Source organism: Lontra canadensis, unplaced genomic scaffold, assembly GCF_010015895.1.
Source record: "Lontra canadensis isolate GAN:19392208 unplaced genomic scaffold, GSC_riverotter_1.0 scaffold74, whole genome shotgun sequence".
Lineage (NCBI taxonomy): Eukaryota > Metazoa > Chordata > Mammalia > Carnivora > Mustelidae > Lontra > Lontra canadensis.
This window is the reverse complement of record NW_022631068.1, coordinates 1,851,389-1,979,059: the sequence shown is the minus strand read 5'-3', so window position 1 is coordinate 1,979,059 and position 127,671 is coordinate 1,851,389. Positions and strand designations below refer to the sequence as shown.

General features: G+C 37.7%; 1 protein-coding gene across 4 annotated transcripts; it reads left to right on the top strand.

Annotated features, from left to right (window-relative positions):
• The first annotated feature begins 27,377 nt into the window (after nucleotides 1-27,377).
• PIK3C2A (phosphatidylinositol-4-phosphate 3-kinase catalytic subunit type 2 alpha) lies at nucleotides 27,378-126,966 on the top strand. 4 transcript variants are annotated; one of them, XM_032881130.1, is made up of 33 exons: nucleotides 27,378-27,398; nucleotides 52,450-53,584; nucleotides 65,541-65,644; nucleotides 72,646-72,803; nucleotides 74,805-74,925; nucleotides 75,653-75,764; nucleotides 77,363-77,442; nucleotides 77,574-77,637; nucleotides 82,581-82,724; nucleotides 84,137-84,185; nucleotides 84,266-84,476; nucleotides 86,526-86,648; nucleotides 87,742-87,909; nucleotides 94,216-94,327; nucleotides 94,723-94,868; nucleotides 97,299-97,487; nucleotides 98,669-98,762; nucleotides 99,247-99,341; nucleotides 99,695-99,875; nucleotides 104,158-104,262; nucleotides 105,448-105,540; nucleotides 107,680-107,809; nucleotides 112,984-113,120; nucleotides 115,678-115,847; nucleotides 117,499-117,655; nucleotides 118,279-118,388; nucleotides 120,925-121,132; nucleotides 122,481-122,605; nucleotides 123,956-124,073; nucleotides 124,156-124,228; nucleotides 124,565-124,674; nucleotides 124,759-124,884; nucleotides 126,522-126,966. In XM_032881130.1, exons 2-33 carry the CDS (start codon nucleotides 52,514-52,516, stop codon nucleotides 126,705-126,707), a joined length of 5,070 nt encoding a protein of 1,689 aa, XP_032737021.1. In that variant the 5' UTR covers nucleotides 27,378-27,398; nucleotides 52,450-52,513; the 3' UTR covers nucleotides 126,708-126,966. The 4 variants fall into 4 exon arrangements, with proteins under 4 accessions (XP_032737021.1, XP_032737020.1, XP_032737019.1 ...); XM_032881129.1 differs by lacking the exon at nucleotides 27,378-27,398 and adding an exon at nucleotides 27,509-27,606; XM_032881128.1 differs by lacking the exon at nucleotides 27,378-27,398 and adding an exon at nucleotides 27,518-27,616.
• Nucleotides 126,967-127,671: the final 705 nt, after the last annotated feature.

Genomic DNA, 127,671 nt, shown 5'->3' with positions numbered 1-127,671 from the left:
TATATATATATATATATATATATATATATATATATATATATATATATTTAAGAAAATATTCCTTTAAAAAAAAACATCATATTAGTTTTAAGTGTACAACATGAACAGTATTCTATTTAATAACATTTTAGCATATCTTCCAGGTCCTATAGCTATTAGAATTTCCATGATGTGCTGCCATAATAATGTGTTGTACAAGGAAGAATGGAAATAAGAAAAGGGAAGGGAAGGAAAAGAGAAGGAGGGAGGAAAGAGAGAGGAGGGAGAGAAGTGATAAAGACAAGCACAGAGATACACTGTTCTCTTTATGATATGCCAGAGGACAGAGCACTTCTGACCTATGAGGACTGAGAAACTGTAGCATTTCTGAACCATTTTGTCTGGGCATCTTCTAAGGCTTTTTTTATCTTTCTCTTTTGGTCCAAAACTGTATATAATTAAATCTAGATGGCTAAAAATCTAATTCGCTAGTCCTAGCTGCATTCAATGTAGCCAGTAAAGACAATGAAATGGATCATGATTATTTAGGTGTAAGAGTTTCACTCTCTGAATATACATCCTCAAAGAAAAATAATCAAGAAAAAAAATATTTTAGCTTTAAAAATGTTTATATCCTTTGACTTAGTAAAAATCTATCTAAAGGAGAGAATCCCAAATATGCAAAGACTTACTGACAAAATATATACCAAAACATTATTTATAATGGTTGAAAATTGGTAACAACCTAAAGATGTGACAATAGAAGATCTATTAATTATGGCACTTCAACTGGATGGGCTATTATGTAGCCATTTTTAAAAATGATATTTCTGAATAATTTATAAGCCCCTAGAAAAGCACTTACATACACTGCTATTAAAAATGCAGGACATAAAACTGGATATACACTATGGTCACAACAACAACAACAAAAAAATCCAGGCTGAAGAAAAAGATGAGAAGGAAATAGACCCAGATGTTAACAGGGTTATCTTTTATTGTGAGAATGCGAGAGGGTTGGGATTACTGTCCCACCTTGTTTCCACATTTTTGTTATTTTTTTCCAACTTTTTGATAATGAGCACACTGTGTATTTTCCTCTAGCTGCTTCTTCATCCGTTCTTATTACCCTTATGTAACTGTGAGAGCTCTTTGCAGTAGCACCTTCAAGAAGCTGTGTTGTGAAGGAGTTAGCATCACACTAAAGAAATGGAGGCCAGAACTCACCATCCACAGAAATCAAGTGCATCCTACTTCATGTTTTTACGTGAAATTTTGGTTTGCTTAAGTTTTTTTTAAATTTTTAATTTTTTTAATTTTTTTAAGTTAATGGAATTCCAACTCCCAGAGGGCATTGGAAGGGAAGTCCTTAGACAACAACTATATAGCAGGCTTAGAAAACAATGTGTCTAGACTGGAGGTATGTGAGGACAGCTCTCCAGGTGAAGCATCTCTAGGAAGACATGGAGATCATGAATCGTGTGATATGCTAAACACTATAAAAACCTGTAAAAAGAAGATGTTGGGTATATGGGGAGAATTAGCAATAGATATATAGAACCCTGGGATCATGACCTGAGCCGAAGGCAGAGGCTCAACCCACTGAGCCACCCAGGTGCCCCCTTCTTTTTTTTTTTTTTAAGATTTTATTTATTTATTTGACAGAGAGAGAGATCACAAGTAGGCAGAGAGGCAGGCAGAGAGAGAGAGAGGGGGAAGCAGGCTCCCCTCAGAGCAGAGAGCCCAATGCGGGGCTCAGTCCCAGAACTCTGAGATCATGACCTGAGCCCAAGGCAGTGGCTTAACCTGACTGAGCCACCCAGGCACCCCTCATGCAGCCATTTTAAAAAAGGTTTTACTTTGATTTTTTTTTTTTAATTAACCACACCACACAAAAAAAGAATAAACACCTAACTTTACAGAAAAAAAAAAAAAAAACAACCACAAAATCACAATGCAGTATGATGGCTACTATAAAATAAACAAAAACAAGACCAGAAAATAACAAGTTTTGATGAGGAGAAATTGGAAATTTTGTGCACTGTTGGTAGGAATGTAAAATGGCCCCACCTCTAAGGAAAACAGTATTGTGGTACCTCAAAAAAATTTAAAGTAGAATTACCTTATGATCCAGTGATTCCACTTCTGGATATACAGCCCAAAGAACCGAAGAACACAGTATCAAAGGAATTTGTATACTCATGTTCATAGTAGCATTATTCACAATAGCCAATGGCAGAAGCAACCCAAGTGTCCATCAATAGGAGACTCTGCTTAAAAAGGAAAGAAAGTCTAAAAAAAAAAAGGAAAGAAATTCTAACATATAGTACAACATGGATGAATCTTAAGAACATTATACTAAGTAAAATAAGCCAGTCACAAAAAGATAAACACCGTATAACTCTACTTCTAAGAGAGTACCTAGAGTGATCAAATTCCTGGAGACAGAAAGTAGAAGGGTGGTTGCCAGGGGATGGGGGACGGGAGAAAGATTGGGAGCTGTTGATGAATGGGCATAGAATTTCAGTTTTGCCAGGTAAAAAGACTTCTAGAGATTGTTTGCACAACAATGTTAGCTCACTTAATGTAAGTAATGTTGAATGTACTTAATGCTACTGGGCTATACACTTAAAATGATTAAGATGATATATTTCACGTTAAGTGTATTTTACCACAATTAGAGATTTTTCTTAAGTTAACCAAAGTAGTTGGAATTCAAACTGCATGTGATTTTATTTTTTTTAATTTAAATTCAATTAGCCAACTTATAGTACACCATTAGTTTCAGATGTAGTGTTCAATAATGTATCAGTTGCATGTTAACTCCCAGTGCTCATCCCATCACATGCTCTCCTTAATGCGCACCACCCAGTTACCCCATCCCCCCACCTTCCTCCCCTCCAGCAACCCTCAGTTTGTTTCCTGTAGTTAAGAGTCTCTCATATAATTTTAATCCATGCTCTACTGTTACTCTCATGTGGAGTTTAATACAGGTATCCCTGCTTTTCAAAAATTCACATTAGGACACTTTACTTTTAATAAAGATCTACATTAGCACCTGTTTCACTAACTGAAAGAAATCCAAAGAGGATTTTCACTTTTATGAAAAAAAGGTGAAAAGCAAAAATAGTGTTCAGCATTTGTTTTGCAGTGAGCCCCTACAGAAGCAGCACACCCCCACAATAATGAGAGTGGCATCACCAGGCTCCTTCTCTGGGAAATACACTTAGCATCTCCATATCAAGTTGCCATAGCTCTGAACTGTGTCTGTGAGCGTCTGTGCTCTATCTCAATTTATTTTGTGTATCTATTAGCAAGATGTGCCCTAATATATCAGAAAAGCCTAAGAGAGGTTAAGGGGTCTGGGAATGCTCAAAAATGACTCCATATAAATTAACTGTAATTGCTTCTTCCTTTGTGCTGTTTTAACCTATGAAAGATTTCATGGAAATGCTCTCTTTTAAGATAGCAAAGGTAACCTGTTAGCTTTGGCTGAGCTCTGCAATGTAACTGTGCATATTACGATATCAGGAAATGATAAAATCACATAGCCCAAGGGAATTTAATATATTTTTCCCTTGAAGATTAAGTGATGAATGGGGTACCTGGGTGACTCAGTCAGTTAAGCATCTACCTTTGGCTCAGGTCATAATCCCAGGATCCTGGGATCCAGACCCAAAGCAGGCACCCTGCTCAAAGAAGAGTCTGCTTCTCCCTCTCCTTTCCGCTCATGGTCTCTCTCACTATCTCTGTCACTATCTCTGTCTCTCTCTCTCAAATAAATAAATAAGATCTTTAAAAAAAAAAATCATTAAGTGATGAATACAGTTTATAACATCTGACCAAATTCAGAGTATAAAAGGAGGAAGTTCTGGTCGTCCTTAAGTGCAAATTGGAGCCGTGACAATAAACCCTAGAAACTGGCTTGGCATCAAGCTAAAATCAATGCCAAAATAATTGAAGTGTATATTCAATATTCATTCAACAAATGATAACTGGGCATTGATTATGTGCCAGGCACTGTGCTGGAGCAATGAAACTACTTTTTAACTCAAGAGCAGAAAGGAATTAAGTCAGGAAGAGCAGGGTCTGAGTGCCCGTGTATGTTGTACATACATTATCTCCACTAAGCTGCCCACCATGATGGGTTTTCATTAGATGTTAAACTGTAAGCCAGTTACTTTATGAAGTAACCATCCTGAATTCCTATGTCAATATAGAATGGATTTGTCTAACATTAAAGAATATATAGCTAAGTATGCCCCATCTTCCTTCCTTTCTTCTTTTTTTTTTTTTTTTGAGATTTTATTTATTTATTTGCCAGAGAGAGAGAGAGAGAGAGAGCACAAGCTAGGGGAGCAGCAGGCAGAAGGAGAAGCAGGTTTCCCACTGAGCAGGGAGCCCCATGCGTGACTCCATCCCAGGACCCTGGGATCATGACCTGAGTCGAAGGCAGACACTTAACCAACTGAGCCACCCAGGTGTCCCTATGCCCATCTTTCAAACCACACTTACTCTTACCTTTCTAGTTGATACATTCTGCTTTGATAACTTTTCTTTGCAATCCCCCCTCCCAGCTCCTCTGGAGCTCCCATGCCCCATTTTTCTCATGGGTTTTTTTATTCCTGCTTTAAAGTTTTCTGAGTGTCCTTTCCACATTCCCAGTGGATTGCAGAGGTCAGAGGTTGGTGTGTTCACTCTAATCACATAGAGTGACTAACTGTTTCAGTTTACCCAGCACTGAAGGTGTTCTCTTGTTGTAATTCAGTTTTAAAACCAAGAAAGTCAGGGCACCTGGGTGACTCAGTTGGGTTAAACATCTGCCTTCCGCTCTGGTCACGATTCCAAGGTCCTGGGATTGAGCCCCACGTTGGCTCCCTACTCAGCAGAGAGCCTGATTCTCCCTCTCCCTCTGCCTGCTGCTCCCCTGCTTGTCCTTTCTCTCAAATAAATAAATAAAATAAGTAGTAAAACCAAGAAAATGGAGTGCCTGGGTGGCTCAGTGGGTTAAAGCCTCTGCCTTCGGCTCAGGTCATGATCCCAGGGTCCTAGAATTGAGCCCCACATTGGGCTCTCTGCTCAGCAGGGAGCCTGCTTCCCTTCCTCTCTCTGCCTGATGCTCTGCCTACTTGTGATCTCTATCTGCCAAATAAATAAATAAAATAAAATAAAATAAGATAAACAAAAAAACAAGAAAGTACTCCAGAAGCTCAGTAAACCAGTTTAAGTCCCATGTCCTGGAAATACCCTTAATGCTGAGATTGGTCATCCTAACTCAGCTTTGTCTTCTCATTGTCTATTTGATCTTGTGTGTATGAGTGGATATATTTTTATATACTCAAGGGCTCAGATGATTGAGAAAGCTACTTGATTAAAAAGGCAAGGAAAAATGACTAACACTCAAGTCTTTACTGACTTACTGGGACAGTATAAGCAAGAGGCTGAAAGCAGAGAAAGTTGTGAATCCCTCCTGTTGCATTTTCTCCCATGGAACAGGTGGATCAGCACAATGTGGATGGGGTTTAAAGAAGGGCTAGGAGTGGAAAAGTACTGAGTCAAGAGTGGAAAATTATTGAGTACTGATTCAGAGAGGAGATTCAGAGAGGACAAAAGTGTCTTCAAGGTTTCTCGCTCCCTTCTCTCCCACCAATAAGGAGGCCTCAACAGAGACCCCTGAGGAAAGTCCTAAATAAAGAGACTTCCAAATGAAGGCTCCTGATCTAGACAGGTGGATACCTTTATGAGCATAGCTGGCCAGGGAGGCCTGAGTGAAAACTCCTTCAGAGACCGCCAGGCACCGCCTATGCATCTAGTCTAGCAGGGGCAGCCGTCCCCTGTGAGGACTGCCCAGTTAAAGCCTTTGCCATTGCCTACAGTTGGGCCTGGAAAATCACACATAGGTTTTTGGCCAGGAGCTGGCATATGAGTATATATAAAGCCTAACAACCCAACAGAAAAATAGACAAAGGTTGTAATCAAACAGTCCACAAAGAAAGAAATGTTATATGATTCTTGACTTATAACGAGGGAAGTGAAATTAAACCTGCACGGACATAACAATTTTTCACTTAACACCCTCTGTTGGTGAAGAAATGGGAAACACAGACACTCATAGTGCAAGAGGGTGTTTGTATCTGTACTTCCTCTACAGAAAGCAATTTGAAAACTTGTATCAAATTTATAAATTGAGGTATTTTTGACCATCAAAAACAGTCTTGGAATCTTTCCTGCAGATAAGCTCACACCTGTGGGAAATGACATATTCATGAAAGCCTTTATTTATTGCCATTCATTGTTTATAATGGCAAAAGACTGTTCACCACCTAATAGTAATGGACTGGTTAAACAAAATATAGTACATCCATACACAGAAATACTGTGCAGTCTTTCCAAAGACATACCATTAGGTTTTAAAGATTTATTTATTTATTTATTTATTTATTTATTTATGAGAGAGAGAGAGAGAGAGAGCGCAGGGGGAGGGGCCGAGGGTGAGGGTGAGTGAGAGAAGCAGACTCCCCACTGATCACAGAGCCCCTCGCAGGGCTCAACAGGGGTTCAATCCTGACTCTGAGATCATGACCTGAGCTGAAATCAAGAGTCAGATGCTTAACCAACTGAGCCAGCCAGGTGCCCCATCATTAGGTTTTAAAAGCAAATGCAGAACAGTGTGTATGGTATACAAAGTTTGTGTGATGGACAGGGAAAATAACATATTTTTTGGTCTGTGTATAAAAGGGCATAATGATATCAAATAGCAAATGGGCATAATGATAGCACAGTGACTCTAGAGAGCGGCTGTTCAGAATTAAAGGAGAAAATGCGGATCCATTATTTAGATCAGGGGCAGACGCTGGAGCCAGGCTGCCAGGGCTCAAACACTGGCTTTCCCCCTCTCAAGTTGTGTGAACTCGGGCAAGTTATTCAACCTCATTTTTCCTCAGGTTGTTCATTTGGAAATGATGACAATAATCAGACTGTGTGAGGATTAAATTAGTTAATACTTGGAAAGTGCTTACAGCTGTATTTGGAACAGTATGTGCTACATAAGTATTTGTGGAATATTAGACATCTGTTTAACATGAATATTAGTTATTATTGTTAGCTATTATCCAACATCGTTGAAATCAACCCCACTTAGATTGCTTTTCCAGAATTATCTTACCTTTACTGTCAATAATTCTACAAATACCCTGCATCTGTTATTTGCTGGTATTATTCCCAGAGTCTAGAGTGCCCATGGATTCCAACCACAGTTGGCTGAGGAATGCTAACAGTCCTTTAAGATCCAGTTCAAAGATCTCTTACTCCCTGAAGGTAGCTGCTCTCTCATTTGCTGTCCCATCACCAATCACTAGTCTGACTCTTTCCTGTTCTGGCTGTCTCCCCTCCTCCCCCAGAGCAGCAGCCAGGGGAAGCAACACTAGATAAACAGGTGATGGAATACTGACATTTTGTGCCTTCAAAAGAACTCAAGAAAATCAAAGTTTTCTCCTGTGACGTGTTTCAACTTTATTTTTATGCCCTAAGGTCTCAGAGAGAAAAGGAAGAACTGTTCAGGGACACTGAAGGAAGGTGGAAATAGAATACTTTGGAAATTGGAAGGCATTTTTAAGGGGATTTTTTGTTGCTGTTGGCGGGGGGTGTTGGGGGGTGTTTGTTTTTAATCGACATGGATCTGGCTCCCCCTGCTGGATCTAAAGTAAAATGCTGCTTAAAAATCATTTCCTTTATGTAATCAAAACAGTACGATACAGGCACAAAAATGGATACATCCATCAGTGGAACAGAATAGAGAGTCCAGAAATAAACCCACACTTATATAGTCAATTATCTAAGACAAAAGAGACAAGAATATTTACAATGGGGAAAAGACAGTATCTTCAACATACAGTGCTGGGAAAACTAGAGCACTATATGCAAGTGAATGAAACTGGGCCACTTTCACCAGACACAAAACAAACTCAAAATGGATTAAAGACCTAAATATGAGACCTGAAACCATAAGACTCCTAGAAGAAAACATAGGCAGTAATTTCTTTGACAGCAGCCACAGAAAAATCTTCTAGATATGTCTCCTCAGGCGAGGGAACAAAAGCAAAATTAAACTACTGGGACTACACCAAAATAAAAAGCTTTTGTACAGCAAAGGAAACCATCAACAAAACAAAAAGGTAACCTATTGAATGGGAGATAATACTTGCAAATGTTATATCTGATAAGGGGTTAATATCCAAAATATATAAAGAACTAAGAGAACTCACCACACACACACACACCCACACCCACACACACAAAAAACCAAGTGATTTGATTTAAAAATGGGTAGAGGGACATGTCTGGGTGGCTCAGTCCATTAAGCATCTGCTCTTGGCTCAGGTCATGAACTCAGGGTTCTAGGATCACCCCTGCTCAGCAGGAAGTCTGTTTCTCCATCTCCCTCTCCCCCATCCACCTGCTTATGCGCTCTCTCTCTCTCTCTCTCTCTCTTAAATAAATATATAAATAAATAAAATCTAAAAATAGAAAATATATGTTAATAAAAATGGGCAGAGGACCTGAATAGACATTTTTCTAAAGAAGATTGATGGTCAACAGATGCATGAAAAGATACTCAACGTCACTCATCATCAAGGACATGCAGATTTAAACCAGTGAGCTATTGCTTTACACAATGGCTAAAATCAAAACTTAAGAAATAGTGACTGTTGGTGAGGATGTGGAGAAAAAGGAACCCTGACCCTGACACACTACTAGTGGGAACGCAAGTTGGTGCAGCCATCGTGGAAAACAATATGGAGGTTCCCTCAAAAAATTAAAAATAGAAACACCATATGATCCAGTAATTCCCCTACCAGGTATTTATCCAAAGTAAATGAAAACACGCATTCAGAAAGATATATGTAATCCTATGTTTACTGCAGTATTATTTATAATAGTCAAGATATGGAAGCAACCCAAGTATCCATTGATAGATAAATGGGTAAAGAAGATGGGGTATATAGGCAGAGATGTGGTATATATCTCATAAAATATTACTCAGCTATTAAAAAAGAACGAAATCTCACCATTTGCAATAACATGGATAGACCTAGATGGTATAATGCTAAGTGAAATAAGTCAGAGAAAGACAAATATCATATGATTTCACTCATGTGAAATTTATGAAACGAAACAAATGAACAAAGAAAAAAGAGAAACAAACAAAAAAACAGGCTTTTAAATGTAGAAACAAACTGGTAGTTGCCAGAGGGGAGGTGGGTTGGGGGTGGTGGTGAGTGAAACAGATAAAGGGGATTAAGAGTACACTTATCTTGATGACACTGAGTGAGATATAGAATTGTTGAATCATTATATTGTACACCTGAAGCTAATATAACACTGTATGTTAATTATACTTTAATAAAAAATAATAGAAAAAAAAGAAACAAGATGAAACCAGAGAGGGAGACAAACTTTAAGAGACTCAATCTCAGGAAACAAAGTGAGGGTTGCTGGAATGTGGGAGGGATGGGGTTGTTGGGTTAGGGACACTGGGGAGGGTATGTGCTATAGTGAGTGCTGTGAAGTGTGTAAGTCTGATGATTCACAGACCTGTACCCCTCGGTAATGAGCATAAGAATGCTATTAGCATCTCATTATCATTGAAGCACTTGAATGATATCATAATCAATGTCTCCTATGTGCACAGAAACACTCAGTGCCCCAGGAAACCCGAGAGCACTACAGTGTTCCTCCCCTCAAGGATCTACAGGACTTAAGGAAACGTGGAGGCTGTTTATGGTGCTACGAATGGTGTCTGACAAGCAGTAAGGCCTCAACAAATGTTCAATTATTTCCTTTCCCACCCCCTGAAGCTGGCTTCTGCTTAGGGCTAGAATCCCTGACTCCAGGCCTAATAGAACATTTTCTGAAACAGATTTCTCCCAGCCTCCACTAGACTGTCAATATTGTAAGAAGAGTGACCAGGTCTTATTCATGCTCCATCTCTAGTGCCCAAGACTTTGCCTAGCATGTGCTCAATACACTCTGCTGAGTGAATGGGCCTTCTAAGGAAACTCATTCTATTCTTGACTTACCTGTATTATTAAAGAAGTGGGCTGAAATCTGTCTTCCTATCACTTGCATTCACTGATTCTTGTCTGACCTAATCCAGGCAGTTCTCAATAAATGTAAGTTCCTGTTCTACCTTCCCTTCTTGCCTTTCTGCCACCATTATCCTCAGGAATATCACAAGAGACTATTTAAATCTCTTACTGAAATCCATTTACTATTGGCTATACCTTCAGTGTTCCTGTAATTCATTAGTCAAATTATTAGAAACTCACAATGTGATTGAGGAAATCCATCCTGAAACAGGAAACAAAGATGAATCAAAGTCTTTAAATGTGGTGAGTGATTGTGGTCAGACAGGAGTAAATTCAGGAGTTCATAAAGGGGAACTATTTTTAGGATATAGAAGAGGCAGAAGAGATTTTCTGCAGTTCTTGGGTTGGACCATTTATATTCATTCATTCATCTTAAGGCCTAGATGAAGCAAACACACACAGTACTTTCCCTCATCAGTTCACCCACTAGTGAAAGAGACAGACAGGTAGAAAGTGAATTAATAAAATGAAGACAAGGGGATGCTATGAAGAAAAACACAGGGCACTATGAAGGAGAATGAGATGAGGCAGATAGGGAACAAACATCAGCTTTAGAGAGAATGGGGATTAATAAGCCTCTCCGAGGAGACATGAAGGAGCCCATCACGAAGAACATTCCGTGTTGAGAGGGCAGCAAGTTCTGTGGCCTTGGAGGAAGATTTGGCAATGAAGTGGGGAAGAGCTTAAGAAAAAGCAAGGGTGGGAGGGGTTTGTGGCATAGTTTGGAGGACAAATGTTAGAAACAGCGGAGTGTAGGGAAAGAAACAAATACCAATGCAAAACTTATTTTTATGAAAAAAATTCAATAATAGTATTTAGGCAAAAATCTAGCTCAACATCTTTTGTGTGCTATTCCAAATACTTGAGCATTATTTTGTATACAGACATACACACGCAAATATATTCTCAAACATGTAAATAGTTTACATGTTCCCAAAAGGATTAAAAGAAACTTATAGAAATATAATAGGAAATAAATGAGTTAAATGACTGGGGTGGAGGTAAGAAGCTAAAGGCAAACAGGAGAAGGAAAATATCCTAAAGTCATCTGTTAGGATTGATATAGAAAAAATGCATGTTATACAGTTCTAAACAGCATCTAGATCCAGGCTGAATCTCTGATTCTGAGATTCCAGGGACAAAGCAATAGGAAAATGTGAACTATTATGAAATTCAATGTCCCTGTAATAAAAAATGAAGTAGTTCTTTAAAGAAAATATGTAGCTTTCTTGTATTAAGCTCTGAGAAAAATGTTCCTTCATTATGAGTCACCTTATGACATAATGGTCAAAGTCCTCAACAATGTCCCTACAATAAACACAACAGCAAGATTCCTGGGGTCATTGTCTATAACTAACTTCAGTGTATAAAACCGAAGTGCAACTCAGTAAAAGCAACTCTACAAGGAACCAGAGGCAGTCCAGCTACACAGCTTATTCTAGCAGCTATAAATCAAGGATAACATTTAGAATGTCTAGAGAAGTGGATGGATTATTTATTATTTATCCTTTAAGTAATCCTCAGTGAGGGGCACCTGGGTGGCTCAGTGGGTTAAAGCCTCTGCCTTCGGCTCAGGTCATGATCCCAGGGTCCTGGGATTGGGCCGCACATCAGGCTCTCCGCCAGGCCGGGAGCCTGCTTCCCCCTCTCTCTCTGCCTGCCTCTCTGCCTACTTGTGATCTATCTGTCAAATAAATAAATGAAATCTTTTTTTAAAAAAAAGTAATCCTCAATGAATATTACTCCTTTCACTTAAGCTTTTGATGAGTAATGGGTAGTGGAATATGAAGTTAGTTCTCTGACAAGAAACTAGAATGGAAATTATCTTTGCTGCTAATTAATATTGTTTCAACAATCAATAGAGCTGAAGGTAGGACTGACATTCCAGAGGAGAAGCCTAACAGTGTGATAGCGTGAAAAGAAAGCCATCCTACTGCCATTTGAAAGTGGGTCTAAGACTCAAAAAATAGATCTGGACCCACTTAAACATAGACAGATAATGACTCAGGTCCTAAAGTTCTTTCACACATGTGTGGTCAAGATCATTCTAGCATCTATTAGTTAAAAGAATACCTTACTTACTAAGATAAGAAATTAACTTTCCAGGGGCGCCTGGGTAGCTCAGTGGGTTAAAGCCTCTGCCTTTGGCTCAGGTCATGATCTCGGGGTCCTGGGATCGAGCCCCGCGTCGGGCTCTCTGGTCAGTGGGGAGCCTGCTTTCCACCCCTGCCGCCGCCTGCCTCTCTGCCTACTTGTGATCTCTCTCTCTCTCTGTGTCAAATAAATAAATAAAATCTTAAAAAAAAAAAAAAGAAATTAACTTTCCAGATGACTGCACAGTTTATGTGCTGTACAAATTTTTTTGGCAATAAATCAGGTAAGTGTTGCAGAGCAGCTACCAAACACAGTATTTGGAGGTAAGAGGAGTTGATCTCAAGCCTAATGATATAGAAAGATTCAGAGCCTGCTGAGTGGTAGTAACACCACACCCTCAGTATAGAGGCAGATAATTACCTTTCCCTTAAGAAAAAGCCATGCACTAAGCTCATCTAAAAGTGGTTTTCGTTCAGGGGCGCTTGGGTGGCTTAGTCGGTTAAGCATCTGCCTTCGGCTCAGGTCATGATCCCAGGGTCCTGGCGTAGAGCCCTGCATCGGGCTCCCTGCTCAGTGGGAAGCCTACTTCACCCTCTCCCACTCCCCCTGCTTGTGTTTCCTCTCTTGCTGTGTCTCTCTCTGCTAAATAAATTAAAATTTTAAATAAATAAATAAATAAGAGAGAGAGAGGGAGAGAGCAAGCCCAGGCAGGGGAGAAGTAGGCTCCCAGCTGAGCAAGGAGCCCAATGCAGGGCTAGATCCCAGGACTCCAGGATCATGAACTGAGCCTAAGGCATCCACTTAACCAACTGAGCCACCCAGGTGCCCAAGGAGCGTATTTTGAAAGTATACAGGAAGCTTTCTGCTTGAACCAAGAGACTCACCTGATTGGTGGCATGACAGAGACTGTCTAGCTGGTTACTAAACCAGTTTCCTTTCCCTCTGGGCCCACAGTTCAGCTACGTTTCCCAGCCTCCCATGCAGTCAGGTGTGGGCAAGTGAGTTCTGGCCAGTGGGATTGGATGTATTTTACCTTTAGTGTAGTGCAAGAAACCTCAGAGTGACCTCGGATGTGATGTACTGAAGATGGTAGATCTTTTCATCACTCTAGGTCCCTCAACACCCCACTCTTAGTGGGCTTGTGTGGGAGAGAAAAAACTGTTTATTGTGTAAAGCCACCAAGATTTCAAAGTTTAGAGCAGTTGGGATATAGTCAATATAGCATTTAAGTAGACTCAAGAATATACTTCTACGTCTCCATATCTCTATGTCCTCAAATGTAAAATGAAGTTGATAGCACTTAGCTCCTAAGTTTGCTCTAAGAATTAAACATGTTAGTGCATATGAAGTGCTTCAAACTGTGCTTGACACATAGTAAATATTCATGTTAGAAACTGTTATTATTACAAAGCTTCCTAGTAATAGGAAGATATAGTTTCAACATAATTCAAATTTCTTCTGACTATTCAAATTCTGGTAGTAAATGACATCATATTTATGTTACTATCCGCATTGTGCTGATCTGTGCCCTCATCACCACTGGACTTCAATATATTTCTGGTCACCTTGGGTTGTCGCACACATACTCTGAATTGTTGTTCTCTGATATCCACATTGATGTTTGCTAATCACTTCTGAAGTTCCTGGGGAATAGGGAGTGGCAGAATGAGGAAGGCTTGCCAACCCAGTGTGCTGATCAACCCAAGGCACTCATTTGTACCAAAGCTATAGATCCTCAAGATGGCAAAAATAGACTCCTATCCATTTGTATTTTTTTCCCAAATTTGCTTTAATTTTTTTTTAATATTTTATTTATTTATTTGACAGACAGAGATCACAAGTAGGCAGAGAGGCAGGCAGAGAGGGAGGAGGAAGCAGGCTCCCTGCTGAGCAGAGAGCCCGATGCGGGGCTCGATCCCAGGACTCTGGGATCATGACCCGAGCCGAAGGCAGAGGCTTTAACCCACTGAGCCACCCAGGCGCCCCCCAAATTTGCTTTAATTTTTAAAATTCAGATATTAACTACATTTCAGGAAATGTTAGAAACACGTTTAAGAAATTATTCTCAGAGGTGCTTGGGTGGCTCCAGTTAAGTGTCTGCAGTTAAGTGTCTGCCTTCTACTAGGGTCGTGATCCCAGGCTCTCTGCTCAGTAGGGAGCCTGTTCTCCCTCTCCCTCTATCTGCCCCTGCCCTTCCTGTCTCTCTCTCTCTCTCTTTCAGATAAAAAAATCTTTAGGGGCACCTGGATGGCTCAGTGGGTTAAGCCTCTGCCTTACGTTCAGGTCATGATCTTGGGGTCCTGGGATCAAGTCCCGCATTGGGTTCTCTGCTCAGCAGGGAGCCTGCTTCCCCCTCACTCTTTCTGCCTTCCTCTCTGCCTACTTGTGATCTCTGCCTGTCAAATAAATAAATAAAATCTTAAAAAAAATTTTTTAATCTTAAAAAAATTATTCTCAGATATCACAGACCAAGTTTTAATTCATTTAATTTTGCATTATTAATCAACAGGCTATGGGAGTTAGTGATCAGGCCACACTGCTGAATCCAGAAATTCCTGGTCATTCGCCTAGCCTCTTTTTTACCCACTTCTTGTCCATACGCTGGGTTACCACACTATACCGAGAAACTGCTCCTAACTTTGTCTGATAGTGATTCTTAACCTGAGGCCCATAGACCTCTCCCGCTAAATAACCCCCAAGAAATCCATGGACAGAACTCAGAAAGCCTATGATGGCCTTGGATGGAGAAAAAAAAAAATTACATATTGGGGTTGGTGGGGTTACATCACAGCCCGCGGCGGCTAGCAAAGACCCTCCTGTGCCTGGCCCATCAGGGCTCACACGTGGCATGGTGTGGTTGTGGCCTTGGTGGTACCTTTGCACCCACAGGAGCACAACCCTCATGCAGGCTAACATTCTGGTCTCTGCCCTGCACTGTTGGCAGCAGTGTCCGCCCTCTCTCTACCCGCCCTCTGTCTCCACCTTTGACCCTGAAGAACACTGAGTGTTCATATACTGGACAGATCCCAGGGAACCTGCCTATAGGTTGGGAAAGGTTGGCTCGTGTGCACTCTGTTTATCACCACACCTCCTGCCTTGTCTTCCTACCACCTCCAATCTCCACCTGAGGCACCAGTGAGCCCTGAAGACTCCAAACCTTGGAACCAATCCAAGGAAACCTGCCTGTGGTTTCAGACTTACCAGAAAGACTCGCCCTGCACATGGATATTACTTTAATACACCAGCAGAAGGCAAACGGCCAAGCAGAACAGCCGCCAATGAGAGATGGTCACAACCCAGACAATGAAAAGCCACTATATTTAGAACTTCCACTTTACACCAGCAGGCCTATTGTTTATGACAGCCCTCCCAACTCTCCCTATTTCCTCTATAAAAGAGCAGTCCTCTCCTTTGCTCTCCAGACATATGCTTGCGGTTTTGCTGTAGCTCGCTTACCTAGATTTCAAATTCCTGCTGTTCCTGAAAAGAAAGTTTTTTAATTATAGAAGAATGCAGTTTTATTTTTAAGGTTGCCATTACTTGGTGATCAAAAGCAATTCAGAGAAGAACCCCAACAGCCCTGAAGCTGGTGAGCAAACAGGTGCCAGTACCCACAGAGCCAATTAGGCTCACTGGTTTCTCACCAACCTTGGAGTTTGAGGATGACTCTTCAGGCTTTCAAGAGCCACTCTTTTTGTGTTTGAGCTCTCCAGGTTTTATTTGGAATCTGTCTTAAGGCTTTTATTTATTTTTATTTTTTTCCCTAAGGTTATTCATCTGGCATTTGTTCTGACTCCTTTACCCAATCTGACTGTTGCCGTTGGAACTGCACTGGCCTTCTTCACTTCTTATTGGGAACCAGACCCTTCCTTTTTAAACTATACTACCCTTTTGGTCTGATTCCTTCATAACCAGGCTATTCCTACTGAAACTGTGCTGGCCTTTGGTCTGGTTCCTTCTGGATCCAGGCTGTTTTTGTTGAAACTGTGCTGTTTTGGAATTTTTCTCTTTGCTCTAGAGAAAAACCTCTAGGAATTAACAGTCTCAGTTATAAGAATGCTTTGAGGGTGGCATCTTCTTCCCAATTGGGACTCTGGCCAGTTTTATGTTTAAAAATTATGATTCCTGGGACACTTGGGTGACTCAGTCACCTGAGTGTCAGACTCTTGATTTCAGCTCAGGTCATGATCTCAGCGGTATTGAGCCCCTCATTGGGCTCTCTGCTCAAAGTAGAATATGCTAGAGAGTTTTCCTCTCCTTCTCCCTCTGCCCCTCCCCCAACTCATGCACACACACTCTTTCTCTCTCTCTAAAATAAAATCTTTTTTAAAAAATTAAAAAATGAAGTAAAAACTATAATCCCTTAGCATAATGCTGTCTAGCTCCATCCATGTCATTGCAAATGGCAAGATATCATTCTTTTTTATGGTTTAGTAATATTCAGCCATATGTGTGTGTGTGTGTGTGTGTATACACACATATATATACACATACATATATATATACATGCCACATCTTTATCCATTCACTAATTGATGAATGCTTGGGCTGTTTCCATAATTATGCTATTGTAGACGATGCTGCTATAAACTTTGGAGCTAGAGAGTATTATGCTAAGCAAAATAAGTCAACCAGAGAAAGACATACACCATTTAATATCACTAATATGTCGAATTCAAGAAACAAAACAAGTAAGCAAAGGGAAAAACAAGAGAGAGATAAACCAAGAAACAGACTCTTAACTATAGAGAACAAACTGATGGTTCCAGGGATGGGGGGGTGCAGGGGGAGGTGGGCGGAATGGATTAAATAGGTGATGGGGATTAAAGTGTGCACTTGTGATGAGCCCCCTGGTGTTGTATGGAAGTGTGGAATCACTATATTGTATACCTGAAACTAATGTTACACTGTATGTTAACTAACTAGAATTTATATAAAAACTTAAGAAAAAAATAACATGTTTATTTTTATTAACCTCTAATAGACATTTATCAATTCCTTCCATTACTAATATAGGCTGCAAGTCACAGCAATATTAGCAGTATCTGTGACTTTGTCACCAATAAATACCCCAAGAAATATTTCTATGTCACATTATAGCAGTTTAAAATATCTTGAAATATCATTTATGCTCATACTCCTATGAAATTACGGTAGTCACTAAACCTGGTATTAGATCTTACTTAGTACCTTAATAAGGAAGCATGTATATTATTACAGCAAATGCTGACTTAATATTTTGAGAACTATGTTTCAGTGTAACTGGTTTCTAGTTGTACTTTAGCTTTGCATGTAAAAACATTAATTCAAAAAAGTCTATAGACTGGGCGCCTGGGTGGCTCAGTTGGTTAAGCAACTGCCTTGGGCTCAGGTCATGATCCTGGAGTCCCAGGATCGAGTCCTGCTTTGGGCTCCCAGCTCCAAGGGGAGTCTGCTTCTTCCTCTGACCTTCTTCCCTCGGATGCTCTCTCTCTCTCTTAAATACCAAAAGAAAAAAAAGTCTATAGACTTCACCTGACTGACAAGGGGGTCCATGATTCAAAAAGGAAAAACCTGTGGGTTAATTTGGTTTGACACTTCCCTCCACACCCTCATGTATTTTTCCTTACCCTCCTCCATAGTCTCAAAGAGGACTACAGTAGTGACAAAAATTCATGCACATTGAAATGCCATCCCCTAGGAGAGCATGGTAGATGATTAAGAGCTTGGGCACTGCGGTCAGCTTGCCCTGCTCTGCCACTCATTGTATGACCCAGGCAAGTTCTTTCACCTCTCTGTGACTCCTATCTATAAAATGGGAATTATAATTATTCCTTCCTCATAGGGTTGTTGTGAAGAACAAATGAGTTAATCCACTAATCCATTAGACTTTTAGAGTCTACCACACAGTGAGCTCTCAGAAAATGTTAGCTGCTCTTTCAAGTGCCTGTCATAGCTGTTTCTTTATGATATTTATAGGGAAGGGAGAGGAGGAGAGAAGAGTAGGCTGGCTATTCCTCATGTGAGTCATTGCCTATACATGTAACTTTTATGATGCACAAAATTGATATCCTTTTTGAAGCACAGGAAGGAAACAGTTGATAGTTCTTCCTTGAAAAGTATAGACTTAATTTTGTTTTATAATAGTAACTCTCAACTGAATCTTCTTTAATGCTTCAGTGGCCATATAAATCCTCTCCACCCATGGTTTACAAAACAGGACTTTCATTTAAATAATATTTTCTTTCATAATTCACATTCACTTCCAAATCCTTTAAGACATGTATCTTAACTGTCATTTTAACTGGAACGGGGAGATAGTCAATATAAATAGAAGTAAATTCACTCATTCATTCAATCAATAATTATTAAATTCCTGCTCTGTGCCAGGCACTGCTCTAAATGTATAGGAATTTGTGGTGAACAAGACAAAGTCTCCACTGTCATTGAGTGTATCTTCTAGTGTAGAAGACAAACATGAACTAAAATAAATTTTTTAAAGTATCAGGACGTGATTGATGCTTCACAGGACATTAAAATAAAGTGATGTTATGTACATGAGGACCAGATGGCTATTTTAGATTGGGCAGTCAAGGAAGTTCTAAGTGGGTGACTTTTTTTTTTTTTAAGATTTTATTTATTTATTTTATTTTAGAGGGAGAGTGAAAGAGAAAGAGCGTGTGCTCATGAGCAGTGTGAGAGGAAAAAGGAGAGGATGAGAATCTCAAGCAGACTCCCTGCTGGGCACAGAGCCCCATAAGGGCTTGATCTCACAATCCTGAGATCATGACCCGGACTGAGATCATGACAAACGCTTAACCAGCTGAGCCATCCAGGTGCCCTTAAGCAGGTGACAGACATTTAAGCAGAGATCTGAATGACAAAAAGAAGCCAGCCAAACCTAAAGGACACCGTTCCAGGCAAAGGGAATAGCTAAATAGCTAGTGTAAAGTCATTAGAGAAGGAAGGAGTTTACCTGTTCTTATCTATTTAGGAATGGAAAGACTGTTGCTGAAACATTAGCAAGGTAACAGAGCTGCTCAGGAGCGTTAAATAGGGATCAGATCGTGCAAGACTTTGTAAGTAAAGGCAAGGTTTATTATCAGTGCAATGGAAAGCTACAACAGTTTTAGTTAGGAGGAAGGAGATCTGATTTACCATTTAAAATCATTCCAAACAAATTTAATGGAGCAAGATTGGATAAAGGAAGGCCTGTTAAGATGGCAGGTTGCACCAGATTACAGAGGTGAGATGGCAAGAAGGGTCAGCTTAGACAGTAGGGTGTATTTTGGAGGTAGAACAAGTAGAATTTACTGACTGAAATCTGAGGAAATGAGAGGAATCAAAGTTAACTCCTATCTTTTGGCCTATATAACTGGGCTGATGGTACCAATTACGGAGATGGATAGGGGCAATGAGGGGATGGGGAAGTAGGGAACAGATGTGAGGTAATAATTGAGAGGGGGTTTTTTGTTTTGTTTTTGTTTGTTTTAAGATTTTATTTATTTATTTCCAGAGAGAGAGTGAAAGAGAGCGAGAGTATAAATATGGGAAACAGAGGCAGGCAGAGGGACAAGTAGGCTCCCTGCTGAGCAAGGAGCCAGATGTGGGACTCAATCCCAGAACACTGGGATCATGACCTGAGTCCAAGGCAGATACTTAATCAACTGAGCTACCCAGGCGTCCTTATGCCTCATCTTTCAAACCACACTTACTCTTACTTTTCTAGTTGACACATTCTGAGCTACCCAGGTGTCCCATAATTAAGAATTTTAAATTTGTGTTTCTTAATTTTGAGTTGTCCATCCAACATCCAAATGGAGATATCAAGTACATGATTATACAAGTCTAGACTTCAGGGAGGAAGTCAGGGACTAGAGATATAAATTTGAGAATCATTGGCCTAGGAATGGTATTTAAAACCATGGGACTTGATGAGATCACATAGTTAGTATTACAAAGAAAAAAGAGTTGAAGACTAAGTCTTGGTACCCTCCTACCTTTGGAAGTCTGATAAAGAGGAAGGAGCTGATAAGAGACTGAGATGCAGCAGGAAGGCTGAAGGAAAACAAAGTAGACCTAGCATCATGAAAACCTAAAGAGCAAAGTGATTCCAGGAGGGAGTGATCACTAATGTCCAAAAAACTGCTGAGTGGTCCAGAAGGATGAGGACAGAGAGTTGACCTGACTTTGGCAAGATGCAGGTCAACAGTGACTTGATGGCAAACATTTCAGTATATGGGGGGGCTGAGCGCCCAGTGGAGTGAGAAAGCCTGCAAATATAGACAGTTCTTCTGAGCTTTGTTATAGTGGGGAAAAAAGAAATCAGGCAGAAGCTGGAGGGATACAAGGTCAAGGGACGTTATACATGCAGGGAGTTAAGTGGGAGAGAGACTGGGTAGGGAAACTGTGAGAAGGGAAAACATTTAAACTTTGCTTTCTACCCTCAGGGAGTTTATGATCTTGTCTGGGAGAAGTTGAGGATGGTAGTGATAAAAAATTCAGGCTTTGGACTAAATAAAACAGTATCTGTAATGCTGAACACAATGCTTAACAGTAAGAACTCAATAGATGGAAGGAAGCTATAATTATAAAACAATCTGAAAACATTCTAAGATAGGAGATAATTGAGGGCTAAACTGAATAAGTAATTAGATGTTAGGATTTCAGAAGATGAGGAGATTACTGTCAGCCCAGTGACCATAATTAAAAATCAGGACCCATCATATGGGAAAATGGGCTAAAATATATCCATGTGAAAAAATTTACAGGGGTGCCAAAAAAATTTACAGGGGTGCCAAAAAAATTTACAAGGTGCCAGTGGGTTAAAGCCTCTGCCTTCCGCTTAGGTCATGATCCCAGGGTCCTGGGATGGAGCCCCGCATCGGGCTCTCTGCTCAGCAGGGAGCCTGCGTCCTCCTCACACTCTGCCTGCTTCTCTGCCTACTTGTGATCTCTGTCTGTCAAATAAATAAATAAAATCTTAAAAAAAAAAATTTTTACAAAGCTCAACAGATTTTAAAAATCTTTCAGCCACTGACTTAAATAGTTGCCTTTATTGGAAATATTTAAATTCCATGTAGTCCCAAATATCCTGAGCCATCTGAGTCCTCTGTACCAGTCCTCACGGTTTTCCCTCTGTCTGAAGCATCATTTCCTACCCTTATCTAATGGCTACTCATTCTTCAGAGCTACTGCCTCTTCTCCAATGGGGCTGGATGCTCCTCTGTTTGCACCAGTGTGCAATTTTACCATAATGTTTACCACAGTGTGTTGACATTTTCTATTTGTGTAACTTTTGTGTTTTTTCTTTTCTGGTTTTGGGTTTACTACCATAGGCTTTTCAAGGGCAGGATCATATTGTATTCATCTTTGTTTCTCTTGTACCCAGCCAGGCTTCTGGCTGATTGCATTTAACCTTTATTGAACTCAACTGAATCTAATATTAGGATTATGCTAGAAAATCCTGGACTAGAAAATCCTGGAAGGACTGATAACTTAAAATACCCCACTACAACCTTAGAACAGGTTTATAACCTAAGAACTAATCACAACCCCCGTCCTTCATCATACCCACTGAATCTGCACAACTCCACATATTTACTTCCAAACCAACTTGTTTATCTTTTTTTTTGGTAATTCAGTGTCTAATCAAAATTATTAGCATCGATTTTCATGCCAATATTATTAAGCTCTTATATTTTTCTCTTTTTTAATGTGAAAGTAATACATGCTCATGGTAACAAAATCAATCTATACAAAAGGAGTCTACAGTAAAAAGGAAGGTTCCTTCCTATATGTGACTTCCAGCCTCTCAGGAGTTCTTCATAGACACCGATACCACTATCAATTTCTTGGGCATCCTTCCCAAGGTATCCTATTTTGTTACAACACACTGTTGTTTTTCCACATAAATACTAGCATTTCACGGATTATTTGATAACTTGGCTTTTTCCTTTAACAGAATATTGAAGATTATTCCACATTGGAATTTTCTTCTTATCAGTCCATCTTTTTAACACCTATATAGTATTCCATCCCCCATTTTATGACATACCACAACCTATTTTACCCATTCCCTATTGTTGGAAATTCAGGTTGCTTTTACTGTTTTTCTACTATATAATTATTATAGGTTGGATTGTGTTATCCCTAAAATTCAAGTATTGAAGTCCTAACCCTTAATATCTCAGAATGTGACCTTATTTGGAGATAGGTTCCTTATAATCAAGTTAAAACAAGGTCATTGAGGGTGGGCCCTAATACAATATGACTGGTATCCTTATAAGAAGAGGAAAGTTGGACAGAGACATTCAAGAGGGAAGGTGATAAGAAGACACGGGGAGAAAGCAGCCATCTACAAGCCAAGTAAATAGGCCCAGAACAGATACTTCTCTGATACCTCTCTTGTGCCTGTTAGAAGGAACTAATCCTGCCAACACACTGATTTCAGACTTCTAGCCTCCAGGACAGTGAGACAATACATTTACTGTTTAAGCTGCTCAGTTTATGGTACTTTGTGTTAGGGCAGCCCTAGCAAACTAATACGATCATGCTTCGATGAATATCCTTGTACATTTCTTTTTTTCACAAAGATGCAAGTATACCGGTAGAAATCACAGAAATAAATTTATAGGAAGATATCTCTGTATCTTTCACATACCCTTTTCTCTACCTAGAATGCCTTCCTCCTGAGATGCTCCTGAAAAACTCCAATATAACCACTTCAAGTGCTACCTCTTCTGTGAAACCTGCGTGGTAGCCAGCTTCTAGGATGGCTCCCAGTGATTCCCCCACCTCCTAGAATTCAAGTCTTTGTGTATTCCCCCCTCTTGAACATGGACTGGACTTACCGACTCTTTTAATGAACAGAGAATGGCAGAAGTAATGGGACCTCACTTCTGAGATTAGGTTACAGAGACTGCAGCTTCTGTTCAGGGATGCTTTCTCTCACACACTTTTGTTCCCTCTTACTCTTTCTTGGTCATTCATGTTGGGGGAAGCCAGCTGCCATGTTGTGAGGCAGCCCTGTGGAGAGAGCCGTGTTTCAAGAGATCACAACCATGTGAGTGAAAACGAAAGTGGATCCTCTTCATTCAAGCCTTTAGGGGAGACTGGCAGCAGATAGTTTGACTGTAACCTCATGAGAAACTTTTGAGGCAGAATTACTCATCTAAGCCACACCTGGATTCCTGACCAAAGAAACTGTGAGACAGTTAATTTTTGTTGCTTTAAGCTACTGAGTTTTGGGGTAATTTGATATGCAGCAATAGATAATTACCTTCCATCCTCCCCTTGTCTTTCCCAAGCTTCCAAGCTTCCTATGTTACTTAAACATATCTCTAGTAATGCTCACTACATCATACATGTTTTTAAATGTCTGTCCTCTGCTTGACTGTATTCAAGGACAAAAACCCTGGCTCAGCTCTATATCTACTGTGTTCTATGCAAAGTTCAAGCCATTATCATCACTTCCCTAGATTGTTGCAATAACCCCCAAACTGGGTTGCCTAAAGCCTCTGTAGCCTCGCTCTGACACATGCTCTATGCTCTATCCAGCTGTAAGAAATCTTTTTAAAATGCAACACAGATCATTTGAGAGCTAAAACTCCTTCTCCTTGTTCTTAGGATAAAGACCTAAATTCTTAATATAACCTCCCAGGCCCGGCATGATCTGCTTGCCTCACCACCAGATCTAAAGCCACTTCCCTCTTGTTCCCAGTACAACAGCAACACTGGCCTCTCGGTTCCTCAGTTGAACTATGCTTCTTCCTCCCTCAGTGTCTTTGCAAACACTGTCCCTCTGCTTGGGATGCTTTCTGCTTCACCCTCACTCAATTTTTCCTCATCCTTTAGATCTCAGTTCAAGAGCACTTCCTCAGGCAGAAGCCTTTCTGACTTTCATTCTGAAGCAAAGAACCCTGTAATTTTCCTTCATGCCACTTACCACAATTTAGATAAATGATTAATTAATTAGGTGTTTAATGTCTGTCTCCCCTGTTGGACTTGGACTCTAAGCTCTACGAGAGCAGGGACACCTCATCTTGTTCACTACCGTAGTCCCAGCACAGATGATAGTGCCTGATATAGTGAAAACAGGAGCTCAATCCTTTTTTTTTTCCCGCTGAATGAATTACAAGACAAACATTTTGTATTCCTTTTACAAACTTCACATCCTTTCATTATTTGCACATTTAATGTGGTTTTTTAAAAATTTAAATTGTAGTTAGTTGGCAATACAGTTCAATATTTGTTTTAGGTATAGAGTTCAGTGATTCATTATTTACGTAGAGCACCCAGTGCTCATCATAACAAGTGCCCTCCTTAATACCCATCACCCATCTAGCCCATCCCCCACCCACCTCCCTCCATCATCAACCCTCAGTTTGTTCTCTATCATTAAGAGTCTCTCATGATTTATTTCCTTCCCATTTTTCCCATCCTGTATGTTTATCCATTTTGTTTTTTAAATTCCACCTATGAGTGAAATCATACGGTATTTGTCTTTCTCTGACTGATTTCACTTAGCATTATACGCTCTAGCTCTATCCACATCATTACAAATAGCAAGATTTCAGTCTTTCTGTTAGCTGAGCAGTATTCCATTGTGTGTGTGTATATATATACACACACACATATACATATATATGTGTGTGCATATATATATATATATATATATATATCACATATTCTTTATCCATTCATCAGTTGATGGACATTTGGGCACTTTCTGTAGTTTGGCTATTACACATTTAATGTTCTTAATGTCATTTCTCTATGACAGTGTTGTTATCTGCCTTAGGTAGTGATCTCTAAGATCAGAAATAACAAGTTTTAAGTTGTGTGGTATATGACCCAGCAGGGTTGGGGTTCAGCATTGGGAAAGGAAAGTGAAGAATAGGTTTACTAATAAATGGCCTTTGGTAGCTATTTTATTGCTGTTAAAATCTCCATGGCCTTTCAGGGGCCAGTGTGAAGGCAAAACAGCATGAGCCTTACTTACAGTTAGACCTGTGTTTGGATCCCAGTTGTACCATTTAGTATCTGTGGGACTACAGGCATATTCCTTATCCTCTCGGTTCTTCAAATTTCTCAGCTACAAAATGAGGATATAATAATGGCATCACTATTTAAGGTTGTTCAAAGGAACTCGATGACTTGTAAAGCACTAAGAAGAGGGCCTGATCCTGGCAAATGCTCAGTAAATATCAGCCACTTTTTTTTTTTTTTTTAATATATCTACCTGTAGTAAAACAAGGTTGCCCATTTATCATATGGTTCTAGAAGAAGTTTGGGAATATTTGTGGTGCTGTTAAGTTCTCTGTGGGAGGTTAGGATTGGAACACTTAAAAATATAATGCTTCCTCCTCAATTCTTTTCTCTACTTTGAAAAATCTTAATATTGAAGCTAGTAGGAGAGAGAAAAATGGCTGCCAGCTATGTTCTTTTTGGTTCCAAATGACAGCAGCAGCAGTCTGTTCTAGAAATTTGTGTTTCTCCTGCTGACACATCCATCTTCATACACCTGGTGCCAGAGATGAATTGCTAAGGGATGCTTACTAGTTTAGATTCTTGACACCTGGCAATTGGTGAATGATGTTTTTTTTTGGAATCTGGAGAACCATCAGACTCCCTTTCTCTTCTTATTGGGACCCTTCTGGTTGATCACAGGGTAGTAAGTACTGGCCATTTAGAGGCACAATAAAATAATGAAGTTGGAATTACAAGAAATTCACTACTAAGGGCCCTGTACTGATAGGACCCAGAGAAAATATTTCTCACAAGAAAAAATATAAGTAATATTAAAAAAAAAAAGGCAAGCAGTTAATCTTCCCTCAAGACACGGTGTTCTCTCAAGGCCTCTTCCTTCTTTTCTGAAGGCACATTCAGTTCTGGGGCAGAAGCTAGGAAACCAGCTGAGATAAATCGTTTTCCCCTCCCCTTTTAATCTTGTGAAAGAGCTGCCAATTCTAGAAATTCCTCCTTTGATGAGAAGATAAAGCAGAACAATGCTGTGGAACTAAACAAATTCCTAAGGGACATTCTTCTAGGGTGTGTAAGGTCTGCCTGGAAGTGGGGGGAAGGGGAGGAAGAGATGGAAAGCTAGGAGTAGGAAGGGTGAGTGGACAAGAGTTGGTAGCCACAGCCTCAAGGAGTATAGTTGCTTCTAGGCTTCTCCAGGGTAGCAACTCCCTCCAGTCTCATTTCCTGGGATGTGTAGGCATGTTTATTAGTGATTAGAGGGCTCTAACCATTTCACATCCACCCTACCAAAAAGAAAAAAGAGATTTCTTTCCCATTATTTGTTGGAGGGAAGTTTCTTACAGCCTTCTCACAATTAAAAAAAAAAAAAGTGTGGTTCGTTGTGGTTGTTTTTTACTGAGAATTGCAGCCCAAATCAGTCTACCACATTAGATTGTAAGCCTGTGGAAGGAGCGTGCCCCCTTCTGTTTAAGGGACAACCCGTGGTAAAATGGTACAGATTGGAGTCAGAGCTGAGTCTGAATCCCGCTCCCAACTTCACTCTGTAAATGGGGATAATTTTCCTATCTGCTTGACATGGTTATGTAATTTTAAACCGGACACTGAAGGCCTAAACTTTACAAGCATAATCTCATTCATGAGGCCCCCTCACGAGGCAGGTATTACTTTGGAGATTGTATGTAAAGATACTTCGTTACGCAGAGAAGAGCCGTCCAGCTGTGAGTTATCACGGAGCGATCTTCCTCACCTGGCTTCTAAGGATTAAAGGAGACACGGATGTGAAAGAGCTTTACGCAATCCACGTGATGGGCTACTAATTACACGCCCCACAGCACCTGATCCACCGTGAGCAATCGGTAAATGCTGCTCGGAGTGCACGATCGCGATCTTGCCTGTTCCTTTCAGTTTTCCAGGTACCGACTAACCTCGCCGCGGCCTAAGGCCAAAACCACGAATTTGGGAACCACAGCCGGGAGGGAGGCGACTCCCCGGAGAGGGCACGGGAACAATAGAGTACTTCGGTGGTTGGCGGACGCCCGGCCAGAGAAGGGGCCGGCTGGAGGTCCCCGAAGGTACACCTCCACCCCCTGGTCTGGTGCGACAGGGAGAGCGTCCCGAGCCGACTCGACATTTCCCGGGGGAAGCGACAACCAGGCCCCCACTACCCGAGCTCTAGCCTCGCGGGACGCGCCCAAGCCCCGCCCACTACCTCAGGTAGGCCGTCCGTACCAGCCAATCCACCAGAAGCCTGGGCGCGGAAGGCGGTGCTTTCCTGGTCGGAAGTGACGTGCTCTGCTTGGCTGGCCGCGGAGTCCGCCGAGACTCTTGGCGGCGGCTGAGAAGGCTGGGAGGGAAATGGCTCGGACGGTGGCTGCTGCGGCGGCTCGGGTAGTGGTGGAGGCAGAGGTTCGGACAGCGTGAGGTGAGGAGTGGTAAGTGCGGCGGGGACTGGTACCTGGGACCCTGCTGTCCAAGAGCAGCGAGGGACCCGGGGAGCCCCGGATGAGAGGGTCCCTTGCGGCCCCCGGTTCCCGGGTGTCCGCCTTTGACCCCCCATCTGGTACTCTTGGCGTTGCCCCAGCCCGACTTACCTCCCCCGGGCCTTGCTTCCACCCAGACCGTTCCTGACAGCCCCGCCTAAGGTGCGAGGGGCTCGCGTCCCCATTAGGCCCCTCTCGGCGGGGGTTGGGAGGTGGTGCATCTGGGAGTTAGTTTTGTCCCAAGGGGGAGGGGAGACCACCCCCTTGTGCTTGGGTACGGGGCCGGAGACTCTGTGGCCGGTCCTATTCTCTTGTTGAATTGTTAGATTCTGACGAAGTGTGTTGCACTTCTCTCAGTTGTGTCACACACACACACACACACCCCTTCACCTTTTTGTCCCATCTCCAGCTTTTGGGATAATGATCTTTTTCTTTTCACTTCTCCCGGTTAGCCTTTTTGCCTTGAATCTACTTGCTTCGGGGAAACTATTAAGTGTGTGTTTAGCGCATCATCTTTCCGGGAGTGCGGTCAGATTAAAAATATTTGCTTAACCCTTCCTGAGTGATGGAGGAACAATACGTATTGAAGAAGTCACATACTTATTTTCCTCACTAAATGGTTTGGCTTTAAAAAGGAGATTCTCTAGCTGTGGAAATTTTTTTTGGGGGGGGGGAGGAGCAGGGATTGAGGAGGGAAATGAAAATAACTAAGTGAGGAGGAAAGTCTGGGGGATAAAACGTGGAAGAGCGAGCCTGTGGTATTTCCTTCCCTTCTCTTAATTAGCCAGATAGAAATTGAAGTTGTAATTATATTTTTATTTTGAACAGTGGGTGTAGAATTGAGAGGAAGGAAGGAGGTCTTCGTCTTTGAACAAGATTACCTCCTAAAGAGTAATCTTTCCAGATGGGTGTCAGGAAAGCTCTGCTGGGAAGATTATTTAATATATTGGAGTATCAAAGCTACAACTTAGAAGAGATGTAGAGAAAAGCTATTAGAAGAGCTGTGGAGACATCGTATAGAGAGGAAGCCTCTTTGGAGGTCCGGGAACACTTGATTCCAGAAGAGACTTTGTACCTTTGCCTTCTTGGCTTGTGATAAAGTCTCCACAGGAGACTCCTTTTAGGATTGTGCCATACTTGGTGTTAGTGCTCTTATTCACCATGGGGACTTAAACCTAGTTGAGAGCTATCCAGTTGAAGATAATTGCTAGTTTAATAGTAAGACCGTTTTTGAGTATTGAAAAGTATTATGACTGAGAATAGATAGATTTTATTATTTAACTCAAACTTAATTCAAAAGTGACTTTATATAGCTACAAGCACATATGTATTGAGCTACTTTGACAAGTAATTTTGCCTGAATGAATAGATTCTGAAGTATTTTTTTTTTTCCTTATGAAAATCTGTTTTGTATGCATGTTGCTTGCAGTTTTTCTTGGCAAGCAGTGTACTTTAATGTTTTCATTTATAGGTTTCACAACCTTTTCTGCTTCATGGAACATAAAAGTTGATGTGCTTGCATTTATAAGTTAGGAAGTATAACTTAGATAAATATAATATTATGAAATTACAAGGAATTAGTTGTATATTAAGCATCTGATTCTTTGTTTTCTCTTCTGCCATGAATGATTCTTAAATTTTCACTTGAACATTGTTGCATCAGTTCCATGTCCAGGAAGCTCTCTCTCTCTCTCTCTCTCTTTTTTTTTTTTTAAATTCTATTTGTTTATTTGACAGAGAAAGATCACAAGTAGGCAGAAAGGCAGGTACGGAGAGAGAGGGAAGCAGCGATGCTGAGCAAAGAGCCCAGTGCAGGGCTCAATCCCAGGACCCTGAGATCATGACCCGAGCCGAAGGCAGAGGCTTAACCCACTGAGCCACCCAGGTGCCCCCATGCCCAGGAATCTTTCTTTAATCTAGCACAATGTTTTTGCATTTGTAAGCACATTCAGTAAGTGAACTTATACCTGTGAGGGTGTTGAATTTCCCAAGAGTTCAGAGATCTTATCAGAGCATCAGACCAGACTTTGCAGAGCAGCAGTGCAAAGCATTTTTTTTAATGTTTTGTAACTTCTTACTTTGATAACATAAATTATCCATTTTATTATATTTCTCATGTTTCTTTTTTTTTTCTTTTTTAAGACTTTTTGTATTTATTTGACAGAGTACAAGTAGGCAGAACGGCAGGCAGAGGCACAGGGAGAGGGAGAAGCAGGCTTTCCACTGAGCAGGAAGCCCATTGCAGGACTTGATCCCAGGAACCTGGGATCATGACTTGAGCTGAAGGCAGTTGCTTAACCAACTGAGCCACCCAGGCACCCCTAATTCTCATGTTTCAAGAATAAATCAAGGCAGGTAAATAATAAAGCAAATGTTTTAGTACTATGCATTTACATAGTACATGATCTGATTTGTTGTATCTGAGTAGGGCAAAAAGTTAACCCTCTGAAAGATTTTGCTATCAGGGCCTGCAAGGATGCCTGGTACTGTAGTGGTTTGAGGGATAGAAAAAATGAGACACACAGATTATGATAGTATGGTTATAAGGGCATCAGTAGATCCAAAGTACTGAAAAGGTTGGGATCACGTGAGCTGGAGAAGGGGAACGAGTTCATATGAGAAAGATGATGCTCAAATTGAGTCTTAAAGGACAAATTTCTTCTATTAATGAGATAAGGGTGATCAGGTTCTGGGGTGCTGTAGAAAGAAGGTGATGAGATTTCCGGGACAGAGTTGTTTCAATGCACAGGGAACAACTTGGGGGAAAACTTAGATAAGAGGAAGTAAAAATACAGGTTTAAGGAAGGATCTGCGAGTTCTGTTTGAAAAAATAAAGACAGGACAGAGGTGAAGTAAGAGATGAGAATAAGTAGACCTCTGCAATAAAAAACTCAAGAGGCCAGTGGTCGGAACTTTTATATTTGCGTGATTCAGGAAATCTTAGCACAGGCTGTGAATTTGTGGCTTGATTAGCACAGAGGACATGGTTAAGAGAACTGAAGAAGTTGGAGACTCTAAACAGCAGAGTAGTGTTAGTTCCTGTTGTGGAATGATTAGGGGTTTGATAAGGAATTTGACTATGAGAAGAGAAGGGAATAGGCGGTGTTAGGAATATTGGCTAAAAAAATTTGCACTATGGGAAATTTTAATTGAAATAGGCTTTTTTTTTTAAAGTATTCCTATAAAAACAGAACTTGGTGGTTTATATTCAGAAAATATCGGTGGAGGCAGGGAGACATTAAATATTAAAGTTCTATTATGGGCACTGGCTGGCTAAGTCGGCAGAGCTGTGACTCTTGATCTTGGTGTGAGTTTCAGCCCCATTTTGGGTGTGGAGCCTGCTTAAAAAAAACTAATGAAGTTCTGTGGAATGAGAAGGAAAAGCAAAGACAAAGGGAAAATGAGAGGAGACAATAAAAGGGAAATCAGGGGCGCCTGGGTGGCTCAGTGGGTTAAGCCTCTGCCTTCTGCTCAGGTCATGATCTCAGGGTCCTGGGATCCAGCCCCACATTTGGCTCTCTGCTCCCTGCCTCCCCCTTGCATCTCTGCCTACTTGTGATCTCTCTGTCAAATAAATAAATAAAATCTTTTTTTTTTTCTTTTTTCTAAAGGGAAATCAGTGCAGGTACTTTGCCTTCTGGTGGGAAAAGAATGTGGATGTTGGAGTGATAGACACAGAAAAAACACCTGTCTAATTAGGAAACAGGAAAACATCTTTTCAGATGTTTTATTTGCAGTTTAGAGAATTATGTGAAGCATGTATTTCCCCCCAAGTTAAGCTCTGAAGGAGACCCAGTTATACCTATAAACAAAACCATATTGCTGTTGAGTATCCATAACCAAGTTATTTATTAAGTCCCTTTATATGTGTTTATAATGTCATTTATAACTGTTCTGACCTATATTTCTAGTTCAGTGTGTACGTATCTCTTAGACTACAGTGCTGAGTTGGGAAAAGGTGGTCTTTGGCTCCAGGGAATGTAGCCTGGATTGCATAATGACATTTATCAGACTGGAATTCTGCCTGTATTGAAATGTATGACATGACCCTGTAAGTATGTAGAGTTGTTGTTGTTGTTGTTTTTTTTAATCAGATTTATTGAGATATAATTTACTTATAGTAAAATTCATTTGTTTTAGGTATTAGCTCTAGAAGTTGAAGAGATAGTGATAGCCTTTAATTGCCACCACCACATTTAAGATACAGAATATTTCTGTCACTCCAGAAGTATCCTTATTCTCCTTTGTAATCAGTCTCTTTCACTTACCTCCAGGCAGCTGATTTTTATTCCTATAGTTTTACCCTCCCAGAATGTCATATAAGTTGGTATCATAGGATGTATTCAGACTTTTTTTTTTTTTTTAAAACAAATGGTCATCTCAACTCAGAGGAAGTCATCCTTCTCCATTTTTAATTTTTTAAGGTGTTTTTGTTTCAGTAATATACACTAAACAAGGGGTTTGAACTCACAACCCCAAGATCAAGAGTCACGTGCTATTCTGACTGAGCCAGCCAGGTGCCCTAGCCTTTGAGTCTGATTTCTTTCCCTTGGCGGAATGCTTTTGAGATTCAATAAGACACCACATATTGTATATCTATTTTTTTAATGGGCAGTTGGGCTGCTGCTACCTTTTAGCTATTTTTAAGTACTGCTGTGAGCATTAGTTTACAGTTAACTCTGTTTTAATGCTTTTGGGTGTATATATCTAGGAGTGGAATTGCTGGGTCATATGGAAATTCTATGTTTAATTTATTGAGGAAACACCAAAGTGTTTTCCAAAGTGGCTGCACCTTATCAACACTTACTTTCCATTTTAAAAATTTTAGCCATTCTAGTAGGTATGAAGTGGTATCTCATTGTGGTTTTGGTTTGCATTTCCTTAATGATTAATGATATTGAACATCTTTCCATGAGATTATTGGTGGTAAGCTGCTTTTTTAAAAGATATATTTATTTTATTTATTTGGTTCTTTTTTGAAAGATTCTGTTTATTTGAGAGAGTGTGAAAAAGCATGAGCAATGAGGAAGGGGAGAGGGAGAGGGAGAAGCAGACTCCCCCCTGAGCAGGGAGCACGATATGGAGCTGGATTCCAGGACCCTGGGATCATGACCTGAGCCAAAGGTAGATGCTTAACTGACTGAGCTACCCAGGCACCCCAAGATTGATTTATTTTAGAGAGTGAGCATAAGAGGGAGAGAATCTCAAGCAGGCTCCACGGTGAGGCAGGAGCCCAGAGCAAGGGAAGTGGGTCTCCATCTCAACGACGTTGAGATCACAACTTGAGCTGAAACCAGTCACTCAACCAACTGCACCACTCAGGTACCCCAGTAAGCTACCTTTTGTTAGTGGTATGAATACACTGATGATTGTTCCAATAATTGGAAAGATGTAATACATATATGTATTGTTAGATATCTGTTATAAACGAGTCATTATATATGTTATTTTATTTAAGCCTGACAACACAGATCTAATCTTTTACAGATGAGAAAACAAGACAAAGGGAGATTAAGTAACTTGCTTAAGGTTATACAGTTACTAAGAGATCTGCTATTTGAGCCTCAAGTCTTGCTACTGCATCATTTTCTCTTCTTTGTTATCACTGTTCTGTAAAACTACCAGTTTAATGTAGTTGTGTTACTTGAAAACAAGATTTTGTTAGCCATAGAAATTATGGAGTTTGGGGGAAAATTCCAAAAATAATTAATGTCCGTTTTTCGTTATTCCCTTTTTGGGGTTTCTCAGTTGTAACTCAGTTTTATGTTTTCCTGTCTTAAGCTATGTTGGAAATGGAGGCATATACCATAACATTTAGCACAAAAGCTTACTGTTATTTGTCATGCTGGAATTGGGGTAATGTCAGAGTATATTTAATGATTCATGTTAAATGAATGGACAGTAAAGTAGTTCAAGGTTCAGTAATTATCTTCACAAAGCAGTACTACTGTTGGGTTTTTGAGTTAGATTGAAAACTGCTTTGTCAGTAAAATGTCTTTTCAAGAGGAATCTCTCTTGTTGTAACTGTATTCTCCCTGCCCCCCCCATCCCATCATGTTCCCTCCCAGACAGTGACACATATATGCAGTTACAGAATGCATTCTTGATGAATGCCCCATTGTGAATCTTTTATGTGTAGAATGTTGCTCCTAAGAGCTGAAGGTAGTGAATCAAGCCCCTTATTAATTGCATGTAGTACTTGGACAAAGTGTACTTACAAAGTGTGGTATGGAGGTTAAAGATTGTGGGAGCTGGCTAGGCTTATCCATCTTTAAACTTGTGAAGCTTAGGAAGGCTCTTGGCTTTTCCCATGACTCACCCCTTATGTCCAAGTTATCACTCTAATTTCATCTTTTCCCTGACCATACCATTAAAAATAGTATCCCCCCTCCCCACAAGTAAACCATTCTTTATCACATCACTGTTTTCCCCCCTCATTTCATTTACTGTCTAAATTTAATGTTTTTGTTTGCTTATTTAAAGAAACCCATTCTTTCCTTTGCTGCCAATCTAGTTCAAGTTGTTACTAGTTCTTTTCTAGATTATTTCAGTTATTTATTGATTGGTCTCACGGTTTCCATTTTGGTTTTTCTTATTTTTTTTTCCATAAAGCAAATAAAAATCATTGAACGTTGTAAAGCTCACATTACTGGAGATATACACATCTTTTCTTTCCTGTCACACCTAATAATTGAATATACTAGTGGTTTTCCCCTTGGAAATACATATTCAATTATAGAAAGTTTATACTGATGTAGATTTTAGAATTTTTGAGAGAATATTTTTGATTTGTGCTAGTTGAGTTTGGTGATTTAGCTTATTAAATTTTTAAAGTTTTTTTTTACTGATTTATTTGAGAGGGAAGGAGAGTGAGCAAGAGAGAGGGGGCGGGTGAGAGGGAGTGAAGGAAAAGCAGACTCCTTCCTGAGCAGGGAGCCCGATGTGGGGCTTGATCCCAGGATCCCAAGATCATGACCTGAACTGAAGGCAGACACTTAACTCTCTGAGCCATCCAGGTGCCCTGCTTGTTATTTTTATCAGAAAACATTCACCCCCCAAAAAAGTTTCACTAAAAATCCAGAGTAAAACTAGGTTTAATTTTTAATTAATTTTTTAAATTATGTTCAGTTAGCCAACGTATAATTCATCATTAGTTTTTGATGTAGTGTTCAACAAAGCATTAGTTGCATATGACACCCAGTGCTCACCACAACATGTGCCCTCCTTAATACCCTAAAATCAGGTCTAAATAAGAGTTTGATTGTGTCATACCTTAAACTAGAAATATAGCTGTATATCAAACATATCTAAATTTGGAGAAAAGGTTTAAATTCTTTAAGTCATTGTAGAAACCTGCCAGGTTTCTTTAGAACTAGGCTCTGTATATGAGATTCATTTGACCTTAACTTCACACCGAAACCACTTCTTTCCAAGTAGTTGTTTACATTACTCTGTGATCCCATGAAGTTCATTCTCTAATATATTTTTATCCTGCTTGGGCTTCTAAACTACTTCTTTTTTTTTTTTTTTTTTTTTTTTTTTTTTTTAAGATTTTATTTATTTATTTGACAGATCACAAGTAGGAGCCCCCATGTGGGGCTCGTGGGGCCTGATTCCAGGACCCTGAGATCATGACCTGAGCCGAAGGCAGAGGCTTAACCCACTGAGCCACCCAGGCGCCCATGGGCTTCTAAACGTCTTAATTTGTTGTGTTGGTGTCTTTCTTCACTTGCAGAAAGTTCTTGGCCATTTTCTTTTCAAATATTTCTTCTGTTTTATTCTTTTCTATCCTCTCTTGGGACTCCAGTTATAACTGTTGGGCCATTTGAAATTGTCCAACAGGCATGCCCATTTATCTTTCTCCTTTTTAGTTTGGATATTTCCTATTGATTTGTCTTCACGTTTACCAGTCTTTTCTAATGCTGTTTAGTCCATCTAATTAATTCTTCATTTCTGATTTATTTTTCTAGTATTTGTTTGATTCTTTTTTGTAATTTGTATCATTCTGCTGAAACTGCAACCCCTCTTCCTTCATGCATCTCCTTAATTTTTTCTGCTAGATCATTTAGTATTTTCATCCTAATTAGTAATTTTACCCTAAGTTCCTGTTTGATAATTCCAGCATTTGGGCCTTTGCTGTATCTGTTTATTTTGACTGTTTGTTTGACCATGGGTTACATTTTCTTTCTTTCTTTCTTTCTTTCTTTCTTTCTGTCTGTCTGTCTTTCTTTCTTTCTTTCTTTTTAAATGATTTTATATATTTGACAGAGAGCGATCACAAGTGGGCAGAGAGGCAAGCAGAGAGAGAGAGAGAGGAGGAAGCAGGCTCCCTGCAGAGCAGAGAGCCCGATGTGGGACTCAATCCCAGGACCCTGAGATCATGACCCGAGCTGAAGGCAGAGGCCTAACCTACTGAGCCACCCAGGTGCCCCCTCTTTCTTTTTAAAAAATATTTTATTTATTTATTGGACAGAGCACAAGCAGGGGGAGTGGCAGGCAGAGGGAAGAGGGAGGAACAGGCTCCCCACTGAGCAGGAAGCCTGAAATGGGGCTCCATTCCAGGACCGTGGGATCATGACCGGAGCTGAAGGCAGACCCTTAACTGACTGAGGCACTCAGGCACCTCAGGTCACATTTTCTTTATCTCCTAATCTTTGATTATATATTAGTACAACTTAAAAGTACCTTATTCTGTCAAGCCACTAAACTGAGAAAGTCTGATTTATAAGTAAGATGGGTCTGTGCTTTGTTGCAACTTTAATTTGATTCAGTTCTGGGTTGAAGTACTTTGGGTGGCAGTAATGAGTTTCTCTTCTGAAGGATTTGGGATCTGAGCACTGACTTGATTCTAGGGATCTGTTTTGCAGCCTAGGTGCTAGCTTTTTTTTTTTTAAGTTGCTGGGAAGTCCCTTTGTTCTCTGCTTTCTTTGTTCTTGGCTTTCTGTGTCTCAGGAGATCTTTGCCTTGCTGCCCTTAGCCCAGCTGCTGGAGGGCACCTATCTTTTATAAAGGCCTAGGATGCTTTTGAGGGCTTTTTTGTCAGCTCTCTTGCCCCCATCCCCAGGCATTGGTAGCTAAAAGCCTGGAATGCCTCAGGTGGATTTCGGATTTCTCCCTGCTTACCTGCCCAGCCCTTGGAGGGTGGTTACCTTATATTTCAGGGAGGCCCACATACTTAAGGGGGATCTCTTTCAGCTCTTCTGCCTTATCCCCAGCTTTCAGTGTGCTTCCTGTGCATTTGGTGAAGACTTGAGGGAAATATTTGGTGGATGGGTGCAGACTTGTTCCATGCCTGGGGCTCCTTATAATTCTTAATCCAGGGCTTTAGACCACTCACACTCAGATTTACCTCCACCATGCCTCAGAATTCTAATCTGTCAGGGTAACCTACCCATGCCTATTAAAAGTGTTTATCAGAAGTCTTAACGGTTTTTTCCTTAACCCTGTCTGCAGTGCATTCTTACAGCTTTTCTGTACCGGAGATGAGAATAACAATGGATCTGCCTCTCCTATAAGAAGTTTATCACTTTTGGGAATTTAATTCATTAGGGGTTTTTTGTTTTTTAAGATTTTATTTATCTTTTTGAGAGAGAGGGCACAAGTAGAGGAGAAAGGGAGAGGGAGAAGCAGGCTTCCCACTGAGCAGGGAGCGTGACACAGGGCTTAAACCCAGAACCCTGGGATACAACCTGAGCCAAAGGCAGATGCTTAACTGACGAGGCACCCCTAGTCAGTTAGGCACCCCTTCATTAGGGTTTTTAATGTGTGTCCTCTGCTCTCTGATGTCTCTTAAAAGTATTTTTTTAAAGCTTATTTAGCTTGCTTTTCATTGTTGAAGTGAGACAGTTTCTTGCCACTTTGTATATTCTAATAACAGGAAAATCCCTCTGTCACATTTTTTTTTTAAGATTTTATTTATTTATTTGACAGAGAAAGAGATCACAAGTAGGCGGAGAGGCAGGCAGAGAGAGGAGGAAGCAGGCTCCCCACTGAGCAGAGAGCCCGATGTGGGGCTCGATCCCAGGACTCTGGGATCATGACCTGAGCCAAAGGCAGAGGCTTTAACCCACTGAGCCACCCAGGAGCCCCCCTTTGTCACATTTTTATTACCTTTTAAAATAGTAAAGCTTACAAATGATGAAGTATTTAAAACTCTACCAAACTTTAGATAGTGAAAATCTGCTTTCCACCATTGGCTCCCCTCAGTCCTCCATTTTTAGTTACTGACCTAGTAGTTCCTTACCTTTATCACCTCTGTTTTGTAAGATGTCTTCTCCTTTTCAAGAAAAGACCCTTCATCCATGCTTCTGATTCATATCCAACTGTACCCAATATTTAAGCTAGTGTGAATCTCCAGTTTTATATATCTATTACTTTGTTCCCTGAATTCTTGTCTTCAATCTACTCTATTGAAGGCCTTTTAAACCATTTTAAACAGCCATTCCTGATACCTCCTGTCTGAGTTTCTTTTACTGTCAATGAATTGAAAGAATAGAAAGAATAATATGTCTTTGCTACTTGTAATTCCTTACTTTTTTAGTTTTCTGCGCTTCTCCAAATTGTTCTCTTAAGAAAAAATCACTGCTGATGGTCTGTGGGATAGAGAAATGAGGAGGGACTGCTAATGGGTAAAGTGTTTCTTTTGGGATGATGAACATGTTCTGCAGTTTGGTAGTGGTGATGGTTGCACCGTTCTGAATATATGGAAACTGAATTGTATGCTTTAAAAGGGTGAATTTTATAAGTTAATTGTATCTAATGAAACTATTATTAAAATAATCACAAACAAGCTCTTAGATTTTGAGGGTTTTCTTTTTCTTTTTTCTTTTTCAACCCTTATCCTGTGTCGCCTCTCTGTAGTTTCTGACACTACTAATCACATTCTTCTTAGGACACTGCATTCCCTTATTTCTCTGATACCATTTTTCATACCTATTATGTTCCTCTGACCTTTTGTTTCCTGCGTAAGTATTAGTGGCCCTTATGATTTCCTCCTTGTTTCTTTTATTCTCTTCACTTAACACATTCTCCCAGGGCAATTACAACTACTTCCATGACTTCAGGTCTTTAATTTTATATAGGTAACACCTCAAGATTCAATCTCTAGCGAAATTGCTCTGTTGCATCCAAGGCCTCTATTTCTAATCAACAGGCAGATGTGAACTATATTTTCCACAAGTACTTCAAAATAGTAGTATGTTTTGGTCTGACTGGGAAGGACCATGTGGCTCTGAAGAACAGTCCTGAGAGTAATGCACATAATTTTATTCCCCCTGAGAAAGAAATTAGTGGTTTATAATTTGGCACTTTTAAGATGACTTCAAAATATGAAGTCATGAAAACGAATGAAATGAAAACGAATGCAACAAGAGTGGGTTAAAAATCTATGTTATCTCTTAGTTTAAAATACTCACTTTGAGTAAGATATTTCTGTGTAATTTTAAGTATCTTACAGAGCACCAGAGGCACTCTACAATGAAGAATTGCTTCCTAATCGGGAGCATATTAGATTAAATTTCATTTATTTGTTAACAAACATCTGAATGTGAGCTTGCTTGTTCTAGGATTGTTCTAGGCGCTGGGCATGTAAGAGTAAGCCTAACAGATAAATCCTAGCTCCATGAAATTTATAGTCTAGAGGGGGAAAAGCTAGACAACAAAATACGTAAGTAAGATCTATAGTATGCTGGGGGCGCCTGGATGGCTCAGTGGGCTAAGCCTCTGCCTTCGGCTCAGGTCATGATCTCAGGGCCCTGGGATAGAGCCTCACATCGGGCTCTCAGCTCAGCAGGAAGCCTGCTTCCCCTTCTCTCTCTGCCTGCCACTCTGCCTACTTGTGATCTCTCTCTCTCTCTGTCGAATAAATAAAATCTTTTTAAAAAAAAATCTATAGTATGCTGGATGCTAAGGAAAAAGCAAAGTGTATGAACAGTGGAGTTAGAGAAAGTTGCAGTTTTATCTTGGTTATCAGGGAGGACTTAGCTCAGATATCACCTTCTCAGGGAGCACTTGAAGGTGAGAGGGTATGCCATTCAGCTATCCTGGGGCAGAATAGTCTAGAGGGAACAGAAGAGCAAAGGCTCTGAGCAAGAAGTATAATGTATTTGAGGAATAACAAGGCAGTTAGTTGGATAGTAGCACAGAGGAGAATTACAGAAGTAATAGGGGGACCAGATATTAGAGTGCCTGGTAGGCTGTTGTAAGGATTTTACCTTTTTTTTTTTCTGAGTGAGATAGGAACTGTTGAAAGGTCTGAGTGGAAAGATCTAGTTTTTCAATATCATTCTGGCTGCAGTGTTGAGAGTGATCTGAAGGTGGAGGGTGGAGGGTTGGCAGAAACAGATTGGGTATTTATTCCAATAATCCAGGCAACAGATGATGGTTGGCCTAGGATGGTAGTAGGAATATATAGAAAAAATGCTCAGATTCAAGAAATAGTTGAAAGTGGAGGCTATAAGATTGTATGTACATATCAGTAACTTTCTGATCGAGTTACCATCAAACATTGCTGCGTTCCTGACAAGCTATAATTAAATTAGGATTTTCTAATTCAATTCAAGTAAAATAAATTTGCTGGATATAACATACAATGGTGAGAGTGTGCAGTCATCTCTCTTGCTGATAGTATCTATTTGTATTTTAAAATGCAGTGAAGTTTTTTTTAACATAAATCATGTTATGTGCAGTGCCTGTTAAGTGATTCACAGATGGTGAAAATTTGGGAAACGGTAATTTGTTTTGTTTTCTTTTGCAGTCTTAATTACCCTTTCTTTGTATCCCTTAATAACTGAGAGTAGTGTCCTTAATTTAGCCTAAGGATTGGCAAATAAAAAGGGGTAATATTGCTCTTATTTATATTTTTTATGATGTTAAAAAGTTGAGCTTCTTGTGTTCATATAATTTGCCACATGTGAATGTTAAGCCCGCCCACATACTATTAATTGTAGGCAGTTTAATTTTCACATACCATGTATAATATATGAAAATATTTAAGCTACTTAAATTTAAAATATATGGGGAGTAGGTTATTTTATTATGAAATAATGCACAGAAAAGTGCATAAAGCATATATGATTATTTAACAAGTAATTGTAAAATAAACACCTGTATAACCAGTCAGTAGGTAATGAACTAGAACATTGCTTGTATTCCAGAAGTCCCTAATATACTTACCCTTGGTCATGAATCTCTGCCTCCCTCCATGAGTAACCACTATCCTAACTTTTGAGAGTCCTTTCCTTTTCTTCAGTTTTACCATTATGTAAGCATTATTTTGTTTGTTTGTTTGTTTGTTTTTTATGTAAGCATTCTTAAACAATACAGTTTTTCATGTTTTTGAAATTTATGTGACTGGAATCATTGTATGTATTTTTTTGTTTTAAGATTTTATTTATTTATTTGACAGACAGAGATCACAAGTAGGCAGAGAAGGAGGCAGAGAGAGAGGAGGAAGCAGGCTCCCTGCTGAGCAGAGAGCCTGATGCTGGGCTCCATCCCAGGACCCTGGGATCATGACCTGAGCTGAAGGCAGAGGCTTTAATCCACTGAGCCACCCAGGCGCCCCTCATTTGTATGTATTTTTGTGTGTCCATGTGCTTGTCATGTTTCTACATTTTACTCATTTTTTCTTGTAGCTGTAGTTCATTGGCATTACTATATACAATTTCACTGAATGAACTATGATATAATAAAAAATAAATATTTGGTTTTTGTTCTGGTTCCTCTCTAGAAATTCCAACAGCTTTAGGAATTCCATGAGTTTCTTTTGTATGCTAATGAGGTTAATAGTGTCAGAGATCCCTAGATAGTTTCAGGATGGGGCTGGTCACCAGAGGCTGAGGCATGTTTAGAGGATTGGAACTTTCAGTTTCATCCCCTGACTTCTGGAGATGAGAGAGGAACTGGAGACTGAGCTAATTAATGACTACTTCCAGGTTCGGTTCTACTTTGGACTATTGTGGGCAATGTTACTCGAAGGTTCTTAGGATTTTCTTTTTAATTTGTACAAGTTAGTAATCTAGGATTTGAGTCCTTTGGTTATGTGTTAAAGATCTCTTCCTTTCTTGTGGCTTGTTTTTGTCATCCTCTTTGGTGTGTTTTGATAAATAAAAGTTGTGGATTATAGTCCAGTTTTTTTTTTTTTCCTCTTATGGTTAGTGCTTTCTGTCTTAAGAAATTTTTCCCTTCTTTGATTCTAGTTTTTCCTTTCACATTTAGACGTTTGGTTTGCCTTGAGTTGATTTTTGCTTAAGGAGGGAAGTAGGAGTCTGTTTCATATCCCTTCATTTGTTCTAGCTTTGTTTATTGAAAAGACCGTTCTTTCCCTGGGCTCTGATATGCTGCTTGTCTTCAGTCAGGTGTCTGTGCAGGTGTGTTTCTGTTTTTGACCTCTTAGCCTATTCTTTATTAGATTTTTCTCTTCCTGCATAAATACCATATTATCTTTAATAAAATTACTTTTATAATCTTTATTCGGTAGAGCAAATCTTCTCACCTTGTTCTTTTTCAAGAGGGTTTTGGCTCTTTTGGTCATTTTGGTTACTGAATAAATTTTAGAATCACCTTGTCAAATTTTATTTTAAAAGCTATTGAATTTTGAATGGGATTTCATCAAGCCTATATATCTATTTCAGGAGAAGTGGAATCTTCACCAAATTAAGTTTTCAAGCTTCTGAACATGGAAAACTATCCCTTACATTCAGATAATCCTAGTATTTGTCAGTAAAGTTTTATAATTTCCCCCCACAACTTGTTACATGTACTGCTAGTAAGTGGGTTCTGTGTGTGTTACTGTAAATATAATCGGTTTGAAAATTGCCTTGTCTAACTATGATGGATATATAGAAATACAATTGATTTTTTATATATTAGTATCATTTCCAATAATCTTGCTAAACTCTAGCATTGCTGTTACCTACATATTCTTCGGAATTTTTACTCTATCTCGGAATAATACTTTGTTTCTTCCTATTTGATCCTACATTTTCCTTTTCTGTGCTGTCTAGTAGTCTGTAAAGTGTTGCATTGAAGTGGTGGTGGGCATCCTGGTTTTTGTTCATGGTCAAAGGGAACGCTTTCAAGGTTTCATCATTAGATAAGATTTTTTTTTTTTTTAAGATTTTATTTATTTATTTGACAGACAGAGATCACAAGTAGACAGAGAGGCAGGCAGAGAGAGAGAGGGAAGCAGGCTCCCTGCCGAGCAGAGAGCCCGATGCGGGACTCGATCCCAGGACCCTGAGATCATGACCTGAGCCGAAGGCAGAGGCTTAACCCACTGAGCCACCCAGGCGCCCTAGATAAGATTTTTGTTGCTACTCATGGTCAAATAAGGAACTTCCCTTCTGTTCATAGTTGGCTAAGAATATCTGTTGAGATGAACATATTGCTTTTTCTGTTTTAATTATTTATTGATGTGGTAAATTGCATTTTGTATTTACAGCTAAGTTTGGTTTGCTATTTTGTTTAGGACTTTTTGTATTTTGTATTTCATGAGTAAGATTGGTTTGTAATTGGGGCACCTGGGTGGCTCAGTGGGTTGAAGCCTCTGCCTTCGGCTCAGGTCATGATCCCGGGGTCCTAGGATCGAGCCCAGGCTCCCTACTCAGTGAGGATCCTGCCTGCTTCTCCCTCTCCCTCTGCCTGCCACTCGCCCTTCTTGTGTTCTCACTCTTTCCCTCTCACTGTCAAATAAAGAAGGAAATCTTTTTTAAAAAAATGGTGTAAGGGGCTCCTGGGTGGCTCAGTAGGTTAAAGCTCTGCCTTTAGCTCAGGTCATGATCCCAGGGTCCTGGGATCGAGTCCCGCATCGGGCTCTCTGCTCAGCAGGGAGCCTGCTTCCCCCTCTCTCCCTCTGCCTGCCTCTCTGCCTACTTATGATCTCTCTCTGTCAAATAAATAAATAAAATCTTAACAAAATATGCTGTTAATTTTCCTATATCTCCTTACTGTATCTTACAAGGTTTAGTATGATGAATATTTTTTCTTTCTCTGTGCATGTGTTAATCAGTTTGGTATATTAGGTTTAGTATAACTTTTGTTTAAAGATTTTATTTATTCCAGAGAGAGAGAGCATGAGTGGGGATTGTCAGAGGCATCCTGAGAAGCAAACACCCCACTGTGGTGGGAGCCCTGTGTGGGCTCTGTCCCAGAAACCCGCGATAATGACCTGAGGGAGCTGAAGGCAGACACTTAACCTGCTGAGCCATCCAGGCCGCCCCATGTTTATTGTTTTTTCATTGATATTTTTAATAGTTAATTTTTTTTAAGTTTATTTATTTTAGTAATCTCTACACCCAGTCTGTCACTCCTGCCCAAGGACCATGAGATCAAGAGCTATGTGCTCTTTTGACTTAGCCAGCCAGGCACCCCAATGGTTGTTTTTTTTTTTTTAATTTTGCTTTCAGCATCTAGTATACACCCAATAATGAATATTTATTGAAGAAGTGAATTATGTAGTGCTTGTTTACCAAAAATAAGTTTAAAAAAAAAACATTTGAATATTCTCTTTCTGGCTTTAAATCATATTGGGATGGCCTTCTTTATACTGAGGTTAACTAGGAATTCCCTGGGTTAGTTTGGCTTTATGATTCTTTTTTTTTTTTTCCCCCTACATTTAAATAAGTTAACCTTTTTATAATTTTGTAATCCTGTTTGGTTGATTTATCTATGAAATGAAATTTATCTATGAAATGTTAACAGTTTGTTAATTGTAGAACAATTAGAAATTGTATACTTTAAAAATACAAAACTTATTTATAATGGTTAAGACAGACCTTAGTTAAAAGGCTGTATGTTATCTAGGGAACTTAAAATCTTTCTTCCCCTGAAAATTAACTAATAGACATTGGAGATATTTTATTGAGTTGAGGGAAGGGATGACTTCCCTTGGGAAAATAAATTTTTCCTTCCTCTCCGGAAATTAATGATGCTCGTTCACCATGCTTTTTGTTCCTTTCCTTTTAAATTCTGTCCATAAATTGTCTACTCGCCACCTTTAGCTTTTGAGCACTTGAAATATGGCGAGTCTAAGTTGAAATGTGTAAGTGTAAAATATATACCACGTTTTGAAGACTTAATATAAAAAGAAGGTAAAATGTCCCATTCATATTTTTATTTTGGTTACCTATTGAAATGACAGTATTTTGAATATATTGGATTACATAAAATATTAATAATTTTGTCTGCTTCTTTCTGTTAATGTAGTTGTAAAAATGTTTAAATTCTGTATGTGGCATGCATTCCATTCCCATTGAATAGTGCTAACCTAATCTCACCCAACAAACACCAGGACATTCATCCATTTAATCTTTTTGACAAAGTTGTATAATGCCTAATACCAAAGTACTTGATTACTTTTGTCAGATGAATTTTTTTCCTCCATGAATCATAGAGATAGTTCGAGAATGTTATCTTGTCTACTGGAGTTCTTCCTTTTAGAACAGATGACACTTCTCTCCTATTTTTATTTTATTTAAGAGTTCTACTTTTTTAAGTAATCTCTATACCCAGCACGGGGCTCAAACTCACAATCCTGACTGAGATCAGGAGTCACCCACTGCACTGACTAAGCCAGCCAGGCACCCCCTCCTCTCCTATTTTTAGTTTTCTGTTGCCGTCTCCCCTCCTAGTTTCCAAGATAATTTTTTTCTGCCACCACTTGTTTATTCTAAACTCAACCACATGATTTTTCACTTTTAGTTTTTTTGTTTTTTTTCAAGATTTTATTTATTTGTCTGAGAACATGAGCAGGGGGAGCGTTAGGCAGAGGGCGAAGCAGGCTCCCAGCTGAATCTAGGACCCTGGGATCAAAACCTGGGCCAAAGGTAGACACTTAACTGAGCTACTCAGGTGTCCCAAATTTAGTTGCCTCATTAATAAGGTTTAGTCTGTTTTTTTAATTTCTTTGCTTGTTGCAGAATTTGAGCTTCTCTTTGATAAAAAGAACGGTGTCTTAAGTTCCTAGTCATGGAGGCATTCATTCAACAACTACAGGAGAGTAGAAGAGGATGAATAAAATCCGAATTCATGCTCTCAAAGAAATGATAAATTTGCTAGTCATGTGATAATAAATTAACTAATAAATTGGCACATGTTATAACTAAATAGCATTAATTGCTTCATGATAGAATTAAACAATAAAATTTATTAATGCAGAATGAGGTAACTAGCCTTGAGGAAGAAAGTTGGTATTTATGAAGGCTAAGGTATGTTTAGACACTTATTCTAGGTAACTGTTAACATAAAAATATAGTAAATTAGCAGTGCCTGGATTTGAGTTCTCTCACCACTTGCTAACTACTATGAACTTGGGCAGATTATATAATTTGTATGAAGTTTTTTTGTTTGTATACTGGAGATAATAGTAGCTACTTAATTTATGAGGATTAAATTAGTTAATACATTGCTTTAAGCAGTGTTTTTGGCACTTAGTGTCTACATATCTCTATGCAAACAACGTATATTGGTGTATGTCTATAGATTTATGTATAGTTAGAGATATGTAGATATTTTGCTACAGTTTTAAATATTTTCCATGGTTACTGTAGTGTTAATTATTTTATTTATTTATTTATTTATTTATTAAAGATTTTATTCATTTATTTGACAGAGATCACAAGCAGGCAGAGGCAGGCGGGGGGGGAGGGGGGGAAGCAGGCTCCCTGCCGAGCAAAGAGCCAGATGCGGGGGCTCAATCCCAGGACCCTGAGATCATGACCTGAGCCGAAGGCAGAGGCTTTAACCCACTGAACCAACCAGGCACCCCAATAATTTTATTTTTAATGGTGGCATAGTATTCAGTTCCATAGGGGTGCCATTATTTAATTTTTTTTGAGATTCATTTTCATTTTTTTTTTTAAGTTATTATTATTTAAGATTTTATTTATTTGACTCAGAGCAAGAGAGCATGCGCGCATGAGCACAAGCAGGGGTGAGAAGCAGGCAGAGGAAGAGGGAGAAGCACCCTGCTGAGCAGAGAGCTCAATGCAGGACTGGATCCCAGGACCCTGGGATCATGACCTGAGCAGAAGGCAGGTACTTAATTGACTGAGCCACCCACGCACCCCTCATTTTCAGTTTAGATGAGAAATATTTTCATTGTTGAACTCAAATGATTTTTTCTCTATTTTTTTTACTTATCTTTAATTTCAAGATCACAAAGTATTTAGATGGGTAGCAGTACTGGCTTGTTTTATTTCTTTTTTCTGAGATTTAAATTTAAATTTTAAATGAATGTCTACCAAAGAAGTGAAGAGCTTTTAAATTAATTCTTTTGGGTCTGCAAATGGTATCCCAAAGTTTAACTGAATAGCTTAATTGCCCTCTTTTGAAGAATTTAAAGTAGCTACAGCCTTGTGATTATCACTGGGTTACTCAGTGTTGGGAAATTTTGGCAGATGGTATACAGTCATCATTCAGAAACTAGTTATATTGTCTTTTCCAGCTTGAATTAGGAGAACATTAGCATTGAAGTTTGCATTTTGAATTAGCATGTGCAAAATTGTTTCCTGCTAAATGTTTGTCATCAAATGATGTTTTGTTTTAAAAAATTAATGGAGCATGTCACTGTGGCAGCCTCAGAAAAAATAGCTGAAGCACTGGGTTACTTTTGGACAATCTTTTAAGTCCTTTATTACCGTTTGAGTATACATGCATGATAATGTTTTGGAAAGCTAAAATATGGTAAATCAGCCGTTAATAGCTTACTTTTACTACTTAGAGTTGAATTTACTTTAGCAAATACTGCTTGGGGTTGATACTGGGGATAGGGCAAGCAAATAAATTGATGTGAAAAAATGCCATATTCACTGTTAAAATATTTTTTAAACTATTTTATACCTTTGTCAGTAAATAAAAGGTAACATTAGTATGAAATAATTTGGAATAAGTGTGCTCTCTTTTGAGTAAACTATCTCAAGCTCACTTAAAAAAAATCCTGATTCTCTCTTTCAGAACAATGTCATATCATTACCAAATATGGTGGCCAGGAAAATGGTTAAATAAATTACCAGTATGCCTGTGGAAGGTGAATTGCAGTTCAGTATCTGCTTCCCTTTGCAAAATGTTGTTTTGTTCTAATTCATCTGATTTTGTGAAAAATATACCATGTTGTGGTATTCAGTAACAGGCAGTTGAACTTAATTTCTCCCATATATTCCAGTCATGTGCCATCTGAAATCTCTTCTTCAAAGCTGTCTGATAGCTCTTACTCCCTTCTTTAAAACACATGTTCATTAGGGGCACCTCGGTGGCTCAGCGGGTTGGGCCTCTGTCTTCAGCTCGGGTCATGATCTCGGTGCTGGGATCGAGCCCCGCATAGGGCTCTCTGCTCGGCAGGGAGCCTGCTTCCCCCTCTTCCTCTGCCTGCCTCCCTGCCTACCTGTTGTCAAATAAATAAATAAAAAATCTTAAAAAAAAAAAACAAAACCCACATGTTCATTAAATTAATAAATCATATTTATTAAGCTGGGTGCTTTTAAATGTAGGGAAGAAAGCTACAAAGTAGGTCTCTGCACTTAAGCTTATTCAATACTATTGGGTAGACATACAGGTTACAGATTCTGTGTAAATAGGTTTTTAGTTATTATGGGAGAGAGTAATTTTAAACCAGCTTAAGCAGAGGAATTTATTGGCTTACATAAATGAAAAGACTGGTCTTGGACATGGGTTGGATCCCGACACTTAATGTAATATCCAGAATCTTTTTTTTTTTTTAAGATTTTTAAAAATTTATTTGTCAGAGAGAGAGAGAGAGAGAGCAAGCACAGGCAGACAGAGTGACAGGCAGAGTCAGAGGGAGGAGCAGGCTCCCTGCCGAGCAAGGAGCCCGATGTGGGACTCGATCCCAGGACACTGGGATCATGACCTGAGCCAAAGGCAGCTGCTTAACCAACTGAGCCACCCAGGCGTCCCTGTAATATCCAGAATCTATTCCATTTTATTTATCCTAGCTTTGCTCTCTTCTGGTTTGAATCTGTTCTCGGGCAGCATCTCCTTCAGCAAAGATGGCCACAGCGATGCCAGACTTAAATCCCATAAATTTAGCAGCTTCAATGATAGGCTTCCTTTCCAAATAGTTTCAGAAGTCTTCGGATTAACTCTAATTGGCCAGACAGGTCCTCTGATGTGGTTGTGGGTGGGAGGACTAAGGATGTTCGAGCCCTGTTTGAACTAGATGGAACAAAACAGAGATGAGGATTGCAAAAAGGAAGTTATAATTTCTACTATCAGAAGAAAGGATATTGATGAGGCAAAAACAGCATAAAGTCTATGAAAATTAAGATAGAAGTTTTATATGAGCTGAAAAGATAGTTTCTAAGAGGAGCTGCTTAAGAAAAGTTTCAGGTGTCTGTATTTGCACTGGGCCCTGAAGGACAATTATAATTTTTCCAAGGCAGAATGAGTAAAGAAAGGACTTTCTAGGTCACTCACTTGAGAATTTTGGCAGTGAAAAAAGAATATTAAAATGAAAGCTACTGGAGTCTAAAGAGGAATGTTAAGATTTTTTTCCACCTCAGTGTGTACAAAACTTGAGCATTTTTATGGCAGAGGAGCAGAAGCAAATAAGAGAAAATAATGCAGAGGAGGCAATCACTGATAAGTAGGGGAATTCAGTGGTATTAAGGATATAAAAGGAAAGGGCTTAGGAAGGGAAAGGGAACTGTTCATTCTCTGAGGATACTTGAAGGAAGGTGGTAGTGGTGGCTGTGAAAAGTTAAGACGGAAATTTGCTGTTAAATTGGTAATTGGCTTCTGCTTTCTGAAAATGAGGAGGAAAGGTTGACCAGTTATCTGTTGCTATAAACTAAGCTATTCATTCCAAAATGATTTTTTGGGTTAGCAGTTTGGCTTGAACTCAGGGTAGTTGGTTTTTTTCTGCTGTCTTGTCTTGGGTCAGTAATGTGGATGTGGCCATTCGGACTGTGGATGAATGGTCTAAGGTGGTGGCTTTGCTCATATTTGCTGGTTGGTGATGACTGTTGGCTGGACCTTTTTCTCCTAGTGCGCTCTCATCGTCTGTGAGCGTTCCCATGGCAGTGGCTATACTGAAAAAAGGAAGAGCTGAAGCTGTCAGGCTCTCATGAACTTGGAACTCCCACAGTGTCACTTCTTTTATATTGTATTGGACAAAGCAAGTCACACAGAGAACTAGACTCCCACCCTTTATGGGAGGGGAAGCGATGTAACTTTATAAAGGGGAAGTGTGTGCTGGAGTGGGAGGAATTTGTACCTCTTCTTCCCCATCCAACATTTTGTGAAAATTTTCAGTCATGCTGCCAAGTTGAAAGGATTTCAAAGTGAATACCCATATGCTTACCAACTAGATTGTTCTATTAATATTTTCCTGTACTTGCTTTAGCACATGTTTATCCATCTATCCCTCTCTCAGCTAATTAACTTATATTATTTTTTTGTTGAATTTCAGAGTAAATAGTAGACGTCAGTTTTTTCCTCTACGTAGTCTGTATATATTTAGTAAAAGTATCTGTTTACAGTTTTTCTTGAGATGAGATGTTTGCGTACAATGAAGTATACAAATTTAAGTGTACATTGTGCCTGGTTTTGCAGTCTACCACAGAAGGGAAAAATATGGAAAAGCTTTTCAATGAAATGCCTCAGAAGTTCAACTATAGTTGTATAAAAAGACTTGCAAAGGATGTCTTCCTTGAATATCTCTTTATGTCCTAATCACTAGTAATTTTTTCATTTAGTGTTACCTCAGCATTTAGGATTTTCATTTGTTTTACATTAATCTGAAATCCCTTTGAGTGTTTCCTTACCTCCTATCATTAAACTTTTATTTTGTATATACTATAGACAAGCACTGTGCTAGAAAAAGGATGTAAGTAGGAGCTCTCTTGATTTCTTTTTTTTTTTTAATGTTTTATTTATTTGACAGGCAGAGATCACAAGTAGACAGAGAGGCAGGCAGAGAGAGGGGGATGGGAAGCAGGCTCCCCGCCGAGCAGAGAGCCCGATGTGGGGCTCCATCCCAAGACCCTGGGATCTTGACCTTAGCTGAAAGCAGAGGCTTTAACCCACTGAGCCACCAGGCGCCCCGCTTCCTTGATTTCTAGGTGTTCAAACTAGGTGAATCTCAAATCAGTTTAGATTAATAATAGATGTGATTTATTTAATGCTTATGCTCAAGGCCAATGATAAGCACTTTTCAGTTGCATTGTTTCATTTAATCCTTCTAATTTAGGAGATAGATACTTTCTCATTTTAAAAGTTAGGAAACTGGGGCATTAAAGCCTCTGCCTTCCGCTCAGATCATGATCCCAGGACCCTGGGATCAAGCCCCAAATCGGGCTCTCTGCTCAGCGGGGAGCCTGCTTCCTCCCCTCTCTCTCTCTGCCTGCCTCTCTGCCTACTTGTGATCTTTGTCTGTGAAATAAATAAATAAAATATTGTTTTAAAAAAGTTAGGAAACTCAGGCATGTGGGAAAGTTTTCACTTCCCCAAGTTCTTACAGCTTCATAAATCAAGCTGATGGGACTCCAGACCCATAATTAATCCCTGATTCATATTGATAAGAAAAGAAATGTGTCTGTTACACAGCAGCTAACTAACCCTTTAACTGGTCATTTTGCTTCATACAGTAATTTTGATCTGAACTATGTTTATCTTAAGTAGAAGACTATGAATTTTTATGAACTAACTGATGAAGTCATTTAATAAACTATTTCTTGTAGCTTATGAGTAAATATTTTAGCGATTTAAAAAGGAAGAATTTTAATATTATAACTCTTTTCTTAAACTCTGTGCCCAGTATGGGGCTTAGACTCATAACCCTGAGGTCAAGAGTTGCATGCATACTCCACTAGTTGAGCCAGCCAGATAGCCCAGTATTACAACTAATGATTTAACTTCAGATAACCCAATAGAAGTGTGGTCAAAACTGTGACAAATTCAGCCGTAATTTAACCTTTGAGAGGAGTATTGCAACTTCTTGTAGCTTTAATACTCTTATTTTTCTGATCTGTGTTACATTATACATTAATAGTTGTAGAATATTATAACCCCTTAATCAATTTTTCATATGTGTTTTGATAATAGTTCCTTGATTTTGTTGATTAGATATTGAGTACTTTTATTGCTAATTGGCTTATGAGTAATTTAACAAATAGCAAAAGATTGAAACCATTTTAACTTGCTATTTGCATAACAGTAAGCCCTGTTCAAACTCTTGGCAATATGTGACTAGCCCTTAAGTTGTTTTGTGCCAAGAGTCCTGCGGAAAGTGCCATTGGTTAACAGCAGCCACTGAGACACCTAAAATGAAAGGTTCTTAAGTTCATTTACAGTGCTAGCTTTCCTGTTAGGTCAGGGAATGAGGTAAAGTCATGTATGACTAAACATATCCCTTAACCCAGCAATGTGTAGATATTTTATTTTTATTTATTTATTTATTTTTAAAGATTTTATTTATTCATTTGACAGAGAGAGAGATCACAAGCAGTCAGGGAGGCAGGCAGAGAGAGAGGAGGAAGCAGGCCCCCCGCGGAGCAGAGAGCCCGATGCGGGGCTCCATCCCAGGACCCTGGGATCATGACCTGAGCCGAAGGCAGAGGCTTTAACCCACTGAGCCACCCAGGCGCCCCAATGTGTAGATATTTTAAAAATGTTCCTTCACCCAGATGTCCCACAACTGTTCATTTTATTTGGTTGTTTATGTGTAAGTGGCTTTAAATCCTAAATCATATGAGGTAGGTTACAAACAAAATAAATCTACTTGTGTTTTAAAAAATCTAATTGAGGTTTATGTTTATTTTTATGTATAGGTCTTGCCATCTTGGAAGCTACAAGAAAAAATAAATTAGGGAAGGTTTGGTCTTTTAAGTGGACATGGCTCAGATATCCAGCAATAATGGATTTAAACAGTGTTCATCACATTTGGAACCAACAAGAACAAAAGAAGTGGACAAAGAAGAAGCATTACAGATGGAAGCAGAAGCTTTAGCAAAACTGCAAAAGGATAGACAAGTGACTGATAATCAGAGAGGCTTTGAGTTGTCCAGCAACACCAGACAAAAAGCACAAGTTTATAACAAACAGGATTATGATCTCATGGTGTTTCCTGAATCTGATACCCAAAAAAGAGCAGTAGATATTGATGTTGAAAAGCTCACCCAAGCTGAACTTGAGAAACTATTGCTGGATGACAGTTTTGAAACTAGGAAAACACCTGTCTTGCCAGTTACTCCTGTTCTGAGCCCTTCATTTTCAACACAGGTCTATCTTAGACCTACTATTCAGAGAGGACAGTGGCCACCTGGATTATCTGGGCCTTCCACTTACACTTTACCTTCTATTTATCAGTCAACTTATAGCAGTAAACAGACTGTATTCCAAAATGGCTTCAATCCAAGAATGCCTTCTTTTCCATCCACAGAACCTATATATTTAACTTTCCCAGGACAGTCTCCATATTTTTCATACCCTTTGACACCTGCCACGCCCTTTCATCCACAAGGAAGCTTACCTGTCTATCGTCCAGTAGTCAGTCCTGACATGGCAAAGCTGTTTGACAAAATAGCCAGTACATCAGAATTTTTAAAAAATGGAAAAGCAAGGACTGATTTGGAGATCACAGATTCAAAAGCAACAGTCAACAATCTACAGGTATCTCCAAAGTCTGAAGATATAAGTAAATTTGACTGGTTAGACTTGGATCCCCTAAGTAAACCTAAGGTGGACAATGTAGAGGTATTAGACCATGAAGAAGAGAAAAATATTCCAGGTTTACTACCAGAGGATCCTTGGGATGCTGTTCTTCTTGAAGAGCGATCACCAACAAGTGGTCACCTTGAAAGTAAGGTGAATGGAAAATCTCCTTCTGGGGCAACGGTAACAAGAAGCCAGTCTTTAAATATTCGAACAACTCAGTTTACAAAAGTCCAGGGCCAAGTATCTCAGGTATAGTCTTTTCTTACTAACTTCTCAAACTTAGTAGTATAACACAGAATTCATGGTAAGTATATAATTTATTAGGTAAAAGAACTGTTTTTCATTTTGAATCTGGTTTCTTTATTCTTAAATGTGCTGTGAATCTTAGATTGTGTGGGAAAGAATTAAATATGTTTAGGTCAATTGAATAATTAGTGCTATTAATATTTTTAATAGGATTATAAATTTAAAAAACCTAATCAAGGATCTGGCTGTCACTGATAAGCTTTTATTTAAGATAATTTTTATGTCTCTCCCTGTCCTCTCATTATACATGGTCCTACTTTCTCTCCTTATCTCTTTAATTTTTCAGGGTAAACAATGAATTTTGGGTTTTAACCCATTATGGAAATTTTCCCATATATTATTTTGTTGATTTTAACCATGAATGAATGAATGGAAGAGCAAGAGGAAGGGAAGTAAAAGCCAATGAAGGTCTCTCTTTAAACACCTATATTGATAAAAGTTAAGAATGGAACTATAGCCTATGTGGTGTAGTTGCCGAGTTCATATCATCTTACTATCTGTAAAAATTAGTTAAGGGTGGCTGGGAAAGGATGTCTTTCTCCCTCAGAAGAGAGGCAACAGGGTTTAGACTTCTCCTTTCAAAATACAGTATATCATTACAGATTTCTGTTTTGCTCTTATATCTATGGATCTTGGGAATGCTTAAGCCTCATTCTCCCCTTAATGTGAATTATAGCATTCGGCTAATTAGATCAACCCTTAACTACTCTTTAGGTGCTGGTAACCAGCTAGCCTATAGGGAAGGAGAAGTGAATTTTTTTTTTTTTTTTAAGATTTTATTTATTTGCCACAGAGAGAAAGAGCGAGCGAGCGAGCAGCAGGCAGAGGGAGAAGCAGACTCCTGGCTGAGCAGGAATCCTGATGAGGGACTCGATCCCAGGACCCAGGGATCATGACCCAAGTCAAAGGCAGACATTTAACTGACTGAGCCATCCAGGCATCCTGCAATTTTTTTTTTTTTTTTTTTTTTAATTTAAATTCAGTTAGGGTTGCCTGAGTGGCTCAGTCAGTTGAGCGTCTGCCTTCAACTCAGGTCATGATCCTGGGGTCGTGGGATGGAGCCCCTAGTCATGCTCCTTGCTCGGTGGGGAGCCTGCTCCTTCTTCCTCTGCCTGCCATTTCCCCTGCTTGTGCTTACTCTCTCTCTCTGTTGAATAAATGGATAAAATCTTTAAAAAAAAACCTTTAAATTCAATTAGCCCACACATAGTACACCATTAGTTTCAGATGTAGTGTTCAATAATTTATCAGGTGCTCCTCACATCACGTGCCTTCTTAATGTCCATTATCCAGTTACCCCATGCCCTCACCCACAAATAATCAAATTTTGCATGATTTTGGATGGGTGTATCTTGAATTGTGACTTTGAAAAGCCATTTTTGAGAAAGAAGCAAGTAATAAGGAAGCTTAGGAAAAAAGATGAGGACATTATCAGAAGAAAGAGGAAAATCTTAATTGATACAGTGTTTTATAAATGTATTTTGACTACAGCTCACACTAAGAATATATTAAGCTCTTTTAAGCTTTTCAATATTTATAAATTCAGTCACATAATCTCTTTTTTTTTTTTTTTTTTTTTTTAAAGATTTTATTTATTTATTTGACAGAGGGAGAGATCACAAGTAGGCAGGAAGGCAGGCAGAGAGAGAGAGGAAGGGAAGCAGGCTCCCCACGGAGCAGAGAGCCCGATGCGGGGCTCGATCCCAGGACCCTGGGATTATGACCTGAGCCGAAGGCAGAGGCTTTAACCTCTGAGCCACCCAGGCGCCCCACATAATCTCTTAATACTTTAAAAAATCACAAGTTAATTACACATTTTAAATTGAAATCCTAAATACAGTGTCAAATTATTTTCTCTTAATATCTCTGTCATTTTGTTGTGGTTTTTGTTTTTACAAAATGGCAGTCATTTTCTAAAGTATTTAAAAGGAGAAGGGGAAACTTTAAGCCATGAGTCATCCAATAAAAAAAAAAAAAATAGCAGGGGTGGAGGGGGAGTATACCTAGAAGAGGAATTGCTGGTAATTCTGTTTAGCTTTTTGAGGCATTACCAAACTTCTTTCCATAGTGGTTGCACCATTTTACATCCCACCAGCAATGTTTGAGAGTTGCGGTTTCTTCACATCCTTGCCAGTACTTGTTATTTTCCATTTTTTAGATTATAGCCATCCTGATGGATAGGAAGCATATCATTGTGGTTTTGATTTACATTTCCTGATGATTAATGATGAGCATCTTTTCATGTGCTTAATTGGCCATTTGTATATCGTTTTTGGAGAAATGTCTGTTTAAGTCATTTGCTCATTCTACAAATTGGATTGGTTTTAGCAACTTTATTCATAATAGTCCCAAAGTGGAAATAACCCCAATTAACTGATAAATGGGTAAACCAAAGTGTTATGTTCATACAGTGGAATATTGCCTACAAAAAAAGAGTGAAGTCCTAATGTATATAATAGATGAACCTTAAAAACATAAATGAAAGAAGCCAGATACAAGAGACCACCATGTATTGTATGATTCATTTTATATCATATGTCCAGAGAAGGCAAATCCAGAGAGAAAGGAAGACCAGTATTTTCCAGGGGTGTGGGAAGGTAGGAATGAAGGTGATTGCTTAGTAGGTACAGGGGTTTTTGGGGTGATGAAAATGTTCTAGAATTAGACCATTTCAGGGCGCCTGGGTGGCTCAGTGGGTTAAGCCTCTGCCTTCGGCTCAGGTCATGATCCCAGAGCCCCGCATCGCATCAGGCTTCCTGCTCAGCAGGGAGCCTGCTTCCTCCTCTCTCTCTGCCTTCCTCTCTGATTACTTGTGATCTCTCTCTGTCAAATAAATAAAATCTTAAAAAAAAAAATTAGACCATTTCAGTGTTCTTATCATAGGGGTGGTGACCACATAACATTGTGAATGTACTGAAAGCCAGTGAATTTTACGTTTTTAAATGGTTAAAACAGCCTATTCTGCTCAGGTCAGGTCACTGCCGGATTCACATTTCAGTCAGTGTTCCAGTGGAGAGATCCCTCCCCAAGTGTGGGTTTTCTTTTTATGGGTGAAGCATGAGGGATTAGGGATTTCAGCTGTTTTCAGGAATTGTTTGGGAAGGGCAGCTGCCTAGAACTTAGAGATCTCAGGAACTATGGAAAGTTGAAGTGTCTGCTATCAGAAAAGGAAGCTGCTAGTCTTGTAGAGAGCTGAGTGTAGGCTTAGTCCTCCCATTGGTAGAAGACAGAAAGCCCTTGATTGTCCATGCAATTCCGAATGAGCATCCAGGTCACTTTCAAATAATCCTGCTCCTTGCATCACATCTTTGTTGTATGTATTCACATCTCTACAATATATGCATTGTGACCACAATACATAGATTATCTTGAATTTAATAAAATATTTATAAATGACTGGTTTATTTCATTATCTGTCTCAAATTCTAACTTTCTCAGGATTGGAAAGTCATTTATCCTAAGGGAAACATTATTCCAGCTCGGCAAGAAGCCTGCTTCTCCCTGTCCTCCCTGCTTGTGCTTTCTGTTGCTTTCTCTGTTCCTGTCTCTCAGATAAATAAATGAAATCTTCAAAAAAAAAAAAAAAAAAAAGAAGAATTAACTAGGCTTCTAAGCATCAGTTTTAACAGAAACCTGTTAGATTTTGTTTTAAGTATGGGGCGGGCACCTGGGTGGCTCAGTTGAGTGTCTTACCCTTGATCTCCGAGTCATGAGTTTGAGGCCCAAATTGGGATCCATGCTGGGTGTGGAGCCTATGTTTAAAAAAAAAAAAAAAAAAAAAAAAAAAAGTTTAAGTATGGGGTGGGGGTTAAGGATCACAGAGTAAGCAAACTGTTTATGAGAAACATGAGTGTGCTAATAAGCGAAGTAAGCAAAAATAACATGACTTGAGCAGCTGAGCACTCAGATGGGAGCTTGATTTCTAGAATGTATATATCAACAGCTTTACTAAATGGCACTATTTCTGAATTGAGGTGGCTTAGGCCACCTGCCCAGTCTTAAAGGAGTCTAACTGCAGCCTGGCTGAGGAATGCAGTTGTTAATCATTCCATTATTAAAATCCCATTTAATAATTTTGTCTGAGCACCACATTCAAAGAGGGGCCACTGGCAAACTAGAGTATGTCTTGAAAAGAGACAACTGCAGTTTTCAGGAGCTAGAAGCTAAGTCCTTTAAGGAACCATTGAAAAGATTGGAAATGTTTTGTCTGAAGAAGATAATTTTTTTTTATTTTTTGAAGAGAATATTAATTGGAGATAAGTCACTTCGTGGATCTGAGTTTCTTCATCTGTGAAAAAGATGGTTATGTTGTGGGATCGTTGAGTGTGACAAGAATTCTTGAGACGTTTTGTGGTGCAGCTTGGTTTATTTAATTAGAATGGGGACAGGACCCATGGGCAAAAAGAGCTTGAATTGTATGAAACTGGTGGTTATATGCTTAGTGCTCAAGGGGGAGGGGATGTGCAGAGAGTATTAAATTATTAGATGTCTTTGAATTTCTACTCGTAAAACTACTTTCATAATATTTCTGTGGTGCTTATCATTCAGTTTGATATTAATTATTGGTGAGATTTACATGAGACTCTTGAAGAATATAGCAACCTTTTTGAAACTATGCAGGCTATCGGTCAGCCTTCTGGGCTAAAGGTGAACATTTTTCTGCTTCTGTCCCTTATCAGTTAAACTGGAGGAGTTCTGGGATATATTTCCGGAGTAATACTTAAAGTTTGGAAAGTTCCCATGTAAGAGGAACTGGACTTTTTTCTTTCTTTGAAAGTTTTGTATTTTGAGGGCACCTGGGTCGCTCAGTGGGTTAAGCATCTGCCTTCAGATCAGGTTGTGATCCCAGAGTCCTGGGATCAAGTCCCAAATTGGGCTCCCTGCTCATCAGGGAGTCTGCTGCTCCCTCTACCCTTCCCTCCTGCTTATGATCTCTCTCACTCTCTCAAATAAGTAAAATCTTAAAAAATAATAATAATAATGAAGTTTTGTAGTGTGGACATAGTTTCTCAAACCAATTCAGGAAGTAGGATAAATGAAAATCACGGTATTGTAAAAAAGATGAAATAGTGATATACTAAATTTCACAGTATATTAAGTATATTACCTTTGTGCTATAGTAAGTAGCATTTTTGTGCTAGATTTTAACAGAAAAGTGGCAGCAGGTTCTGAAAGTTTTATAAAAAGGTTAAAATTAAGCAAATCCCATTTATATTTTTTGATGTGAATTGAGAAATTCAAGTTAGTAACTTAATTTTAAAGTCCATTGTTCCAGAAAATAGAACAAGGACTGATGAGGAAGAAAATTCAAGGAGGCAGATAATATAGTTAAATATTGACTTTAGATCTTATAAGTAGTCATTTAATAATGACGGTTTCTGTCAGGTTATTTTAAAACTTTTCCCTGATACTCATATTTTGGGGAGGATAGCAGTGCATATTCTTTAAAATTACTTTACATGTTAAAGTATTCATTTCCTCTAAGAATTTATGCTTTGTGGTAAAAGAGTGTTTTTTCTTCTTACTCAGCAAGCTTACTTCCTGTTTCCTTTTAGTGTCTTTTGTTAATAATCTAAAGGCTTTGGTTCAAATTTTTGTGACCAATACCAGGAAAAGCAGCATAGAATTTAAAATTGTCTTATGGCAACTTAAGTTTAAATCAGACTTTTAGTTAATAGCTATAAGTTTAGCTACTTTGAGAAGATTGCAAAGATTTTAGTAATCAAATTATTTTCATAGAACTGGCTTTGCAAAGTTCTATGGGTTTTAGTTCTTTCTAAAAGTTAACTGTATTAACATTATAAGCGTTTATATACCCCATTGGCAGAATCTCTATCATTAATTTTAAACAAGGGGAAATCTTTTTTTTTTTTTAAATTTTTTAAAAGATTTTAGTTATTTCATAGGGTGGTGGGGGGCAGAGGGAGAGGAGAATCCCAAGCACACTCCGCACTGAAGTTTGAAGCATGTCTTGGGGCTTAATCTATAACCCTGAGATCATGACCTGAGCCAAAATCAAAAGTCACATGCTCAACTGACTGAACCACCCAGGTGCCCCTAAGTAAGAGGGAATACTGAACAACATGATTTTCATTGTCTAGCTGAACGTAGTAAACTATTTCAATAGCTTAGTGAAGTATCTTTTTAAAACTATTTAAAAATTCATATAAAGAAGTGATTACCTTTGTTCCAAATAGTAACTGTTATAGACATACAGTATTTACACATGTGCGTGCACGCGCACACACACACACACACACAACACTTAAAGTACATTTATTGAAAATTTAGGGGCTCCTGAGTGGCTCAGTCATGAACCGTCTGCCTTCAGCTCTGGTCATCGCAGGGTCCTGAGATTGAGCCCGGCATCGGGCTCCCTGCACGGCAGAAAGCCTGCTTCTCCCTCTCCTCCCCCTGCTTGTGTTCCCTCTCTTAACTGTGTCTCTCTGTCAAATAAATAAAATCTTCTAAAAAAGAAAATTTGGTGTTGTGTTCAGTCTGATTTCTGGGACAGTCTGGCATGAACCTTGCATCTGTGTAGGTGTAAAGCTTTCCCATTCTTAAAACTGTTTTATAAAGTATATACTGGTGGAGTTTTTTGCGTTATTTCAAACCTTCATCACTTTCTTTAATCCACCCTTTCTACCTCCTCTGGTGGATGACCTTAACTACTTTTTTTTTTTTTTTTAAACTACTGAGGTTAGGACCTTTTTTTTTTTAAATTTTTTTTTTTTTAAGATTTTATTTATTTATTTGACAGACAGAGAACACAAGTAGGCAGAGAAGCAGGCAGAGAGAGAGAGAGAGAGAAGCAGGCTCTGCACTGAGCAGAGAGCCCGACGCGGGGCTTGATCCCAGGATCCTGGGATCATGACCTGAGCCGAAGGCAGAGGCTTTAACCACTGAGCCACCCAGGCGCCCCAGGACCATTTTTTGTATGCATTTACCCACCTCAGATTTGCCTCTTCTTTCTGGTTTGGATGGAGGAGCTATTCTTTCACTTTTTCAAAACTTAATTCTTTCACCTCTTTTCTTATTTTTATCTCCCCAAAATATTTTCTACCATTACTCTTTAAAGAAGAATTTGTAGTTACTGCCTTTACAGTCTCTCCTGTTTTCATTGTATTGCAGAAACTTGTTTCTGGTAATATGAATACTAATTGCCAATCTAGTGAGCATAATCATTGTCCAACTCTTTTGCTTCATTTGCAACAGCTGACTGCATCCTTTCCTTGAAACTTCTTTTCTCTGCCCTAGTTAAATCTACTTCCTAGTTTCCCTCCTGTAATCCTCCTTTTCCTTTGTCTAGCTTCTAAACATAGGCATTTCTCCAAGGTTTTGCTCTTGTTGTCTTTAATATCTCTTACCTCTACTCTCTTGGTTGGTGCTTAATTTTGAGGCTCCAAGTTAGGTTGAAAGCTACTGCTCTACATTCCTGCAGTGATAAGACTCCTTGGTTCTCTGTGGTTGAGATGCTCTGGTAGTTAATTTTATGTGTCCCTTTGATTGTGCTCAGACATTTGGTCAAACATTAATCTGGGGTTGTCTGAAGGGTGTTTCTGGATGAGATTAATATTTGAATCAATAGACTGAGTAAAGGCAGATTGCCCTCCCTTTTGTGGGTGGACCTCATCCAAACAGTTCGATGCCTGAATGAAACAAAGCACCCTGACCCTACTTCTAATGAGGGGAAATTCCTCCCGCCTGACTGCCTTTGAGCTGGAATGTGGGTTTTTTTCCTGCCTTTGGACTCGCAACTGAAATATCAGCTCTTCCTGGGTCTTGAGCCTGCTGGACTAAGATGAAAACTATACCATTATCTCCGGGGTCTCCAGCTTGCCAACTGACAGACCTGTCAGTTTCTATAATTACAGGAGCCAATGCTTTATAGTAAATCTCTTCACATATGTGTATATGTGGAATATTGCTCTCTCCTTGATCTTGATGGATGCCTACAGCCATTAGCAGAGAGAAATTTCCCAGTAGAAAATAGCAGAAATTAAATGATCCTCAAATCTGTGCCTTTAGCTCTAGAATAGGATAGTTCTAGATGGTAACCAACTACATGGATTTACAAACCTAAACTATCTTACTAGAGAGCTCACGGTCTCCCCTCCCCCCCCACAGACCTCTTCTTTCTTTCTTCTGTATATTAGATAATAGCATTAGCAATTTTTTATCTCTTTCGTTTGTTGAAAAGTATTTGAGGATACAGTGTGTGGGTTACAGATGAATCATTTACAGACCTAATCCTTAAAGAACTTGGTTTAGAAGGAGAGACACTGTATGTGCATATAACTGTAGTACAAAATAGCCTTGAATGCTACATAAAGGTTTGTGCAAGATTGGGGTGCCTGGGTGGCTCAGTGGGTTGGGCCTCTGCCTTCAGCTCAGGTCATGATCCCAGGATCCTGGGATCGAGCCCCACATCAGGCTCTCTGCTCAGCAGGGAGCCTGCTTCCTTCTCTCTCTGCCTGCCTCTCTGCCTACTTGTGATCTCTGTCTGTCAAATAAATAAATAAAATCTTAAAAAAAAAATAAATAAAAAATAAATAAAAATTAAAAAAAAGAGGTTTGTGCAAGATCAAGGGAGAAAAGAGGTTGTTTGATGCCTAGGTTGTTTGGAATTAAAGGGAGGGATTGGGGGCAAAAGTTGAGGGAATAGGTGTAAAGTGTAAAATGTTAAAAAAAAATAAATTGTTCCAGAAAGAATGGAGAAAAACAAAAACCCTAATGTTACTATATGAAATGACACATTGGCAGTTCAGCTGTTTTTTACTTGTAAAAACAAAATAAAAACATTTTGAGTTAACTTTTCAGGTGGTGTTTTTATCTTGATGTATGACTAGAGAATTAGTTGTAGTCTATTTCTGTCACTGTCAATTGAAATTTATATAGAATATTGCAGAAATGATCTGTGTGATCTATGATCTATAATCTTCTTGAAAGACCTAATTCATGAAAGGTACTCTGAATAGTACAATTTTTTGGGTTAAAAAAAATCTATAAACGCCACTAAGGAGATTCAAAATCTGTTAATAAGTAAAACATGAAAAGAATTAAGGAAAGATGATTATTGGGTCATGCAAAAGTAGACGTTTTCTACATAGCATTGCTCCTGCAAAGGTCATAATGTTGTTTTTCTCATGTTTTTAAGGTTTTTTTAGGGAGACTTTTTTGAGAGGTGAGAATGGCAGAGTGATTAAGCATGTGATTCTGAGGCTAGGCTGCCTGGTTTGAAATCTTAACTCTGATTATATTAGCTGTGTGACCTTGTGTTAATTAACTTCACTGTGCCTCATTGTAAAATGGGGATTATACTACCCACCTACTAGAGCTTTGTAAGAAATAAATAAAACATATTTAAAAATTTCATATAGCAGGGCTTGACATGTAATAAATGCTCAGTAATTGCTAGATTGGGGGGGAGGGGTGGTAAAATACACATAAGCAGACTTACTGTGTTAACCATTTTTAATTGTATAGTTCACTAGTATTAAATACATTTCATATTGTTGTACAACCATCACTACCATCCATCGCCATAAATTTTCATCATACAAGAATGAAATTATACTTACTAATAACTCTCTATTCTCCCTTTCCCAAATTGAACCAATGATTGGGTGTTTTCTGAGCCGGAGATTAAATTCTACAATAATATAACATTGAGTAAAATTAGATTATCTTCAGAGGGCTTTCACATTATGATAAATATAAAACAGAATGTGATGATACGGAGTTTGATTCAGACTAAGTACTTAAAGGTGGCAGGAGGGGAGAATTGTTTCATGCTGGGTAATCATAAAGGGCACTATAGATGAAGTAGCATTTTGTTGGGCCTTAAAAATAACAGATTTTGACTTGGGTTGTGAGAGCGGGTTAGGAGGAAGCCATTGAAGACTAAAAGATTCAGAGGCAGGATAGTTCAGTTTGTGTTTTATAGGAACAGGATATGATTCAAACTAATTGGAACATAGAAATCATTTGGGAAGTTCTGGGAAATGTGATTGAATTAGATTATGGCAAACTTGATATGTCAGGCCAGAGAATTTTTAGGAATATCAAATTCCATTTTCAGGGTTGTATGGTTTATTTGCTATAGTGCTTGTTTCTGTAACAGAAATTAACTCATAGAATTGGTAAATATTGGCTTGATGTCAGTAAAATGGAGAAGTGGCATTTGTTCAAACACAATCTTTCCAGCATGTAACATTTTAAAACAAAAAGAACAAACTTTCTTATAATTAAAAAGAAATCCTTAGTAATATGAGAAAATATTAAGGAAAACATTGGAAATTCTGCAGAAGTGTTGTCTTCTAGTGAAGATGGTGCTTGAATGAGTGACGTCAAGAGTGGTTCCATGTTCCACAGTGTTAAGCTCTCTGGTAAAGACCAGTAAGTGCAAAGTTGTGAAGACCTTTCTCTTTGCTTTAAGAACTTTCATGAAGATGTACATCCTAGATTATATATTTTTTTCTAGATTGTATTTTAACTTCATTGAAATTGGTCTTGAGTAGAAGCAGGAGTCCCAGGGTTTAAGGCTTCAGAGGATCTAAGACCATAATGCTAGGTGCAAATTCAAGTGGAGATTTAACCATGCACATATTTTTATAAGGACTTGTTATTTTAGTTGAGGCCTTGATTACAAAGTTACATGGATTTTGAATAGTTTGCCTTAACTCTGTTTTTCCCATGAGTTGTGTTGTTTTTAGTTGTGATTTTTCTAGAACTCAAGGTTTGTTTTGTGTTTTTCCCCCCTTAAATGTGCATATCCCATTCTAGGAGAAAGGGCTCTGATACATTTTAAAAGAAGGAAATTCATAAAGGAGTTGTTGCTGTAATTTTTCTGACAAGTTTTTTTTGTGTGCCGTGGTCATTGAACTCCATTAGAATTCTTGAAATGTATGTACTGTATTCTCATTCACTTAGTTTTGAATTGAGAATATTCCACTTTTAATTTATTGAATTTCAAAGGAAATTTACATTTGAAATTTGTGTCAGACTAAGTATTTTTATGTAATAAATCAAAACACCTCTAAATGGGGGTGCCTGACCTGGTCCGTTAAACATCTCTTGGTTTCAGCTCAGGTTATGATCTCAAGGTCGTGGATTGTGGATCTAACCCTGAGTTGGGCTCTGCATTCAGCATGGAGTTGAATTCCATGAGTTCAACATTCTCTCCCTCCTCCTCTGCTCCCGCCCCCCACCTCACCACTCAGGCACTTGCACAAATAGGCACGCTTCCCTCTCAAATAAATAAAATCCTTTTTTAAAAAGACAGTTCCAAATGGACTCTGCTCTTTGGCTCTGCTTGGGTAGTGAATTTATCTCATTCAAGTATTGCACACAGAGTTTGATCAGACATAAACTTAACTTTTAAAGGACTGTCAGGATGTGTGCATAAGTTTATTAAGATGGAAAATGCCTGCTAACTCCTAAAACTCATTCTCTTACATAAAGAACCAGCTGCCTTCTTGGAATTGGGCCAAAATTGAAAAAATAGAATTCCTGGTTACTAGAGGAGTCCCAAATGGGCTTGATCTTTTCACTTTCTTAAAACAGCGTAGTCCTTTAATTTTATTCAGCCGTTAACTTTCTGAAGCATTTATTTTGGGAAGGTTTTGAATGGAAATATCTTCAGCATTCCATTCTTGTTGACCAATACAAAGTACAACCTACTTCTACTTTTGAGCAAGTAAAAGCAATGAACTTCAAGGCTTAGCTGGTATTACTTTTACAAAGATAGGAATCTATAATATAAAACTTTGCTATTGATATGATTTGTTTTTCCTCCATATCTTTGTACATACTTTTGTAAAAACGTGTTTGTGCTCTACTGCTGTTTAACATTTAGAGATGTTTTACTTTTAAAATAAAAACATTTTTTTGGTTACAGAAAGACCCAAATGGGACCAGTGGTTTGTCAACCGGAAGTTCTCTTCTACAAGAAATTGAAGTACAGAATGAGGAAGTGGCAGCTTTTTGTCAGTCCATTACAAAGTAAGGAATTTTTCTTTATAACTTTTAAAAAGTTAACTTGAAAACAAGGTTAGTACTAATAATTCTAAGATTTTTAAAATTTCAGTTATCTTCTCCCTGTGGCTAAAATTTCAAGACCATTAATTAACACATTAACAACAATTGTAGTTGAACCTGTATCCTTCCTAACCTGTTTAGTTTGTGAATACTTAGAAGAAAAAATTGAGGTCAGACAGTAATTTCACTGTTAACCATTGAAAACATGGCTTAAACATATATAAGTTTTGGTACACTTAAAAAATCGTTTTTTTTTTAGGGAGACTTAATTTACTGTAAACTTTCTGACATTCAAAATACTGTCCTTTAAGAGATGCTTGTACAACAGGAGATTATAGGAGCAAATGTTAGAAAAATGCATTTCTGAAATATTCTTTTTATCTTAAATATGTCTAATACTTCTTATAGATGAGGAAACAGACTCAGAGAAGTTACCTACTAAAATTTACTCAGCTAGCCAGCAGCAGGGTCAGGTCTCCTTTGCTTTTGATTCAGTTTGTTTTCTTTCCATTGTATCACTATATTAGTCAACTTCTGTTGTGAGTGCTAGAAACCCATCTTAAACTAGATTAAAGAACAGTTATGTATTGATTCATAAACCCCTATAGCAGAAAGAGGAAGGATGGAACAGAGCTCAGTTACAGCAAGATCTTGGAATTCACATGCTTGAGTTGATCTCTCCTCCCTTTGGATTCCCCTTTCCCATTTTTATCCTTTCCTTTTTCCTGCCCTTCCTCCCTGAATGTTGGCTTCATTTTCTTTCTTTTTTTTTTTTTTTAAGATTTTATTTATTTATTTGACAGACAGAGATCACAAGTAGGCAGAGAGGCAGTCAGAGAGAGAAGGAAGCAGGCTCCCTGCTGAGCAGAGAGCCTGATGTGGGGCTCGATCCAAGGATCCTGGGATCATGACCTGAGCTGAAGGCAGAGGCTTTAACCCACTGAGCCACCCAGGCGCTCCTGTTGGCTTCATTTTCTACTACTGCAGGTGGGGTTTTAAAGGCCGGGAATATAGCCACTTGTACCTTACTTAGACTTTATATTCTAATGGTCTTGCAGGAAGGGAGGAAAGGGAGTTCCCTCAGCCAACACCAGATAGAAAAATCCCACGGAAGGAAAGAGTGGAACAACAAACATTTTGGCCAAGGGGTTGAAATCTGTTATCGGAAGAAAGTATATCACCACTGAGGGATTTATTCATTGAATTCAGTATTTTCCTCAGTGTGGTCTGCTGTAAGTGAAGCAGAGTGTGGGGTTCCCAAATCATTTTTGAGTATATACATCATTTTAATGTTTAAGGAACTTATTAACTAGATTTTCTAGACAATTGGTAATATTTCATTAAAATTCTGTCTTTGTTACCTCTTAACCAACATTTCTTTTCTTCAGAATACCTTAGGGGAGAAAAAGAAGAAAAATATCAGTAGAGGCACTTTTTCTTCTCTGTGGAAAGGTTTTTAAGATAGAAGAGACATTTAGGTGACTTAGTATTCAAATTACATGTATTATAAATTACCTGTGCCTTCATGTCATTATACCATATGTGTGTGTGTGTGGTTAATAATTTGGAAATACTCTTTTGCCTTAATTTTGGAAGTAATCTGTTATGTGTTTATCTGGTTCCTTCAGTTTTCTCCCTAAATAAGCCCTATATGCTTTCTGTTAGACTGTTTTGAGTGACTATTGCATTTAAGCTTTGCAGGTTGGAAAATTATCCTGTCTTGAGATCTACCTTTCTCCCCATTTGAATCGTACAGTTATTTACACAGACTCTGCCACTAAGCTAAAATTATTATTTTTATTTATACACGTGCACTGTGGTTTATGTAATCTGAAACCCCAGATGAAGTAAGGAGAGAATGACTTCTTTTTGTAATTTTATTTCCATTAGTAGAGAGTGATTCCAAAAAATATTTCAGAGAAGTAAGAAGCACAGGTGTTTTTGAAGCCATCTTCTAGGCTCTTCACTTCTTCCCCTGTGACTTTGGAGATTGGGGTCAGGAGATATCCCTTGAAGAAATTAATAGCTCTATTTTTTTTTTCCCAGTATGGTCATTTTTGCACTGAAATTTTTAAACAAGTATTTATATTCTTAATCCTTAAACAAGTATTTATACTTCTACTCCTTAAACTCCTTACTTTTTGAAATCTCTTAAAATGATTAATCATTTTAACTCAGCTATGAAAGATTTGTCAAGATACTTGTTTACAATTAAGATTACTTGTATAACAGACTCTGATACATTGGTGGTTCTAAGACTTTTTTTTTTCCTTGTGTGAAATTAGGGAGCTGGATTAGTGATCTCAAGAGTCTTTTTTAGTTTAAAGGACTGTACTGCTGTGATTCAGGACATTTCATTATTACTGCATCTTTCTGGTTTTTATTTCTTGTTTTCTTTCCTCTCTCATTTATCGTAATTGACAAAGCTTGCTGGATCTGCTACTTATTTAGTTCCAGAGAAAGTTCTTAGAGGAATATTAGGTACCAAAGTTTTTAATGGTTTCTTAGGAGGATGGGATTAGAAACTACACCTTATACTTGTCATTTTAAATAGCCTTCTAGTTTCTTTTTTTCCTATATAGTTCAAATCTAATATTTACATCCTGCAATAGTGTCTTGATCCCAGTGATTCCTTGTATGTTTTCAAGGACTTAACTTCTGTATTTAGGTAATTTTATTCTAAACAATACAGACTTTACTTCTGTAATTTTTATTTTTGCCTTTTAAAAAGCCCTCATTTTTATCTTTTTTTCCTGTTCTGATTTTGCATGATTTGGCTCTGTCTGTACCTAACTTCAGCTTGATTGAGCACACAGTAGGAAAATAAACCATAAAGGATTTAAATTTCCTGAACTGTAGAGCCACATTAAATAAGCAAACAAAGGAGCACTTGGGTGGCTCAGTTGGTTGAGCATCTGACTCTTGGTTTTGGCTGCCGTCATTATCTCATGGGTTTGGGGTTAGGGCTCTGTGCTCAGCAGGGAGTCTGCTTGGGATTCTCTCCTCTGCTCCTCCCCTACTCATGCACTCTCTCTCAGTATCTCTAAAATAAATAAATGTTTAAAAAATAATAAAATAAGCCAAGAAAGCGGTTTCTTTGGTGATGTCAGAGAAGTGGAAATTTTAGAGAGAATGAAAATTAGAGTGTAAAAAGTAATCTGTATTGTTATAACTTAAGAATATCAAGCTCCAATGTATGAGAGTGTCCATAAAAACACCTCTGATGGTTTATTTAAATAATTCAACAATTTAATTTGCTTTTGTGTGTTTAAAAGTTTAGTTATAAACAAAACAAAAAAAACCCAACTTTAAAGAATCTGTTATCATCTTAGTTTTTCCCCAATTTTGATAAAGCAAACAAAACCATAAAAATGAAGAAATGTCAGTTTTGCAGAAACAAAATGACTGTTTTTTTTCTGGATTATCTTCCAAGATGTCAAGCAGAGATAGAACTCATTTAAAAAATAAAAAAAAAAAGTCCAACATGGGGTTCCATTTCACTACCCTGAGCTGATGACCTGAGCCAAAGCCAAGGGTCAGGCACTCACCTGACAGCGCCACCCAGGCACCCCTCATTTATAAAATTTTTTATTGTGATAAAACATATATAGTGGGAAATTTGCTATTTTAACCAGTTTTACATGTGCAGGTATGTGATATTAAGTACATTCACGTTGCTGTGTAAAAAGGACTCATTTTTTTGACATTTTTATTGAAATTCCAGTTAACATATAAGTGCAATATTTCCATGTATCACCTGTGCTCATCATAGTGTGCTCCGTAATTCCCATCACCTATTTAACCCATCCCTTCACCCACCTCCTCTCTGGTGACCATCACTTTGTTCTTTGTAGTTAAGAGTCTATTCCTTGGGAGCACCTGAGTGACTCAGTCAGTTAAGGAAGGGTCTGACTTGATCTAAGCTCAGGTGAGTTCAAGCTCCACGCTGGACTTCATACTCGGCATGGAACCTACATTTAAAAAAAGAGAGAGAGAGAGTCTGTTTCTTGGTTTTTACCTTTCTCTCTTCCCCTGCCCCAATGGCTCATTTGCTTGTTTCTTAAATTCCACATATGAGTGAAATCATACGGTATTTGTCTTTTCCTAACTGACTTCTCTTAGCATAATACTCTCCTCCAGCTCCATCCAAGTCATTGCAAATGGCAAGCTTTCATTCTTTGTTATGGCTGAGTAATACTCCATTATTCCAATATTCCTACCTCTTCATTATCCATTCATCATTCAGTGGACACTTGAGCTGTTTCCATAATTTGGCTATTATAAATAATGCTGCTATAAAATTCATTGGGGTGCATGTATTCAAAAAAGGACTCACTTTAAGGAAAGGAGTTGAAGGAACCTACCCTAGCAAATCAAGTTCATTGAATGTAACTTTGATCACTGGAAATTTAGTCTAATAAATTTCTGAGCTATTATCAGGAATGTCTGCTTGTCCTTTCATCATCTTTAAGGATTTCTGAAACTTGAAATCTTGCTTGGGTATAGACAGAATTCTCTGATACGTGATTTGCCGTAAGTATTTTATAGTGTAGAAAACAAGAGAATACCTAGTAAATTAATTAGAAAAAAGAATCTTGGGCAAGGTCCAATGAAGGTCTTGGCATTATGTGGTAGAGGGGTAAGTTTCAAACAGTTCAATATCTGAAGATGCTGTATCCGTGTATAAAGGTGCATTTCCAATGTCAATATAAGTTTATTACTTATAGTAGTTTTTTTTCTTAAGTTTTTATTTATTTGAGAGAGAAAGTGAAAGAGAGAGAGAGAACACAAGCAATAGGGAGGGCCAGAGGGAGAGGGGGGGAAGCAGGCTCCCCACTGAGCAGGGAGCCCAATACCAGGCTTGATCCCAGAACCCTGAGGTCATGACATGAACTGAAGGCAGACGCTCAACCAATTTAGCCACCCAAGCACCCCAACTTTTATTAGTTTTTTTTTTCTTTTTTAAGATTTTATTTATTTATTTGACAGAGATCACAAGGAGGCAGAGAGGCAGGCAGAGGGGTGGGGGGAAGTGGGCTCCCCGCGGAGCAGAAAGCCCAATGCTGGGCTCCATCCCAGGACCCTGGGGTCATGACCTGAGCTGAAGGCAGAGGCTTTAACTCACTGAGCCACCAAGACACCCCTACTTTTCTTCTCTTTAATATTGGATCTTTTGTGGTACTTAAGACCACAGTGCAGAACTCAGATTTTTTCGTTTATTCATTTATTTGACAAGATGCCTGTAGCGCCTCTGTTACTAGGCACTGCTCTGAGTGTGTTACAAACTTAGTTCACGTAGGGGCACCTGGGTGGCTCAGTTGTTAAGTGTCTGCCTTCGGCTCAGGTCATGATCCCAAGGTCCTGGGATCGAGCCCCCCATTGGACTCCCTCCTTAGCAGGGAGTCTGCATTCCCTCTCCTACTCCCCCTGCTCATGTTCCTGCTCTCACTGTTTCTCTCTGTCAAATAAATAAATAAAATCTTAAAAAATTCTTAGTTCACATAATTCTCACAATAACCTTATGAAGTTTGTGGTAGTATCCTCAGTTTGTAGAAGAAGCTGGAAGCAGATTCAGTAACTTGCCTATGGTTACAGGGCTGGTAAGTAGTAAAATCAGGATTTAAACTCAGGTTGTCTGGCTCTAGAGACCGTGAACAGTTATACTCACTGCCTCTCAAACTTCTTTTTTTTTTTTAAGATTTTATTTTATTATTATTTTTAAAGACTTTATTTATTTGTAGATTTATTTATTTATTTGTCAGAGAGAGAGCATACAAGCCGGGGGAGTAGCAGGCAGAGGGAGAAGCAGCCTCCCCGCTGTGGGGAGTGCAGATGCCAGACTCCATTCCATGGATGACCAGATGACCAGAGCTGAAGGCAGATGTTTAACTGACTGAGCCACCCAGGTGTCCCAAGATTTTGTTTAGAGAGAGTGCTCAAGCACACTTCAGTACGGAGCGGATAGAGGGGCTCAGTCTCAGTACCCTGAGATCATGGCCTGAGCGGAAATCAAAGTCAGACACTTAACCAACTGAGCCCCCCAGGTGCCGCTCTCCTGATCCTTTTCTTTTTGTCTTCCCAAACTATTTTATTCTATTCCTATGACTTGATTATTTTAATCTCTACAGAGGGAAATATATAATACTTCAAGCATTCATTCCATTTATATTCCTGTGAAAAGCACTCAGGAGAATTGGATCTTGTCTTCTAACCTCCAGAAAAAAGTCAGTTAAAGGAAGGCTACAAATTTTAAAAAGGCATCAAATTTTCCTTTGTTTTCTGGTAACAGAAAGTGATGTTGGAGAAGAGCCATATATATTGTATTCATGCATTTCACTTTAAACTATGTTGTTCCTGTGAATACCTTCACGGGCGATTCTTGCCATTCCCTGAGTTTTAGAAATCACTTTGAGAGAATAAAGGCCTACAGCATGGTAAAAACTGATAATGATTTTTTATTGTTGTCTAACAACCAACCCTCTGCCCCCAAAATGTAGGAGAAAAAGCCCTAAGAAAAAGATTTTTAAAAGACAACAAACTTTTTATCCCTCTAGCAATTGCAGTTGAGGGTTACTTTGCTGTATTCTCAGTAGAGAGATTCATTAAAAGTGTACAGAGTAGATTCATTAAAAGTGTACATTTTGTATAATTATACTGTATAGCTAAAAAATCTGAAGCAGAAAACCTCATTTAATGCCTTGTATCCAGTGTATGCCTGGTTAATGTTGCTAGTGTTACCACAGATCTCCTGGCACTACTTAATCTCTTTTCTTGGATTCCTCTTATCTAAAAGGCAAATGCTGGTATTTGGAGTTTAACTGGGGTCAATTCATTACAGTTCTCATGAGCTACTTTAGAATTGAACAAAGACACAGAACTGAATGGTCGTAAGCAGGCAAAGTTTTGTTTAGGGCTCTCAAATGCAGCTTTAAAAATATTTTTAACTTCTTCTTTCTTGTGAATAGATTGAAGACCAACTTTCCATATACCAATCACTGCACAAATCCAGGCTATTTGTTAAGTCCAGTTACAGTGCAAAGAAATATATCTGGAGAAAATGCCAGCGTGAAGGTCTCCATTGAAATTGAAGGATTTCAACTGCCAGTTACTTTTACATGTGATGGTAGGTTTGTGGTTTCCCACCCATATTGTTTTGGTCTGCTTTGGGAGAAATGTTTAAAATGTTATTTTAATCATTCTTGACCCTGTTATCATTAGGTATCCTTTAAAAAAATTTTGTGTTGTGTGTGTGTGGTAAAATACTTAACATTCATTAGTTACCCTTTTCAAAAAAAATGGCATTCATTTGGATAATTTTCTGGTTAGGACTAGTGGGGAAATAGTTTACCTTCATGACTGCATATTTCTGTGAAAAATGCTGAGTAATTTTGATTAATTGCTGACATTTGGCCAAGGTCCCAAAACATGGTATTGAAAGGCTATTTATAGTCCCAATTTTTTTTTTTTTTCATTTTATGGCAAGAAGAGTGTTTGTTTATAAATAGTTGTCAGTGAAATTGAAATTCGTATCTTGCTAAGCTCTTCTACGAAGTAGATAATCCTCCTTCCTTTAGTTCTAACTCTCTTCCAAATTTGGTGTGGATATCCTTTCTAGAAATGTATCCTTAAGTCTGTAGGAAATTTTTTGTCATAGTTTGAGTCTCATTGTTTTATGTTTTTTATGTTTTTGTTTTTATGTTTGTTTTTTATGTTCTTATGTTTTTTATGTATATTGTTTTAATGGGATTCCAGCAGTAGAATAAGAGCTATATTTCTACAATACTTTGACCTAAAAATGATGCCATTTTTTTTTCTGTCATGGTTATGACTAGGAAGATGTCCAATATTTGGATACTTTCTTTGTAGCTTTGCACTTTTCAAGGCTCTTTGAAAAAAATATGAATCTGAAACAAAAATGTTAGCCAACTATAATAATTATTCTTTTAGTTTCTAAAGGAAAAACTATTCTTATAAAACATACTTTGAATTTTGATCTGAGGATTATTTAAAACCCTTATGTTGTAAGAATTACTACTAAAATTGAAAAAAGATCAATAGGCCCCTTGATAGAAATAGTAAACATTGATGACAAGTATTTCAATTTGTATGGTTTTGACTTAATTTGTCAAGATATCATTACTTTTTGAGGAAAAAAGTAATGACTTAAAAACTTAATATATCAAGACAATATAAAAAAACAATATATCAAGATATCATTACTTTTTGAGAAAATATCTCAAATGCCTATCATTTGGTTCTTCATAAATGTGCACATTTACAATGTACATCTCTCTTAAGAAATTTAACCACATTATGATAGAAGTGTGTCCAAATGATAAGTATTACCATACAATTGGCTATTCAGAAATGTACCCATTGCATTAGATATTTTATGGCCTTTTCTGCCAATCTGTTGATTTTCATGAAGTCTGAACTGAATAATTGTTTTCTAAATTGAACATAGGAACTCTTAGAAGTAAATTACTTTAAAGGGTTACTTTAATTTTTAGTGTCTTGTAATCTTAGTATCCAGCTACTGTCATGAACAATAATTGAACAATACTTCCTACTTGCTATATTTTTATTCTTTGGAAAATTTATTAGGAACATGTCAAACATTTAAAATGGTGATTATTTTTTCCTTATGATTTGGTTTAAATCATTGTTTGCTGTATCCTGCTAAATGTTAACCTTTTTGGAGGAGTCTGTGGTAGGGAGGTGGCTTTCTTAGCTAGGATCTGCCCTATCTAATACCGTAATCATTAGCCCCATGTGACTATTGAGTACTCAAAATGTGGCTAATATAGAGTGAGATGTGCTATATATGTAAAATACACAGTGGATTTCAAAGACCCAATTTGAAAAGAAATAAGCTGTGTCATTGGTAATTTTAAAATGCTGGTTATATGATGCAATGACATTTTGGATTTATTCAGTTAAATATGTTGAAATTAGCTTCACCTGTTTCTTTTTAACTTTTCTCAATCTGGCTAGTAGAATATCTTAAATTCTGTATGTGGCCTACATTATATTTCTGTTGTATAGGCTCTCTTAAATGATAAAAATTACATTCTCAAGTGTATAGAGTGAAATGAGCAAAATGAAACTGATGCCTCTTTTACAGTGAGTTCTACTGTAGAAATCATTATAATGCAAGCCCTTTGCTGGGTACATGATGACTTGAATCAAGTAGATGTTGGCAGCTATGTTCTGAAAGTTTGTGGTCAAGAGGAAGTGCTACAAAAGTAAGTATTCATTTAACTACTGAGCAACGTCTTTTGAAACTTAATTTTAAGGAGTTAAATTAGAAAAATTTCAAGTTAAATTTGTACTCCAAGAATACGTTGGGTCCTACTAAGTTAATTCATTGGATCAATAAACTTATATTGAGATACACTTTAAGATGTGTTTAAGACAGTGGAGGACTATCAGACATAATTAAAACGTGGTATTACCCTTAAGCTTATAGTCTTAAATGGGAAGAATGGTGGGTAATTGGTTGATAAGTGAATTTAATGGCTCTTTTCTTTGTGCTAAGAGTCGATAGTCACATCGTTATAGACTCCATTTTCCTTTTGTAGCATGTACCATTACTTTTCACGCAGTGATCAGCTGCGACTTCCTTTTAGTTGCCTAAAATAATCATTATAATTTTTTTCTGAACCAGGTAATTTATTGTACCTAGCTTTTAGTGCAGTTATTTTACAGATTTTAGTATTTTAGGTTACTCGAAATGCCCTGCCCTTGTTTTTCTTGTTTCTTTTTTTCATCTTCATCTTCTTTCTTTTGTGCTGTGACTCTTCTCATGTAGAATTACTCTTTTATTTAAGTGCCCACACTTGGTTAAAAAACTGTCTCTACATTTTACCATTCTCTTCAATTTCTGATGCAGATACAAGTTATATTTTACTCTTAACCTCTGTAATTTCTACTTTGAGAATAACATTGATGAAAATTAATATATTTTAATAGTAATCATTGCCTTGGAAGTCATGAATATATTCAAAACTGCCGAAAATGGGACACAGAGATTAAACTACAACTTTTGACCTTCAGCGCAATGTGTCAAAATCTGGCCCGAACAGTAAGTATGTACCTCATAACTGAATTGCATTTGGTTGAATCTGAGTAATTCTCCTAATTAGCCGATTTGCAATTTGTACATTCTCCAAGATTTCTGGGTTAGACTGGTGAATGGATTGGAATGAGGAACTAATTCTACCCGCAACAAGGGTTTTCAGCAGATGGGGGGATCTTTTCAATCATGGAGTCTTAGATAGCATACTACACTGAGCTGGAGGCATATTTGAAAATCAGAGTGGTGGAAATAAAAGCTTGATTTGTAATGGTTTTACAAGAATGAAAACATTGGGGTCAAAGAGAAATGAGGAAAGAAAGATTTTGAATAGTAAATAGGGTTTGGGGGAAGAAGAGATCCACATTGACTTTTGCATCAAACTGAAAAATATACATTATTCTGCACCAAAGAAAACTATTTCTCTTCTTAAAATACAATACTTCCTTTTGAAGTTAAAGCACATTAGAGTACAGGAGATTAGGCTGTTATAGTACTGTATGAACACTTGATAAACTTTAATCTTTAAAGAGAATTATTCTTCACTTGGTAGAACTTTGATGGAAAAATAGCAGTTGTTTTTACTTTATTTTCTTAGGTTTTACTCCTGTGTTTCATAAAATTTATTTCACTTGGGTGGAAACTATTTCATGAAATTCAGTATATTTTAGCAGTCTTCAGTGGCTTTTCTTCAGTTTCTTAAGGAATGATTTTTTTGAATATATTTACATACTAAAGATTTAGTATGGCAGAAGAGACTGGTACCTTGTTGAGGGTAAGGTTGGTAGCAATTTGATTATCATTAGAAAACTAATGCAGACATTCAGATGATTTCTTCCACATCTGATCCAACCCCACCATCATTTTCATTTGGTTGTCAGCCATCTTTAAAAGTGTTTGTTTTGTGACACCTAGGTGGCTTAGTTGATTAAGCAGCTGCCTTCATCTCAGGTCATGATCCCAGGGTCCTAGGATTGAGCCTCACATCAGGCTCACTGCTCAGCAGGGAGTCTGCTTCTCCCTCTGCCTCTTCTCCAGCTTGTGCTCTCTCTCAGATAAATAAATAAAATCTCAAAAAAATAAATAAATAAAAATTGTTTGTGGGGTGTTTTTGCTTTTTTTTGGACAGAGAGATCACAAGTAGGTAGAGAGGCAGGCAGAGAGAGAGGGGGAAGCAGGCTCCCTGCCAAGCAGAGAGCCCGATGTAGGGCTCGATCCCAGGACCCTGAGATCATGACCCGAGCCGAAGGCAGAGGCTTAACCCACTGAGCCACCCAGGTGCCCCAAAATTGTTTTGTTTTTTAAAGCTCTCTATTCTTTCCTTATAGAACAGAAATAGTTATTACTTTGGGAGCTACTTATATATCAGAAACTAGACTTAAGACATTTATGTTTTTAATTTATAAAATGAATTTTTTAGAGTACTTTTTCCTCACTCAGTTATAAATAGCATTTAATTCTGATAATATTTTAGCCTCTGTTCTGAAAAATCACTTTAGTTTCAAGAATTTATCATACACTTAACCATATTTAATTTGACAATAGAAAGACCAAAGAATGGATTTTATTTTTCTGCTAAAAATGTATATATACACATTTTTTTTTAGGCAGAAGATGATAAAACACCTGTGGATTTAAACAAACACCTGCATCAAATGGAGAAACCTTACAAAGAATTCATGACAAGGTGTGGCATCTAAAACATTAATTTCAGGTTTTCAAACTTTGCTTTTGGATGTGAATACCTTTATTTTGGTGAATAAGACCAAGTATTTGTATATAGTATCCTTCAGTCACAATAATTGTTCTTTATTTCAGATACCCTGTTGAAGAACTTTTAGATTCTTACCACAACCAAGTGGAACTGGCTCTTCAAATTGAAGTATGTCTTAATTCACATTTTGGCATGATGACTTAAGGATTCTTGTCTTTGTTCTATCTTAAATATTAGTGTGGTGGTGGAGGAAATATTATAGAAGGATGATTAAAAACTATATTCTTGATGTTGACATTTGATGACTTATTTTCTGAGCCATCTTGTTAACCAAAGTTCTCAATATTGCATGAGTCAGCACTTCACCTCACTTCAGCTTTATTATTAAGAGGAGCCTTCAGTTCAATTCAGATAGCATTAACTGAATGTTTACTATGTGCTAGATGCTGGAGTTATGAAAATGAAAGATCTAGTCCCCATTTACCAAGAACTTAAAACTAGTGATGGATTTAAACACAGTTTCATATAGTATAGTAAATGTAGTATAGAGGTATACATTGCATTCTTTGGGAGATCAAAGAAGGGCACTCTTCCAACTTGAGAGTTTATAGAAAGCCTCTAAGAAGGGAGTTTGCCTGAGCCAAGTCAACAGTATGGGTTAGCTAGAAGATAGTTGGGAAGGGCGTGTGAATAGCACACAGATTTGATACAGATGTGAAATATATGTGTTTCTTTAATAGAGTATAGAGTGTGACAGGAAGATTGGAAGAGGACACTGGAGATACCAGATATAAGTTACCACTTTATAATCCATGTTAACTTCTAATCTGTCCTCTAGGTTAGAGGGCCATATCCAGTCCATTTTCTATTTTTGTAAATAAACAATTTTTGGAACACAGCCACACTCATTAGTTTACATATTTTCTGTGACTGCATTTGTGCTCTAATACTAGAGTTGAGTAGTTGGGACAGATACTGTGTATTCTGCAAAGTCTAAACAATTTACTATTTGCTATTTTATGGAGAAGGTTTGCTGACCCCTGCTTTAGCCATTAAAGGTATTTTTAGCTGATGATAGGGGGTGGTTGGGGTGAGTGACTTGTTTAGTCCTAAGCTTTGAAATCCCTCTGGACATACTGTGTAAGTTACATTGAGTTCTGGTAGGATTGGTTTCGGGGAGACTACTTAGGAAGATGTTTTTATAGTATTCCAAGTGAAAGATAATGAGTGTGGCCAAGGCAAGAAGGAGGGATCTGATAAACAATATTTAGGAGATAAAATTGGCAGGATTTTGGTAAGTGATGAGATGTAAGAGAAGAAATAGTGAAGGATGACTCTTAAATTTCTAGTGACTAATACATTCTTGTCAGCATTTAAACACATTCATTTATTCGGTAAATGTTGAATATCTCTTCATTGTGAGGCATGCTATAGGTGCTGAGGATATGGCAGCAAAAAAAATGAAACTGTAATCCCAGCTCTTAGTTTACACTCTAGTTGGATGAGACAGACAATAAAAGTAGCAAAACATGTGCTATATCAGGTGGTAAGCACTACAGAGAAAAATAAAGGAGGATAATGTTTCAGTTTCAACATTTGTATTCAGAGAAGGCCTTATTAAGAAGATGAAATTGAGCAAAGAAGTAGAGAGAAAGAAACTATCTGGTTTTCTAGGGGAAGAGGAGGGTGCCTAGTATATATAAGGTCTGTCTTTCTAGCTAGAATAGAGTGAGGAAGAGGGGAGAGAATGGAAGATGTTTTGTTAGCTGCAGAGGGTGGATGGGGGAAGAGGGGGTGGCAGAGGGAGAAACCAGGAGAGGGGCAGATTTGGATGGAAGATATGGAACTTAATTTTGGACTTTATGTTTGTGATGACTTTTGTTCACCTTAATAGCAGTGTTAAGTAGGCAAAGCTGGATGCAGGGGTTGATCTCACAACCCTGAGATCATGACCTGAGCCGAAGTCAAGAGTCAGACACTTAACTGACTGAGCCACCCAGGTACCCCTTTGTTCCCTTTAATTTTAATGCTTTTCCTCGAGATATTTGCATGGCTTACCCATCAGTTTAAGGTCTCCACTCACTTATCACAGATGTCTTCATGACCATCTTATCTAAAATAGTGACTAAAAAATATTACTACCCACATTTTTATAGCTTTATTGTGGTATAATTTATATTCCATAAAATGTACCCATTAGATGTATATAATTCAATGATTTCTTTTAGTAAATGCATAGAATTGCATAATTATCCCCACAGTCTAGTTCTTTACAACATTTTCATGACCCCCAAATTTTCCATTTGCTACTTTATAGTCATTCCCCATTCCCAGACCCACCCACAGATAATGCCCAATCTGGTTCCTGCTTGATAGATTTGCTTTTATTGGAGATTTCATGTAAATGGAATCATATCCTATGGAATCTTTTATATCTGATTTTTTTTTTCACATATCCTACTGTTTTTAAGCTCTGCCCATGTTGTATATAAGTTGTAGTGTGTATCCACAGTTGGCTAAATTTTTTTTTATTGCTAAATACTTTCATTGTATGGATACACCATATTTTGTTTTTATCTGGCCACCAAATAATGGACATTTTGTTCAGTTTACAGTTTTTAGTTATGAGTTATGCTGCTATAAAGATTCACATATAAATCTTTGTACATTTTAATTTAGCTTTTAGGGGAGATCAGGAAGTTTTAGAAGTTTTGATTCCTACTGGCCTTAATTTTCTAGAGATAAAGTATTAATTTATTTTAGTAAAGAGAAGTTAGGGTAGTGGCAAATGTTTTGAGCCAAGGAATAATGGTTTGGCTTCATATTCTAAGAAGAATGGGAAAGAGAACTGACCAAGAACAAGTAAAAGGAATGTTAAGTAGCATGCAAGTTCCTGCTGAAATTAGGGAATGTTGAGTCTGTACAGTTCTGAGATTTTCTCTGAAAGTATTCAGCTACCTGGTAGAAGAAGCAGAGAATAGTATCTGAGCTCAAAGACTTCGTTTAGTCAGAGTGAATGTGTGAGAACAAAGGAGATTGTGATCAGAGTATGTATGATACTGCAGTTTAGATTCTGATAGGGTATAATTTGGGGGTTGAAGATGCTATGAATTTTCCATGTGGACATTTATATAACTGAGGCTTACAGGATATAGGGTAGAAAGTCAGGGAAATATCCAGAGCAAAAATAGGGTGTACAGTGGGGGAAATGACTACATGCCAATTGTCAGGCAGATCAGGCCATTAGAGGACAAGGTAGAAGACAGGAAATACAGTAGTAGAACAGGGAAAATTAGAGAGTCATTAATTAATAAATATAGTTAATTACTATAAAGAGTAAAAGAGGATTCTAAAGAAGGATTTGGCATATTATGGCTTGTATGCTAAATCTGGCCTATTGCCTGTTTTTGTAAATAAAGTTTTATTGGAACACAGCTTATTAGTTCATGTATTGTCAGTATCTGTTTTCACACCATAATAGCAGAGTTGAGTTGTGACAGAGACGATGTGGCCCTCCAAGCCTAAAACGTTTACTCTCTGGCTGTTCAAAAGTTTGCCAATCATGCTTTGAGGGGTCCAGCAGTAATAATAGGTGCGATAAAGCAGCTGTTAGCTCTAGGTTGAGGAACAATGGATAGTGAAGGAATTCTAAGGACTTAGGATAGACCCTCCCCTCCAACCTCGGGCTAAAATTCAGCCCTTTTTTGGAAATTCAGCCTCTTCCAAGACGGTTTGGCTATCTCAGGGACACATGGGTTGCCTATAGCAAAGAACCTTGATAGAGTTGTCAGATGGGGAGGCCATGACCTGGGGTGGGGGTCAGCAGGTAGCAGCTGGAGCTGGTCTTTGAGGATCACTGGGATCTGATGCTGAAGTAAAAAATAGAGGACTAGAACCCTGATGAGAAGTGTCTTCATGCTGTTGTGTTAGTGTCCCTTCGGTGCCCTCTATTGACAAAACCTAACATTGTGCCAGCTGGCAAAGGAAAAATGTTTATAGGTCTAGCTTCAGTATCACAAAGTAGAGCAAAGAAGGATGGATTTGAAATTGATAGACAATAAATTGATGACTGGCACATAAAAAATGATGGGGAGTAGTATAGGAGAATGACATGAGCCTCAAAACTGGAAAGGTTTTTGCATGAAGGTGTAGGAGTAGAAGCAGAAATAAAAGTTATCTAAGCCAAAATGGGGAGCTAGAAAACAGACTGTCGGGTCTGAGGACTGGATGGTAATTGGGTGTTTGAGAATGAGAGAATGAAGTGGTTTTATTTAAGCATGAAGGTACAGGGGGCATTTAGTTTATGGTTGCCAAGCCTCAAGGGTGGAAAAGTTTAAATTTTTAAGGGATGGTACAGTACTAAATTTCAGCCCATTCTAATAGTACTTGGCCTATAAGGTTGGTTTAAATGTTTCATGAGTTCATTTATTATGTAAAAATGTTTCTTAATGAGATATATACTTTAAAATGAGGATGGAGGAATGGGGAGGGAGTTTTAAATATTCTCATTGGATAAATGATTTTATAATATATTTTTACATGTATACTTTTGAATCATGGTGAAATCAACTGTGGTTGAATACGCTGGAGGTATAGTCCTCAAGGAAGTTTTTTCATGAGACAAAACATAAAAAAGTGATGGTTGTACGGATGTAAACGATGCTTAAAAGTTGATTTAACGTTTCATAACTGTGGCCCAATGTTATTAATATGTGGCCAGCCTCTGAAGAACTTGGTTTCTGATACCAAATTTTTGGCAGGCAGGATTGGTGTTTTTAATATGGAACTTAATCCCAAATGAGAATAAAAAATAACTCCAGTTTTTTTTTTAATGACTTAACAATTTGTTAATAATTTATTATTCCGATGAAATTAATGGCATTTGCGTATGAATAATTGTCTCCTGCAAAGTGAAAAATCAGACCCAGTTTTTCCTATTCAAAATAAAATAGATAATTGAAAAGATTATCTTGTATCTTTTTCATCACAAAGAAGAAAGGATATCTGTTCTTAAGCACATCTAAAATGTCTAGTTTCTGACTTTATCTTTTCTGAAACAGATCCTTTAAATTCTACATACTTACGTTTATTTTACTTTTTTATTTTTAAAGAACCAGCACCGAGCTGTAGATCAAGTAATTAAAGCTGTAAGAAAAATCTGTAGCGCTTTAGATGGTGTAGAGACTCGTGCCGTCACAGAAGCAGTAAAGAAGCTAAAGAGAGCAGTTAATCTTCCGAGGAGTAAAAGTGCTGATGTGAGTATTCTTTTAGTAATTAGCATTTTGTTAAATGCAAGTATGTATTTCAGTGAGTATCTGTCACTTAAACTGGAAGATTTTTGCTTCTTCTGGACAATGTGTTACCACTTTAACCTTGGCTTTCACTTTTGAGTTGATTTGGTCACTTAACTTGGTAAAGTTGGGAATTCCTGAGAGGAGATGGGCTGCTTTGGAAGGGCTTTGTGAGGGTTGATATTGAATACATGGATGTCAAACTATAAACCTTTAATGTGTGAAGGAGGAATTGTGGCATAAACAAGTTGGTTGGAGAGTTCAAGGTAGATACTGAGCTTCAGAACCTGGGTTTGTCCTTCTGGATGGAAACGTCCATGACTGTCCATGGGAGAAGTTCTACTTCAGCGATAACTTCTTCCTCTTGAAAATATCCAGAAACCTCACTAATAGTGACTTACTGCCTCAGAAACAACCAGGTTGGGAGTCCTTTCTTGATATCATACTGTTGATTTTAGTAAAAGCTCTCCCTACGGTATTTCCATGGGGATTTAATTACCCCTGTTCATCGGGTTGTTCATAGCTCTGATGAAAGGATGAGAGAAGGTGGATTCCAAGATGCAATAAATTTAACGAAAGGAAAAGTTGTATTAATGGTATGTCTTTCAGCATATCTAAGAGAAAGCTTTATCGATTCATTCTCACAGAGAGCCTATCTATAGGGTATATAGAAATTTGGGTCTTTTCTCTTCTCTTCTCTCTTTTTTTTTTTTTTTTTTTTTAAGAGAGGGAGAAAGAGTCTTAAGCAGACTCTGCAGTGAGTGCACAGCCCGACGCAGTGTGACCTGAAGATCATGACCTGAGCCAAAACCGAGTCAGACAATCAACCAGCTGTGCCACCCAGGCGCCCCATTTTAAGATTTTTTTTTTTTTTTTTAATTTGACAGCACAAGCAGGGGGAGCGGCAGGCAGAGGGAGAGGGAGAAACAGTATCCCTGCTGAGAAGAGAGCCCCATGTGGGGCTCAGTCCCAGGACACTGGGATCATGACCAGAACCAAAGGCAGATGCTTAACTGACTGAGCCACCCAGGCGCCCCAAAGATATTCTTACTATACTAATAGTAAAGCAACTAATGGAATATAAAGCATCATATTAGTGTATTTATCACTTTTGGGTTTCAGATCTTAATTACTAGACTGATTGAATGAGGCAGATTTTGTTGAGTTTCTGTATCATGCACTAATTTTCAGTTACTCTGATTTTCTTGATAACTAAAAATAATTTGTTTATTTGGGGGTTTCACCCTTTTTTGCATTTTTGCTTTGTTTTATTCTGCAGGAACTTTTGGGAGGTTTCCTGATAGAGCATTTAATTTTTACCTTTAATTTCAGTAAATATGGGTAATTTTCTGACTAATTTATATGTGTGCATGCAGGTGACTTCACTGTCTGGAGAAGGAGATATTAGTGAGAGTTCATCTAGGGGTATGTCTTTAAGTTCTTTAAATTTTAGCAACAATTGTTGGTTTTTCGGGGAATTATATTAACAATTTCTTTAAATCTAGGATCACTGAATTCTGAAAATCCTGTTCAAGTAAGCATGGACCAGTTAACTGCAGCAATTTATGATCTTCTCAGACTCCATGCAAATTGTGGTAGGAGTCCTACAAACGGTGCCCAAAGTAACAGGAATGTCAAGGAGGCTTGGACAACAACAGAGCAGCTTCAGTTTACAATTTTTGCTGCACATGGAATTTCGAGTAATTGGGTATCAAAGTAAGTATCTGTTTAAAATGGAATATGTACAGCTTTACCCAGAAGTTGTTCTAATTCTATAAATGTCAGCCTTGCACTGTTCTCTTAATATTTAAGTGGATGATACAGGAATTACCAGTTACCTTTGTGGTTTTCATAAAAATTACAGAGATGTTTGAAACTGTTGCAACAAAAAATACCACGCACTACATGCAAAAAAAAGGCAGGAAAGACAAATACTAATAAATTAGTCAATTTATGACTCTTATTTTTCAGCCTTTCCTTTAGAAAAGGCAATTTACTGATTGCTAGGCTTTGAAGTCTATAAGAGCATATGTTTTCTACTGATCTTTTTTTTTAAGATTTTATTTATTTGACAGATCACAAGTAGGCAGAGGCAGGCATAGAGAGAGAGGAGGAAGCAGGCTCCCTGCTGAGCAGAGAGCTGATGCGGGGCTCAATCCCAGGACCCTGGGATCATGATCTGAGCCGAAGGCAGAGACTTTAACCCACTGAGCCACCCAAGCACCCCTCTTCTACTGAATTTTTAATATGGGCTTTTCCTTTTTTATTTTATTTTTTTAAAGATTTTATGTATTTATTTGACAGAGATCACAAGTAGGCCAAGAGGCAGGCAGAGAGAGAGGAAGGGAAGCAGGATCCCTGCTGAGCAGAGCCGGATGCAGGGCTCCATCCCAGGAGCCTGGGATCATAACCTGAGCCAAAGGCAGAAGGTTTAACCCACTGAGCCACCCCACACCCTGCCTTTTTTATTTTTTTGTCAGTGCTACAAAGTTTGCCAGCTTCAGCTTATGAAATGACTAATATAAACTGAAAAGTCTGAATTGAATATTTTTCAATGAAATATTTCCATAATAACTTATTGCTATAAAGTAAAATAAAGACTAGTGAATAGATACTGAACATACATTCTGTTTAAATTGAGCTTTAGATTAATATACTAGAATACGTAATTACTTGAAAGTGATATATTAACATTCAGTAAATATTTACTGAATACCATCTTTGGGCAGTGTTCTTCATACTAGGGATTCAACAGTAAACAAGGCAACAGAAGAATCTCTGCCCTCTTGGGACTTGCCTTTATATGGGTACGACTGCCATGTGAAGGTATTTGATTCTTTTAAATGTTACAGGGGTAATACCTTCCACATCCTCCATACAGATTCTTATATACACACAAATTTGGGGATACTAATGAGGAAAATAGATACTTGGTAGAAGACAGTACAGAAAACTGCAATGATAATTAAGATGGAAGGAAAGTAAAATGCTGAAGAAAAGAGGGACAAATAAAGTGAGGTTGAGAAAAGTAGTCAAGTAGTTAGCTAGAGGTGTTTTGTGAACCAGTGAGATCAGATTTAAAATATATTCCAAATGATTAATAGATTGTATATATGAACGAAATGGTTAATGTGTAAGCCTAGCAGTAAGTTAGAAATCTAGGAGAATACAGTTTTATTGAACCTAAGGCTCCTAGACTGCAAGATTGCCTGATGGTATCCAGCCAGCTCTGTACTTGTGGCAATTAGGGGCTAAATCATTGCTGTCTAATGAGAATACGATAGCATGTATTCCATGGATGGAAGACTCCTAATAGATTAGAAAGACTGGCTCAGTGCAAGTCAGGCCCATGCATTAGTATGCTCAATTGACTCTAGTTACTTAGCGAAGAAAATAGCACCTACGGAAGATAATGTTTCTACTTTCTCTTCTAAGAATTTACCTAGAAATAAATAATTATTCAGTGTCATTCAGCTAAAATCTAAAGCTAATAACTGATGACAAAGTCGTGAGGAGGTTTCTAGCGCAGCCGCCTTAGACTTGCACTTGGGCATACACGTTTCTTCTGTATTCCAAATCCTCTGCTATACTTTATTTTTGTAGCATTTGCAATAGTTGAATTTTAGATGTTTTCCAAAAATTCAGTTGAATGGTGGCCACATAATTTCAGATAATAATCACTTTTAGAGAAAAATGGCTAATGATATGCATTTGTATCAGTTAACAAATTTGTATTATCAAATTAAAAAATCTTTCTTTTCTCAGTTATGAAAAATACTACTTGATATGTTCCCTGTCTCACAATGGAAAGGATCTTTTTAAACCTATTCAGTCAAAGAAGGTTGGCACTTATAAGAATTTCTTCTATCTTATTAAATGGGATGAACTGTAAGTGAACGTTTTGGCTTTTTATTTTGTCAGTATGCTCTCTTTTTTCCATGTATGCATCCTACTTTTCATTTTTATCACAGTTTCCATTAAAGTCCGCTAAATTCTTGTATCTTAAGATCTCTCCTAGATATACTATAGAAGAGACACATTCTCATTTAAAAATCTGAAATACTGTTCTGAAAAATGTGCATATTGTTAAATTACAGAACATGCCATTAATTGTTCTTAGACTTTTGTCAAGCGAAAACTATAAATTTACATATATTGTACACACATACCATAGAAATACAGTTTTCATAACATTGCTTAGTTTAGTATTTATTCTGTAATATTGTATATATGAAGCCTAGTTCTTGTTAACATTAGAAAATTAAATCCATGTACAAGATACTTTGCATTGTTAATATTTTTACAATACTGTTTTTAAACTAAGGGGATGCTTTCACTATTTAGGGAGGTATATAATTGCAGAACTTTTTATTCTGCATTTATTAAGTGTTTTCCTATTTTTACTTTTTTAAATTACAAAAATAATGCATCTTTGAAAATAGTAATACAAAAATATGTATGGGTAAAAACGGTATCATTTTATTTCCAACACTTAACCATCTTATGACTCCTCAGAGTGACCACTTTTGACCCAATGTATCCTTTCAGACTTAAAAAATTTAAAAAGGTAAACATACACGTCTGCTCGTGTGTGTGTGTGTGTGTGTGTGTGTGTATCTATATTTATGTATAAAATATATTTTATATATATGTATATCCGAATCAGAAATAATCATCTAGTTTTTCCTAAAGGCAATAAAAGTGACTATTATTTTCCCTAGAAGTTGACGGTATCAAGTCTTGAGAAAATGCACTAAGAAATTTTTTAAGACCTACTACATATTTGAAATTTTAATGAAATTTATTTAAGACTTTTTATAGTAGATATTGGCCAAACTTGCTGCTTAAGTAAAAGTTACTCAGGATTAAGGATTTTTTGATAAGTCAAATGAAATGCCTAAAATTGTCAGTCTCATTAAATGGTTAAATTTCATATTTGATCTAATTTGTCTTTTCTATTAATACATTTTTCCCCCCTTAGAATCATTTTTCCCATCCAGATATCACAATTGCCATTAGAATCACTTCTTCACCTTACTCTTTTTGGAATTTTAAATCAGAGCAGTGGAAGTTCCCCTGATTCTAATAAGCAGAGAAAGGGGCCAGAAGCTTTGGGCAAAGTTTCTTTACCTCTTTTTGATTTTAAACGGTAAGTTTTACTGAGTTATGATGGTGAGTTACTGTGGACACATCTGCAACATCAGAATTGGCTAGAGAATAGCGTGGGGAACAATGACATATATGAGATAATGAGCTACCTCAGTTTTTGCAGTATGAATAAAAGGAGGTTATTTCAGAGACACGTATCAGAAGAAATCACAAAGTAACTCTGCTATAATTTTAACATATCTACCTGGGTACTTAGAAGATTGTTTGCCACTCACTATTCCAGGAGAAAAGCAGCAGCCAGTTTATGCTCTGTCATTTATGCAAAGTACTATGTTTTTGACATAATAATCATGGTCTTATAAGTTTCCTTGATACCAATAAAACAGCTCCCATTTTTCCTCTTCTCATACTTTTCCCATTCTTCTCCAGAGTTTCAGAGTCTACAGCTTCACATTATTTCCTTCTCTTTACCTAACTGATCTACCCTTGCTGCTGTGGGCCCCAGCCTTTAACCTCCAAAAGTCTCGCATATGTTCAAAACCTTATTGATCCTTAGGGGTAAAGGAATTCCTTTTGAGCCTTGTATCTAATAGCCCTGTGGTAGTATAATTTATATGGTCTTTCAACTATTTTAATTATGTTTTAAGTAGTATGTTCCATGAGACTATCAAGTATCTATCTAAATGAGGAAAAAAGAATTGAATAAGCTCCAGATATTTTTCATACAGTACAGAATAATATTTTGCCGAGTGATAGCACATTAGCATATTAAAGTATCTCTGTAAAGTTGTGCAGTCAAGAAACCTATTATGTTTAATAACAGTAGTACTGTAATGACAAACACACAGCATTTGTTATGCTAGGTGTTAGTCTGAGTGCTATGTATATTATTACACCAACCCTAGGTGTAGGGTTACTGCCTAGGAAGGCAGGTGTTACTATCCCTTTTTACAGAGGGGGAAATCAAAGTAGAGTAAGCTTAAGTGACTTGCCCTAGGGCACTTAGCTAATAAGGAGTAGAATTGGGATTTGAATCTAGGCAGTCTGGCCTCAGGGTCTGTGTTTTATTACCCTAAATTGCTATTCTCAAATTTATTTGATACCATGGTACTTTTTTTATGTTCTGGTATATATGTTCTAAAACATTGTATTCTGTGGGACAGTTTGAGAAGTGATTTAATAACTTATCTGTTCTATAATAAAAATGAAGAATGAAAAAATTTTGCTAATCTAGTTCTTTTTCCTCTTAAATGGCAAATATACTTTGGTTTTCTAGTAATCATTTATTAAAATCATATGTTTGAAACATTGACTTCACAAATTTTGTTTTTTTCTTTCTTTCTTTCTTTCTTTCTTTTTTTTTAAGTTTTAAAGATTTTTATTTATTTATTGAGAGAGAGGCAGTGAGGGAGAGCATGAGCGAGGAGAAGGTCAGAAGGAGAAGCAGACTCCCCGTGGAGCTGGGAGCCCAATGCAGGACTCAATCCCGGGACTCCAGGATCATGACCTGAGCCGAAGGCAGTCGTCCAACCAACTGAGCCACCCTGGCGTCCCCACAAATTTTGTTCTTAAAATGTTCTTTTCCTACGTACTTAAACATAGCATTTATTCCTTTATTTTTCTCTCTTTAGTTACTTTCCTCCCATGTGAGGAGGCAGTATGAGATTTTTTTATCCGCTACCTTTAGGTAGGCTTAAATTTTATTTGCTATCTGAAGTAATTCTGAACCACCAAAGGCTAGAGAAAAACAGTTGAAGTTATTATCATTAAGGATGAGTATTTAGAACCTTTTGCTAAATATAATCCATAATTACTCTAAAACAGAATATTGGCCATGTGAAGGAGGGAAATTGTGTTCTCAGTTGTGGTGAATTAGTGTCAGGGAACAGTTATGTGAGAAAATTAAATAATTGCATCATTATCATTAATTTTTATGAATAAGTTAGTTCTGGGGCACCTGGTGGTTCAGTCAGTTAAGCATCTACCTTCAGCTCAGGTCATGATCCCAAGAGTCTGGGGATCAGGCCCTACCTACCTCTGGCTCCGTGCTCATCAGGGGAGTCCGCTGCGCGCTCTCCCTCTGTGCCTCCCCTGCTTGCATGCTCGCCTGCTCATGCGCGTGCTTTCGCTCTCTCGCGCGCGCGCGCATGCTCACGCTCACTTTCTCAAATAAATCTTTTTTCTTTTTAAGATTTTATTTATTTATTTATTTGACAGACAGAGATCACAAGTAGGCAGAGAGAGAGGAAGAAGCAGGCTCTCTGCCAAGCAGAGAGCCAGATGCAGGGCTTGATCCCAGGACCCTGGGATCTTGACCTGAGCCAAAGGCAGAAGCTTTAACCCACTGAGCCACCCAGGTGCCCCTAAAATCTTTTATAATAAATAAATACATATATGTCAGCTCTAAAAACCTTGCTGTTAAAAGAACCATGGATCGGGTGCCTGGGTGGCTCTTTGGTTGAGCGACTGCCTTCCGCTCAGGTCATGATCCCAGAGTCCCAGAATCGGGTCCCGCATCGGGCCCCCAGCTCCCAGCTCCACGAGGAGTCTGCTTCTCCCTCTGACCTTCTCTCCTGTCATTCTCTCTCTCACTTTCTATCAAATAAATAAATAAAATCTTAAAAAAAAAAAAAGAGCTATGGATCTTAATTAGAGAAGTAACATCACTTGTCCCTTTTTATTGTATAGTAATAAATGTTTTCTTAATGTGTGGGGGTTATTTGCTTGTTTTTATGAATGATGTAACACTCTACAAATTCAAGAGAGTAAGGTGAAGGGCAGTTGACTTTTGTTAGACAAATAGTCTGCATCCAGCACTCTGCTATTAAAACAATAAGCAGATGGCATTAAGCTTGAGATTTTGCCAAATAGTGCAATTGGTCTAGGTAGGTAATGTTGTTAGGTCTTAGCATTCAAGAAACACTCAAAGGGAAGATGGTTAAACGTTAATTCAAAGTGTTAATGATTTAATTCAGTTAACTTATTGTAGTACAGTGATCAGAAATCCTGGTCCTGAAATTCTTTGTAAAAATAACTTATGTTGGGGTGCATGGGAGGCTCAGTCGGTTAGGTGTCTGTCTGCGGCTCAGGTCATGATCCCAGGGTACAGGATGGAGCCTTGCCTGGAATTGGGCTCTCTGCTCAGCAGGGGAGCCTGCTTCTCCCTCTCCCTCTGCTTGTGTGCTCTCTCTCTCTCTTGCTCATTCTGTCTCTCAAGTAAATAAATAAATAAAATCTTAAAATAAAAATTTATGTTTAAGGTGCAGCCTGCATACAACCTGATAAAGTCACTCTCAGAGGGAAGCCAAAAAACTTAGAGGCATTTCAGTCAGCTTCAATAACAGATGAGTTCTTAACTTATTTTTAAATAGACAGAACCAAGCGTTTAACCTGCCTTTCCTTAGCAGTTGTAATTCAGGGTTACCAAATAATTGATGTGAGAAAGTTAATAGAAAAATTCCAGCTAATAGATGATCAAGAAATGATAGAATATCACAATTTTGTAACCCCTACTGAAATAATAGATTTAGGCCAGGGTTTCTCAGTCTTGGCACTATTGATATTTTGGGCCAGATCATTCTTTGCTGTGGGAGACTGTCCTGTGCATTGTAGGATGTTTGGCAGTATCCGTGTCTTCTGCCCACTGTTTGCCGTACTGTCCCCTAGTTACCAACCAATAGTGTCTCCAGAACTTGCCAGATACCCACTGGGGGCAAAATCACTCTTGGTTGAAAACCATTGATTTAAGTATTATCAGTGCTTGCTTAAAGTCATTAAGTGATTAACTTTTCTGGAACTTCATAATGGGTAGTTTAGACTGGGCCCAAACAAACTGATTATCTTAAATATTAGAAATAATTAGAGAGAGAAACCAAACAGTGTCTCTCTTTATTTGATGTAATAGGAAGTAGTATGCAATTTTACCTTTATTTAAGTGTTCTTGCTAGATAACTAAACCTGAATCAGATAAAGCTTCTAGATCTAACTACTACTTTACGGAAGTGTAGGAGATAAAGGGACATCCTAAATGACACTAGAGGAATGCAATCAGTTAAATCCAGGATATAGAAAATTCTTAGAACAAAAGACCTGTTTTTTTTCAACAAATAGCAAGGATAAAAAAGAGAGGAAGAATGTATAGATAAAAATAAAAATAAAACAAACTTTTTCTGTAAAGAGGACCAGGTGGAAGTAGTTAAGGCTTTGTAGGTCATAATACAGTTGACACTTGAATAACGGGCCGGGGTGGGGGGTGGTTAGCAGTGCCTTTTTGCCCTGCGCCCCCCATGTGGTCAAAACCTGCAAATAACTTTGACTCCCCAAAAACTCAACTAGTAGCCTGCTGTTGACCAGAAGCCTTATTGATAACACATAGCGATTAACATGTTTTTTGTATATTAATATGTATTACATAGTGTATATATATATATATATATTTTTTTTAAGATTTTATTTATTTATTTGACAGAGACACAGCGAGAGAGGGAATATAAGCAAGGCAAATGGGAGAGGGAGAAGCAGGCAGAGGCTTAAAGACTGATCCACCCAGGTGCCCCTTACATAGTATATTCTTAAAGTGAGATAGAGAAAAGAAGATGTTATTAAGGTCATAAGAGAAAATATATTTATAGTACTATATTGAAAAAAATGAGTGGACCTGCGCAGTTCAAGGGTGTTACTCAAGGGTTAACTATAATCTCTGTCACAGATGCAAAATCAAAGGCAAAAAGCAACAATAGTCAATAAATGAGTGGGGCTTCCTTCTGATAAAAGTTTATTTACAAAACCAGGTGATAGGCCTGGAGTTAGGCTCTTTAATTAAAATATACTTAAAAAGACATCATCCAAATGCATTGTTGGAAGTTGCTTGGATTTTTATTCAAACAACCAATTTTAAATAAACTTTTGAGACAATGAAACTTGAATACTGATACTGACAGATAGCTGATGATTTTAATTGTTAATTATTTTAGGAGTGATAATGGTGTTGTACTTATTTTAAAATAAAACTGTTTATTGTTTAGAGAGATCTAAAAGTATTTACAGATGAAATAATACCAGAATTTGCCTTAAAATCTAGTTGGGGGTGAGGGTGGATCTGAAAAAGAATATAATGTGTCGGAGATTTAAAGGCTGTTAACCTTCAAGAGAAAACACTAAGACTCGAGTCTAGCTCATGTTATTTTTCAGAAATTTATTCTGTGTAAAGATATATCAATGTCTTACTGATAATTGTTTTTAATTTAAATTGGTAGTTCAGGGTAAGGGTCAGCACACTCCCGTGTACTGCCTGTTTTTTGTAAATAACAGTTTTGTTAGATCGCAGTATACATTATTTATGTATTGTTCATGGCTACTTTTGCAGTATAACAGCAAAGTTGAGTCTGCAACAGATTGTCTGACCCAAAAAGCCCCAAATATTTGCCATCTGACCCTTTACCGAAAAGGCTTGCTGACCCCTGGTTTAGAGCACAGATAAAACTTCTGAGATGATTAGTGTTTTGTTGCAAAGTATACTGTATTGGTTTCCTTGGCATGTGGTTTGTTCTTAAGGTGAAAGTGAGCCGTTATGTAATCCAAACTATTACCTTGAGATGTATTCCATTGTAGATGATCTTTTTTTTTTTTTTTGAAATTGAACATTGTAGATGATCTTTAAAGACTGTTCTTCACCTTTCTATTTATAAAAGTTGCTTTAGGTGGGGCGCCTGCTAGCTCAGTCAGAAGACAGTTCAACTCTTGATCTCTCTCTCTCTCTCTCTCTCTCTCTTTTTTTTTTTTTAAGATTTTATTTATTTGACAGACCGAGATTACAAGTAGGCAGAGAGGCAGGCAGAGAGAGAGGAGGAAGCAGGCTCCCCGCTGAGCAGAGAGCCTGACGCGGGGCTCGATCCCAGGACTCTGAGATCATGACCCGAGCCGAAGGCAGAGGCTTTAACCCACTGAGCCACCCAGGCGCCCCAACTTGATCTCTTTTTTAAAGTTGCTTTAGGAACAAGTGACTCTGAGTTTTTACCTTCTTGTGTTCTATCCTTAACCCCATTCTTCCCAAGATCCATTATTTCATTCTTCCCTCCCTTTGTCCCAGCCCCCACTCATCAATACATTTACCTGAAATATTAATACTCTATGGAGAGTGACTCTGGTATGTTCTTAAAGATGATACTTTTATCTAATGGATGCTTAATAAATGTTTGGATAAATGTTTCAAATTCATTACCATGTACTGTGAGTTTTTTGGTGTGTGTGTGTGTGTGTGTGTGTGACGTGAATTTTGAAGCAGTTTTTAAAATGAAAACTACAAAAATAAAATGAAAGCTACAGTATTCTGTCTACATTCATGAAGGTTTTTAACATGTGGAACTAAGCTTCTGTATCTTTGGACTTCGTCACATACAAATCCTGCTCCTGGAACAGTACCCAGAAAAGGCTATGTGATGGAAAGAATAGTGTTACAGGTAATGGTACTTATTCATACATGGGGAGGTTGAGATTTCTTATTAAGATGTATATGTATTCCATGATTTGGATTGTTAACTAAAGAAGCCTAATTGGTCTTGTTTGATCTTAGGACCTGTCTTCAATTTAAATGTTAATAAACCATTTCCTGTTTCTGAGAAACAGCAAAAAAAAAAAAGGGGGGGGGCTTGTATTTATCCCATGTAATATATGTGCCTTTGAAAATTACCAGTGATGGTAATCACTTTCAGCAAAAGGACAAGAAGTATTAATTCAATATTCAATCTAATAGTCACCCTGATGGCTCAGAATCCATTTTCTCAAAGACAAATTAATGTGGCAGATATGTGGACTATTTAGCTACAGTCTGATAAAACTCTGTTAAATTTTTAAGGTTGATTTTCCTTCTCCTATGTTTGATATCATCTATACTACTCCTCAAGTTGACAGAAGCATCACACAGCAACACAACTTAGAAACACTGGAGAATGATGCAAAAGGGAAACTTCTTGATATTATTCATAGAGACTCATCACTTGGGTATGCTCCTTTGATTTTTGTTTTGCCTGGGTATTTTCTTATGTTGTAAATCTCAAGTTAATAGTTTAAGATTTTTATTTATTTGTTTATCTGACAGAGAGAGAGGGAGAGATCACAAGTAGGCAGAGCAGCAGGCAGAGCGAGAGAGGGGAAGCAGGCTCCCTGCTGAACAGAGAGCCCCAGGACCCTGAGATCATGACCTGAGCTGAAGGCAGAGGCTTTAACCCACTGAACCACCCGGGTGCCCCTCAAGTTAATAGTTTATTAAATGCCCTGATTTAGTTCATGATTTAGTAATCTTGGTATGGAAGGTTTTCTTGTTGTTTTTAATTCTATAAAAACCCATATAACTACATAAAACTTTTTTTTTTAAGATTTTATTTATTTGTTAGAGTTCGAGCACAGGCAGACAGAGTGGTAGGCAGAGAGGCAGAGGGAGAAGCAGGCTCCCCGCTGAGCAAGGAGCCCAGTGCAGGACTCGATCCCAGCACGCTGGGATCATGACCTGAGCCAAAGGCAGCCACTCAACCAACCAAGCCACTCAGGCATCCCTAACTATGTAAAACTTTAAAAATTTGTACAAGTCAAACTTTTACATGATCAAAAGGCAAACAACATTGAGAACTTAATTAACAGTAAATATCAATAGATTTTAAAAATATATATATAAAGAACTTCAGTTTTTTAGACAATAGACAAACCAACAACTTAGTAATAGAAAGAATATGACTAGATAATTTTTTGGATAAGAAATACAGTGCCTTTTAAATATCCGAGAAGATGTTTGACCCCTCAGTAATCAAGAAAAGGAAAATTACTGCAATATAATATTTTATACACATGTCTTAGATGAAAATTAAAATGTCTCATCATATAAAGTATTGATGAAGATACAGAAAAATGGCACTTAAAACTGTTGGCTACGGAGCTTTGGGAGATCAAAACCAGTAAAGGTCACAGTGTATATAGTCTGTAACCTAGTGGTTATAGTTCCATTTAATTATATGTCTTCGAGAAAACCTTTTATATTTGCTTATGGGGTAAAGAATATTCATTGCGGTATTTGGATTATTTGGGTTATTGTAAGTGACAGGGAGTGTCCATCAGTAAATGTTCAATTATTGTACCTTTATCCAGTGCAGTATTATGTAACTATTAAGAATGAACTTACAGGGACTCCTGAGTGGCTCAGTTGGTTAGACGACTGCCTTCTGCTCAGGTCATGATCCTGGAGTCCCGGAATCAAGTCCCGCATCGGGCTCCCAGCTCCACAGGGAGTCTGCTTCTCCCTCTGACCTTCTCCTCACTCATGCTCTCTCTCACTGTCTCTCTCTCAAATAAATAAATAAAATCTTCAAAAAAAAAAAAAAAACAACTTACATCTAGCTGTACTAATACGTAAGACGTTAAATGAAGAAAGCAAGAAGCAGAATAGTTTATGTGGTATGTTACTATTTACGTAAAGAAAAAAGAATCTACACATGCCTATGTATATGCTTTTATATCAATAGACTATCTCTGGAAGGATATGCAATCTTCTTTTTTTTTTTTTTTAAGATTTTATTTATTTATTTGACAGAGAGAGATCACAAGTAGACAGAGAGGCACGCAGAGAGGGAGAAGCAGGCTCCCTGCTGAGCAGAGAGGCTGGATCCCAGGACCCTGAGATCATGACCTGAGGCAAAGGCAGAGGCTTAACCCACTGAGCCACCCAGGCACCCCAAGGATATGCAGTCTAATAAGATAAATAAGGCAGCTGTCACTGGGAGGGGAACTGGTGGGAGAGACTTTAACTGTGCACTTTTTGGGAATATTTGAATTTTTTCAGTTCTCCACATGACATGAATGCATCAGTGCATGTATTTATACACAAAAGTAGATGGATGGGTAGTAAAATAGTGAATATTTCACTCACATAAACATTTGTCATTAAGACTGAATTAGAGTCTTCCAAACAAATACTTCTCATTTTGAATGTTCCTCATTTGAGCTGAATAATCATCTTCTAAAATCATCTTCTAATATGTAATAGCTTTTTTTTTTTTTTTTTGCATGACATTTGATTTTAGTTGTATAAAATGGATGATATCCTTGCTATCTCGTAGGGTGGGTTCTGCTTATTCAACTCTGATTTTTAGTGCTTGGCATTGGGTTAGAGCTCAATAAATTTTTATCATACTGAATTATCCTTCATTTTCATAACTAAGACTTTTATCAAGGCAGAATGATTTCTTTCTATCCCCCAAATTAGAGTAAATTAATAGTGTTTGCTGTATATTGCATTTTTCTATTCAAAATTAGTATTAATGGTTCTACCAAGAAGTGGCTGTCCTAAAATGAATAAATTTTTTCTTTGTATTTTTAATCATTGAGATTATAACTGTCATTATGATATCATTGAGAAGTAATTTAATTTTGTCATATATGCAGACTTTCTAAAGAAGATAAAGCCTTTTTGTGGGACAAACGCTATTATTGCCTCAAACACCCAAATTGTCTTCCTAAAGTACTAGCAAGTGCCCCAAACTGGAAATGGGTTAATCTTGCCAAAACTTACTCACTGCTTCAGCAATGGCCTCCGTTACACCCACTGACTGCTTTGGAACTACTTGACTTAAAGTAAGTTAACCGTGAGTGAATGTACTTGCTCTATTTTATTGTTATCATTTTTTCCAATAGGGTATATTATGTTGCAGGAGTATTTCCCTTTGTTTCATCATGAAAGCAATTCAGTGCAATATAAATGTGTAAATGTGTATTTTTATAAACATACTTTTTGTGCTGGGGTTTTTTGTTGTTGTTGTTGTTGTTTTAAGATTTTATTTATTTATTTGACAGGCAGAGAGTTGGGCAGAGAGAGAGAGGAAGGAAGCAGGCTCCCTGCTGAGCAGAGAGCCCGATGCGGGCTCCATCCCAATCATGACCTGAGCTGAAGGCAGAGGCTTTAACCCACTGAGCCACCCAGGCGCCCTGTGCTAGGGTTATTAAAAGAGATGTCATGGGGAGCCTGGCTGCCTCCGTTGGTGGAACGTGGGACTTTTGATCTCAGGGTTGGGGGGGCAGTTATGAGTTCAAGCACCACATTGGGTGTAGAGTTCACTTTTAAAAATTAGAAAAAGAATAAAGTTGTCCTATCATTTTAAACTAACCCAGATCCAGCCTCACATCAGGCTCCCTGCTTAGTGGGGAGTCTGCTTCTCCCTCTGGTCTGCCCTTCACCCTGTTCATGCTCTCTCACCCTGCTTGTCCTCTCACTCTCTCAGTCAATAAATAAAATCTTTAAAAAAAATAATAAAACTAGCCTAAAGAGGGATTTAAGTTCTAAATTTTGAATAATTTGTTATTTTTTTTATGATATGGGTCAAAATTTTCATAATTAAACAGTTTCTGAACAGTCCTGAAGTTGAATTTGTATAGTACAGAAAGATTTTTCTTCCTAAAAAAAAAAAAAAAAGATAATTGCTTTTGAATGAAGAGCTATTTGAATATTCTTTGTCACATATAGATTAAGATTGTGTTTTTAGGAAATACAGTTTTAGGGGCGCCTGAGTGGCTCAGTTGGTTAAGCATTTGCTTTTGGTTCAGGTCATGATTCCAGGGTTCTGGGATTGAGCCCTGCATCAGGCCCCTTGCTCAGCAAGGGGCCTGCTTCTCCCTCTCCCTCTGCCCCTGCTCCTGTGTGCTCTCTATCTTACTCACTCTCCTCAAATAAAAAATAAAATCTAAAAAAAAAAAAAGGAAATGCAGCTTCACTAGAAAGAAATCACCATTAAATCTTGATTTTTGTGGTGCTTCTTTAGATTTGCAGATCAGGAAGTGAGGTCTATGGCTGTGACCTGGATTGAGGCTATAAGTGATGATGAACTAACTGATCTTCTTCCACAGTTTGTACAGGTATGTTTTTTACTGGTTTACCTGTTCACCTTACTCTCCACCCATTTTTTATGAGTAGAGAACTTGCTAGAGGATCTCCACTCTGTTTTGATTAAAAGTACTTTTGTGGGAATGTTGAGGTACCTTAAGTTTGGATGTAGTATAAATTTTTTTCCACTATTGTTAACTGCTCCTCTTGAGTATTTTATATACAAACACACATACCTAGATTTTTAATACTTAAATTTTTAGATTCTCAGAACAAACCAGACTTGAACTTTTCTTTGATTTTTCTTTATTAGCCATTTAAACGTAACTAATGAATATTAAACCTACACTTTTCTGCTTGATTTTATAACCTATATAGCCTAAGTTAATTCATCTATTTCATTTTTATCAGTGTTATCTTAAATCTTGCTTTATATAGTTTCTCTTTTGATAATTTTATCCTAATAATATGGTATGGGTTTGACCACTAGTAATTCTTACTTTCCTTTATGTGTAGGCTTTGAAATATGAAATTTACTTGAACAGTTCATTAGTGCGCTTCCTTCTGTCCAGGGCATTGGGAAATATACACATAGCACACAATTTATATTGGTAAGAGTTAAACTTTTTTAAAGTAATTTATTTCTGTTCCTAGTATTTATAGAGATAGTATACTCTGAAAGTCTAAACAGTATCCTCAGACTGCTTATGTCAATACCAGATGTTTTATTAAGATCATTATTATGAAGAAGGCAGATTTTTATGTCCTTAGAAATAAAACCAAAAATGCCAAATCTCTTTGCAATAAAGAGCTAACAAAATGTTAAGAGCTCCATAATAATGAGTTTTTGCTTATATAGCTTAAAATAAATTCCTAGATACCAAAAAAATGAACCTACATTGATACTCAAGAGACATTCATCCAGTTTTCAGAAGTGGCTGACATAACTGTTTTGCTGTATTAGGCTCCTCAAGGATGCCCTGCATGATGCACAGTTTGGTGCCCGATACGAACATGTTTTGGGAGCTCTCCTCTCAGTAGGAGGAAAAGGACTCCGAGAAGAACTTTTGAAGCAGACTAAACTTGTGCAGCTTTTAGGAGGAGTAGCAGAAAAAGTAAGGCAGGCTAGTGGATCAGCCAGACAGGTATGTACCCAAAAGAGGGAATATGAATATTTTGATCTTGAAGGATCTCTATAGTGTGGATGAGTTGTTACTCTTTACCAGTTGATATCCATAGACTAACTATACCTATGCTGTTTTGAGCAGATGAATTCAGTTTGTTTAAAACCATAGGAAAAGATTTTACGACCTAACTCAAAAACGGTTTTTTAATTTCCATGCTTATGAATTCCTTCCTGGTCACGATTCTTGAGTTTCTTTTTCATTATTTTGTTTTTAACTTTTTGTAACTATGAAAGTAATGCAAGTATGAGTTGATGCTAATGTTTAAAAGATCCAAATAATAAATTTATAGGATAAAATTTTTTTTATTAAAATGTTAAATTAATGTAAAAATTAAAATTTTCCAGTTCATTTTCTCCCTGTTAGGTATCTATTATTCATAGTTTGCTTTATGTCCTTTCTGGTCTTTCATATGACTTTATACATATATGCACTTAAATATATACACAAATATTTGGATTTTAAAAAATTTTTATAGAAATATACATACATATATACATACATACTGTTCTTGAGATAAAATTCACCTATTTAATTCATTCTCTTTTAGTACATTCACAATGTTATGCAGCCACTACCACTAATTCCAGAACATTTTCATCATAGCAAAAAGAAAGCCTGTACCCACTTACTTTTCATTCCTCATTCCCTCCTTCTCCTAGGCCCTGGTAAGCATTAATCTGCTTTCTATTCTGTGGATGTACCTATTCTGGACATTTCATTTAAATGAAATTATCCAATATGTGGCCTTTGTGTCTGGTTTCTTCACTTTGCCTAATATTTTCAAGGTTCATCCATATTCTAGCCTGTATGAGTACTTCACTCCTTTTTATAGCTGAATAATGTTCTGTTCTGTGGATATACCACATTTTGTTTATCTATTCGTGTGCAAGTTTTTGTTAGGATACCTCTTTTAACTTTATCTAGGAGTAGAATTACTGGGCTATAAAGCAATTTTTATGTTTAACTTTTTGAGGAACCACCAAACCTTTATCCAAAGTAGGTTCATCATTTTATATTTCTACTAGCAATGTATGAAGATTCCAACTTCTCCACATCCTCACCAACATTTGTTATTTTCTGCCTTTAAAAAAAAAAAAAATCATAATCCTCAAATTTGAGAGGCAGGGCAGGGGGGTTGGGTGATAGGGAAGGAAAAAATGAAACAAGATGGGATCGGGAGGGAGACAAACCATAAGAGACTCTTAATCTCACAGAACAAACTGAGGGTTGCTGGGGGGTGGAAGGGTAGGGATGGGGTGGTTGGGTTATGGACACTGGGGAGGGTATGTGCTATGGCGAGTGCTGTGAAATGTGTAAAGCCTGATGATTCACAGACCTGTACCCCTGGGGCAAATAATACATTATATGTTAATAAAAATAATTTTTAAAAATAATAGTCATCTTAGTGGGTATGAAGTAGTACCTCCTTGTGGTTTTGATTTGCATTTTCCTAATGATCAGTGATTTTGAGCACATTTTTGTGTGTTTGTTGACCATTTGTATATCTTTTTCGGAGAGTTTCTGTTTTCAGGTTTTTTTTAATGGTTTGCCTTTTTGTTGTTGAATTGTTCTTTATGTATTTGGGATATTAGACCCTTGTCAGAGACACTGTAAATATTTTCTCTCAGGAGCCTGGGTGGCTAAGTTGGTTAAGTGATTGCCTTTGGCTCAGGTCATGATTGTGGAGTACCGGGATCAAGTCCTGCATCGGGCTCCCAGCTCCATGGGGAGTCTGCTTCTCCCTCTGACCTTCTCCCCTCTCATACTCTCTCTCGCTGTCTCTCAAATAAATAAATAAAAATCTTAAAAAATTTTTTTTCCCATTCCTTGAATTATCTTTTTATTTCCTTGGTAGTGTCCCTTAATGCACAAAAGTTACTAATTTTATGAAGTTTATTTTTCCTTTTATTGCTTGTGCAATTGATAACTAAGAATTTGTGGTCAAATCCAAGGTCACAAAGATTATACAGTTATGTTCTAGGAGTTTTATTGTTTGCTCTTATATCAGTCTTTGATCCATTTTGAGTATTTTTTAATATGCTTGGAAGTAAGGATTCAATTTTATTCTTTTACATGCAATTATTCAGTTCTAGCACCATTTTTATTATTGCAGTTTTTTGTACAATTTTCTCCCTTCATAATGATATGATAGCCAGATTTTGTCTTAACTGGAGGGTCTGTAAATACTGGCCTATTCAACCCACTTAAAAGCAAGGTAAATGCTGCTTTTTTTTTTTTTTAAAGGATTTTATTTATTTATTTGACAGAGATCACAAGTAGGCAGAGAGGCAGGCAAAGAGAGAGGAGGAAGCAGGCTGTCCGCTGAGCAGAGAGCCCAATGTGGGGCTCGATCCCAGGACCCTGGGATCATGACCTGAGCCGAAGGCAGAGGCTTAACCCACTGAGCCACCCAGGTGCCCCTAAATGCTGCTTTTTGAAGTGGTCCCACCATGGAACCTCTGGTCATCCAACCATATCACTTTATCTTCACTATAATGTGCAGCCACTTTATTTAATCTCATTCCAGACTTTAACTTTTCCATAGCTTCCATTATTTTCCCCATGTTTTTCGCATAGAATGTCTGCCACCACCTTTGGAACCCTGAGACTTCTTGTGAGCACTGTCTCTCCTAGAGGCTGCTCACCACTCCCCCTCAGCACCCCGCCATTTCCAGATCTGCTTTTTCCCTTGGGCAGCATCTTCAAAACTTCTCAGCACCATTTGTTGAAGAGACTGTTCTTTCCCATAAATGATCTTGGCACCTTTGATAAGTCAGTTGACCATAGACTTATGGGTCTGGATTCTAGTTCATTGATCTATAAGATTAGCCTTATGCCATACTGTTTTCATTATTGTAGCTTTGTGGTAATTTTTGAAATCAAGAAGTATGAGTTTTCTAACTTTTCTTTTTCAAGGGTTTTTTTTGTTGTTGTTGTTATTTTGGTCTATTCAGAAGTCCTTGCAATTTTGTCTGAATTTTAGGACCATCTTGTACATTGCTACAAAAAGGAAGTTGGAATTTTGATAAGAATTGTGTTAAGTCTGTGGGGCGCCTGGGTGGCTCAGTGAGTTAAGTGTCTGCCTTCATCTCAGGTCATGATCCCGGGGTCCTGGAATTGAGCTCTGCATTGGGCTCCCCGCTTAGCGGGGATCCTGCTTCTTCCTCTCCATCTCTGCTCCGTGTGCTTATGCTCTCTCTCCCTAACCTCTCTCTCTCACTCTCTTATCAAATAAATAAAATCTTAAAAAAAGGAATTGTGATGAGTTTGTAGATTAATTTGGAAAATACTGCAGTCTTAATAATATTAAGTCTTCCGGTTCATGAACACAGGATGTCTTCATTAGTCTGGATCTTTAATTTCTTTCAGCAATTATGTGGAGGGTTTTTTGGTGGGGTTTTGTTTTGTTTTGCAGTTTGCTCTTTTTTACTTCATCTTAGAGAATTTTATGTGAAGACCTATAGTCACACCTCATGTTTCTTAATGGGTACATAGTATTACAAGGTATTGTAGAGTAAATTGTGAACCGTTACCTTTATAGATCATTTACACATTTTTCTTTTTCCATTCCTACAGTGAATATAGTGTATAAGTATTTGCTCCTTTGCTACTATTTCCTTATATGATATTCCTATAGGTGAAATAGCTGAGTCAGGAACTTTGTATATTTTTAGTTAAATCTTTTTCTCCACCAATAGATTATGAAAGTATCTTTTTCTGCCCTGTTGATGGGACTGGGGTGTTAACCTTAAATTTTTATACTGTCAGGAAAAATTGCATCTCATTTCTGCTTAATTTCTATTTATTTGATTGTTAGAGACTTTTAATTAATACGTTAAATAAACCATATGCACCGCCCCCATGTTTATAAGCCTTTGCCCATTCTAATTCTAAAATTAACACTTTAGGAACAGCTTGTTTTTGACCTTTTGACAGTTGGGCATTTTAAAATTTGGGTTGGTCCATGACATAATTTTTTTGTCTTAAAAATAGGTCTTCCTGGGGTGTCTGGGTGGCTTAAGCGTCTGCCTTTGGCTTGGGTCATGATCCCAGGGTTCTGAGATCAAGCCCTGCATCAGGCTCCCTATTCAGTGGGAAGCCTGCTTCTCGCTCTCCCACTCCCCCTGCTTGTGTTCCCTCTCTTGCTGTGTTTCTCTCTGTCAAATAAATAAATAAAATCTTTTTTAAAAGTAGGTCTTCATTTTCAGTATGTACTTACAGTGTCATTCTCTTTTCCTAGGTTGTCCTTCAAAGGAGTATGGAACGAGTACAGTCCTTTTTTCTAAGAAATAAATGCCGTCTTCCTCTCAATCCAAGTCTTGTTGCAAAAGAATTAAATATTAAGGTGACATATAAAATACTAATAAGTTAATATTATACTTCATAATAATCTGTAGGGAAAATGTGTAGGAAGAAAGCAGATGGGCTGATATACTTAAGGCAAATAAGGATAATATCTGCATATAGGTTGGTTATTAGTATTTATGGATATCTGTTTGTGTAAGATCCATATTTACCTCAGTATATTTTACTTAACCACCATTCCTGAAAGAAAAAACAATATAAAATTATTTGCTGTCTCAAAATAAATTATTTTTTACTATGATATAATAGCTGCCTTGTAGGCATATGTTATGGTTCCAGTCACCGATAGCATTTCCTTTCCTCCCCTGTGAATGGTCAGAAAGACTCTCCTCAAGTTTATAACACTTTTTAGAGCCATCAAAAAGTAGTTGAATCATCAGCATTGAGTAATTATATTTCAGAGTGGGCCAGTAGTTATGCAAATAGTAGATTTTCCCTTAATGAATTCAGCAAAAGCAATCAATTAATTCATCCATTAGAGTCTCTGGTTTGGAAAGGCCAGGGTACAAGTATCCATAAAGGCGTCTCAGGTTTTATTTCTTTTTAAGTTGATACATGGCTTCTCTTTACTGAAATTTAACAGTGGGTGCCTGAGTTGTATGTTATTGGTGGGGGTCAGGGGGTTACATTTTCTCCTTGTGTTTTGTTTGTTGTTTCCTTTAATTGGTCTTTCTTAAATTAGTTTTTTTAACCAGTTTCATTTTAAAATAAGTTTTGGTCTTTGCTGATGAAATTTTTAAATTTAGTGTCACTATTTGATTATGTGGCTAATTATTAATTAGAAGAGTACCATAAATAAGAGAAGTAGAGATCTCATCCCAGATCATACTGCTTTAGAGAGAGATAAGAATATACAAAATTCTGAACTCTGTTGAGGAATTAAGATACTTTTAAAGCTCAAACTTCTAATAATTTTGTCTCAAGTTTTAAGGTTTTTCTTCTCATCTAGAGAGTAGTAGATATTTTACCCATGCTGTGTTTAAGTTTCAAAATATTTTTAAATACCTCTTATCTGCTGGATGATCTAAAAAGCAGTTCACATATGTTATTTCATTGGCCATACTTCAGAGGAACAGGTGAAGAGAGAGATGCTTAGGACAAAAAATCTTAAACCCATTTTTATTCCAGTGTTATCCTTCTAATGCATAGCATGTTGTATTTGTAGTCATGTTCCTTCTTCAGTTCCAATGCTGTGCCCCTAAAAGTGACAATGCTGAATGCTGATCCAATGGGGGAAGAAATTAATGTCATGTTTAAGGTGAGCAAAATCAGGTTACTTTGTTTTTCTTTTCTTTTCTTTTTTTAAAGATTTTATTTATTTGAGACCGAGAGAGAGCACAAGCCGAAGGGAGGGGCAGAGGCAAAGGGAGAGGCAGACTCCCCACTGAGCAGGGAGCCCAGTGCAGGTCCATCCTAGGACCCTGGGATCATTACCTGAGCTAAAGGCAGACACTTAACCGACTGAGCCACCCAAGCACCGGAAGGTTACGCTGTTTTTAAGTGGTAATTTAAAAATTACTTTCTCAGGGCGTCTGGGTGGCTCAGTGGGTTAAGCCTCTGCCTTTGGCTTGGGTCATGATCTCCAGGTCCTGGGATTGAGCGCCTCATCGGGCTCCCTGCTCGGTTGGGAGCCTGCTTCCCCCTCCTCTGCCTGCCTCTCTGCCTACTTGTGATCTCTGTCAAATAAATAAATAAAATCTTTATAAAATAAAAAATAATAAAAATTACTTTCTCCAGTTCCTTTTCCAAATTGCAAATGTAATTTTATTTAATATTTAATTAAATTGAATAATTATGGGGCGCCTGGGTGGCTCAGTGGTTTAAAGCCTCTGCCTTCAGCTCAGAGCATGATCTCAGGATCCTGGGATCGAGCCCCGCATCGGGCTCTCTACTCGGCGGCGAGCCTGCTTCCTCCTCCCTCTCTGCCTGCCTCTCTGCCTACTTGTGATTTCTATCCAATGAATAAATAAAATCTTTTTAAAAAAAATTGAATAATTATGTGAAAAGTTATTGCTGATATAAACTGTTCTAAAACAGATTTGGGAACAAATGCAGCCCTGAACTACAGCTGCTACCTATGGCCATAGCTTTAGCAGATAATGCCTTTCACACAGATATGATTTGAATGGTACCCCCTGAGTTGTGCAGCATGACACTGCAAAACCATGAGCAATGGCATTGGGTTTTGGAAACATAAAACTTACCTGTGGGAAGCAGCAGGAGTGGAATACTATAAGAGTAATCTATTACCAAAGTCCTGTGTGTTGTGGTCATAATTTGTATATTTTTAAGGAAGAATGGAGAGTTGTAGTTAATTCAATGAGTTCAGTTAGTGCAGGCTTATATAGATAATGTATATATGTGATGGTTCAAGAGAAGCTATCTTTATGAATATAAATGTATATATTTATATGTATGTATATTCTATATATATGTGTGTGTATATATAGAGAGAGCAAGTTCTCATAACTCAAATCTGGTTTTGGACTATATTTTACTAATATATTTGCCTTTTCCTAAAATAGTACCATCTGAGTACAGAAATTTTTTATATTAAGTTTTAATATTTGTTAGGGCTAATCTCTAATTTCTTTTCATAATTTTCTTAATTGGTCTCAAAAAATACATTCATTGTTATATGTTTTAAAGTTATTTTATCCAACTTAAAAAAGAAAATGATAAATTGATGTGGTTCCAGTTAGATTTCATTCATTTTGGGAGGGTTAACTCTTTCCATTTTTTTAAGTAAACTTCTGGGTTGAGATAATTATATTCAGTCTGTTGTAAGAAATTATACATAGATCCTAAGTATCCTTTACCCAGTTTCCTTCTGTGTAGCATCTTGCAAAACTATCCTACAATATCACAATGAGGCTGTTGGCAATGATACAGTCAAGGTAAGGAATATTTTGATCATGGCAAAGATCCTCCATTTTGCCCCTTTAAAAAATTGAGTATTGGGGCGCCTGGGTGGCTCAGTGGGTTAAGCCGCTGCCTTCAGCTCAGGTCATGATCCCAGGGTCCTGGGATCAAGCCCCGCATCGGGCTCTCTGCACAGCGGGGAGCCTGCTTCCCTTCCTCTCTCTGCCTGCCTCTCTGCCTACTTGTGATCTCTGCCTGTCAAATAAATAAATAAAATCTTTAAAAAAAAATAAAAATTGAGTATAATTCACATACCACAAAATCTAACCTTTTAAAAAGTGTAGAGTTCAAGAAACTGAGACGTGAAGAGGTTAAGTAATTTCCTCTGGAATACTAAAGAAAAATAAAAGGCAGTTCTGTTTCATCTCATTCTTCATTCTCTCCACCATTTCCCCCTCCCCCTGTCTTTTACAGCATGTAACGTAGTAAGTCTTTTGGAAAGATACACGTTTCATTTTATTTCCTTGATTTCAAGGTTGGTGAAGATCTTCGGCAAGATATGTTAGCTTTACAGATGATAAAGATTATGGACAAGATCTGGCTTAAGGAAGGATTAGATCTGAGGATGGTAATTTTCAAATGTCTCTCAACTGGCAGAGATAGAGGTAAGTCTGTCAGCTCTGTCTTGGTGTCTTATTATTTCTTCTCTGTGAACTTAGCTCAGAGTACACCTGTCCTGTGGGAGTCCTGATGCTGGTACACTATAATCTCAGTTGTTTCTTACTTTAATTTAGTGTTACTTTACTGATTTATTTGTTTATAATTAAATAACTCATTGAGTAGCCCTAATAAATGCTTTGCAGTAACCAGAGGTTCCCGTTGATTGACTAAATGAGGACTTCATAGTCTTTAGCTTTTAACTTAAAATTAAGGTGTCTTAAGTTAAACCAATTTTGATTTAATTTCTGCAAAATAAAATAATGGTTTCAAAATTTTTTTTTACTTTAGCACAGGGCTTCATCTTACTATTTTATTGCATAAGTTTTCTTCCTTACCACATATGTTTAGTGTGAATAATAAAAGCATTACACCCAGAAATATTTTGATAATTAAAAGGTAATGAATGTGAAACACCCAGCATGTGACATGTATTAGGTTCTCAGTAATTTTAGCCATTGTCATTACTCTTATCAACAAATGTTTGTGATCTGCCAGCTACAAAATGCTAATAACATGTAGCGTTTATATTTAGAGGGAAGCAGTTTAAAGACCTACAAAGTAATTTGAAGATGCTTTAATTAGCCAAAAGCTCTAAAAGAATTTTTTTAAGATTTTATTTATTTATTTATTTATTTATTTATTTATTTATCAGAGAGAGAGAGAGAGAGAGCGTGCACAGGCAGAGGGAGAAGCAGCCTCCTCGCTGAGCAAGGAGCCCAATGCAGGACTCTGTCCCAGGACCCTAGGATCTCATGACCTGAGCCAAAGGCAGAAACTTAACTGTCTGAGTCACCCAGGAATCCCGAAAATCTCTAAGAGAATTAACAGAGGCAGTGCTCTGGGGTTTTAAAGGAGGGAAAGATCATTTATAGTTGGTGGAAATGAGAAATGCTTCTCAGATTCTAATCATAGACACTAGAAAGTCACCTGAACAATTACCTAGTCATCCTTATGATATTTGCCATTAACGTTATGCTTAAATGCCTATACTGAAGGAAGTTTACTGCATTTCAATGTAGTCTGTCCTATCCTGGATAACTCTGATGGCTGTAGAGTTTTTTCTTAGTCTAATGAATGGGAACTGACTCCTAATGTCTTCTACCCATCAGTTCCAGTTCTCTTTATAGACAGTCATATAATAAGTCTTTGTGATGATGAATATTGTGGCCTCAGATCCTGAGTTCCACATTCTTCAGCCATTTGTCATACATGACTTTAGATTTACCTTATTATCTGATTATTCCCATTGTAAAGGCTCAGGTGATCCAGTCTCTGAGAATGGCACCGGACTTTTGTAGAATGCAAAATAGGCAAAATATTGCACATGCAGAACTTATTCACAAATAAAACCATCATACTAGCTAGCTCCTGCTTAATCATGTCTTGGCCATTTCGTACTTGTACATTTTGTATCTTAGACCCAAGTATAGGACCTTACCTACTAACTTTCTTGTTATTATTGGATCCATTACTTTTCAGCCACTTGGATTCTTTTTAAAATCCGAGTTTTGTTATCTGTCGTTGAACCTCTTAATTTCTGTCATGAACTGATTTGAAGAATATATATTCTGTAGCTTCTGCTAAGGCATTGAAAAACGTGTTTACTAAGAGAGGACCAAGGACCAACCGATGTGTTGTCTCGCTAGAGACATGAGATTTCCTGTCAGGTGATTGCTAAATCTTTAGGTACTGTGGGGTACCTGTGTGGCTCATTGGTTAAGCATCTGCCTTTAGCTCAGGTCATGATCCCAGACCCCTGGGATTGAGTCCCACATCAGGCTCCCTGCTCAGTGGGGAGCCTGCTTCTCCATCTTCCTGATGCTTCCCCTTCTTGTGCTTAGTCTCTCTCTCTCTGTCAAATAAATAAATAAAATCTTTTAAAAAATATCTTTAGGTACTATATTTTACTTGGGTACTTGTCTACTTCATTGTGTTATCAACTGTTCCACATTTCTCCATTTTATCCATTAGGACAGTATGAGAGCCTTCCTTTCTCAGTTTAGAATGTACAAGCTGTATTTATTTATTTGACAGAAAGAGACATGGTGAGAGAGGGAACACAGAAGAAGGAGTGGGAGAGGGCTCCGCAGAGAGCCTGATGTGGGCCTCAATCCCAGGACCCTGGGATCATGACCTGAGCCAAAGGCAGACGCTTAACGACTGAGCCACCCAGGCATCCCTACAAACTTTATCTTGTCAAAAAGAAAATCAGGTCAACTTAAGAATTCTTGCTGGTTGGGGTACCTGGATGGCTCAGTCGGTTGGGCCTTTGACTCTTGGTTTCAGCTCAGGTCATGATCTCAAGTTGTGGGATGGAGCCCCACATCAGGCTCTGCACTCGGCAGGAAGTCTGCTTGAACATTCTCTCTCTCTGCCCCTCTCCCCACTCACTTGCATGCAGTCTCTTGCTCTTGCCTTCTAAAATAAATAAAACATTAAGAATTCTTGCTGGTTAAAAATATTATTGTTTTTCATAAGTTGTAAATGGAAGTTATTTTACTAAGATTCCTCAATGAGAGCTACCATTTCATTAAGTTGTCTTTCTGTCACCACACTTACTTCATGTAGTTGCACTTTCTCTTTCTTCTTAGGGAATTCCATGTAACTTTAGAGGCAATCAGATTCTTCTTGTTTTTTATGTTGTTTCTAACTGATTATTGAGGACTTACTTTGTGTCTTACCCTGGTTGGTCTAAGCTTTTCATTTGTGTTATCTCACAAGTACCTTTATTTTCCAAATGAAATCATATCCATATCTTCTGTGAACTTTTTACTAGTATTTCAGTGTTTCTAGTAATCCCTCACTTTTTCAGACTCAACAGTTGTCTTTAAATATTCATGAGACATTTAGTGGTGTATCTTCTCCCCACCCTGGATGCTTGATTTTAAGTTATCTCAGGGTAGGGACCATATCTTACATAGCGAGTAGTACATTGTATATTTTATGAACTTTGGTCCACTGTTTTAGCACGTAGTGATTTATATGTATGTATATATGATTATGAAATTAGAAATTTATATGTATATTAAAATTTGATTAAATATAGTCATAGAATCAAGGTGCAGGTACTCATTGAAAAAGTATCTAAGTGTGAACTCTTAACTAGATGATACACTTTTTTGGGGATGGTCTGAAGACCTTGGCCAACTTGGTTTTTTCCAGTCCTTTGTCTGAAGCAGGTCTCTGTGTCCATATCTTTTGACACCAGTGCATCTCCTTGATTTTGAAAATACATAAAACTGTTTTTTTTGTTTGTTTGTTTGTTTGTTTTTTAAAGATTTTACTTATTTATTTTTTTGACAGAGAGATAGAGAGCACAAGTAGGCAGAGAGGCAGGTAGTGGGAAAGGGAGAAGCAAGCTCTCCGCTAAGCAGGAAGCCCGATTCAGGGTTTGATCCCAGGACCCTGAGATCATGACCTGAGCCGAAGGCAGCTGCTTAGCCGAATGAGCCACCCAGGCACCCCAATAAAACTAATTTTTTAATTATAAGAATAATACATGCATATAGTAAATGTAGCAGGTAATAGAATTTATTTATTTGAAAGAGAGCACCAGTGCCGTGGGGAAGAGGTAGGGGGCCAAGGGGCAGAGGGAGAGGGAGAAGCAGGCTCCCTGCTGAGTTCAATTTTAGGACCCCAAGATCATGACCTGAGCCAAAAGCAGACACTTAACTGACTAAGCCACCCAGGTGCCCCAGTCTTTCTTTTAAGTGCAAAATGACAATTCTCTATCTGGATTTTTTTTTTTAAGATTTTATTTATTTGACAGAAATCACAAGTAGGCATAGAGACAGGCAGAGATTGGGGGAAGTGGGCTCCCTACTGAGCAGAGAGCCCAATAGCAGGGCTCGATCCTAGGACCCTGAGATTATTACCTGAGCCAAAGGCAGAGGCTTAACCCACTGAGCCACCCAGGCGCCCCTTTATCTGGATTTTGTATTTAAAGCATTTTTTTTTTTTTAAAGATTTTATTTATTTGACAGAGATCACAAGTAGGCAGAGAGGCAGGCAGAGAGAGGAGGAAAGAGGCTCCCTGCTGAGCAGAGAGCCCGATACGGGGCTTGATCCCCAGGACCCTGGCATCATGACCCGAACCAAAGGCAGAGGCTTAACCCACTGAGCCACCCAGGTGCCCCTAAAGCATATTTTTTAGTATAAGCACATAAAGATCTACATCATTGTATTCCCTTACGTGGATGTGCCATAATTTGATACTTGTTTTAAAAGTGAGAAAATAAAAAATGATTTGCCCAGCCAAGCATTTACATTTCATTTAGGAAGACAGAACACGTACTTAAGAGTTACATATGTCTGGGGCACCTGGGTGGCTCAGTGGATTAAAGCCTCTGCCTTCTGCTCAGGTCATGATCCCAGGGTCGTGGGATTGAGCCCCGCATCATCGGGCTCTCTGCTCAGCAGGGAGCCTGTTTCCTCGTCTCTCTGCCTGCTGCTCTGCCTACTTGTGATCTCTGTCTGTCAAATAAATAAATACAATCTTTAAAAAAAAATGTTTAGAAAAAAAGAGTTACATATGTCATAAGGACAATTTTTTTTTTAAGATTTTATTTATTTATTTGACAGAGATTACAAGTAGACAGAAGGAGGGGGAAGCAGGCTCACTGCTGAGCAGAGAGCCCGATGCGGGGCTCGATCCCAGGACCCTGAGATCATGACCTGAGCCGAAGGCAGAGGCTTTAACCCACTGAGCCACCCAGGCGCCCCTCATAAGGACAATCTTAATCTATTCTTCCCTTTGAAAGGGCTTAGTATACTCTGAAACACTCCATCATCGCCCAGAGTAAGTTTATTAACTAAGTAACTTTATTAACTAGGTCAATATCATCTAGTTAGTAATTAAAATTATTATTCTTGGTGGAGGGTATAGTACACGGTTGTACAGATTATGGAGTGTTAAATTCACATTCAACTGTTACATTTTGGGTACTTCTGAAAATAAGAAATTATTTTGATTGCTCAGATTTTTTTTGCAAGGGCTGCCAGACTTGATTTTTTAAAAACGATTCCTAACTGATATCTTATGTCAAAGATTGAAAGCTATAAATTTTTTAAAGGCTTTTGGGGAGGTATTTTTGCATAGCTTAATGTTTTGTTGTTAAAGGTATGGTGGAGCTAGTTCCTGCTTCAGATACCCTCAGGAAAATCCAAGTGGAATATGGTGTGACTGGATCCTTTAAAGATAAACCGCTTGCAGAGTGGTTGAGGAAATACAATCCTTCTGAAGAGGAATATGAAAAGGTGATTGGCAAGTCTCCTTATTCCAGATAACTTTATCACAAATGTATTACATAGGTTATAAGTGCTTTTCATTTTCCAGCTCTGGTGACTAGCCATGTAGTCTAAGTTGTGAAAGCAGTGTCTTTCTCTTAAGTTTAAAAAAAAGTTATATACACATATGTTTCTATATAAACAGTGGATCTAATGGTAAGAATCTGAGTGAAACCAATGCTAAATTACCCCCAAAACTTTCCAAGCATGCATTTAGAGGCCAGCAAAACAGGTATTTTTATGACCCAGAATGTTCACATTTCACAAAGATCTTGGGACAAGTTATGAAAATGAGTAAGAGTGGCTCCATGTGTGTAAGTGTGGAGTTGAGAGGAAAATTATGGGCCAGACTTTCTGAGCTTGAACTTAGGTTCCAAGTCATCAGGTATTGAGCCTTAGGCAAATTATTAACCTCTTCTGTGCTTCAGTAACCTGGGATATGAAATAGTATACATTACAGTATTATAGTACTTTTTTTTTGGTAATATAGTACATATTATGGCTGTAAAAAATAACAACACTACAAGGCTCTTGTGAGAGTTAGATGAGTTTATAAAGAAAGCCCTACACAGAGTAAATCCTGTAGTTAATAGCTGTTAATATTAGAGGTGCCAATTTTTTGTTTTAGCATACTTTTGAATTCTATAACAAGAAAGGAACTCTCAGAGCAACTGAGTTGCTCATTTGGTAGTATATGACTTTTTTTTATAGACAGAGTGCGTGTGATCACATCAGTGTCAGGAGGGGCAGAGGGAGAAGGAGAGAGAGAATCTTTAAGCAGACTCCCCGCTTCATGGAGCTGAATGCAGGGCTCAGTCCCACCACCCATGAGATCATGACCTAAGCTAAAACCAAGAGTTGGACACTTAACCGGCTGAACCGGACAGGTGCCCCATGACCTTAGCATTGTGAGTTCAAGCCCCGTGTCGGTGAGGGCTGAGGGAAGTAGAGTTTACTTAAGAAAAAAAAAATGGGAAAAGGGAAAGGGAAATCTCTTAGGACATAAGGCCTCCAGTGATCCTAAACTGCCTAAGAAAGACTCAAGAACACTTTCTCTTTTATTTATTTGACAGACAGTCACAAGTAGGCAGAGAGAGAGAGAGAGAGAGAGAGAGAGAGAGAGAGAGGAGGAAGCAGGCTCCCTGCTGAGCAGAGAGCCTGATGTGGGACTCGATCCCAGGACCCTGAGATCATGACCTGAGTTAAAGGCAGAGGCTTATTAACCCACTGAGCCACCCAGGCACCCTCAAGAACACTTTCAATGGCAATGTAAGGAGATCTCAGTTTTAATGTCATTTGCCTGCCTCCTTTATGTCATCAGGTCATTAACATATCACATTTACAGATAAATACAAATTCTATTTGTTGACCTAAGAAGGTAGAGGAATTTAGCTCTTTGTTTAAGATCACTTCCTTTTCTTGTGGTGTGGGGAAAGCAGTGCAACAGAAGCTGATACTTTATAGTAATGTTGGCTCTTTTGTGGTTCTGAGGAAGTGGTTTGACACAAAATAATTGTCAAGTAGCATACAGTGAGTGCCTTTTATGCATTTGACTCTTAATGTACTTTACATAGAGGAGTCACACTGCTTGGGGTGAACCTTGCGTCTGCCACTTAAAAATTATGTGGTCTTGGGCAAAGAACTTCTATGTTTCAGTTTCCCTCATGACAATGAGGGAAATGACAATCATAATCATACCTATGTCATATAGTGTGCATGTGTGTAGGTTTGTAGGTGTGTAGGAAGAGTAGTGTAGTGACTGGTTTGTGATAAGTGCTGTGTAAACCTTGGCTCTTTACCATCATCAGTTATGATTTCTGGGGAGTTATGAAATAACCACATGGACATGTAGAGCCATATGACTGCACTATTCAGAAATTTAGTTCCCTGAGGATAAACTAAATGCACATGCTTTAGATAAAAGTACTCATTATATACATCTTGCTGCATCCTTCTGCATGATACTATGTTAGTGATTTAATCCGCAGGGCAGGTAAGACTGAAGTGAGAGATCTCCAGCTTCGAAAAACTTGCAGATGACATAAGGAGTCAACAAAACATATTAATTATACTATTGTATGTTTAAAGATACAAGCTGACTTTCTTCATACATGCCCTCCCTATAAGCCAAAAAAGGGGAAAATATTCTTTTATTCAGATTAATCTTTGTCACAGTGTTACCACCACTTGTACTGAACAGTAGAGCCTGTGAGGAGCAGAGTTGCACAAAGATGATTCTTAAAAGATGTTTAAAGGCAGCATGTACCCCAAGTAGGGACTGGCAGTTTCTCTGCCTATTAAAGGACAATAGATGGAGAGATAGGGCAGTAACCACCTTTAGAAGGGTGTTTTTATTTTTTTGAAATATGACAAGGCTGACTTTTGTTATCATAACCTAGTTTATAAGGTGTTGAAAAAGTGAATCACGATAGTGTTTTCAAAGGGTGATGAATTACTTTAATCTTTATAACCTGCCTCCTTTTTAAAAATAATTTTTTTCTAAAATAATTCTATATCTTTATTATAGGCTTCAGAAAATTTTATCTATTCTTGTGCTGGATGCTGTGTAGCCACCTATGTCCTAGGCATCTGTGATCGACACAATGATAATATAATGCTTCGAAGCACAGGACACATGTTTCACATTGACTTTGGAAAGTTTTTGGGCCATGCACAGATGTTTGGTAGCTTCAAAAGGTACTCACATTGTTACTATTGCTGAAGAAAAGAGGGGGGCTTTTTTTTTTTTTTTTAAATCAAGTACCCTGAGGGGTGCCTGGCTGGCTCAATCAGTAGGGCTTACAACTCTTGGTCTCAGGGTTGTGAGTTCAAGCCCCACTTCAGGTGGAGCCTACCTTTAAAAAACAAAAACAAGAAAAATAAGTACTCCAGGTAATTCTGAAGCAGAATTTCCACATTGTAGGTCACTTTTCAAAAGGTATTAGTAAAATAATCTGTATCTGTCCACATGTGTATGTATATCTGGAAGAGTTTCAATAATTTTACTTGAAGGAAAAAGAATTCGACTTTTTTTTACCACACAGTGGTTAAGTTTTTGATGGTTTTAATGTCAGCCACTTTACAATTAAGTATTCTTCTGTCCACTTTCTTCTTCCCAAGAAAAGTGAAACTGTTGGTTTGCTTTCTTAGGTTAACTCAAGAGGCCATTGACTTCAAGTTCTGTCATTTCAAGTAATGCTAAAATGACTTTAAGTTCTGTCATTTCAATTAATCAAAATGTTTTCATTTTGATAGGATCAGAATTTTACTTAAGATTGATATCTGTGTATATTTTGAGGAACCTTTCTTTTGACACATTTAGTGAAACATTGATTTTAATTAGTAAACACAACTTATTTTATTTTACAGATTTTATTTATTTATTTGACAGAGACCACAAACAGGGTAGAGCTGGGGAGCAGCAGGGAGAGAGAGAAGCAGATTCCATGCTAAGAAGGGAGCCCGGTGTAGGGCTCAATCCCAGGACCCTGGGATCATGACCCAAGCCAAGGGCAGACTCTTTGACTGAGCCACCCAGGTCCCCCTGGACACAGCTTATTTTATTTTATTTATTTTTTTTTTTTTTAAAGATTTTATTTCTTTATTTGACAGACAGAGATCACAAGTAGGCAGAGAGGCAGGCAGAGAGAGAGGGGGAAGCAGGCTCCTCGCTGAGCAGAGAGCCCGATGCGGGGCTCCATCCCAGGACCCTGAGGTCATGACCTGAGCCGAAGGCAGAGGCTTAACCCACTGAGCCACCCAGGCGCCCCAACACAGCTTATTTTAAAAGAAAGGCACTTTTCCACAAATTAATGTCCCCAAACTTGCCTCTTTTCTTGTTGTTGTCTTGTAGCTCTCATTGATTATGACTAGGGATTAAAAAAAGACCCTAACAAATGTCTTGACCATGTAGTAGATAAGAGTCTGTCTCTCTCCCTGTGTGTGTGCGTGTTTAGTAACATTTGTTGGAATGAATTAAGGTGTATTTAACTACTTAGTGGTACCTGTTAGGAATGTTCCCATTTGTATGATGGCAATGAGTGCCGAATTTTTCTCTCTGTATGTAAGTTCTGTTCTCTATTTGAGTGTGTGAGTTTATAAATATCATTTTGGAAAAAATTCATATATGTGTTCTATCTAAATAATGAGATTGATTATATGATGGTTTTTCTGAAAAATGCAAATTTATAAGTTTTAATGCAGATTCAAACCTGCCTGATTCTTAATTTCCCAGTTGGAAATTGCTCTGGCTCAGGTAGCTTAGTTCAATAACCATGTGGTAACAAAAGCACTATTTGATTATCTTCTGTAAATATTACTTTGTGTTGTGTACTTTCTTTTTAAATAGGGATCGGGCTCCTTTTGTGCTTACCTCTGATATGGCATATGTCATTAATGGGGGTGAAAAGCCTACCATTCGTTTCCAGTTGTTTGTGGACCTCTGCTGTCAAGCCTACAACTTAATAAGAAAGCAGACAAACCTCTTTCTTAACCTTCTTTCACTGGTAACTGTGTTCTTTTACAAGCCCTTAATTAATTTACATTAATGTTCTGTTTCAATAGCTAAAGAAGAATATTTTGGAATAAAATTTACCGTAGTTTCAAATGTCAGAAATAGTGTTACCAAATATTCAAAAATTGCCAGACATCATTTATATAAAATATAAAATGTAAGTCACATCTACCTTGGAGGTGTGGAGTAAAAGTAACTGACTAAAAGGGACCCTGAGAGCCATCTGGGATGCTGGAACATATTTTGTGTCTTAATTTTGGTGTGTTCAGATTTCTGTACTTTTCTGGGTGTGTATTAAGTTAAACCTCTGCTATGATTATTGAGACTGAACCTGATTTAAAAAAAAAAAAAGAAGAAGAGGACTAGACAAAAGGTCTGGATTTCACAGATTTTATTCCATAAACTGGCTTTGTGACTTCCAACAATTGACTTGTATGACCTCAGTTTTTCTCATTTATAACTGAATCACTTAGGTGCCTATAAGACTAATATAAATTCCTCAAAACTGTGATTATTTTGTTTGCTTTAGTTCTAATTACTTGGCCAGCTTTTAAGGGATGGGTGGGGAATAGACTTTTAAAAAGTAACTCACAAACTCTTTTTCCCTATCTGTAGATGATTCCTTCAGGGTTACCAGAACTTACAAGTATTCAAGACTTGAAATATGTTAGAGATGCACTTCAGCCACAAACTACAGATGCAGAAGCTACAATTTTCTTTACTAGGTAAGGCATATTTAAATATGTTGGAGAAGGCACAGAGCTTTGATTTGTTTTCCTTAGTTTAAACAAATGCTATATATCAGAATCTGATTTTTAGGAAATAATTGTGATTCAGTATTAGTAAATAGTAGGTTTATCAAAAGTATATTTTATGTCAGAAGATTTTTTACTGAATAAATGTAAAGGATTTGCAATAACACTAAAAGATTTATTTTTCAAAATGACTCAGGTTTTATTTAGTATATGACTTGAATTATAAACATCCTATTTATGACCTATTTCTGCAAAGCATATTTTCTATAGTGCCAAGTACAAGGATGTGTGTGTGGGGGGGGGTTCCCCTAAAATAATACCTGTACTAATCTGTTTTTCAGGATTTTGCCATAACCATTTTCATGGATACCATAAATAATTAAAACTGCAAACTCTGGGACACTGCTATAGTAAATTGTTACTATATGATGTAGTACTTAAAATACATATATTAATTACTGGCATTTGAACTTGTCATTTTTGCTTTAAAAGCAGATCTTCCTGGCAAGTATGTTCTAAAAGTCTGGTGACCAGGTCGGTCACTATCCAGTGATACCGCCTCATTATTATGCCACAGAAGGGAGAGACCCAAGAGCTCATGTTCTTTTTTCTCTTTTCTCTTGCCTTCTTCCTCTCAGTGGAAAAAAGAGATAGAAAACTGGACTGGACTTCTCTAGTCTCAAGAGTCTGGGCTGAATTGAATTGAAGGAAGCTGACTTTTATATAGCCTTCCAAACTAATCCTGATAATTTAGGTATTGATGGGTTTTGTTTTGTTTTTCAAAAGAGATTCACTGGCTTCTCTAGGCAAAACTATAAAGCAGGCAGGTATTGGTCTGCTTGAGCTGCCATAACAAAATAATCATAGATGACATGGCTTAAACAATAGACACTTATTTTCTCTTACTTCTAGAGGCTGGGAAGTCCTAGAATCAAGGTGCCAGCTTATTCCCTTCCTGGTGAACTACTGCCTTCTTGTGTTTCCTCACAGGAAAGGAGGAGATAAAGAGCAAGAAAGCATAAACTTTCTTGTCTCTTCTTGTAAGAACACTAATTCTTTTGGATCAGTTTTATCCTTAAGACTGCATCTAATATTGATTACTGACTCCATAAAGGCCCTGTGGGGTTGGGGCTCAACATAGGAATTTTAGAGAATACAAATATTTAGTCCATAGCAAAGCAAGAACCTTTGTGTGAAGTTCTAGACTTTTCTTTTTTGAATCTCTTTCCTCTTTCTGGATTTCTTTATCCTGCTTCTGAGACAGTATTTTTTTTTTTTTTGGCATGCCTAAAATGTTTTATCCAAGCCTGCCTTCCAGATTTGTTACCATGAAACTCCCTATTCTGTCAAAACTTCTTTTTCCAACTGAGGGAAATAACGATTATTTGAAGAAGTCTGATACCAGATTCTACTACTATTTGGTAGAAAAGATTTTATTAAATTTGATTACTTTTTTTTTCCCAAGATTTTACTTATTTGGCAGAGAGAGACACAGCGAGAGAGGGAACACAAGCAAGGGGAGTGGGAGAGGGAGAAGCAGGCTTCCCGCTGAGCAGGGAGCCCAACATGTGGCTCCATCTCAGGACCCTGGGATCATGACCTGAGCCGAAGGCAGATGCTTAACGACTGAGCCACCTAGGCGCCCCTGGATTACTTTCAGTGCTTCCTTCTATACCTGTTTTCAACTTCCCTATTTATTAAAAGGGAATTAAATAATGATCATCTTTTTTGGCATTATACCAGTCATCTTCTATCCCTAATAGTTTTTAAGTTAATGTTAGATCCCACAGAGCTCAAGAAATACAGCATCATTTCTTGGGAGACTGTGGAATGGGATGGAATAGAGACTTTCTTGTGCTAAAATATTTTGTTGGGATGGACTATCTTTTAATAGGTTTTTGGCCTAAAGAACAAGGGAAAATCCTGGCAAAGTGAGAATATGCTTAATATTTTAAAAGGAATGAAAATGGGGGCGCCCGACTGGCTCAGTCAGTAGAACATGTGACTCTTGATCTCAGGATAGTGAGTTCAAGCTCCGAGTTGAGCCTAAAGTTTACTTATGGGGTAGGGGAGGAACAGAGGGAGAGGTGGAGAGAGATAAGTTTAAGGAGGCTCCCTGCAGCCCGAGATAGGGCTCAGTCTTAAAACCCTGAGATCATGACCTGAACAGAAATCAAGAGTTGGTGCTTTACCATCTGAGCCACCCAGGCGGCCCAAGGGCCTAGAGCTTACTTTAAAAGGAGATTTACATATCTTGGTTGATAGACAGGTAGATAGATTAAACAAAAAAGAATTTAATGGGCTCCTGGCTGGCTCAGTTGATGGAGTGTGAGATTCTTGATCTCAGGGTTGTAAATTTGAGCCCCACATTGGGTGTAGTTTAAAAATAAAATCTTAACTTTTTTTTAAAGGGTATGAAAATGTCTTTATCCTTTATTATGTTCAAAGAACTGAACATGTTTTCTCATGAATATTTGCTATTAACATATTTTCTGATTTTTTGTAGGCTTATTGAATCAAGTTTGGGAAGCATTGCCACAAAGTTTAACTTCTTCATTCACAATCTTGCTCAGTTGCGTTTTTCTGGTCTTCCTTCCAATGATGAGCCCATCCTTTCATTTTCGCCCAAAACATACTCATTTAGACAAGATGGTCGAATCAAGGAAGTCTCTGTTTTCACTTATCATAAGAAATACAACCCAGATAAACATTATGTAAGTTCGGTTTTGGTATTTGTAGAGACTTATGCATGCATGCATGTTTTCCTTTTCGTACTTATTTCCTCCATGGATGGTCCAAAAATAAACAAATAATTGAGGAATCCCTAATTGTTTTTTGGTATGTATTTATTGGTAAATTTGCTCCCAAACTATGGGGGACAAACAGTATTCTTCCTTCCAGAGACAAGGTGATATTTTGCTTTTTCTCCTTTCTTCAATTTGTTCTTAATTTTAAGGTAAAGCTTGCTCACTGTAACAAAATCCACCTATGTAAAAACACATAAAATCTTCAGTTCTCATTCCACTTTCTAGGGATGAAGTATTATTAAACACACACACATATAAAATTCAAGTTTGAACAAAAGCAAGATCTTCAATATGCTTTCCACCACCCCATGAATAGCATTATCATCATTGTGCTCATAATTTTATTGGGAAATACTTTACAGCAGTCTATTTTTTTTTCTTTTTTTTTTTAAAGATTGTATTTATTTATTTGAAAGAGAGAATGAGAGAGAGCACATGAGAAGGGGAGGGTCAGAGGGAGAAGCAGACACCCCACTGAGCAGGGTGCTGGATTTGGTACTCAATCCTGGGACTCCCGGTTCATGACCTGAAGACAGTCGCTTAACCAACTGAGCCACCTAGGCACCCTGCAGCAGTCTTTAAATCCTTGACAAACTGATATTTTAGAAAGCAACTTTTTAAAATTTTCATCTATTTTATTGTTAGTAAATTTTTGTAAGTTTAGTATTTTATCCTAACACCATTTCATTGAATATTCCATTCTTTCCCCCAATGATTTATGTTATGTTATAGATATTATAATGTTAGCATATTTTAAATGTACTAAATTTATATATATCCCTGAATTTATTTCTGGTCTTCTCTAGAAATAGTTTTTTTCTACACCAGTATTTTATTCTATAAAGTACTCTGACTTTATAATACTTTAAATATCCAGTTAGACAAGTCTTTTCTCATCCTCCTGCCACCTTTTTTTGCCTTTCTCATTTATGCTCTTAAAGGAGCTTATTAATGTGTTCATTGGAAATGTCCTAAATTTATAAATTTCAGGAAGTACATTTATTATATATAATCCTGGAAATAAATGATTTTCACTTTCCAGTTCTTGTTTATATATCGTACAGTATTTAATATCACTCTCAGACTTAGTTAGATGTCTATAAATACAATGACTTTCCTGTATGCGCTTTCCTCTCAGTGACATATATACTACTAAGTTAAAAGCACTTGACCAAGCTGTAAATTTTCTGTCGGGAAAGGCTTTTTTGTTTTGTTCTGTTTGTCTTAATCTGTTTGGGGTGTGGTTTCTTTTCAGATTTATGTAGTCCGAATTTTGAGGGAAGGACAGTTAGAACCATCATTTGTGTTCCGGACTTTCGATGAATTTCAGGAACTTCACAATAAGCTCAGTATTATTTTTCCACTTTGGAAGTTACCAGGGTATGTTCCCATTTTTGTACATTAATCCTTTTTTTATAGGAAACAATTTCTTACCATGTGTCACTCGAAAGCTTTGTGTAAACATTTAGTAAGATACAATGGACCATGTGTGACTGACTTTTCTCTGTATCCCAAGGACCTGAGAACAGTACTATCCATCGACCGGGAACTGTAGCATCCTGCTGAGTGAATAAACTGAATAAATGGGATCCTAAACTTAAAGCTGGGGATTTTCTAGTTTTCTAATTTCAGTTGAAGCTTTTTCTTTCTTTCTTTCTTTCATTTGTTTGTTTGTTTGAAGTCATACCGGATTAGGTAAATTGTTACTGCAACTACCTTTACAGTGAGGTCAAGGAACTTAGTAGAATCTTTTGTTTGTTCATCTATCTATTTTAAAAATTTTATTTATTAGAGAGAGAGAGCACAAGTAGGTGGTAGGGGAGTGGCGAGGTGGGAGAGAGGGAGAAGCAGGCTCCCTGATGTGGGACTCTTCCAGGACCCTGGGATCATGACCTGAGCTGAAGGTAGATGTTTAACCAACTGAGCCACCCAGGCTCTCCTAATTGTAGAATCTTTTAATTATTGTCTCTACCATAGTCTGCAACATAACATAATAATTTGGAATCTTGGTTTTAGCAAAATCGAATTTTAAATCACTGCAGAAATAATTATGGCCTTACCAAGCACCTCTAAAAAAGAATAAGCTGAGGCAGTGAGATTGTTGGTCAAAATCTTAGTACTTAGTTTTCTATCTGTTAACCCTTTTAAAACCCTCATTTTTAATGTAGCTAATGACCAATAGATTTCTGGTGCCGGGCTGCTCATACTCTTCTTAGACTAGATTTCAGAAATGAAGAGTCAACAAAGTGTGGGTATCAGTTTATTTCCACATGCAGTATCATTTTTCATTGTTAGCAAAATAAGCAAAGTTAAGATTATTCTTGATTTGGGCCCTATGTCACTTGTGGACAAAGTGTTGACAAGGGTATGGGACTGATATCAACAGGAACTGTGGCTGATTGAGTTATGATTTTGGAGGATAAGATATGCAAAAATATTTGTAAACAGATTAATCTTTAGAAAAAAAACAGTAGAAAATAAGTAATAAATAGCAAAATAGTGTCTCTTTTGTACCAAGGTTTATAAAAGGCTAACAAGTACTTGAACTATTTCATCTCCAGTACTTGAAAAGAAATTACAGAAATTTACTTTCTAGTAGATTAAAATTCCACTTTGTATTTAAGTATATATATTTTTAAAATATATATATTTCTAAATAAATATTGTGCTTAACTCTATAAATACTTCCAAGTGAAATAATTTAAATCCCCCTTGTGTTTTCTTTTGTAGCTTTCCTAATAGGATGGTTCTAGGAAGAACACACATAAAAGATGTAGCAGCCAAAAGGAAAATTGAATTAAACAGTTATTTACAGAGTTTGATGAGTGCTTCAACCGATGTAGCAGAGGTGACTGTCCTAATTGAAAAAGAATATTCTATTCTTGGTGCTACATGCTATTTAAATTAATACATTTTTTTTCTCTTCTTAGTGTGATCTTGTTTGTACTTTTTTCCATCCTTTACTTCGTGATGAAAAAGCTGAAGGAATAGCTAGGTGTGCAGGTGAGATTATTTTTCTCTTTATCGATAATTGATGGCTTCCCTATGACTTGAAAGTTAATAATTTCTCAGTGAATGTGGTAGAGTGACAGTGGGGTTACTGGCTATACTCCAGTGAGAATGAGAGGATAGTCCTTTTAAGCCTGTCAATTTCTGGATAAACATAATTTTCCTAATAGAATGTGATTATTAAAGAACTACAAATCAGTGGCCTACTAGGTTATTTACCTTTTCCTTTCCCCACATAGGATGATCCTGGAATTAAAGCAAAATTTTTTTGTCATAGTTTGTACCACTATAAGCAAGATAAAATAAAGATGATTGTATTTTTATTTTCAGATGCAGGTCCATTCAGTCCTACTCCAGGCCAAATTGGAGGAGCAGTAAAATTATCTATCTCTTACCGAAATGGTACTCTTTTCATCATGGTGATGCACATCAAAGACCTTGTGAGTGATTATAAATAATGATTGTAGAGAAGACCTATACCTTGGTAGGAAGCATTACTATTAAGGGAAAACTTTTCTTTATAGGTTACTGAGGATGGAGCTGACCCAAATCCATACGTCAAAACATACCTACTTCCAGATACCCACAAAACATCCAAACGTAAAACCAAAATTTCACGAAAAACCAGGAATCCAACATTCAATGAGATGGTAAGTTAAAGTCATTTCTAAAAATGTCTTAGATTTGTTCTTTAAATTTTAAACAGTTTAAATTTAAAATTTTTAGGTACCAGATTCAGAACTATTTATTGTACTAGTAAAGCCAATCAGTAGCAATCTAGTGATACTTATCAAATGTTGCAGAATTAAACCATCATTGAGCCTTAGGTTTTGAAAAGATCTTAGGAGTTATCTTCAACCACCTTTCCAGTGACTGAACTCCCTCTACAACATTTTCAAGAAGTGGTTATCCAGTCTATGCTGAAATACTTCTAGTCCATCCACTTTGTTTTGGGCAGCTACAGCTCTTACATATATATATATTTATTTTTTATTTTTTATTATTTTTTTTAATACTGGGCTGAATCTTCACTGCCTGGAGTTTGCTCCTGTGGGTCTCAGTTGTATGACTTGGAACTATACAGAATTTAGTCTTTCTCTCCTCTGTGGCAGCCCCTCAGATAACTGAAGTTCTCAAAAGCCCTTCCTGTTTATCCTTTTAAAACATCTTCACTAACTTTACCTTTGTTTGATAGGATATAGTTTCAAAATTATTCTCCTAATTCATTTCAGGCTGTCAGCAAGCCACTTCAGATAGAGTGCTCTACGCTAAAAGCAGTAAGCAAAGCATCAGCTGAACAGGATGGAGCAAACTGTGACTTTGCTGTTTGCTGAGCTATTCATGGTCACCTTATGAACTTACTCATCTATTAAAACCTGCTAACCTTTAGTCAAATACTTTTTAGGATAAGCACCACACTATGTGTGTACATTAACCTCACATCCACACAAAAATGTCTGGAAATAAATGTGGATTTTCATCAGGTTTTAAGTTTGTTAAAACCGCAGAATAGCCTTGTAGCTCTTGAAAAGCATATACAATGTTTGGTGAAGACAAGTTGGTGTTATTCTCAAAAAGAAGTATTGGTTTGTTTCCTAGTTAGTATACTTTCAAGAAATGAAATGTGGTCAGTTTTTAATTTTTATTAGTCAAACAATAAGAAGGACTAGATTAAAGAGATCTTTCTCAGAAGTTAGGATGAGGCCTTGCTGGAAAAAAGTTCTAAGTGCTGAATGTGATGTGTCAGCTAATTTATAGCATTCTAGATTTGCTGTAAGCTGTATTGGTAGTTGGTGAATTTGCATTGAAATATGGATAATCAAATTATTTCATGGCATATAAAATCTAATAGAAAAAAAAGACAACAAAAAGAAATTCTGATCCCTCATTTTTTGTAAAATAGCTGTGTTATCCCCACTTGCTACCTTCCGTTCTCTTTCCCAGGTGTCAGACCATCTCAAGGCATGCCGCCTTATAACTGCATTTCCCTTCCCCATAACTCCAGCTCAGAAAATCCATGTTGTCAGTGTTTAGACAATAATAATTTTCTACTCTGTGCACTTCTATGTCAGACACTCAGAGGAATGATGATAAAATCTAAGACTCCTGAAATACAAAATGTGCATCTAAATATGAGGCAAATTCTACTAAACATGTCATAATCAGTGTTATTAATTGTTGTCTCTTTAACTACTAATCTCACTTCTGTTTTTACTTAAAATAATCGAAGAAACCAAGCAAACAAAAAAATTTGTAACTTACTGTTTTCTTTTTGCCTTTGCTCTAGCTTGTGTACAGTGGATATAGCAAGGAAACCCTAAGACAGAGAGAACTTCAACTCAGTGTTCTCAGTGCAGAGTCTCTGCGGGAGAATTTTTTCCTCGGTGGAGTGACCCTGCCTTTAAAAGATTTCAACTTGAGCAAAGAGACAGTTAAGTGGTATCAGCTGACTGCTGCAGCAACCTATTTGTAAGCTAGTGAATTTCTGAGCTTTGAAAGCAAGAATAGTTATAAACACTTAAACACACACACACACACTTGGGAACTTTGTATAATATTTTTAAACTTAGAAATTATGAAGTAAATGTACTTACTGCATTTCAACACATCTGGTGGACCAACAGTCACATAATTAACTTTTATGAACTAGTTGAAGCCATTGCTGTTTTAAAGTCCTATAGAAGGCTATAAACCCTAAACTTAATATACAGTAAGTCCGGAAAAAGACTCCTGAGTTGAAGGATTTAATCCTTTCAGAGTAATAGCTTTAGTTTAGTCTGACAGTACAGTACGGTGTCAATTCAACCATCTGTATTACATTGTTTCTTACACAGACACAGCATGTTTTCCTGTTTTGCACCTTTTACAGCCTTTACCACTGTGTGTGTTCACAAACACCAAAGGAAAGGGAAGGTGCAGGATGTTACCAGAAAATGCAGCTGCTATTCACAGGGCCGAAAGCAAAGCACAAATAATAGTTATGTTCAGAACTACTATGTAGTTTATAGAAGTAGGGGAAAATAATACTGCTTTTTATCACTCATGTCTTTAAAACCTTTTTCAGAATAAGTGCCAATCACTGAAGTTGTAAATAATGGTGCCTTAACTTCATATGCTTCCCTGGCACTTCATTCTGATTTTTTCCTGACTTGATAATTCGTAAGTTTTCACTCACTTTCAACTTACTAAAGAATTATCTACATTTACTAGTGTTTTTCCCACAGATTTTATTTCTTCTTGTGTGACTTAAACAGACACGTGATTTATGTTTTTGTTGCCCCATAACTGAATGAGATTCATCAGTGTAACTATACTAAATGCCATCATTCCATTATAATACTACATTTTCTCCCAGGAGTGTGAATTGAACTTTGGTAATCCACCTCCCATGTATCTATACTCCACTTACTCATTAAGCAAGTGAAAATTGTTCACTC

Coding starts and splice junctions, on each gene's coding strand:
- PIK3C2A (XM_032881130.1), top strand. CDS start 52,514: ATGGCTCAGATATCCAGCAATAATGGATTTAAACAGTGTTCATCACAT. Junction 107,810..112,983: donor CTCAACTGGCAGAGATAGAG/GTAAGTCTGTCA, acceptor TTGTTGTTAAAG/GTATGGTGGAGCTAGTTCCT. Junction 121,133..122,480: donor ACAACCCAGATAAACATTAT/GTAAGTTCGGTT, acceptor GTTTCTTTTCAG/ATTTATGTAGTCCGAATTTT.